This window comes from Mirounga leonina, unplaced genomic scaffold, assembly GCF_011800145.1.
Source record: "Mirounga leonina isolate KUSES-001 unplaced genomic scaffold, KU_Mleo_1.0 Mir_154, whole genome shotgun sequence".
NCBI lineage: Eukaryota > Metazoa > Chordata > Mammalia > Carnivora > Phocidae > Mirounga > Mirounga leonina.
Window position 1 is genome coordinate 39,173,100 of NW_023270389.1, and position 144,179 is coordinate 39,317,278.

Below are 144,179 nucleotides of genomic sequence, written 5' to 3' on the forward strand. Positions count from 1 at the left end.
TCAAGGTGTCAAAGCCGCTGATTATAGAGATCAGGAGAATCATGCACTTTACTGCATGGTTAACCTAACACCTGGATCAAAACTGTTATTGAAAGTGAGCTAGAGACAAATTGAACTTAAATTCAGTCACGTGATGATAAATACTGTCATCTCCTTTGGCAAACTTGTCTTGCAAGTTGGGAGATTTATTTTTGGCTGTATCATTGTCTTTTTGGAAACTTGGACCTGTAATCACAGCCACATTCTTTCTTTGAGGATCAGGTTTCCAGCCAAAGAATAGGAAATATAATGAACATTGATTTTAATAGTTTGGAAGAAATAAGCACCAGGTAAGCATTTTTTTAAATGAAACGCTACTGAAATTTTTTAAATATGTAAATTATTTCACTTTATTCATAATAATTGCAAGAGTCATAAGATGTGTTTCTAATTTCTATAAGGTAATTGATTCCAGGATGATGAGGTTTTATCTGTTTAAACTATTTTCTGTATTTGCATTTTTTTGTGTGAATTTTTAGAACTATCTTAATCTCACTGTTCTCAGCTACAAAATGAGGATTTTAGTCTAGTGGATGTCTAATGTTCATTCTAGTTTCTTAAATTCATCTTTCACATCTTTTTTGAATGTTTGGAATTTCTTATCATGTGCATGTGTTATTTCATTATTTTGTTAATAATTATGGGCCATTATTTTTTCTGTTATTTTCCTCTAAACAAGCAAATGTTAGCTTAAAACGGGAGTAAACAAGAACATTAGATACATAGGGGGAATGGACTGAGGGAGATAGAAAAGAGAACGTAGTGTGTTAGGGTATGTGGGACGTAGTTATTTTTAAAGATTTTTTAAGGTATAGGGAATCACCTAGTGGTGGAAAAAGAAAACGCTTTTTAATTTTTCTTGGGCTTTAATTCAGTTCAGATCACTGAGTAGTGCCCATATGGTTTGTAATCAATGTACTTAAAAGATACCAAGATGTTGAATATTTAGTTTTCGTAATCAATTTTTAAAATCATACTAATACATTGAATATGTAATATTTATCCTTAGGTCTTTCTTTCCTAGAGGGATCAAAAATCCCCTCATATGGAGCTTTGAAAATTAATTTTTGTCCCAAAGAATGTGTTAAATTCATGATTCTGTAGTCAAAAGAAATCTAGATATGCACAAAACAAGCATGAAAGCATGACCCTTATCTCCCAGAAATGCCTGGTCTAAAACTATCAGAACCAGGCAAATCTATTATGATCACACTTCTAATTTCACAGATGAGGTAACTGAGGTTCCATCTACATAATGGAAGCTTTTGAAACATTTGAGAAACTGAGATGGATTTTTCGTTTGTTGAAAATACTAAATCATATATATGACACCTTCCATTTAGTTTGGTTTCTCCTCAAAGCAGAGACTAAGATAAAGACTAGGATGAAAGGAGTTTATTTGTGTGATAACTCCAGGAAGCCACGTGGGGACTAGGGAGAGTGAGACAGGAAAAGAGGAAAAGTCAGGGGAAGGGTGTGATTTCCCAGTTGTCGCTGCAGGGCCAAGGGCTTGGTTTTTCCTCCATCTTTCAGAATCACATATGTGAAAGATGAAATGCTCAGCCATCTATCCACTGGTTCCTGACCACATTCAATGAGGATTGTCTCTGGAAACTATAATTATCCCTGTATTTCCAGGCTGTGCTTGGGGAGTGGGTTAGCAGGCTCCCTTAGCTCCAGAGAAATCCCTGGATCAGAGAAGTGGGGTGACCTGTGGCTTGTGCTTGGGTGGAATTAGTCTGAGCACACACAGAACAGTCTTCTACAGCTGTGGCTAAAATCACAGGTGGGCCAAGGGGATGTCCTAAAAGTACTTGCTATGACCACACCTTCCCCTGCTGAGATCCACTTGTCCCCGTATTAAGTTTACTCTGAAATTGTACCTTCAAGTGGTGGCCACAGTCTCTAAAGACTTTGTACAGGATTAGTAGAATGAGCCACAGTGGTTCCTGCTATTACAGCTGGTCCCAAGGCCATGACTGATACTCATCAACTCTGTGCTCTACCATCCATTCTAGATTTTTCCATTCTTGGCCAGTATCAACTGATCGAATTTATTTGCCTGGTGCGGGTATTCCAGAATTTCATCTCAGAGTGATCAGGCCTTTGGTTGCCTTGCCCTTGTTGGACTGCGGTGGCTGCAATTACTTGTTCACTGTTATTATCAGACATAAAGGCCCATAGGTTTACCTCCGGTGATTCCTCTGCGTTCCAGACATAGTCTTCCTGCCCCTTTTATGTAATAGCAGGCCTAGTTTCTCACAACAATCTGGGTTGATTAGCCTCACCAGTATTATAACTCCTTTCTTTGCCTGCTGGTTTCAATCACATAAACAAACAAACAAAACCAAAGGCCACTTGTAGCTTCAGGGTGTGTGGGACCCTTTTGTGTCACTAGGAGTAGTGTTCCCCACTCTCCACTTTACCCAGTAGGGTCCAAAGGAGAATGGGAAGCACATATGGGTTATTGGGAGTGATAGTGAGAAGGGCTAACTTTTGTTGCATACCTTAGAATCTGGACCTGGATATGCTAGCTATTGAGGACACAACTTACTATACGGGCTCAATACAGATAGTGCATTATGGAGGATGTTTCCCTAACTTTACCGGAGGCTATGCCTAAACTAGCCCCTAACAGGCTATTCCAATGTGGTATCTGTATTAGTTTCCTAGGGCAACTGTCACAAAGTACCCAAACCAAATGGCTTCAAACAATAGACATTTATTGCCTCTCAGCTCTAGAGGCTTAAAGTCTGAGATCACAGTGTTGGCAGGACTGGTTCCTTCTGAGGGCTGTGAGGGAGAACCTGTTCTCTGCCTCTCTCCCAGCTTCAGGTAGTTGGCCAGCACTCCTTGGTATCCCTTGGCTTGTGGCAACTCCATTCTTCTCTTGACATTCTCCCCGTGTCTCTGTTTCCGGGTCCAAATATCCCCTTTTTAGAAGGACATTATCCTATTGGATTAGGGCTCAACCTAAAGACCTCATGTTAACTGCTTATATCCGAAACAACCCTGTTTCCAGTCAAGGTCCCATTCTGAGGTGCCAGGGATTAGAACTTCAACATGTGAAATTATGGGGGACACTCTTCAACCCATAACAGCATCAGACCAGCTACTTCCAGGAAATAGGCAAGATACGGTAGAACCAGCAATCCTGTGGTTACATACATATTTCTCAATGGGTCCTCTGGTCTAAAGCAATTTCATGCAAGAGCACATGACTGTAAATCAGCTATTCTGTAAGCGCTCACATAGGAGAGCTGGCAGAGGCTCTTAGAAAGAAAAGATAAACCCACATCTGGAGTAGGTATTGATTCCTTCAGAGTGGAGTTGGAAGGGTTCCAGTGCAACATTGATTTGCCACCAAGAAGCTGGTTGTTTCTATATCTATAATGGAAATATAGCTAGAAAATCTGGAAATATTTGATAAACAATATACTTCTAAATAACCCACAGGTGAAATACAAAATCATAAGGGAAATTAGAAAATACTTGAACTGAATGAAAATGAAAAGACAAACAAAATTTGTGTCATCCATTTCTCCAAAGAAGACATCCAAATGGCCAACAGGCACATAAAAAAGTGTTCCACATCATGCATCACCGGGGAAATACAAATCAAACCACAATGAGATACCACCTCACACAGGTCAGAATGGCTAAAATTAACAAGTCAGGAAATCAAAGATGTTGGCGAGGATGCAGAGAAAGGGGAGCCCTCTTACACTGTTGGTGGGAATGCAAGCTGGTGCAGCCCCTCTGGAAAACAGTATGGAGGTTCCTCAAAAAGTTGAAAATAGAGCCACCCTACAACCCAGCAATCACACTACTGGGTACTTACCCCAAAGATACAAATGTAGGGATCTGAAGGGGCACGTGCACCCCAGTGTTTATTGCAGCAATGTCCACAATAGCCAAACTCTGGAAAGAGCCCAGATGTCCATCAACAGATGAACGGATAGAGAAGATGTGAGATACACACACACACACACACACACACACTGGGATATTACGCAGCCATCAAAAAATGAAATCTTGCCATTTGCAATGATGTGAATGGAACTAGAGGTATTATGCTAAGTGAAATAAGTCAATCAGGTAAAGAAAATTATCATATGATTTCACTCATATATGCAATTTAAGAAACAAAACAGAGGAGCATAGGGGAGAGAGGAAAAAATAAAATAAGATGAAATCAGAGAGGGAGACCAACCATGAGACTCTTAATCATAGGAAACAAATTGAGGGTTGCTGGAGGGGATGGGGATGGGGTAACTCGGTGACCGGCATTAAGGAGGGCATGTGATATAATGAGTACTGGGTGTTGTACATAACTGATGAATCATTGAACTCTACCTCTGAAACTAATAAGACACTATATGTTAATTAATTGAATTTAAATAAAAAATTCTGTGTCATCAGGTAAAGTTAATACAAACTTTAAATGCTTATGTTAGCAAAAGAAGAAAGGTCTAAAATCAGTTATCTAAACTTTCACTTTAAGCAGTTAGAGAAAATTAAACTTAAGGTAACTTAAGGTAAACTTAAAGATAAGAGCAGAAATCAATGAAACAGAAATGAAACAGAAAATGGACAAATATTAGAGAAAAAACTAATAAGATCAAAAGCTGGTTCTTTGAAAAGATCAATAATATCAATAAAATTCAAGCTGGATTGATGAGAGAGAGGGTGGTGGAGAGAACACAAATTATTAGCATCAGAAATGAAAGGAAAAAGATAATTACATACAACAAGGCCACTAAAAGGATGATAATACGAAATTTCAAAAAACTATGATCCCGTAATTTTGACAGCCCAGATGAAACAGAAAAATTCCTTGAAAGACACAAATGACTAAAATTGAATAAAGTAAAAAAAGAACACTTTAAAAACCTTTTTTCAATTAAAAATTTTAATTCCTAATTGGAAACCTGCATAGAAAAAACTCCAGGCCCAGGCATGAAAGACTACTCTGGAAAACAGTATGGAGGTTCCTCAAAAAGTTGAAAATAGGCCAATTATATAAACTCTTCCTGAAAGAGATGAGGAGGAAATGTTTCTCAACTAATTTTATGTGGCCAGATTTAACCTGATACCAAAACCAAGCAGTTTTAATCATACTTAATGATATGACAAAATAAGGGGCACCTGGCTGGCTCAGTCGGCACAGCATGCAACTCTTGATCTTAGGGTTGTAATTTCGGGTCCCACAATGGGTGTAGAGATTACTTAAAAATAAAATCTTTTAAAAATGATATAACAAGATGAAAACTAAGAACCAATATCTCTCCTACACATAATTGCAAAAATCTTTGAGAAATATTAGCAATATTCATCAATATATTAAAAGGATAATATAGCATAGCCAAGTGGTGCATATAACAGTAATCCAAGGTTGCTTTAACATTTGAAAATCAAACAATGCATCCATGATATCTGAATAAAGGAGAACTACCATAGGATTATCTCAATAAGTGCAGCAAAAGAATTTGATAAAATCTAATACCTAACCATGATAAAAACTGTCAACAAACTGAAACACAAAGAAACTTCCTCAGTCTGATAAAGGGCATCTATAAAAATGTACTGCTATCATCATACTTAATGGTGAAAGACTGAATGTTTTTCCTGAGATCAGAAGGACAAAAAAGATGTCCGCTCTTATTACATCCATCTGACATCATACTTGAGGTCATAACCAGTGGACTAAGGAAGGGAAGAAAAATAAATAGAAAGCATAGACTGGAAATGAAAAAGTAAAACCATGTTGATTCACAGAGAACACGTATAGAAAATAGTAATGTACAAAAAAGCTACTAGAACTATTAAGAGATGTTATGAGTTAACTTGCACTCCACTCACCAATTCATATGTTGAAATCCTAATTCCTACTACCTCTGATTGTGACTTTATTTGGAGACAGGGTCTTTGCAGAGTTAGAATGAGGTCAACAAGTTGGGGCCTGTTATAGACTGAATGTTTATGGCCTCCCCAAATTCATATGTTGACATTCTAACCCCTCAAGATGATAGTATCAGGAGGTGAGGCCTTTGCAAGGTAATTAGGTCATGAGGGTGGAACCTTTGTGAATGGTATTAGTGCCTTTATAAGAAGAGACACCAGAGATCTTCCGTTTTCTCTCTGCTCTGCCCCTGTAAGGAGGGAAGAAGATGGCCATCTGGTGAGGAAGAGGTCTCTTGCGAGAACCCAAACATGCTGGCACACCTGATTCCAGACTTCCTAGGCTTCAGAATTGTGAGAAATAAATTTCTGTCATTTAAGCCACTCAGTCTATGGTAATTTATGATGGCAGCCTGAAGGAAGGCAGGCTCTAATCTAATATGACTGAAGTCTTCATGGAAAGTGGGAATTTGGAGTTGCCATGCATATAGGGAGAATGCCATGTGAGCATGAAGACAAGCCAAAGAGAAAGGCCCAGGAAGATTCTTCCCTTATTGCCTTCAGAGGGACTCAGTCCTGACAACACATTGGTAAGGATTCTAGCCTTAAGAAGTTTCTGTTGTTTAAGCTACCCTGTTTGTGATGCTTTGTTATAGCAATCCTAGCCAATACAAGAGAGGTTAGCAAGTCTGCAAGAGACAAGGTCATTTTATAAAAATACTTGATTTCTTTATACAAGCAACAACATACTAGAAACTAAAAATTTTAAAAATCCACTTACAGTAGCATGCAAAAAAGGAAATACTTACGGATGAATATAACATTTCTTAGATAAGACTCAAAAAACTATGACCTACGAAAGAGAAAATTAAATTGATTCTATCAAAATCAAAAGTTTCTGCTTTTTGAAAAGCAGTATTAAGAAGTTGAAAAGACAAACAACACATTTGGAGAAAATGTTTGCAAAACATGTATCTGACAAAGGCTTTGTGTCCAGAATATATGAGAAATCATAGGAAGAAGACCAACAACTCAATAAAAAACATAGGCAAAATATTTTAAGAGACACTTCACAAAAGAAGACATACACTGAGGTAATAAGCACATCAAAAGATGGTCAACATATTAGTCATCAGTGAAATTAAAATTAAATCCACTGTGAGCTAACATTCACACCAAGTAGAATGGCATAAATTAAAGACTGCCAATCCATGAGCATGGAACGTTTTTCCATTTCTTTGTGTCTTCCTCAATTTCTTTTGTGAGTATTTTATAGTTTTCTGAGTACAGATTCTTTGCCTCTTTGTTTAGATTTATTCCTAGATATCTTAGGGTTTTGGGTGCAATTGTAAATGGGATTGACTCCTTAATTTCTCTTTCTTCTGTCTTGGTGGTGGTGTATAGGAATGCCACTGATTTCTGTGCATTGATTTTATATCCTGCCACTTTACTGAATTCCTGTATGAGTTCTAGCAGTTTTGGGGTGGAGTCTTTTGGGTTTTCCACATAAAGTATCATATCATCTGCAAAGAGTGAGAGTTGGACTTCTTCTTTGCCGATTTGGATGCCTTTGATTTCTTTTTGTTGTCTGATTGCTGTGGCTAGGACTTCTAGTACTATGTTGAATAGCAGTGGTGATAGTGGACATCCCTGCCGTGTTCCTGACCTTAGGGGGAAAGCTCTCAATTTTTCCCCATTGAGAATGATATTCGCTGTAGGTTTTTCATAGATGGCTTTTATGATATTGAGGTATGTACCCTCTATCCCTATACTCTGAAGAGTTTTAATAAAGAAAGGATGATGTACTTTGTCAAATGCTTTTTCTGTGTCTATTGATAGAATCATATGATTCTTGTTCTTTCTTTTATTAATGTGTCACATTGATTGATTTGCGGATATTGAACCAACCCTGCAGCCTGGGAATAAATCCCACTTGGTCATGGTGAATAATCCTTTTAATGTACTGTTGGATCCTATTGGCTAGTATTTTGGTGAGAATTTTTGCATCATGTTCATCAGAGATATTGGTCTGTAGTTCTCTGTTTTGATGGGGTCTTTGTCTGATTTTGGGATCAAGGTAATGCTGGCCTCATAAAGTGAGTTTGGAAGTTTTCCTTCCATTTCTATATTGTGAAGATGTCAAAGCTACCTAGAGCAATCTACACATTTAATGCAATCCCTATCAAAATACCATCAACTTTTTTTCAAAGAAATGGAACAAATAATCCTAAAATTTGTTTGGAACCAGAAAAGACCCCAAATAGCCAGAAGAATGTTGAAAAAGAAAAGCAAAGCTGGCGGCATCACAATTCTGGACTTCAAGCTCTATTACAAAGCTGTCAACATCAAGACAGTATGGCACTGGCACAAAAACAGACACATAGATCAATGGAACAGAATAGAGAGCCCAGAAATGGACCCTCAACTCTATGGTCAACTTATCTTTGACAAAACAGGAAAGAATGTCCAATGGAAAAAAGACAGTCTCTTCAACAAATGGTGCTGGGAAAATTGGACAGCCACATGCAGAAGAATGAAACTGGACCATTTCCTTACACCACACACAAAAATTGACTCCAAATGGTTGAAAGACCTCAATGTCAGACAGGAGTCCATCAAAATCCTAGAGGAGAACACAGGCAGCAACCACTTCAACCTCAGCCACAGCAACTTCTTCCTAGAAACATCGCCAAAGGCAAGGCGAGCAAGGACAAAAATGAACTATTGGGACTTCATCAAGATAAAAAGCTTTCGCACAGCAAAGGAAACAGTCAACAAAACCAAAAGACAACCGACAGAATGGGAGAAGAGATTTGCAAATGACATATCAGATAAAGGGCTAGTATCCAAAATCTATAAAGAACTTATCAAACTCAACATCCAAAAGAACAAATGATCCAATCAAGAAATGGGCAGAAGACATGAACAGACATTTTTCCAAAGCAGACATCCAAATGGCCAACAGACACATGAAAAAGTGCTCAACATCGCTCGGCATCAGGGAAATCCAAATCAAAACCTCAATGAGATACCACCTCACACCAGTCAAAATGGCTAAAATTAACAAGTCAGGAAACGACAGATGTTGGCGAGGATTCAGAGAAAGGGGAACCTTCCTACATTGTTGGTGGGAATGCAAGCTGGTGCAGCCACTCTGGAAAACAGAATGGAGGTTCCTCAAAAAGTTGAAAATAGAGCTACCCTATGACCCAGCAATTGTACTACTGGGTATTTCACCCAAAGATACAAATGTAGGGATCCGAAGGGGTACGTGCACCCTGATGTTTATAGCAGCAATGTCCACAATAGCCAAACTATGGAAAGAGCCAAGATGTCCATCAATAGATGAATGGATAAAGAAGATGTGGTGTACACACACACACACACACACACACACACACACACACACAGGAATATTATGTAGCCATCAAAAAACACCGAAATCTTGCCATATGCAACGACATGGATGGAACTAGAGTGTATTATGCTAAGCGAAATAAGTCAATCAGAGAAAGACAAGTATCATATGATCTCACTGATATGAGGAATTCTTAATCTCAGGAAACAAACTGAGGGTTGCTGGAGTGGGGGGTGGGGTGGGAGGGATGGGGTGGCTGGGTGATAGACATTGGGGAGGGTATGTGCTATGGTGAGTGCTGTGAATTGTGCAAGACTGTTGAATCACAGACCTGTACCTCTGAAACAAACAATACGTTATATGTTTAAAAAAAAAAAAGATAATAGGAAGGGGAAAATGAAGCGGGGAATCGGAGGGGGAGATGAACCATGAGAGACTATGTACTCTGAGAAACAAACTGAGGGTTCTGGGGGGTGGAGTGGGGGGATTGGTTAGCCTGGTGATGGGTATTAAAGAGGGCACGTATTGAATGGAGCACTGGATGTTATACGCAAACATTGAATCATGGAACACTACATCAAAAACTAATGATGTATGGTGATTAACATAATAAAATAAAATTTAAAAAAAGATAAACAGTAACAAATGTTGGCAAGGATGCTGTAAAATTTGAATCCTCATGTTGCTAGTGTAAAAGTAAAATAATAAAGTCTCTTTAAAAAAAAAATTAAAGACTGCCAATACCAAGTATTGGTGAGATGTGTATCAGATCAAAGACTCATGCACTGTAATACAACCACTTTGGGAAAGATTTTAGGCATTGCTTAAAAACTTAAGCATTCACTTACTATTTGTTGCAGTAATTTCACTCGTGTATTTTACAGGAGAAATGAAAACATATGTCATGTGAAAGTTTGTATGCAAAATACAGAAGCTTTATTTATAATAGTTCCAAACAGGAAACAACACAAATGTCAATCAACAAGCGAATGGATAAACCAATTATATATCCATGAAGAGAAATATTACTAAAAATTTATAAGATAGGTAAATATAAGTACAGTAAGGAAGAGTCTCAAAAACATTATGCTGAGCAAAAGAAGCCAGATACAAAAGAGTCTACATTATGTAATTCCAGTTATATGAAGCTCTAAAAATATGTATATATTCAATGTATAGTGACAGAAAACAGATCAGTGGTTGGAGTGTGTTTTGGACTTTTGGGCAGTAGGTAACTGGAAAGGGGCACAAGGAAAGCTTCTAGTGTGAAGGATTATTTATATTTTGATTTTGATGTTGCTTAGGGGGTGCATATATTTTTCAAAATCCATTGCACTATAAACCTAAAATTTTATATGAATTATATCTTAGTAAAAACTTAAAAAATTAGGTCTAGATATTCATAATGGATAAAAACAAAATAAAATCATGTGCTCCTTGCAAGAGAAGGATCTAAAGCATATAGACACAGAAATGTTGCAAATAAGAAGATGGAGAAATATATTCCACCTAATACTAACTACAACAATAGCCTCTAAAACAAACTGAACCAAAACAAACCAACCAAAATAACAGCCTCAACAACCAGCAGAGCCACCACCCAGATAGCGCTCCTTCCTCCTGGAACCGACATTGTAGTGAGAGAGACAGTCTTGTAATTAGATAGAGTCACATAAAATTGTAAAATGGTTTAAGTCTTCACTTAGCTGAAACATTATTATGAAATCATAAAAAATAAATTAATGCTTCAAATAATAGGTTATACTGTCTTCATGATTCAGAGAGATAGACTTCATTTATAGAAAGCACTTTCATGTTTGGGGGAGGGAGATAATTGATTAAAAAGAGCCTGGGAACTTATTTAATCAAATCCAAAAAGGAAATGCAGTGTAATGAGAGATATGAGGACTGGACAGAGTGTAGCTTGAGAAAGTATTTCTTCTTCAAGGGAAAGATGCGAGCAGTGTTAAGTGCTACGAGGAAAACTCAGGAAGGTGGGAGCAGTGGAAGATTCTTGTTTACAACTCAGAGCGGAGTTCCTGAGACACAAGGGGCTCCAGAACACAGAAATTTTGAGTCAGAAATATGCTTCCTGTGGTTGTAGCAGGAAAAGTGGAGAGAAGAATGGGTGTAGATTTGGGCAAATTTGTAGATGTTGGTGACAGGCAGTTGAAGGTGTTCCTGCCAGACGTCTTTCATTTTCTGTCAACTGGGAGATGTGGTCATCTTCTGAGAGCCAGAGTAGAGATAGTAGTTGGAGGATATCAGAGAAATTTTGGACTTGGGAGAAAGGACTGTGGAGCAGCATTGAGACCCCAGTTAGAAGTCATATATTTAAAGTGGTTCCTATGGGGGTGCCTGGGTGGTTCAATTGGTTAAGTGTCGGACTCTTGATTTCAGCTCAGGTTATGATCTTGGGGTCCTGGGATCAAGCCCCACATCCGGCTCTGTGCTCAGCATGGAGTTGACTTGGGGTTCTAGCTCTCCCTCTGCCCACCCCCTCCCCGGTTCGTGCTCTCTCTCTCTAATAAAAAAATAAAGTGGTTCCTATCTGGACAGATGCACAGTCCTGGGATTTTTCTCCAGCCCCATTCTGGAGCATCAGTGCTCTTAGGAAGGGTCTGGAAAGGTGCATGCATATAGGTTTGAGGAGACAGAACAAGAGGCAAGAGAGTTGAGGATAGTAGCAGAATAGTGGTTTAAGTGATGAACCCTGCAATCTAAGCTGGAGAGGAAAAGATAGAAAGACTCAAGGGCACGGATTCATAGACAGAAAGTAGAGATGGTGGTTGAATAGTCCAGAGAGAGTAGACTGACTCAATGAGAGAGCAGCTTTAAAAGAACTGAGGGAGTTGAAAATGACTCTCAGAAGACATCTGTGTTTTGTTGGATGGGATTCACCCCCTTCAGCCCCTAAAAATAGAGGCAGGGGAAGGAAATCATAATTGAAGTCACAGAATAATCTCCATTACATGATTCCCCTGTTCAAGAAGTCAATGTATTTCTTTACTGATTATTATAGATGAATGTAATACAAGGCTTGGCTATACAGTGACCACTCAATAGGTATCCACTAAGAAATGAATAAATCAATAGTAAATGCAATCCTTGAAAATCCTCTATTGTATGTCTTTTTAATTCTGTTTTCCTTAGGCAGCTAATAGTTGAATAATTATCCCTAGGAAGCAGTGGAGTTGTGATTAGTGTTGGAGTCAGAATTTGGTTCAAATCCCAGAACAACCAAATGCTAATCATGGCAGTATCCAATAAAAGTTCTCCTCACCTATTGGCTCCCTCCCCATTTGGGGGGGATTCAGGGATAGTGGAGAACAAGGCCTTTCTCCAGATAGTAGATTTGCATCCCAAGATGGTCTTATTTTTTATGTGCAAAGTTACTAGGGAGTTACTAGAGATACGAAAATGAATTAAAACAGATTTTACTCTATAGGAATTTTCAAGACTGCTAGGAGAAACAGACAGACATAAATATAATATATACACGGATTTCTAGGAAAGATGTAGGAAATAACTTTCTAAGGGGTGGGTGAAAATAGGGAGGTTTTATGTAGAAAGTGGCATTTGATTTGGGTACTGAAGGATGAGCAGAAAAGGTAAGGGACTATCTATAAGCATCTAATGAAAGGTGGAGAGAGGGTTACAAAAAGCTTGGAATCTACTGAGGAGGACAACAGCATCAGAGATATATTAATGTAACAATTCATTGTTTTGGTTCTGTCTTTGAAAGCTTATTTTTAATTGAATAGGGAAATAGAACAAGTACATAAATACACACAAAACTAGTGGGCTTCATAAAAAGGAGAGATTACATCCAGTTTTGGAGATTCTTCTGGCTGCAATGTCCTCTCCTGGAATCCAGCTAACAAGTGTTCGGACTCACCTCTTTAGGGTATGATCAACAGAGGACAGCAGTTAAGAGTGAGATCCTGTATGCTCTAGATTCGGTTTCAAAATAGGGAGCTTCTATGTGCCTCAGTTAACTTATTATTTATTTATTTATTTATTTATTTATTATTATTTTTTTTGCCTCAGTTAACTTTTATTTATTTATTTATTTATAAAGATTTTATTTATTTATTTGAGACAGAATGAGAGAGAGAGAGCACATGAGAGGGGGGAGGGTTAGAGGGAGAAGCCGACTCCCCGCCGAGCAGGGAGCCCCATGCGGGACTCGATCCAGGGACTCCAGGATCATGACCTGAGCCGAAGGCAGTCGCTTAACCAACTGAGCCCCCCAGGCGCCCGCCTCAGTTAACTTTTAAATAAAATGGAAATACTTTCCTCAAGGAATTGTTAAGAATGACACTGGACGAAAATGCACAGCAAGCGTACTACCTCGTATCTATGTCCTAAATTGTACATTTAATAAACAGATACCTAAAGTGTTCTCCAGACAGCACAGTTCCGCCGGTTGTGGGCGATAGACCACACCCTCCTAATTGGCCCGCGGGGTTCCCCGGCTTTTGCGGAAATAGCGGTTCAAAACGCCTCACAGCCTCTGAAAAAGCACGTGGTCTCCGCCCTCCCACAACAACAAAAAAACACTAACTCTAGCGCCGGCCCCAGGTGGTGAGGACTTGATTTTTAAATCCATCCAAAAGAACCAATCAGAGCCGGCAGTCCGAGTGCGCGGAAGCCGATTGGTCCATTACTACTTACGGTGACCAATAGGCTTGGAGGGTGAGTTTGGTCTGTCCCGGAAGCGGGCGAATCGAAAACCGGTGGCGGCCGCGGGCAGTTTGAATTGGAATCTGGGCTGAAGCCAGCGGAGGCTGCACTCGAGCCCGACTCTCTGAGGGGTCGTCTTTCCCTCCCCGCCAGCAAGGTGAGTGTCCTGCGTGGGTCGTGGCTTCGGCGGCGGGCGTGGGGGGGGGGGAGGCTCGGCTGGCTTTCTGCCCGAGGATCCTGGGCCGGGATGCCTGTGGGATCGAGGTCCCGGGCCCAGGGGGTGCAGCGTACCTCCCCCTCCCACCTGACGGGACCGGAGGATCGGCCCGGGAGAGGTTTATTAAGGCTGTCGGGGCCCCTCTGCTCCTGGGAGAGCTGTGCTCGCACTAGTGTCCGCACACTCGGTTCGCTCACGAGCTCGTACTTTGGGGGATCAGTTTCCTCCTCTGTAAGATACGTGAATTGGAGATTAGCAGATATTTCTTAGCAGCCGTCTACGTCCAGAGCCAGTGGTCCCTTTTTGAAATTTGGACGTCGGTCCTTTGTTGCATGGAGGAGATGAAAGCTTGGGTTTTTTGATCGGCGCGGCACGTTGGCGTGCCTATTGTTAGCTGCGAGAGCATTTCTCCCGTCTTCCACATTTATTTGGACACGCTAGGTTCCTGGCTCTGCTGTTATGAAGACCCAGAAATAAATAAATGACCTGAGTCCTATCCTTGAGTTTTGTCTAGAGGAGCAGAGTTTTCACTTTTAGGCTCAGCCATGGCATTGTAGGCGGCGACTCGGGCTTTCTTGGCTGAGATGGGAGCTCCTTTTAAAGGGAAAGCGTTGAAGTGGGCCTCCAGTGCTGGGGGTAGGTGATTCGGGCATAAAGAGTGCCCTCCCCATATTTAAGATAGAGCATTTTCTGCAAAATCCTTGCAGGAACCTTGACACCTGGGCTGTTCTTCAACTACCCACTCTCCTTTACACCTGTTGCTCCTTACATCTTAATCTGGAGATTTACACTCTTTGTCCTTTGCCCCAGTGGCTCCATACAGACAGCTGATGTTTGATGCCTTAATCTGATCAAAATTAGCTTGAGTCTGGTGATTGTTTTAACCACTTCTTTATAGCTGTATCTTAGACTTTGAAATGGCAAAGCATTCAACTTGCTAGTTTTCCTTCTGTTTATTTTCCTCATCTCTATCATCTTTCTGAATTGACCCTTTTAATATTTTGTTGGTGATGGTGTCTTTTTTTTTATAAGCTTTTTTTTTAAGATTTTATTTATTTATTTGAGAGAGAGAATGAGATAGAGAGAGAGCATGAGAGGGGGAAGGGTCAGAGGGAGAAGCAGACTCCCTGCTGAGCAGGGAGCCCGATGCGGGACTCGATCCTGGGACTCCGGGATCATGACCTGAGCCGAAGGCAGTCGCTTAACCAACTGAGCCACCCAGGCGCCCGGTGATGGTGTCTTGATGTAACGATTTCAGTGGCTGGCAGATCTGTTTAGGACAGTTATCGGTTGTGTGCCTCTGGGGTATTGTACCCTCATCCCTGCATGGGCGGGCTAGATTGGAATGGAGGGAGAAGCCTATTGTGACCGTGTAAATTGTCCTTTGTTGGTGGAGAGAGAGGTATGAGATTTCTTTCAGCAGTTTTTGGGCAAATGGAAGTGGAGTTTAAGATGCTGTGTTCAAAGAACTGAGATCTGGAAAAAGAAAAAAAATTAAACGGGCAGAGAAAACACTGCTTTCCAAGGCTTAATACCTAAACTATGTTTTCCACGAACTTTGCTCTCTTAATTTTTGAACATCTTTTTATCATTCTTAGTACTTTTATCAACTGTTTATTAGTTCTGATAAAAAGTTTCATTGATACATCAATTGAAGCAAGACACTAAAATGTTTGTGGACTTCAGGTAGTAAAAAGCGGATTCTCACCTTCCCCAAATAGCTGGAAAATGAATGCTTTTCTTTCATTTAAGTTCTAGAAACTAATGAGTAAAGAACAATTACCATACTTTTCTCCCAGCTGATTTGAATTTCCTAAGATGTGGCTGAGAAGGAGGTAGGCCACTTCCCTCTTGGTACCAGAGGCTGAAATATACAAATGAAGTGTTTTCGAGTATTAATATAATAGCTAACAGGTACAGAATGCTTATCAGGAAATATAGGACTCTTCTAAGGCTTTGGAAAGTCACTGCCATGATTATCCACACTTTACAAATGAGGAAACCAAGGCACAGAACAGTTAAGTAACATGCCCAAGGTCACACATCTTGTACGTGGCTGAGCTGGAATTTGAATTACTGAGGCTATATACCGGTTTCCTCATCAAGGTCTGTCTGGAGCATGGCTTTACTGCATTCTAGCGCTAATATGGCATTTGCTCTTTGTTCATTCATGCATTAATTCAACACATGATAACTGCTGGGAAGGGGGATGGGGACTGTGCCAGGAGATATGACCAGGTTAGGGATCTCCCCAGGGAAGAGGGACAAAGTATGCATGACAGTGATGTGAAGAGCGAAAGAAGGGCATTTGCAAAATAACTTATCATGAGTTTTCTTTGTTTATAGGACCTATTTCACCTATTGCAGAGCAAAGTACTCCTGTTTTATATCATGGTAACAAAGTGAGAGGTAGAAAGCAGGTAGCTAAGAAGTCAAACCTGAGAAACAGGAAAAACAGAGAGCCAGGGAAGCCACACAAGCATCTTAGGTACCTCACAATGAGACCGATTGGTGGTCGCCTTTCAGGGGGTGGGGAAGATCGATGTCCTACTTCCTTATCTTCTGAAATGTGAAGCTTGGAAGCTCCTTAGAGACGCCTTAGTCTTTGAGGCTTTTAGGTCTCTTTTCATGACAGTAAGACCAACAGTCTGCTTATTCTCTCCAGTTTATTTATAAATGTGTGACTGGTAAAGAAAGGAGAGCAACATGAGCTGGGCTTTGGAAGAATGGAAGGAGGGCCTGCCTACGAGAGCTCTTCAAAAAATCGAAGAGCTGGAAGGCCAGCTGGACAAACTGAAGAAAGGAAGGCAGCAAGCGCAGTTCCAGCTGGAGACTCTGGAGGCCGCGCTGCAGAAGCAGAAGCAGAAGGTACCACTGAAGCGCTGGCTCTCAACCAGCGTGTGGATTATTTGATCTTGGTCTGCAATTTCGAGAAAAATGAGTGTGCTCTCTGTGGGTGGTAATCTGCCCCTCTCCTTCTTCTCCAGCCTCTGCCCCTCATTTCGGCTTACCTGCTAATATTGAGGGCTGCTGAGTTCCATTTTCATTCTGTTTGGGACCACACATGGGAAACTGCTTTTGGGTTCCATACCAACATGGCCAAAATTCTCGGACTCCGAATCTGGGCGCCAGTATTAGGGCACTTTGCAGTCCAAATGGATATTGCTCCCTGAGTGTGGGCTTTTCACCTTGGCATTCCCAGACTTCTCTTCTGGGCTAGGAAATGAGAACTAAAACAGTGCTTCTTCCTTCCCTCTGCATTAGCCAACAAGTTAGTGGTACAGTCACTGCTTCTGAAATGGCTTCCCTAGTGGGAGAATTTTTGTAACAACTGGCTTCAGTGGCCAGACTTTCTTTTCTTTTTTTTTAAGATTTAGTTTATTTCCGAGAGAGCGAGGGAGAGAGCACGAGTAGGGGGAGGAGCAGAGGGAGAAGCAGACTCCCCACTGAGCAGGGAGCCCGATGCGGGGCTCGATCCCAGGACCCTGGGATCATGACCTAAGCTGAAGGCAGACGCTTAATCGACTGAGCCACCCAGGTGCCCCAGTGGCCAGACTTTAAAATGAATTGCTAAGAGAGATTTATAGGGTTTATTTTTGATCTTGTTATACTTGAAAGGACATTAAAGCCAAGTCCCTTTCCAGGAAGGGTATGTATAGCCCTGACCAAAGACAATATAATCCATGACTTTATAGAACTTTTCTATCTAGACTTCAAAGTGAGGTCATTTAAAATTGCTGTGTTCCTGGGGAGCCTGGGTGGCACCTTCGGTTAAACATCCGATCTTGGTTTTGGCTCAGGTCATGATCTCAGGGTCGTGAGATTGAGCCCCAGTCAGGCTCTGGGCTCAGCATGGAATCTGCTTGGACTTTCTCTCCCTCTGCCTCCCCACCCTGTGCTTGTGCTCTCTCTCTCTCTCTCAAATAAATAAATCTTTAAAAAAAAATTTTGTGTTTGTGAAGAAGCACTGACCTGTGGATTACAGCAACCACATCTCACAATAATTAGTTGTCGGTGTTACACTCAGATTTACAAATACTTGGTAAATTCACGCAGTAAAAGAGACCTATTTCTTTCTGCACGATCTCCATTAGGTTGAGAATGAAAAAACAGAGGGTGCAAACCTAAAAAGGGAGAACCAAAGCTTGATGGAAATATGTGAGAATCTGGAGAAGACCAAGCAGAAAATTTCTCATGAACTTCAAGTCAAGGAGTCGCAAGTGAATTTCCAAGAAGGGCAGTTGAACTCCAGCAAAAAACAAATAGAAAAACTGGAACAGGAACTGAAAAGGTAATTATGTTTGAGTGGTATTAATGTGGATATCCTTTATATGTGTTCATTGGATGCTTTTATCTTTTCCTTTAATGGTGTAATTATATGTTGCAATCATTTTCCCAGTGAAATGAACAATGACTTGAGGAAAATTAATTCTTCTATACTTCAGTGCTCTAATTGCATGGCTCAATACTATGTAAATGCATTAAATGGCTTCTTGCTTATTCATTTATTCATTCAAGATATATTTATTAAGCTGCTTCATGGGCCAGATGCTGTGTTTTCTACCAGATGATGTAGTATTAAATAATACCAAATCTCTCAACAGTGAGTACTAGAAGATGGAGAGGAGTTAAGCATATCTAATACCAATGGCTTATGTTTCTTCCTCTGAGTGGAAAAGCTGTTGTAGAGAATGAGAGAGAACGAGGGAATTTCAAAAGACCTAGGAACACTGAGGGCCCCGTTGAGGTTGGAGACCAGGAGTTTATAGTGGGACCCAACTATAGAGTTGTATGCTTTTTTCCTTTTCCTTTTAGCATCTGGGAGGTAAATGCTGAGAATGTAAACAGGAGGATTGACTTGGGGTTGTTTTTGGCCAGGGTAATGGGATGGAAGATGGTGGAATATTTAAGGATGCTGGGGAGAGAGTGGTTAAAATTATGTGCCGTGGAATCTAAGCTGGAGAGGGAAGAAAGTGTACTCAAGAAGGGGCTCCTACTGGGGCACCTGGGTGGCTCAGCCCTTAAGCGTCTGCCTTCGGCTCAGGTCATGATCCCAGCGTCCTGGGATCGAGCCCCACATCAGGCTCCCTGCTCAGCGGGCAGCCTGCTTCTCCCTCTCCCACTCCCCCTGCTTGTGTTCCTTCTCTTGCTTTGTCTCTCTCTGTCAAATTAATAAATAAAATCTTAAATTAAAAAAAAGTTCCTACTGAGATCCCCATCTTCCATCTTAAGTATTACATAACCAGTTTGCCAGCTTAAGCAATAAAAAATGGTGCCTATGACTTCTTTTCCATTAAAAAAAAAAATATCCAAACAACTTGAGACATTAATCAAAATAAATCCAGTGGGACCAAAAGACTGCTAGCTTATAGATGGTATCTTCTTGTTCTAATAGTGGAATTTTGTCAAAATAACAAGGAGTAATACAGGTGGAAAGCCAAGTGGATGTCAGCAGATTGCCCCATTGTTGATTCTGCTAATACACACCCAGAAATTTAAAAAAAGCAAAAACAATTTCATTTTGAAATAACTTTAGATTTATAGAAACCGTTGTTAACATCTTACATAACCAAAGTACAATGACCAAACCAGAAGTAAACATTGATTCAATACTATTCACTAAACTATGGACCTTGTTAGAATGTCACTGGTTTTTCCAATCATGAGCTTTCTTTGTTCCATGCTCTGATCCAGGATTCCACATTACATTTAGTTGATATTTTCGTCATCTCTTTCTAAGCTGTGACCGTTTCTTGTTTTTTTGTCCTTGAAATTGTTTAAGAGTCCTAGTCAGCTCTTTTGTTAGAATAGTCCTCAGTTTAGGTTTGTCTACTGATGAGATCAGGGTTTTTCAGCAGTGGCACAGTTCCCATTTGGGACTAGATGGTGCTTTGCTGGGGAAGGCTGTCCTGTGCGTTGTAGGACACATAACAGCATTCCTGGCCTCTACCCAAAAGATGCCAGTAGCACCTCCCCCACGTGCATGTTTTGATAATCAAACATGTCTCTAGGCACTGCCAAATGTCTTTTGGGAGGGTAAAATCATCCTGGATTGAGAACCACTGGGTCAGACTGAGGTTATGAATTCTGGGTAAGAATACCACAGAAGTAGTGATGTGCCTTTCTCAGTGTATCCTATCAGGAGATACATGACCTAATAGGACTTTTACCCTGATTCCCTGGCTGAGGTGTTGTCTGGGTTTCTCCACTGTGAAGTTACACTGTTTTTCCCTTTGTAATTAATAAAGATCTTGATTCCATGAAATTTTTTTTTCCTAATGTGGCCACAATAATCTTAATTATACCTACCTCTCAAATTGAAAGTTAAAATACTTTAAAATTACTCTTATTTGTCTTCCTGTGAAGATAATTTAGGTACACAGGAATCTCTTCCTAATTTTTTTCCTACCCACGTAGGAAGGTGGGTCTCTATAAGTTGCATGTTGGAATGATAAGTAACTTCTATCTCATTGAGTTTTTTGTTTTCTTGTTTACTGTCTGCCATACCAGACTCCATGAGAACAGAGACCTGGTCAGTCTTATCAGTGTACCCCGTGCACCTGGCAGGCCCTCAAATATTTGTCAAATAAATAGATGAAAGATAGGTAGTTGTTTTTGGAAAACAGATGTTAGGGAAGTAGGAAGCTTACTTTCAGAATGCCAGAATAGTTTTCTCTGAAAGTACATTTTGGCTGCTGGTTTTAGAAATACAGGGTTATTTTTATTTATTTTTAAAGATCTTATTTATTTATCTGAGTTAGGAGAGATAGAAAGAGAGCGAGCAAGCTGAGGGAGAGGCAAAGGGGGAGAGAAAAGGAAAGAATCCTAAGCAGACTCCCTGTCGAGTGTGGAGCCCCATGCGGGGCTTGATCCCATGACCCCAGGATCATGACCTGAGTGGAAACCAAGAGTCAATCACTTAACCGGCTGAGCTACCCAGGTGCCCCAGAAATACTGGTTTTAATAATTTGGACAGAAATGTTTGTATTTTTAACATTTGAGGTAAACATTTGTTTGTATACATGTCTATTTTTTATTGCAAAGTGACATTTGGTGGCAATACCTGCAGATATAAAGTGCTCAGAGTTGTGTGTGATACCTAGCAACTTGGTAAGTGTTAACATTATTATTATCAGTTGTTATAGTTGGGGTTAGGATAGCACACTTAGTTTAAAAGTATTTTTATTATCTGTGATGTAGATATAGATGTTTATAAACTATATAAACCTCAGACTGTAAAAACTATTAAGTTAAAAAAAACCAAACTATTAAGAGTACAGTTTCCTAGAATATAAAAACCATAAACTAGAAAAACTATTGAGTGTATTCAGATTCCCACTGCTAACCTTCAAGTGCAGGCAGAAACTTATTTTCTCCATCAGTGGCCACTGATTAGGTTTCTGGAAGGTCTCAAACAAGTTAGGTTGAACCATTGGAAATGTTGGTCAAAAACTGTTGAGTACTGACAATCTCATACAGTTAAACCGCTTAATTTAGTGCTATTTTGGTGGCAGTTTTTGTTTTTCTTCGTAGGAAATAGGAGAAATAAAGGCTTATAGAAATAATAGGGTATAGGGGCACCTGGGTGGCTCAGTCGTTAAGCGTCTGCCTTCGGCTCAGGTCATGATCCCAGGGTCCTGGGATCGAGCCCCACATCGGGCTCCCTGCTCCGCGGAAGCCTGCTTCTCCCTCTCCCACTCCTCCTGCTTGTGTTCCTTCTCTCGCTGTGTCTTGCTCTGTCAAATAAATAAATAAAATCGTTAAAAAAAAAAGAAAGAAAGAAAAAATAATAGGGTATAGTTTTATATTTAAAATAAACTTTTTTTCTAATGAAAGGATAGGCAGAGGAGGATGAAGTGTGAATTTGAGAGGAAAAAGAAACACCGATTTTTACAAGCTTCTTTAAAATTCATCTCTAAAGTCACCAAATTTGCTACACCTTTGATAGTCTATAGACCTGGACCATTCATTGTGGTAGCTACTGGCTACATGGCTTGAAATGTGGCTATTACAAATTGAAATGTGACAGGGCGCCTGGGTGGCTCAGTGGGTTAAGCATCTGCCTTCAGCTCAGGTCATGATCTCCAGGGTCCTGGGATCAAGCCTCGCATCGGGCTCCTTCTCCCTCTCCTTCTCCCCTTCTCCCCTGCTTGTGCTCTCTCTCTCTCAAATAAAGAAAATCTTAAAAAAAAAAACAACACCAAAAAAACCCAAATTGAGATGTGCTATAAGTATGCAATGCACACCAAATTCTGAAGGTTCAGTAGAAAAAAAAGTAAAATATCTCAATAATTTTAGTATTGACTGTAAGTTGAAATGATAGTATTTTGAAAATATGGAATTAAATAAAATACTAATATTAAATCCATTTGTTTCTTGTTACTCTTTACATGTTAGTAGAACCTTTCTATTGGACAGTGCTGTTACCAACCATAAGCTCGAATGTGAAGATATGATTTGCAGAGCAGTCCTTTTTAGCCTGGACATTGCCTTTTCCTTCCTAGATTGAGTTTGGAGCTGAGTGGAGCTAGGGCACTGGGGCACTTCCTTCACTCCTTGTTTTGAGCAACATGTCCATGAGAAAGAGACTGCACATCATTAGCTGTTCTATGGGGTGTTCATTTCATTTCTTGTGTTGAGCTAAAATCAGAGACATTACAGACTTGTGAGAATTGAGTCCTCTTAACTTAGGTTGTTTGATTTTGAAAGGTGTTCAGAACTTAAGTGATAGAAATATTCTGTGCATATATACAATAAATACTTTTCCCATTTCTTTGTGACTGTTTCCAGCCCTGTCTTCTCTAGATGCACTGTTAACTTGATTTTTGTGTCTGTGTTTTTTAAAATGTCATAAAATACATGGCAAGTCTATGTTTTTGTCATGACTTAATATTCACAAGTGATGTCAGTTTTGTGATTTGAGCCCATGCATCAGTGACACCAGTTTCTTTCTGTTTCTGAAGTTCTTTTGTTGTTGTTTTTAAATATTCCTGTGTCTTTCTTTGGCTTAGAGTATAAAATTTGCTCAGAATATGTCCCCAGCCTCCCAACTCTATAACTATAGTGTCATTACAGATCTTCATGGTAGCCTTTATAACATTGTGATTATTGGTTTATATTTCTGTTTCCCTAACCAGACTGAGTTCCTTTGAAGACGGGGGGCCTGAGTTTAGGTCTGTTCCATAAGTTAGTTCTTATTAAATGTCTGTTGGATCAATGAAGTGGTAAGAATTCTTAGAGGGTGGGGTTTTTGTAAGTTTATTACTCTCAGAACGGGTGGTGCTGGCATTCAGTAGCGTTTGTTCTGATTTGTGTCCTCTTGGGTCCTTTTCTAACAGGTGTAAATCTGAACTTGAAAGAAGCCAACAGGCTGCACAGGCTGCAGATGTCTCTCTGCATCCATCCGCGACACCACAAAAAATCTTCGCAACTCCACTAACACCAAGTCAATATTATAGTGGTAAGGATTTTTTCCCTTCATAGCTCTTTTACTGGAATTTTAATTTGGTCAAAGAAATCAATTAGTTCATCTTTGAATTCAGCTTTTAACTTGGGCATTAAAAAAAAACCTTTTAATTTGGGCATTAATGCACTACATATCCATTTGTGTATCTTTTGAGCTATATGGAGCTACCAGGTTAAGCCTTTAAACTTTTCATTTTAGCCTGTAGTGTGTTTTAAAAATAATTCAGTTTCAGAATATTCAAACCCAGCATCTGTTTAGTGTACCGCAATATTCATTTCTAGACTATTGAAATGATTGTTGATCTGTGAATTCCTTTATGAAATCAATGACTGAAGTAAAACTGTTTCTCATTGTCTTTGTTTAGTTTCCAAGTATGAAGATCTAAAAGAAAAATATAATAAAGAAGTTGAAGAACGAAAAAGATTAGAGGCAGAAGTGAAAGCCTTGCAGGCTAAAGTAAGTTAATTATGGGCCTTACAATAGAGTATGCAGTTGAAGAAGTACTTTGATATACAGGTGTCCAGGGTTGGAGAAAAATCTGGTTCACGTAGAGCTTGACACATTTTTCTTACACTAAGAAGATAAAGTTCCTGGCTGATTACCTTAGTTATAATTACTTTTTGGTTTTTAAAAAGTAGGAGTAAAAAAAAATAGTGTGGGGAGATCAGTTTATCCCTAGACATTAGATGTTCATAAAGTTCTACAGAAACTGTAGCCATATAATTATTTCCCTATTGAGATCTAATGGTAAGGAGGGGGGGGGGGGACCAGGGTTATTCCAGACACTCACTGTTTGGCTTTATCACCTGGAGGCCATTGATTGCTTCCCACTCAGGCCTTACGGAATGTGCTGATTACCACCAGGGACAAGGGGTTTGAGGGTCATTATTTATGTGCTGTTTATTTAGAGGAGAACGTTATCAAGATAATCTACCCAATTCTGTTAAATAAGTTGCTGGACAGGGTTTTAAGCTCCATCTTGGTATGGGTAAATAGGCAGAGAGGTGGGCGAAGAGGTTTGTTTAGTGTCAGCAAAAGAAACAAAATGCAGGTTTTAGAAACCCCTGCTTCTAGTTAAGGGACTGACCCTAAATATACCCGGTATCTGTAGAATTTACCCTTACCATTTCTGCTTGTGTGATGTTATTTGCTTAAAAAAAAAAAAAAAAGGTAGGGGGGAAACAACAACAACCTAAATCCTAGTTTTGCACTTAGTGTTTTATTTCTGCTAACCACAAGAACTCGCTGAGATGGGACCATTCACACAGTTTAAGGCTGGATTTATAAGTAGATACCTTACATACTGAGGATCACAAAGTACCTATGAGAGCTTTAACACTTTCAATTATTCTCATGCCCTTGACCCTTGTTTGGAGGTCAACAGGATTCTGATATGTAGCAAAGGTGTTTCTTCTCGCGGTGAATAAAAATTAAACGGTAATTCTCTGGTTTGTCATAGAAATATCATGTGCTTTGTGATCCATTTCAGCCATTGGTGCCCACTTTGCTCCTGACATTGATTCCCAGAGTTTTTCTGGTGGAGAAATTTGAGTCTCTACAAACATGAAACCTCTCTGTGTGGCAAGAAAAGCTCTTGCTATAAAAAAATTTAACGCACCATCTATAGCCATGTCTTGATATTTGTTAGAATGGAAGTAGAGAGAACAAAAGAAGGAGATAAGGGGGATTTATTTGACGAGCACTGAGAAATACATAGAATTGTCGAATCATTGTACACCTGAACTAATATAACACTGTACGTTAACTATACTTGAATTAAAAAAATAAAGAATTCAAAGCAGTAGCAAATCCACAAATGTGTATTATATAACATAAAACACCTTATATGACATTTTTGGGAGTGGTATGGTGGAAAGTGAGATTCTTGAAAGAGTTCTTTGGGTTAATATTTAATTTTGATCCTCTTTGTGCAAAGCAAGTGGAGGAGGTGACCAAGGACAGGCAAGCAAAGGACACCAAATTTCAAAACTCAAAATGGTAGTGAATACTCACTTGTGTTTAATGGAGTATATGAGGGATGCAGAATAAATATAAAAACTGAGCCCATTTTAATAGATTGGGACTCAAATGGTACTGGCTTAGCCTTCAATGCTATAGTCTAACCATTAGACAGTTCCTGTCCTGGATATTGGGACCTAAAGGTTCCCTTGACTTGATAAACATGCTTTCTTGATATGCAGTGGAAGTGGTAACTTCTTGGCATTATGTCTTTATGTGCTATCTGAAAATAAATAGCCTTGAATATTGAGATGTTTAAAGGGCTCTAAAGAGTTTCTGTCTTTACAGAAAGCGTGTCAGGCTATTCCCCAAAGCACAATGAATCACCGGGACATTGCACGACATCAGGCTTCCTCATCCGTGTTCTCGTGGCAACAAGAAAAGACCCCAACTCGGCTTTCATCTCATGCTCTAAAAACTCCGATTAGGAGAGATTTCTCTGCATCTCACTTTTCTGGGGAACAAGAGGTGACTCCAAGTAGATCAACTTTGCAAACAGGGAAAAGAGATGCTAATAGCAGTTTCTGTGATAATTTGGGCAATTCTCACCTTTTGGACCAATTAAATGCCCAGAATCAAGGTAAATTGAGCTAAATTGAGCTAAATTAAATTGAAATTAAATTTTCCTGAGATAATTTTGGGGGTGATGCCAGATGTTTTTAATCCTAAAAGGTGCTGTGTGTTTTGTTAGACATTTCAAAGCTCTGTATCTCAATCTGGTGATGTGAAATACTGTTTTTGGGATAAAAGATACTACAATTTTGGAATGTCCTTTTATCAGTACTATAAAGCTGGTGCCCGGAAGCCTTCCGAAGTAGTCTGAGTGGCTTTGTCTTTCCAGAAGTAGGGTGAGTAGGTTACAGTTGACACGCCCCACGCTTCTCCTGTGTCTTCTTTGGTGGCCCATGGAACAAGCCTGGGGTCTGGCCAGCTTTGGCCACAGGTGTGGCATGTGTCTGCGGGGCAGCTTTCTCTGCACTGCCAGGTTGTCCATATGGGAGCAAACCTGTAACCTTGGCTGGAGTACCACACCACAGCTGACCGCCAAGGGCACCAGGTGGTGTTTTGGAATCTACTCTGCAGACGACGATAATTTCCAGTGCTATGATATATAGAAAATCACCGTCCGTGATCACTGGTGAGAATTGTCATGCCGCCAATGCCATTGGAACTGGTATTGTTTGTATGTCGGAAAAAAAATGAAAAAAAAAATTATTGTTAATTTTGGCAGTATAGGAGGTTCACACTGTCTTGATCTTTACTGGAGGTAAAGCTACCAGAGAATACAGGAGGGTGAATTTTGCACTGCTTAGCATTCATTTGCATGGATATGGGCACAAAACAAATAGTAGTTTGCCAGTGTATAAAACCAAGTGGTAATTTTTACGTAGGGTATTATATGGGATACACTTTTTGCAGCCTCAATAAGATACTCTTCATGATTTTAGAAAACCATTTTCTTTCCCGAGTTTCTCTGAAAACATTAGAAAATGTGTTTCTCTTGCTTCCCATGGATATTTGAATACAAATGACAATAGAGACTAACCATTGAATTAAATCCAATTAAAGTAGTTTCTGTGTTTAGTGTGAATTAATTTATATTTGTCCCACCAAAGATTTCAGAGCAGATTAATAACAAATGATACATTCTCAATTGAGCTGTAAATTTTTTGTCAAAAATATATATTAATTAAAGTGTGGGTTTTGTTTGTGATTGAAGAGCTAAGGAACAAGATTAGTGATTTGGAACTACATCTGCAAGGACAAGAAAAAGAAATGAAAGGCCAAGTGAATAAATGTCAAGAACTCCAACTCCAGCTGGAGAAAGCAAAAGCGGAATTAATTGAAAAAGACAAAGTTCTGAATAAAAGTAGGGATGAACTGGTGAGATCAACAGCACAGTATGACCAGGCATCAACCAAGGTACTGGACTTCTCATGAGTTGTTGAAAGCCTACATTTCATCATACAGTTCTTTGGAAATTTTTTTCGTACAATACTTTAACACTTAAATTTATGAAATAAATGTGAGTAATGAACCTCATTAATACATACTAGCAGTATTTGTGCAGTTGAAGTAGTAGGTTCGTTTAGAGTTGGGTAGATGTGGGGTCAAATCCATACTGCACGTTTTCCTGGCAAAGTGACTTGGGCAAGTTACTGAGCTCTTGTCCATCTAAGTGGGTGGGGAAGAATGACGATTATGTATATATGGCACTTGACACATACAAGAGGCGGCTAAGTAATGGAGCTTTAAAAGAGGCAGGGGCGCCTGGGTGGCTCAGTCTGTTAAAAGTCTGCATTCTGGGGGCGCCTGGGTGGCTCAGTTGGTTAAGCAATTGCCTTCGGCTCAAGTCATGATCCCGGAGTCCTGGGCTCAAGTCCCACATCAGGCTCCTGGCTCAGCAGGGAGCCTGCTTCCCCCTCTGACCCTCTCCTCTCGCATGCTGTTTCTCACTGTCTCTCTCGCTCTCTCTCAAATAAATAAATCTAAAAAAAAAAAGAGTCTGCCTTCTGTTCAGGTCATGATCCCAGGGTCCTGGGATCAAGCCTCATGTCAGGATCCCTGCTCAGCCAGGAGCCTGCTTCTCCCTCTCTGTTTGCCCCTCCCCCTTCTTGTGCTCTCTCACTCTATCTCAAGTGAATGAATTAAATCTTCAAAAAAAAAAAAAATAAAAGAGGTTTAGGACATATGATAGAATTTAATTGATCTCTTTTTTGATCCAATAAATATACTCCTGTGATTTAATCTTAAGGCTCCAATTAAGGCCAAGCTTCTTAGCGCATTTGAGGGTGTTTTGTTGTTGCTTTGTCCCTATCTTAACTCTAGTGTTTTATTCTCTTTTTTCTATTCATTCATTCATGTACTCATTTGACAAATATTTGTTGACTGCCTACTGTATGTCCATCACTGTTTAGACCAGGGGAATGAAGCAGTGAGAAGATAGACAAAAATCATTGCTCTTGGGGAGCTTCATCCTAGTGGTGGATGTAACATAAATATATAGTCACATAGATAATATTGTGTATGGTGACAAGTGCAGAGAAAAATGAATTATCTTCTAGGACCAACTGTGATTGGTGTTTCCTGAACCCAGTCTTCATCTGGGTCCAGTGTTTCTTTTTTTTTCTTTTTTTTTAGATTTATTTATTTTAGAGCATGTGCACATGCAGGGGGCAGGGGCCGAGGGAGAGAGAGAATCTCAAGCAGACTCCCTGCTGAGTGGGGAGCCTGATGTGGGGCTTGATCCCATGACCCTGAGATGACCTGAGCTGAAATCAAGAGTGAGATGCTCAACCAACTGAGTCACCAGGCTCCCCTCTCTGGGTCCAGTGTTTTGCTTATGTTTGCCTTTCTTCCTGGTATACTCTTTATACACACACACGCACGCACACACACACACACACACATATATATATTTCTGGATTTTATTTACAATTTGTTGAGGATTTTTTTGTCTATATTCATGAGGGATATTGGTCAGCTATTTTGTACTTTTGTTCTGTCTTTGTCTGGTATTTGTATCAGAGGTCATAGTAGCTTCATAAAATGAACTGGGAACCGTACCCTTCTATCTTTTGGAAGAGATTGTGTAGAATCGGTGTTATTTCTTCTTTATGTGTTTGATAGAATTCTCCATGAAACCATCCAGTCCTGGAGATTTCTTTTTTGGGAGTTTTAAAATTACAAATTTAAGGGGCACCAGGGCGGGGCGGGGGCACAGTCGGTTGAGTGTCTGACTCTTGGTTTCGGCTCAGGTCATGATTTTCATGGGTCATGAGATCAAGCCCCACGTTGGGCTCTGCACTCATTGTGGTGTCTACTTGAGATTCTCTCCCTCTCCTTCTGCTTCTCCCACTCATGCACTCTCTTTCTCAAATAAATAAGTCTTTAAAAAAATTACAAATTTAATATTTAAAATAGATATGTAGCTATGAAAATTATTTCATACTGGATAAGTTGGTATAGCTAGTGTTTTTATTTTATTTATTTATTTTTAAAGATTTTATTTATTTATTTGACAGAGAGCGAGAGAGGGAACACAAGCAGGGGAAGTGGGAGAGGGTGAAGCAGGCTTTCTGCTGAGCAGGGAGCCTGACACAGGGCCCAATTCCCAGGACCGTGGGATCATAACCTGAACCGAAGGCAGACGCTTAATGACTGAGCCACCCAGGTGCCACTAGCTTTTGTTTTTAGAGGAAATGGTCCATTTTATCTAAATACTTAAAAATATAGTTATTTGTAGTATTTTCCTATTCTTTTGATGTTGTTAGGTCAGGTGATATTCTCTGTTTCTGATATTTCTGTCTTCTCTTGCTTTCTCTTTGTCAGTCTTGCTGGAGATGTATCAATTTTGTCAGTAATAATAATAAAATTTGTCAGTTTGTTGATCTTTTATTGATCTTTCCAAAGAATCAGCTCTTTGGTTCATTTATTTTCTTTTCTTCAACTTGATGTATTTTTGCTCCTTTATTTCCCTCTGCTTGCTTTGGGTTTATTTTGCTCTTCTTTTTCTAGGTTGTTGAAGTGGGGAGCTTAGATGATTGATTTGAAACTTTTCTTTTCCAGTGTAGGCATTTAAAGCTATAAATTTCCTTCAGTACTGCTTTAACTGTGTCCTACAAATTTTGATATATTGTATTTTTGTTTTTATTCCATTCAGTGTATTTTTACTTTATTTTTTTTTCAATGCATTTTTAAAACATTTTGCTTGAGACTTCCTCTTTGCCCCATGGATTACTTAGAAATACCTTGTTAAATTTCCAAGTGTTTGGAGATTTTCTTCTTTCTGTTATTGATTTGCATTGTGTTCAGAGAACATACTCTATGATTTCAATTCTTCTAAGTTTGTTGAGGCTTGTTTTATGGCCTAAGACAATGGTCTATCTTGGTATATGTTTCATGGGCACTTGGGAAAAAAGTGTATTCTGTTGTTGGGTGAAGTGTTCTAAAATTATCCTTAGCCCCAGATTTTCAGTTGGTTGATGGTGTTGTTGAATTCTTCTATATTTTTGCTGATTTCCTGTCTATTAGTTGTTGAAAGGAGGATAGTGAGAGTCTTCCAAGATTGTTGATTTATCTATTTCTCCTGTCAGTCCTCAGTTTTCGCTTCACATATTTTATAACTGTTGTTTGGTGCATACACATTTAGGATTGCTGTGTCTTCTTGGCGGATTGACCTTTATCGTTATATAATAGCCCTCACTGTCTCTGGAAATTTTCTTTATTCTGAAGTCTACTCTTTCTGGTATTAACATAGCCACTCCAGCTTTCCTTTAATGTTTGCATGATGTATTTCCTTCTGTCTTTTGATTTTCAGCCTATCTTTTTATTACATTTGAAGTGAGTTTTATATAGACAGCATATAGTTGGGTATATTTTTTAATTCATTTTTCTACCAACTGTCTTTTAATTAGCATGTTTAGGCCATTTACATTTAATGTAATCATTGATTGGTCATGGTTTAAAACTGCCATCTTATTTTTTATTTTCTGTTTCTTTTTGTTTTTCATTTTGTTCATTTCCTGTGGGTTACTCAAACATGTTGTAGAATTTCATTTTATCTAGTGGGTTAGATGTATTTCTTTGTAGAGCTTTTATAGTGACTGCTCTAGGTAATATATTATATATACACATCATTTGTTGGTCTGTTGGTGTTGTCATGTAAGAAGTTCTAATGGATTACAGAAAATTTACTGCTCTTTTCATCCTTTTACCCTCCCCTATTTATAATACAATTTTCTTAAGTGTTTTCTCTACCTACATTTAGAACTACATTAGATGGTGTTATAATTTTTGCTTTAACTGTCAAACATAACTTAGACTTTCTTTCTCTTCTCCAGTTTTCTATCATTTATGCCAATATTGTTGGACCTTCCAAGGTCCCTTCTTTCATCATTTCCTTTTTGTTTAGAGAACTTCTTTTAGCCTTTTTTTTTTTTTAGGGTTGGTCTACTGGCCACATAATTCTCTTAGTTTTCTTTCTTTGGAAATGTCTTGATACTTCATCCTGGAAGGTGTTTCCTCAGGATATAGGGTTTCTGGGTTGACTGTTCTCTTCTTTCAGCACCATCATGTTTTTCCCTTGGGTCCCAAAGTCCCTAGTCACTCAGTCTTCTTATCTCCTTTCAGAGCTTTCTTAACGTTTGTGAAGGGTTTTGAATTGTTCTCAATCTGAGGAATAGAGAAATGTACGTTTATTCTATCTTCCTGGAAGCAGTAGTCTAGGTTCATTTTTTTAGACATTCTCCTAGTGCAATGCTTTGCACAGAGATATTGTTGATAAATACTGATTCATTGTATGAAGGTGCAGTGGAGGATCAATGGGAACATGACCTACCTTGACCAACATATTTATTCACTTTGTGCAGTCTGAGTTTGTAGGTTGGTTTTCTAAGTTAGAGAGACTTGGATTTGAGCCCTGGTTCTGCCACATGCCACTTGTTTTGCTTTTGAATTCTGAGCCTCCCCTGCCGAATCAATAAAATGGTGTTAATGTCTGTGTTATAGGGTTGATGTAAAGATTGAGATAAATTTTGTAAAGGCTTTAGCATAGTGCCTGGCACATGGTGAGTTTATAATAATACATTAGTTATTATTGCATTGAGTTCCTTGTCATTTAAGCTTTTTTTCAGTTGCATTTCTGCCAACTCAGGCCTTCCTATATATGAGTTAACTTATCCTATTATATTTTGTCTTACTGGTTTTGGAGTGACAGGATCACTGAATCTTTGTCCTATCTAGCATATTTGATAAGGTCTCTTCTTACCAGATCATGAATTAAAACTTTTGACTAGGACAGTGCTGAGAACACAGCTCTGGCTTTCTATTAGAAACTTTCCTCCAGGTTCTTCAGATTCATTTGTTCAGTGCTTTCTGGATACCTTTTTTTTTCCAGTGAGCTTCAAATCTACCTAACTGAAAATTCAGACTACCTTTCTCCCTCTTGCCCCTTAGGATAATAGGACCTGATCAGATGTGTTGCTGAAATCAAATTATGCTTTGTTTATGCTGTTCCCTGACCTACCATTAGAATTACCCGTCAAGTAGAATGGAACTAATTTAATCAAAATCAATACCATATTCTTTGGTCAATGTATGCTGTTTCTAGTGTGCTTCTTTTCCAAGTATTTGCAAACTGTGTGGGATACAGAGTTTGAACTCATGTAGAAACATTGAGGCTGACAGCAAACCTGGAGTTCAGCACCCACATTTCACAGTTGAAAACTCAGGCCCAGGGTGCTGAGTGAGTGCCCAAGGTCATATACTACATATTTTCAAGGATTTCAGCTAGGACACTATTTTAGAATATTATGGAACATTCATGACACCTAGTGGTCAGCTAGTCTTACATGGATTGTGCATCGTCAGAATGTATCAGAATGTCATTGTAAAACATTTAAATAAAATATGAGCATATTCTAAAGGCTCTTTTTAACCTGTTTTGTAGTAAGAAAGTTGTTGATTCTGAGATCTGTTAGTGGAATGTGTTGCAGTTTGAAGGAGGACCAGGAGAGGGCACCAAGGGTTCATTCATCTCTGCCTTGCGTGGGCTTTTTTTTCCCTGAGAATTGTCAACCACCAAAATTTCGACCATTATCTGGGCAATGATTTTTATCTGGGTTATTTACTGCTGCATCTCCCGTACCTAGCACAGTGCTTGACATATAGTTGGCTCTTGATAAATATTTGTTTGATTCATATTTGTTATTATTATAAATAATTTCTGTAATACTTTTCCTAGGAGATTTAAAAATTCAAGAACAGTAAAGATAATGGAAAGGTGTCTTAATGTCCAAAGCAGTGGATTAATTTGAACCAGTGGCTCAATTATTTTTCTTTTTGAAATTGGTATATTTAAAGTACTGATAGTTGGAAAATCATTTAGTCATTAATGACCAGCTTTATTTTTTCATCTTTGGTTAGTTAATAATTGGTGTCTGGTCTTCTGGCAAAGTATTACGTAGTGTTTTCTTTTCTTCTAACTTTTCCCTTAAATTTCTAATATTTCTAATAGTTCTGAATGATATTATAGTGATTCTCTGAGAAATACTTTAGAAGAGAGATTTGCCAAATTGGGACACATTTCTTTTAGACCAGGGAGTTCTCCCCCACTCACATGAGGTGTTCTTATTCTTCCCTGGAAATTTACAGTTGTTTTGTAGGGCATTTTAAGGATTTAAACACCGTGGGGAAGATTCAGAGGACATTTTGCTCCAATTTAATTTTAGAAGGGCATCCTAAGTTTTGATTTAGTTCATGTTTTAAAACTTATTTTAAGGGTATTGGCTATGTACAAAAACAAAAGAATGTTCTTTGTGTTGCTTATGGCAGCTTGGTTAAAAACCGGTTGTGATACTCACTGGAGTGCTGTGAACCTTCAGAAATTTAAAATGGCATAGCGGGAGCCTTGTGGAAAGAGGCATTTTAATATTTAAAATTTCCCACAAAATCTATTATGCTTGAAACAGACTATCATATGAGGGTCATGGGTACCCACTGATTATTTTACAGCTTCTAAATTACACAGATCAACATCACTGCATTTGAACGTCTCATTTCTATGCAACAAAATGTTAGGTGAATCTTTATTCAGAAATGCTGATTTCTTTTTTCATAGTGCAAATTATGAAGTATTTATTTAAATGGTCTAATATTTTATATCTTTTCTAATATTTCCCAAGTACAAACTTTAGATGTGCTAAAATAATTATAGTGGTTTTAGTATTTGTTGATCATTTTATCTTATTCTATATATTTATTTTTTAAAGTTTTATTTATTTAAGTAGGGGCACCTGGGTGGCTCAGATGGTTAAGCGTCTGCCTTTGGCTCAGGTCGTGATCTCCGGGTCCTGGGATTGAGCCCCACGTCAGGCTCCTGACTCAGCGGGGAGCCTGCTTCTCCCTCTGCCTCTCCCCACTGCTGGCACTGTCTCTCTTTCTCTCTCTCTCAAATGAATAAATAAAGATCTCTTTTAAAAAAATTTTATTTATTTAAGTAATCTCTACACCCAATGTGGGGCTTGAACTCACAACCCCAAGATCAAGAGTCACAAGCTGTACTGACTGAGCCAGTGAGGCGCCCTTGCTGATCATTTAAACTCCAACTTTTTAGTGAAACAAAAATGTCAAAACACATAGATGAACTTGAACCAGACCTAATTTTTCTAAAATTCAAAATATTTGCTTCTCACCTCGAATAATTTTGTATTGACCATTTTTATTTGTTGTTAAGTGTACTGCATTGGAACAAAAACTGAAAAGATTGTCTGAAGATTTGAGTTGTCAGCGACAAAACGCAGAAAGTGCCAGATGTTCTCTGGAACAGAAACTCAAGGAGAAAGAAAAGGAGTTGCAAGAGGTAAGGTGAATGGATTCATGAGGAGTGCGCATTTCATAGTTTCGTCATTCGAGAAGCGTTGCTGTTTGTTGTAAGAACACTTGGGGTGTTCTGCGAGCAGGGAACTCCTTTGTGAGGAAGAGGTTCCCCGTATTTTCCTTCACACTTCCATCTTTCAGTTTTCCATTGGAGAAGCGACTCAGTAGCCAGAATGTTCTTTTTTATCCGTGTCCTCTGATTTCGTGGAAATTTGATACCGAGTAGGAAAGAATCCTGTCTCTTCTTTCAAACACTCTCAGTTGTGAAGGAAGTTGTATCCTGATCTCCACCTGTTTCCAAAGCCTGTGGGTTGGCGAATACATTAGAAAGGTAGTTGATGTGGTGGGGAAAGAAGTTGGCAGACACGTTAGGGCTGAAGACGCCTTTCCAGGAGTATTGCTGCCAGTGGACGGTGAGTTAGCCTGGCAGAGTGTATCCTATGGGGTGAGGCTCTCTAGTCTTTCAGTAAGAGCGCCTGGAAATGGAAATCTGCTATCCCAATGTGGTTATCGAAGTTAACTGGTGGCATATCCTTGTTGTCATTCTAAATTGTGAGTGGTGTTACGATGTTTGACATCTTAAACCCCATTTTTGAGTGTCTTCGATTTCCCAGCTGAGTTGTGACCATGGCAGCTCAGCTCTACTCCCTTTTGCCCCTGGACTTGTCGAAAGAGAGATGAAGAATTTAAGATTGGGGATGGGACGGAAGCTGGCTGCTCTCCATGTGGCCAAGTGGCAGACTCCTTCCCCTTTCCTCCGAAGGCCTGCGTTTGATCACCGGGACCGGTGCTAAAGACAGTTAATGTTTATCATTAAGTGAATGGTCAGCCTGGCTCCCTATTGTCTCCTGCTCTTTCAGCGCGGCCTGGCCCGCCGTAGGAGGCTTGCCCACCCACCCTGGAGTCTCCTCGTTACCCGCCGGCAGTCCAACTGACGCGTGTGCCTTTGGTGTTTCAGGAGCTCTCCCGTCAGCAGCGCGCCTTCCAAGCCCTGGACCAGGAGTGCGGGCAGATGAAAGCCAGACTCACGCAGGAGTTACAGCAAGCCAAGAACGCTCGCAATAGCCTGCAGGCTGACCTGGATAAAGTAGGGAGCCAGCTTATTTCTCTCCTCCAGTAGTCCCCCTTTTCCTTATTCATGCATTTTCTATACTGCAGCTGACACTGTGATGCTTTTAAAGAAGAATGGCTCTAACCTCCCTTTCCTTACTTAACCAAGGAAGAGAACAAACTGAGTCTGAGTCTGGGGTTTCTCATTTACAGAAAGAGGGAAGTGAGTGAGCATCTCAGACCTGAAGGTCTGTGGAGGGGTGTGATGTTCCAGTGGTTCTCGGGCATATCACCAGGTGGGAGACCTCCCGAGGAATTTATGCCCCCCAAACAGTCAAAGCGCTGAAAACTATAATCCTTTTACTTATTTAACACTTACTCCAAAAATGATCTCATCCAGTTTCTGGCCTTGCCTCTCATCTATATGATGACAGCCCTTGTATTATTATCTTCAGCCGGGACGCTTGTTCTGAACTTTCAGGCTTGCGTGTGTACCTTGTATTTCCACTCACCTGTCCAACAGGCATCTCACACTTGGTGGGGTAATAGCTGAACTCCCGCTATTTGTTTCAAATGTGCTCCTCCCGTAGTCTTCCTTACCCCAGTAAATAGCAGTTCCATCCTTCATATCACTGAACCCAGATCACCGCCATGTCATCTTCAACTCTACTTTTTCTCTCACACCTCAAAGCCTTCCATTAGGATTCTCCTGACTCCACCTTTATTCAAACACACACGTGTGTATTGCGTGTCTGTATGTGCCTATGTATTTTTGCATATGTGTGGATATTATATGTATAGCTATATTTAAACCTTTTTGTGTTAACATACAACATCTACATAGAACAAATTTACAATTCAATGAATTATTATAAGGAATGCTCTCTTAGAACCATTATCTGCGTCAGGGCATAGAATCTTTTCAGCTACTCCCGGAAACCCTCCATTTGCTTCCTCCCTCCTTGCTAAGAATAAACCTGATTTGTATGACTTTTTTTTAAAGGGAGTAAATATAAATTATGTTTTACTGGTTTTCAGGTTTTTGAATAGAAATATGAACAAAACAATCATAGTTATAGAATAGACTGTATATATTTATACAAAATTTACCATTCTTTGCCATTCGGTGTATTTGTGTGAATTATAATACAAAATGGTGCCCCTCTGAAAGACATTGTGATAACCATACAAACCCACGAGGACTAGGAATGAATGACGCCCCTTGGAGTTGCAAAACCATAAACTCAGGCCCTGAATAAATGAACAGAACTTGAAGAGTAGAGAGAAGACAGAAAGATTGCTAGAAATGCATGTTTATACATTTTACTTAATAGGGAGTCAAGATACATATTTAAAGTTATTGGATCAAGAAAAAGAGACTTAAGTTTATTATTTAAAATTATAATATTAAAGCAATGGAAGAAGCCAATGTATTTTTTACTAAAATTTGTAAATTGAAGGGGAGGTAGGTATTACTGTATGTGGGAATCCACTGATAAATCCTTAATGTTGTTATAAGATTGTTATTTCAATTAATGAAAGTAGCCATCGAAAGAATAAAAATAGAAATGGTAAAAACTATATAGAAAGAGGGATGGTGTTGGACAGAAATCAGTTTTTTATTTCCTACTGTTCTGTGCTGTTCTTTTGGGTTTTTTTTATCATGCATTTAGATTACTATTATAATCATTTTAAATAATGGCACTGCATATTTATGAACAAATGATTATGTCCAATACATAGTTTGTAAAAGCTATGCCAACCATGAGCTTTGCTTATCTCTGGACTATACAGTTAAGCAATTTTGTTTTATTTTGGCTTTTGCCTCTTTTTAATTTTTCCATAATAGTCCTGTGTAATATGCTTTATAAAGAAAATAAATACTAGATTGCCATCAACAACTGAAACATTAAAACCCATATTTTAGGAAATTGGTAGTAAACTCTTCCATCCCTTCCCTCTGATTCTGTTATCTCCCTGAATTTCTGTCTAATGAACGTTGGTGTCTAGCTTTGTGTTTTATACTGGCTATGGCTACTGTTCACCATCGCTGGTCCCCTGTCTGGTCTAGGACACTGTCATTTCTCACCTGGATTACTGTACTAGCCTCCTCACTGTTCTCCTTCCTTCTGGACTTGCCCCTCACAGTCTGTTTTCAACCAGCCGCCGGAGTGAGTCATGCTGACCTCTCTTAACCAACTGAGCCACCCAGGCGCCCCAATGTTGACCTTTCTTAGTAGAGGAACCAGAGATGGGGATGCAGCCAAAATGGGAGAGATGACACTCCCTGACATCTGTTAGGTACTAAGAGTTAGTCCTCTATCTGGCTAACCAAGGTTGGGGAAAAACAAAACAAAACAAAAAACCCCAAAACCAAACAAACAAAAAACTCCTTTCCTAGGATAAATTGTTAGTGTTTAATGGGCTTCCTCCAAGGTTTTTAATAAAAAGGCCTTTTTGTTCGTTTGTTTTTTTTTTTTGGCCTAAGCCTTGCTTTTATTAGATGTTTTGTAGTTTATTTAATTATTCCATCGGGGGATGTTTAGGTGGTCAACATCTTCTTGTTCATTGTAGCCCTGGTGGTAACATCCTTGGGTAACATCATGGGTGTTTCTGTGTTGGTGTTTCTGTAGGACAGGTTTCCATGTGTGAAATTGGCTGTCTCAAGGGCATGTGTATTCTCCCTTGTGATCGATTCTGACAAATTGCCCTTCAAAAAGTTGTAATGTACCTTTTCACCTGGTTGGTGTAAGAGAGGTCCTGTTTTCGCCCATCCTTGTTACTAGGAGATAGTCCTGGTTTTATAAATTTTACTAACTAAGGAGTGAAAAAGTCATCGTTGTTTCATTTCATTCTTCCTTGACTACCACTGAGGATGTTTCTTTCAGAAGTTGATTTGCCATTTGTATTTTTTGGTTTGTCTGTTTCTGTTATTTACTCTTAAAAATTCAGTTTACCTTTTTCTAAATTGAACCATAGATGTGCTTTGTTTGTTATATCACAGATATATAACTTTTAATCTGTCACACAGCAAGTATGTCTCCGAGTTTGTTTCTTAGCTCAGCTTTTTGTTTTGGTTGTTTATTACTGTTTCATTGTTTCACTTTTTTGTGGTTAAATTTATTTTTTTTCTCTGTGGCTCCCTCCCCACACCCAGCTCTTTTTCCTCTTCTATCTGCTGTCACCCAAGTTGATCTGATGCTATTTTAAGTTAAACCTATAATGCTATATTCAGCTGTAACATAGATCATGTCTCACCCAAAATAGATGGCGTCAGTTCTTATATTCCATGACCATTTTATTTAAGAATAAATAATTTATTTAAAAAGTAAAGAACAGGGGCACCTGGGTGGCTCAGTTGGTTAAGCATCTGCCTTCAGCTCAGGTCGTGATCCCAGGGTCCTGGGATCGAGCCCCGTGTTGGGCTCCCTGCTCAGTGGGGAGTCTACTTCTCCCTCTCCCGCTCCCTCTCACCTTGCTCTTGCTTGTTCTCTCTCTCTCTCTCTCAAAAATAAATAAAATCTTAAAAAAAAAAAAAAAAAGTAAAGAACATAAAAATGAAACTTTGCCTTTTTTCCTCTTTGCAGGTCACATCAGGAAAGCACCAGCTAGAAAAAACTTTGGAAGAGTTTAAGCAGAAGTTCTGCCGAACTGAACAGTTGTTACAGGCGAGTCAGGTCAAGGAAAATGAGCTGAGGAGAAGCAGTGAGGTAAGTGAGGCATTGAGATGAGAATTTATCAACTTCTGTGTGGGATGAAGTGGGAGGGTACAAGAGAATTCCTATACTGTTTCTCCGTCTTTTATCATGACCGTATGTAATTTTCCCTTTTTATTTGTCGCAAGTATTACAAAGTGTTTTGTATGTAACCTATGACATAGAACATATGTACTTTTTTTTTCACTTTGCATTCGTATGATTACTAATAAGCATCTAGCAATTATAGGTAAACATGACTTGTATTAAGATCATGTACTACTTTTTTTTTTTTTAAAGATAATTTTAGATTACCCGAAAAATGGAAAGAAGTGGAAAGGAACAAAATTTTCTATTCTAAGAGGAAAGAGACAAAATTGGTGATGGGAAGTATAATTTAAATCCCCTTTCTAAGGGCTTGCTTTTGAGTCATCAAATAATAACTTTGTGGAAAATCACAGATTTAAATAAAAAGCGATGACAGATGAAGAATTTCTAGATTTAAAATTCTTGTAAGGGGCTCCTGGGTGGCTCATTTGGTTAAGCCTCGGACTCTTGATTTTGGCTCAGGTCTCAGTCTCAGGGTGGTGAGATTGAACCCTGTGTCAGGCTCCACAGTGGCCATGGAGCCTGTTTGAGATTCTCTCCCTCTGCTCCAACTCCCACCTGTGTGCATTCTCTCTCTCTCTCTCTTTCTCCAAAAACAACAATGACAACAAGTAATTGTTAGTTGTTGCCCTAACTTCCAAAGTCATGTTGGCATGTGCAAGGTTGACAGTGTCCTTTTTTTGGAGATTCATGCTTATTACACAAAATGGTGGATGAAGTTTCTCCAGTGGCTTGGATATGAGAAGATTGGCCTGATAATCGTTATAGGATTTTATCCATACTTTAATTCAGCTTCTCTCTTTATTTAGTGGCCTGGAGTTTATTTTATTTATTTATTTTTTTTAAAGAGGGAGAGGAGAGGTTGAAGGGACAGAGGGAGAGAGAGAATCTTAAGCTGACTCCCCCGCCCAGCACGGAGCTTGACGTGGGGTTTGATCCCACAACCCTGAGATCATGACCTGAGCTGAAATCAAGAGTTGGATGCTTAACTGACTGAGCCACCCAGGCGCCCTGGCCTGGAGCTTGTCTGAAAAGGCTTATCTGGGGACAGTTAGTAGATTGAAACAGGCTGACTAGGACCATAAATCAGCACTGTAATCTTACAAAGAAGCATGGCAGAACGGGAGTTTTTTCTCTATCAAATGTCACAGGAAAGAATTTTTCCCACTTCTTCAAATCTTTTGCAATCATTTTTTAGACCAGAGAACCAAAGAACAGTTCTTTATCAGAGGGGGAACATCTACATGTATTTATCCCTGCAGCTTTGAAGAGCGTATCCTGATTGCCAGATCCAAACATCTGTCAATAGCAAAGAGGTGATAACTAGAGTGGCAGGTCTCGGAGGGGTCATGCTGCTGGGGACAGGAGGCCACAGCCCCAGCCACCCCAGGGGAAGCAAACTTCGTGTCACATGATGGTTTCATCAGCAACCGTTTTCAAATGGGAGTGTTTGTTTCAGCAAAACAAATGTTTGCTTTTTTGGCCAGTGGGGACCAACCAACAGATGCTTCTGCTAACATTTCCACAGCAGACTGGTACCGAACTCTTCCCCCTGTGAGCTTTCCTTCCAGCCAGAAACTCTCCCGTGACTCCACTGGCTGCCTAGTGGAAACATTTTGTAGAAGCAGTCTTCTGGTGAAGAGGGTCCAGACACTGTTTGCTCAGCCAAGTTACAGAAGTGGGCTGGACATTGTCTTGCAGGTGTTTCTGAAGATGTGTGCACCCCCGCCCAGGCTCGGGTTTGCCCTCTGTAGAGCTTGTCCACTGTGAACTCTAGCCTGTAGGGTTAATTGTGTATCGTGTTGCGCTTAGATTTCACTGATTTCTGTGTCCCGTGAAAGTGCTTAGCACAGGGCTAAGGGATTTGTACTATTGGCCTTCGTTTATGTTTGTGGAGATGTATCTTCTGTTGAGGGTGATATCAAGAATTCCAAGGGTTTAGCTGGCTCTTGCATTTTGAATTGGGATTGGCATTAGAAAAGTGATTTACCCATTTAGAGCGGTGGTACAACTTAGTAGCAGAATAGAAGCTTTAGAGGAAGGGAGACCTGGGATTGCATCATTTTCTGCCACCTCCCTGCTGTGTGACCTTCAGACAATGACCTAGCCTTTCTGAGTCCAACTTTACTCATCTGCATATAGGGACAAATACTACCCTTCCCTTTTCTAAGCTGTATTAATGATGAAATTAAATATCCTGTGTAAAGTGCTTAGACCAGTGCCCAGCACATGAGTGTTTATTAGTAAAGTATTACAGGGTACCTGTTCATTGCCCTGGTCTCCACAAGAGCTATGACCTTTGGTGTTCCCGCCGTTTGCTGTCCCCTGTAGGCACAGAAAGTGATGAGCAGGGGACAGTGCATTTGAGATTTTTCACATTAAAAATTTTGCCTGTTCTACTCTTTTTTCACTCTGGTAGCTTTCTGTGTTGAATTCCAAGTTAAGTACTAACAATCCTATCATGCTTATAGGTTTTGGATGCTGAAATAATGCGACAGTTGTACTGAAATTTTCCTTGTCTGCATTTAGTAAACAGATAGGCTGCTCACAATGAGAGCATATCTGTACCAGAAATGTGACTTAATGGCCCAATCAATGGTAAAATTAATGTCTAGTATCAAAGTGAAAGGAGGCTTTAGGTAAGCTGCTCATCCCTCATCCAGTGCCAGCCCCCTAGCATTGGGGGTAGGCAATAAAATGCCATCAGGTGATAGCCAAGATGAGGGAACGCTTGTCTGGGGACCTCCCTGAGCGTGGGGATCTGTAGTATAGCAGGTTCTCTAAGGAGCTTGGCCTGGCAGGCAAGAATGATGAGGTGGAAAGGGACAGACCCTGCATCCCTCCCTTGTTCATGATATAGACTTCGTCCCAGCAGGGGACGTATTAAGCTCCATTCATGGATGGGATCATGAAATGCCACACAGTAACCGAAATTTGTTTTGTCTGGCCCTAGGAAATGATGCTTCCCTTGCTGCTCCTAAACTGAAGTTGATCTGGGTGGAATTGCTTGCTAAGCTCTAATGCTGGCTTGTGGTGATAGGGATTTTTGTTGTGTTTTTCTAGACTAGTGCCCAATTTTGCAAATCATTTGAGGATGCAAGAGATGCCTAGGAGAATACATCCTTGTATGCTTAACTCATTGTTGCTAATGAGCTAGCCAATCAAGTCTTAAGTGGCTGTGGCCTCACAGAAAACTAATTGCTGATGGATGGCAGCCTACAGATCCATTTTCAGATGTTCATTTTCCACATTTTGGCCTTTTAAAATTCTTGGGTTGGTCGTAGCCATAGTATTACAAGCCTGCTGGGTCCCAGGATTGGCTGAACATTTTGTTAGAAACAAATATTTACGGAGCTAATGCCAGAATATAGAAAGACATGTTAATCTTTCCATTGAGCTTACTACTCATTTAAATGCCCCCAGTTATGGACAGAGATGGATAGAGACCCACAGACATATAAACAAGCATAAGTTGCCCCCTTCCCTCTCTCTTCTCCTTCTTTTTACCTTCCTTCTGTTGGGATGCCCCCAGGTTTGAACAGTGTCTTCTCAGCTTTGAGGCCCCTCCTCCAGATGCAGATGTCACTTGATTTGATTAATATTTTAGGGTGAGAAAATATGTCCTAGGTTGCACAATAAAAATGGGAAGTCAACTCAGGTAGTTAAACAAGCTGGTTACTATTTTACATCGAACTCATTCCGCTAATCTTAGCACGGATCACGCAGATCTGGCTGCTGTCAATTTTGGGGAAGAAATGCTAATAATAATGCTCCATTACCCTTGTTAAAGTGCTTTAAGGTCGTTTTCCTTTCACATCTGTGATCCCATCTGAGTGGTGATTATTCTGAGCCCGGAGAGCAAACAAGTGATTATAGTTTCTATAGTTTAATGATGCTCGTTCAAGTCTGCAACATCCGTGCACCTTGATGGTCCCTCTTGGCAGAACTTTACACTGCAGTCCTGACTGATCGGGTGTCCATTTAGCTCATGGAAGGGAGGCAGGATTGGGACAAAGGAGCCAGAGGAATGTAACTACGACAGGCTTTGTCTTACTCTGAGGATGAAATGAACGTATATGCATGAACACGGCAGCTGCCAGGAAGTTTTCAAGTATGTTCTACTAGCCAGATTCTCCCTCTTCTTGAATTTGGCTTTGCTGCATGGGTACCCATCTGCTGGTAGTAACCAGACTGATAATTGAAGGCAACCTTCCAGCACAGCTTTGCCAGGGCCATCTGTTTTCTAACGGGGCTGTAGGGTTTTGGACGATGGGTCTTAATTGTTTCTTTAAGATTCAAAAATTTCCCCTTCTTCTCATGGGGGGTATTTTTGAAGTGCAGTTTTAAAAAAAGGTAGCCTTATGAAATGTTTTTGCCCTAAGGATGCGAGGAGCTTGGTTCCGTCTGTTTGTAACAATATATGCCAACCCCCGATGGTCCAGAGAGTGGCATAGAATATAGGCCGAGATACTTATCATCTATACAGTCATTGAAGGTTGAAAAACAGATTGAGGAATATAAATAGAGGATTTATTTATTGTGCAAGTCTTATGTGGTTGATAAGCAATAGTGTTTTTATTTTATTTTATTTAAGATTATTTATTTATTTGAGTGAGAGAGAGTGAGCGAGAGAGCACGAGCAAGGGAGGGAGAGAGAGGAGCAGACTTCCCACTGAGCAGAGAGCTCGACGCAGGGCTTGATCCCAGGCCCTTGGGATCATGACCTGAGCTGAAGGTAGACGCTTAACAGACTGAGCCACCCAGGCACCCCAGTAATAGTGTTTTTATTTGGCATATAAATAACCATTGCTTGGTTTTAAGATTCAAAAATAGGCACACCTCCATAGTCATAGAATGGACATGCATATGAGTCTCTGCTACTTTTTTATGTGACTACTTCACCTAATCAGGTACCCAAAGAACCTGTTTTCACTGTGAAATCTCAGATTTCCTCCATATAGAATGAATTTTTCTTTCCATGTATCTGCTCTCTGATTTCCCATAACATACTCCACTTCTCTTTAGTATTTAGCACATCCTGGTATGAACTAAGTGATTAGTATCCAGTCCTCCCCCACTGGAGTGGGAGACCTGCCCTGAGGGCAGGAGACTCTAGTCTTATTTATGTTTGCATCTTTCATAACACCCTTCCCAGCGTCTTGCACACTAGATTTTCTTAATAAAAACTTAATACTCATAAAGACATCCTCATTACAGTAAGCCTTAACATGGTTTTACAATGAAAAGGAAAAAATCTGTCATGTGCATTTTGGTTTATTAGCACATCAGATCTTTGCAAAAATGTGTTTGATCATTCAGGTGTGATTGGACCTTGGAGCCTGTTTCTTTGAGGATCTTGTAAATAGGATTTTCCTTATGAGTTAACTCTTTAACAAGCATAGGGACATCCAGAAATTTCAAAGAAGTCTGTTTCTTGAAGGGAAAAGATGATTGTCCATTTTGGGTTTTGTGCTTTTTAGTTCTATTCATAAAATCATCTGATTGAAGTAAGATGTCTAACTTAAGTGACACTTAAGTGCTCAAAGGGAAAAGTGAGATTCCTCCCCTAGTGAGATACACAAGTAGTCCCATTAGGGACCCTTATAAGGCAGAAATCATAACTAGTTTGAGTGGTTTTGATTATAACCAATTAAATGTGTGCTTTAGGAAGCGAAGAAGGAATACAGTGTTCTGAAGAGTCAGTCTGAGCAACGGGCCAGAGAAGTCTGCCACCTGGAGGAAGAGCTGAGGAAGGCCAAACAGAGTTTGAGTCAGAGCCAGAACGTTGCAGAAGAAATGAGGGGTAAGTAAACTGAGCGTTTGGAGGTATTTTTCTAAGCTGATGTCCCATGAGGGAGGATGGATGGCCTTAGAAACATTTTTCGATTTTCCTATATATCTTCCTAGAAAGATGTCTGCAGTTGATGTGGAGAAAATTTTCTCTCTTCCCTTTTTTAGTTTCAGAGTGATAGTTCGACATTTTTTTTTTATTGGAACACACAGAGTCCCAAACTGCCTTTGAAACCAGAAGGGTAAATATTCTCCACACAAAAGTGAATTGTCAGTGCTGTCTCTCACCCCAGAGTGCTATTCTTTGTGTCTCAAGTGTGTTTGTCCCCCAGACGGTGGAGAAATCCTGTATTGAATGCATGTTTTCCCAGCCGTTAATGACCTTTTTTTTTTTTGAGGACTTACTTGACTGAGTGATTTTCTTTCCTCACTTTCCACACAGACACTGGATTATGCTGCATGCACCACATGAGCCCACCATTTCATGTTTATCTGTATGTACCGTATGTCTTTTATGTACATTAATTTTCTCAGCTGGGGTGTATGTACCTCTAGGACTTCTTTTAACCTGCCCTATGGAATGTGTGCCATACTTCTCTGTGACTCTTTCCTCGTTTAAATTCTGATCTCCCTAAGACGGCTTTCAATTCTTCCATGGCAGGGGGTAAAAATGTCAGTCTTCAGCTTTCTTGAAAGAAAACTGTCAGAAAAGGAAGGGCGAGGGCATTTTTCAGTGTTGGTTGTGTGAGGTCCTCACAAGCGAAGTGGAATGATGGCTTGTAAAGACAGCGCCTCAAGGGCCTTCAACTCTCAGTAGGTAGACTGAGATTAACAGGTTAAAACTAGGAACTGGGGGGCGCCTGGGTGGCTCAGTCGGTTAAACGTCTGCCTTCGGCTCAGGTCATGATTCCAGGGTCCTGGGATCGAGTTCCGGGTTGGGCTCCCTGCTCAGTGGGAGTCTGCTTCTCTCTCTCCTCCCCACTCAAGCTCTCTCTCGCTATCTCTGTCTCTCTCTCTCAAGTAAATAAATAAAATCAAACAAACTAGGAATTGTTTTCCCTGTAGTGTAACAACTGAGTTTATCATACATGCTAGCTTTATCATCTTCTATTGAGATTCTCAACGCTTATTCTCCCCCAACGTATTTGAGGAACATGGAGCCTTCCAATCACTGCTGAATGAAAGCACTGCCATTATTTCCAACTAGGAGGGGCCCGGGGGTAGACATGAGGTGGCAGTGGAGTCTGGAAAATCTTCCATTTGATTCTCCTATTCATAGACACTTACTGTAAGGGGCTGGGATGTGGGTAACATTGTTCCTCGATAGAACCTGTAGCCTGTGAGAGTTACTGATACACAGCATTATTTACTCTTTTGTACTTAAGCCCAATCCTGTAGATTTTTGGCTAACAAGGTGGAATAATTACTCACTTTTCTGGGAAATCAGAATTACTCTGTAGTGAAATAGAATATTACTACCTCAATGCTGCTCTTTTCACAGTTTTCTTTCTCAGAATAAGTATTTATTGCTGTTTTATGTGACAACACTTTTATTAAGTTTAGAAAGAAGATGAACAAATGTCTTATCCTTTTTTTTTTTTTTTTAAAGATTTTATTTATTCGTCAGAGAGCGGGAGAGCATGCACAGAGGCAGGGGGAAGGGTAGAGGGAGAGGGAGAAGCAGGCTTCCCGCGGAGCACGGAGCCTGATGTGGGGCTCTATCCCAGGACCCTGGGATCATGACCTGAGCCGAAGGTAGATGCTTAACCGACTGAGCCACCCAGACGTCCCTCTTATCATCCTTATGAGGACCATTTCCTCATTGTCTGTATGTAAGCTCAGATAATTATCAGGTGATCTACTTTCCAGGAGGTACCCAGGCAATAATGCTGATTGTCCTAGGGCTTGAGAGGCTGTTATGTTTGTTTAGATTTTTTTTTTTAAGTGTTGGAATTCTTGTAGAATAAATATTTATTAAAAACATGACATTACATTAAAAATTTTTTTTTTTAATAGCTAAGAATGCCTCTCAGGAAACCATGTTAAGAGATCTTCAAGAAAAAATCAATCAGCAAGAGAATTCCTTGACTTTAGAAAAACTGAAGCTTGCCTTGGCTGATTTGGAAAAGCAGCGAGATTGCTCTCAAGACCTTTTGAAGAAAAGGGAGCATCACATTGAACAACTGAACGATAAGTTAAGCAAAATAGAGAAAGAGTCCGAAGCTTTACTGATTGCTTTGGAGTTAAAAAAGAAAGAATATGAAGAATTGAAAGAAGAGAAGACTCTGTTTGCTCGTTGGAAAAGTGAAAATGAACAACTTTTAAGTCAGCTGGAATCAGAAAAGGGAAGCTTGCAGAGTAAAATTAATCACTTGGAAACTTGTCTCAAGACACAACAAATAAAAAGTCACGAATACAATGAGAAAGTGAGAACGCTGGAGATGGAAAGTGAAAATCTCAGTGTTGAGATCAGAAACCTTCACAATGTGATAGACAGCAAGACTGTGGAGGTAGAGACACAGAAAGAAGCTTATGCAGACCTGCAGCAGAAAGCCGAGGTCTCAGACGAGAAACACAAGAAGGAAATAGAGAACATGCGCTTGAAGATTTCTGAGCTTACCGGGCAAGTGGAAGATCTCGAACACAAGCTTCAGTTATTGTCAAGTGAAGTCATAGACAAAGACCAGCGTTACCAAGACTTGCAGGCTGAATATGAGAGCTTCCAGGATCTGCTAAAATCCAAAGATTCTTCTCTCGTGACAAATGAGGCTCATCACAGAAGTCTTTTGGCTTTTGAACAGCAGTCTGCAATGAATAATTCCTTTGCAAATATAATTGGAGAACAAGGAAGCATGCCTTCAGAGAGGAGCAAATGCTATCTAGAAGCAGACCCAGGTCCAAAAAGTTCAGCCACCTTACAAAATCGAGTCATGTCTCTTGAGTTTTCATTAGAGTCTCAAAAGCAGATGAACTCAGATCTACAAAAGCAGTGTGAAGAATTGGTGCAAATCAGAGGAGAAATAGAAGAAAATCTCATTAAAGCAGAGCAGATGCATCAAAGTTTTGTGGTTGAAACAAGTCAACGCATTAGTAAGTTACAAGAAGACACTTCTGTTCATCAAAATGCTTTTGCTGAAACTTTAGCTGCCCTGGAGAACAAGGAAAGAGAGTTCCAGCTTTTGAATGAAAAATTAGAAACTGAGCAAGCAGAGATTCAAGAATATAAAAAGAGTAACCATTTACTTCAAGAATCTCTAAAGGAGCTACAACTCTTGTCTGAAACCCTGAGCTCGGAGAAAAAGGAACTGAGTTCCACCATTTCTTTATACAGAAAGGAAATTGAAGATCTGACCCAAGAGAATGAGACTCTTAAGGAAATTAATGCAACCTTAAATCAAGAGAAGATTAACTTAATCCAAAAAAGTGAGAGTTTTTCAAACTGTATAGATGAAAGAGACAAAAGCATTTCAGAGTTATCCAATCAGTATGAGCAAGAAAGACTTATTTTACAACAAAGATGTGAAGAAACAAGATGTGCATTTGAGGATCTTAGTGAAAAATATAAAGCAGCTCAAGAAAAGAACTCTCAATTAGAATGCTTGCTAAATGAGTGCACTAGTGCTTGTGAAAATAGACAAAAGGAATTGGATCATCTAAAGGAAACATTTGCAAGGGAACACCAAGCGTTTGTAACAAAATTAGCCTTAGCTGAAGAAACAAACCAGAATCTAGCACTGGAGTTGGGGGCAGTGCAGCAAGATCTGAGATCGGAGATTGCAGATATCCAAAACAGGTCCGAGAGTGAGGCGGATGGTTTAAAGCAAGAAATCATGACCTTAAAGGAAGAACAAAGTAAGATGCAAAAGGAACTTAATGCCTTAGTACAAGAGAATGAGCACCTGATGACATTAATTGAGATGAAACAAGAGCATGAGATTCTAGAATCAGAGCCAATTAGCGACTCTGTGGTTGGAGAGAGTGAGATAAATAAATGTCATGTTCAACTTCCGATGGATCTTGAAGTTAAAGATCCTTCTCTAGACTGTTATAATGCACAGTTGGTACAATTAGAAGCTAAGATGAGAAATAGGGAATTAAAACTTAAGGAAAGCGAGAAGGAGAAGCAATGCCTACAGCACGAACTACAGACAATTGGAATAGAATTAGAAACTGGAAATTTGCAATGCGATGCCCAGTCACAAGAACTTAGTGGCCCTAAAGACTGTGACGCAGGTACAGAAGAAAAGTATATTTCAGTGCTTCATGAGTTGTCAGCAAGTCAAAATGACAATGCGCATCTGCAGTGCTCTCTCCAAACAGCAATGAGCAAGCTGAGTGAGCTAGAGAAGATGTGTGAGATGCTGCAGGTTGAAAAGCTTGAGCTAATGTCTGAGCTGAATGATTCAAGATCAGAATGTATCACAGCAACTAGTAAAATGGCAGAGGAGATGGAGAAACTAGTAAATGAAGTTAAAATAAACGACGAAAATGGCCTTCTCCAAGGTGAGTTGGTGAAAGAAATGGCGGAAGGTGAATCTGGTGAACGACAAAATGAGCAGAAACGTGTGTCCTTAAATCCTTTGGATGACAGTAATTGCTATGAGCACTTGACATTGTCAAATGAAGTTCAAATGCACTTCGCTGAATTACAGGAGAAATTCTCATCTTTACAGAGCGAACACAAAATTTTACATGATCAGCACTGTCAAGTGAGCTCTAAGATGTCAGAGCTACAGTCTTATGTGGACGCATTAAAGGCTGAAAATTCGATCTTGTCAACAAGTCTGCGAAACTTCCAAGGTGACTTGGTAAAGGAGGAGATGCGGGGACCCGAGGAAGGGCATTTTCTGTCATTATCATTCTCTTGTGTGACTGACAGCCCTAGCCTTACACGTTTGGGAGAATCTTCTTTTTGCAAAGACCTTTTAGACCAGACAGGAGAAACATCACTTTTGAGTAATTTAGATGGGAATATTTCAGCAAACCAGTCTAATATAGAGGAAAGATCTTGCTGCAGTCCGGAGAAGGAGAATCTGACCAAGAAAGAAATTCTGTCTGCCCCAGTGAGGAGCATTGAAGAACTTGAGACTCTCTGTCAGATGTACCTGCAATCCCTCAAAAAGCTAGAAGACAAAATCAAAAGTCAGGAGATTATGAAAAATAAGGAGATTAAAGAGCTCGAGCAGTTATTAACTTCCGAAAGGGAAGAGCTCGACTGTCTCAGGAGGCAGTATATGTCAGAAAATGAACAGTGGCAGCAGAAGCTGACAAGCGTGACCATGGAGATGGAGTCCAAGTTGGCAGCAGAAAAGAAACAGACTGAACACCTGTCGTTTGAACTAGAAGTAGCACGACTCCAGCTACAAGGTCTGGACTTGAGTTCTCGGTCTTTGCACGGCACCGACATAGAAGATGTAAGTACCTGGGATTTACATGCTGTTTCTCCAGTTACATGCCCAGCAGGTGCTCGAGAAATGTTTGTTGACTTGAAATCTACATTAAATCAAACTTAAAATATTTTTAGAGTTCAAGGGTATAAAAACACATATACACACACACACCAAAAGATTTTTGGTTTTTTGTTTTTTTTAAACAAAGCACAACTTTAGAAAAATTAGTAAGCCTGATTGGGGTGGGGGTGGGGGGATGTAAATTTCTATGATGATTCCACTCAAACATTTACATGTAGGAAATTACTAAAGATGTTTTTTAAAGTCTCCTGGAGAAAATTATATTATGGAGTCAGAAGTCATCTTGAGGATATGTATGTGTTTTCACTCTTTGTGAGTGAAATAATAACTGTGGTAATAAACCATAGTTAAATATTAAATTAGAGTATGGAAGGCAATATGATACGAGTTTTAAGTTTTCTTGCCATTTTCAGACTATTTCATTATTAGTTAAAGTCATGAAACTAAATGCAGGAGTTTATTACATATTACTGAGTAATTTTCTTATCAGTTTGCTCTGTTACAAATCTATGGTTTGTTATCAGTCCTTTAAAGAGACATCTCTTATTGGGATATGAAATTGTTAAGTCATAACTTCGCCCTTTCTAGTCTATCAGCTAAACTAGTAATGCTGACCCGTTGACAAGTCTCACTTGATTCCGTCTGTCTGCCTCAGTAAATTAGGGAGGGCAGGTGGTGACATGATGGGTCGTAGTGGTCACAGCAGCAGATCCCCATTTTATAGATGAGAAGAAGGTGAGATCCAGACATGTAATTTATCCAAGAATATGGATAGTTAGTGCTGGCTCTGTGATTAAGTCCTTGGGCTGGGGATCTGGTCATGAAAACTTCTCTCAGTGAAGAATATCGTAAATGCTGAAGATGTAAGCTGAACATTTTATGTGGAATTTGTTAGCCTCTTATTTGATAATCACAAAAAGAAATTTTATATTTAGGCTACCAAGGACATTTCTAGCAAGAAAAAAATATGAAATTTAAATGTTACAATTTAGATGATCAAATAACTGATCTGAAGGGTTTGTCTTCATGATCAATACCTTACCCAGTGCCTTGCCTGTGGAGAACACTTATTGAATGTTTGTTTAATTGTGTTGGGTATTTGGATTGAGAGAGGAGAATGGGGTGGGAAATATGCCATTTGAAGAGATGTGTTTAGCAGAGGCAAGAAGCCAGTTTCTATAAAGTAATAATTAAGCCTATTTATTCTATTTTGATTCCTCTTGAAAAGTAAAATGAATTCTCATTGTATATTACAACTACAGGCTCTTCGGGGTGGAAACAATAGCTGTGATGTAAAAGAATCAGAAGAATATACTTTGGAAACGCAAGAGAGAACACCAAAGCGTGACATTCATCAGATTTGTGAAGAAGGTGTTCAGCAGGACCTCAATCTAGAGACAGAAAAAATAACCAAGACCAGTCCAGTCAGATTCACACGAGAATGGTCTAGGGAACAGTCCCCAGAAGCCAGTTATGAGACTCCAGCTGAAGACAGAACCCAGGGCTGTTTAGAACGCATTTCTGAATTGTCACTTTCTGGTCCTAATGCTCTGGTACCTATGGATTTTCTGGAGACTCAGGTCACCATTCAGAATCTTCAACTGCAGGTAAACGAGTCATCAAATGAGAATTTGAGGTTACTTCATGTCATAGAGGAACGTGACAAAAAAGTTGAAAGTTTACTAAGTGAAATAAAAGAGTTAGACTCAAAACTCAATTTACAGGAAGCACAAGTAACCACCAAGATGGAAGCATGTATAGAGTTAGAAAAAATAGTTGAGGAACTCAAGAAAGAAAAATCAAACTTAAGTGAAAGATTGGAATCCTTTTCTTGTGACAACCAGGAATTACACCAGAGAACAGAAAGTTTAGAAGGTCTCAATTCTAATTTAGAAATAGGTGCAGATAAATTGTCACATGCAGTTATTGAAGATAATGTGGCTGAGGTGAACGACAACTGGAGAGAGCGATTTCTTGATGTGGAAAATGAGCTAAAGAGGATAAAGTCTGAGAAAGGTAGCATCGAGCATCACGCCCTCTCTGTGGAAGCTGACTTAGTGACAGTTCAGACAGAGAAGCTATATTTAGAAAAAGACAATGAAAATAAGCAGAAAGTTATAACCCGCCTCGAAGAAGAACTCTCTGTGGTCACCAGTGAGAGAAACCAGCTTCATGGAGAATTAGATACTTTGTCAAAAGAAAATAAAGAACTAGATCTGATGTCTGAGAAGATGAAGCAGAAAATACGTGAGCTTGAATCTCATCAAGGTGAATGTCTCCATCACATTGATATGGCTGGAGCAGAGGTAAAGGACAAAACACAGCTTGTTCAGACGTTGTCCTCTGACGTAACTGAGCTTTTGGAAGAGAACACTTGTCTCCAGGAGAAGCTGCAGAGTTTGGAAAAGGACTCACAGGCCCTGTCTTTGGTAAAAAGTGAGTTGGAAATCCAAATCGGACAACTGAATAAAGAGAAAGAATCACTTGCAAGGGAATCTGAAAGCCTGCAGACCAGACTGCATGAATCGGAACACGAAAAGCTGACCATCGCCAAGGCCTTGGAGGATGCGCTGATGGAGAAGGGTGAGGTTGCAGTGAGGCTGAGCTCAACGCAGGAGGAAGTGCACCAGCTAAGAAAAGGCATTGAGAAGCTGAGGGTCCGCATTCAGGCTGATGACAAGAAGCAGCTGCATGTTTTAGAGAAACTGAGAGCGAGCGAGCGTAAGATTGATTCGCTTCAGGATAAAGTCGAGAACCTTGAAAGAGAACTGCAGATGTCAGAGGAAAACCAAGAGCTGGTGATTCTTGATGCTGAGAATTCCAAAGCAGAGGTGGAGACCCTAAAAACACAAATGGAATTGATGACCAAAAACCTGAAAGATTTAGAATTAGACCTTGGCACAGTAAGGTTCGAAAAAGAAAATCTCATAAAACAACTACAAGAAAAACAAGGTCAAGTGTCTGAATTAGACACATTACTCTCTTCATTGAAAGGTCAGTTAGAAGAAGAGGAGAAAGAAAAAATAAAGATGAGAGAAGAATCCAAAGCTGCATTGGAGATGCTCCAAACACAACTGAAAGAGCTAATTGAGGAAGTAATAGCCTTGTGTCGTGACCAAGAAATCCAGAAGGTCGAAGAACAGAGTATAGACTCCTCGGTGCAGGAAATACATCAGCTGAGGAACAGCATTGAACAGCTGAAAGTCCGCCTGGAAGCTGATGAAAAGGAGCAGCTCCAGGTCTTGGGAACACTGAGGGAAAGTGAACAGCACGCCGACTTGCTTAAGGATAGAGTAGAGAACCTTGAAAGAGAACTAGAGATATCCGGGAAAAACCAAGAGTGCGTGATCCTTGAGGCTGAGAATTCCAAAGCAGAGGTGGGGACTCTAAAAGCAAAAGTAGAGGAGATGGCCCAAAACCTGAAAGATTTGGAATTAGATCTTGTCCATATAAGGTCAGAAAAAGAAAATGTGATAAAAGAATTACGGAAGGAGCAAGGGCGAGTATCTGAATTAGAAGTATTAAATTCTTCCTTTGAAAATCTATTGCAAGAAAAAGAGCAAGAAAATGTACAGATGAGAGAAGAATCTAAAACAGCAGTGGAGATGCTTCAAACGCAAATAAAGGAGCTAAATGAGAAAGTGGCGGCCTTGTGTCATGACCAAGACACCTGGAAGGCCGAAGCACAGAATCTGCGCAGTCAAGTAGATGCTCTTGAACACGAGAAGGCTCAGGTACTACGAGGCCTTGACGAGGTCAAGAATAATTACCTTAATGTGCAGGCTTCTGCAAATGGCCTCCTTCAACAAGTAGAAGATTGCAAACAGAAGCTAGAGGAGAAGGAGGAAGAAATCAGCATACTGAAAAATCAAATTCAAGACCAAGAGCTGCTCACCTCTAAACTGTCCCAGGTGGAAGGAGAACAGCAGCTTTGGAAGAAGCAAAAAGTGGAACTGGATAATCTGCTGATGGAATTGGAGCAGAAGATCCAAGCGCTGCGATCCAAAAATGACACTTTGCGGGACACCTTAGAAGCACTACAGAAATCTCACAAGGATCTGGAGAAAGAGCTTGAAATGACAAAAATGGAAAACGTGTCCTTTGTTGAAAAAGTAAGTGGCCTAAGCTATGTACGTTTGAATATGTAGTCATGAGGGAGGGAAACCACTGTGTGAATCAGATTTCCTTCTGGACAGTGTCTGCCGTATGGGACCAAACTCTGTAAAGGTTTTAAGTTTGTGGGACCTTGAACTTTGGGGGCGTTGAATTGGCTCCAGCAGCAGTGACTCTTTGCTTTGGCACACATTTACATGGGACACTTCTATGGATTAGCCCAGGTTTTCATTGTGGCACCTGGGCATGGGAGAAGCTTTGGGTTAGGCATAGTTCCTGGTTCTAATTATAGTTTTCTTTTTTATAGTACATTAGAGTCCTAGCTTTCCAGTACTCAGCTGGGAACTCCTGTCAAGGAGACTGTAACAGTTACTAGTGAGGATCAGGCCGGAGCCCCAGTGCCCCTGCCCTGCCTTTTTGCCTTTAGGAGAAAGTACTATCAAAGGGGCTGATATAACAGTAACCAACAGAACCCTCATGCCTCCCAGGACATGTCTCGGGGATTTTGTGCTTTCAGCCCCTCTTATACCTTCTCTTTGTGCAACCTCCTGTTTGGTTAGCTGGTGGTTAAAGGGGAAAATCTGCCATCAGGGGGCTCAGTTAGTAATGAAAAATTTTTGCCCTGTAGGCTTATATACTGATCTAGGAAAATGATTGCTTCAAATTTAATATTTGCCCAGTAAAAACTGAAAGAAAAAGGAGTGTCCAGAAAATGGGATCAATCATAACCCTATAATATTTTCCAGGAATTTCAAGTTTTGACACAATTTGCAAGAGATGGCAGTTATGATAGAGATCATTTGGCAAATTCTTCCAGGCTCTTTCAACGTTAGGGGCAAATGCCAACAATAGGGCTTTAACTGGTTTTAACTAATCCTACGCATGTTTCTTGCAGATTAGTATGGCATTGGGGGATTAGTAGAGATCCCAGAACTGATAAAAAATAAGGCGCTACCTCATACAATGGTTTCTAATGTTTATGTTTAATACAAATTAATACCTTTATGAAGGATTTTAAGACTTAGTAATATTAGCTCTCCTTGTCATTGCTTTCCTTATTGCTGTCTTCTTTTATTAAATCTTGGCTGAGAAGAAAAGGTAAGCTTGCCAGTAGGTTTTGAGGATAGTAGTTGAGCGGATTAGTAAAGGGAGGATTAGCCCGGTTCCATTTTATTACTGAAGGTGAAAGGAAATGTTATGAGTGTGTTGTATCAGAGTGATTAATTTGCACAAAACAGGCAACCCAAAGCAGATCCTAACAAAAGATGAAATTTCAGGTAAACGCAATGACTGGGAAGGAAACCGAGCTGCAGAGGGAAGTGCACAAGATGGCACAGAAAACAACAGAGCTGAAAGAAGAACTTATTGGGGAGAAAAATAGGCTAACTGAAGAATTAAATATAATGTCGGAGGAAATAAAGAGCAGCAAGGTAAGTTTCTCTGTGACGTGCTCATGATGCTCTGATAATGCAGTGCACACCCTCTCCCTGTTTGTTTTTTCTAAGACCTGGAATGTACCAGACTTTTTTTAGCTTTTGAAAAAAATAGCCCCACACTTCAGTCACAATGAGACTTGCACTCATCTTCACCTTCCAACCCTGTCGAGAGCCCAGAAGAAGCCCCAAGCGGCTTCGGCACACGTGAAAATTCCTGTCATGGAGCCCAAATATTTTACATGAAAGGCGAGCCTGGTACTACATTAACTCGCATCAGAAATAGATTTCCTGCAGCTTTCAACAGGTTTATCGGCTTTTCTAGCCTGCCTCAGATGGGGAGCCAGAACGTTGCCAGAGACAGATGCCCTGATCTTGCTAAGAACTGCAAAGTCAGGGGAAGTCACAGAGAAGTGTAAAGTTGGAACAGTCTTGGGATGTTATTTTAGGGCAGGGTTCCTGTGGCAGATCTGTAGCATCTGGGCCACCCCTCCCCACCGCTGTTTGCAGAGCAGACATTGCTGATTCATGCCCTCCCCTCCTCCTGAAACTCTTCACACAGAGTCCCATGGAGCAGCTACCATGCACACAGAGCTGGCAAGTTCAATGAAACCTGTTTGCCAAACCTGGTTAAACGGTGAACACTCGCATATCCATGATGTCCTCGTGCACATTCATCCCTGGGAGGTACTTAGCAAAGGGTAATGAGACAGAGTTGTGATTGCGACCCAGAGCAGTCACAAAGAGTTGACATGCTATTGGTCAGGGCCTGTGTAAGGAGTTGGGGAAATGTGTCCTTTAAATGCAGTATTTAATCTAATGAAAATCGAAAAGGTTTGGCATCTCATCTCAGCAACTGACTCATGGAATTTTCTGGCAATGCTGCGTGGAAGGAGTTTGTACGAATGATATTTGAGTACTGCACCTGCTGGAATTTCCTTTGGTACTGAGCAGCTTGGGAGTATCCCAACTCGAATCTGGTTTACAGGCACTACTTTAGAAGGCAAAGCGAGGTGTTTAGCCTCCAGTCCATAGTGCTGTGCTGTGGTTTCTGCACTCAGAGAGCTTACGGTCTAGACACACGATAAGTCATTAAATAGGAGCTATAGAAGATAAGCATAAGCTCGCAAGTGCTATAAATCAATCAAACAACATTCTTTACGGCAGACTAATTGGGAAGTGGGATGTGTGGGGAACCTAAGTTAGGTAGGGAGGTCAGAGAATGTCACCTGCAGGATGAGGGCTCAGCCGTGTGAGAAACAGTGCAGAGGAAGGAAGTTTCTAGGTCTAGAGAGCAGTGTGGCAACATCTCTGAGATTGGAAAAATCTTAGTTTTTTTTTTTTAGAAATTGAAAGGAAGCCATTATGAGCTAGAAAATGATACGAAAAGAGATTAGAGAGAATTAGAATAAAATCTAAAGGGATGCCAAATACATGAGGCTGGAGTTTAAAGGGAAGGTTTAGGGTGGCTAGTTTGGAATCTAGGTAGTATTCACAAATTGGGGGAATGGTAGAAGATACAGTTGGAGAAGAGAAGGTGGTTCGGTGCAGAGACCTCCGCATGCAAGAGAAGATGGAGGAGGAGGAGCCAGCAGAGAGAACAGGAAGGTGTGATGAGGTGAGCAAGGAGTGGAGGGTCTCAGGGAGGGAAGAGCGGTCAGCAGCACCACATACTACCTAGAGCTTGGACGGGCTGAAGAATGCTCCTTGGATTTGCAATGGGGAGTTTGCTGAGACCATGGAAAGCGATTTGAGGAGGAGGTGGGCTAAAACCAGGTTGTAGGGCTTGAGTCCGTGGAGATGAGGAAGTCAACGCAGCGTGTATAGAAACACATAGAAGCAGTCATTTGGGATCAGGCCCGGAGAACACAGGGGCCTTCGGAGCTGGAGTTCTGCCTGTCTCACACAGTGAAGGGAGAGAGGGACAAAAGAGGTGAGGGCATTTGGAAGGAAATTCTCCCAGTGATAGAACATGTAATCAAAGCTGGTCAAGGAAGAAAACGTAAGTCTGGAGGGGCTTGAGTGTGACGGTGGGGATGGTGCGGGTACTGTTGATGATGTCAAGGAATTTCTGCAGTGCAAGCACTTCAGTAAAGGAGCCTGGAAGCCTAGGAGGGCACGGTCCAGACTGGTTCAGCTAAAGCTGGGTTCTTAGAGAGTCTGTGGTCCTAGTGGATGTGACCTTGGGGGTGGTTGGGCTGGAGTAAAAGAACTTGTCATTGGAGGTGAAGTCAGTTTCAAGTGAGCACATCACTAAGGGTTATAGCACTATTCTATGTAGATTTTTTCTTATCTGTAAATTCTTTTTCTTTTTTTTCGTTTCAGTACTCAGTATTTCCTAAAGCTATATATCCAGGTTCCTAATTATTTTCCCATGATTTTTTTACTTTTCTCATTAGGGTCAACTGAAGGAACTCATGCTAGAAAATAGTGAATTGAAGAAGAATTTGGATTGCGTACAGAAGAACCAGATGGAAAAGGAAGAGAAAGCGCGAGAAGAAATAGCTGAGTATCAGCTACAGCTGCAGGAAGCTGAAAGGAAACACCAGGCTCTGCTTCTGGATACAAACAAACAGGTAAAAACTTGGGGTTTGGTCCCTGGAGGAGCCGGAGAGTGGTGTGTGGACCATGGTAATGAGGCATTTTTTACAAGAAGGTCAGTGTTCTGCATTATTGCATAATACAGTCTTCTGAAGGGTCCCATCATATTACCTGCAGGGTCTTCCACAGTTACCTCACAGGTCTTATTTTAGGACGTGAGCTTTTAAAATATATTTCCTTCCATCTTGGAATAGATTAATAGCAGAGTCCCAAGGATTATTTGAAATGGTCCTTGGGACAGCCGTTTTCGTTATTGTTTGTTTTCCTTGAAATTTTTTTAGCTGAGCCTCCTGACTAAAGTAACGTTTTTCCATCTTAGCATGAAATGGAAATCCAGACATACCGAGACAAACTGTCTTCTCAGGAAGAATGTCTCAGCTCGCGGAAGGTGGAGGTAGATGTCTTAAAGTCCAGTAAAGAAGAACTCAGTAATTCTTTGAAAGCTACCACTCAGATTTTAGAAGAACTGAAGAAGACCGAGGTACGTTCCTTTTGCATGACTTCATGACTTAGAATGATTCATACAGGTAATGGTGGTTTTCATCACATGGAATGAATGCTTTCATTTTAATTGTTATGGCTTTTTTTTTTTCGGTAGTCAAAAATAAAAGCATCAGTTCTCTGCTGAGTTATTTCTTAAAAATCAGTGGATGATCTGTGGTCTCACAGCTTATGCATTGTTCAGTGAATCCTCTCAAATTAGAGGATGGTAAGAGACTTTCTCGAGATGGATATGAAGATCCAGGTGATAGCAGATTAGGGCAGGCCTCTCCAGCTGTAGATAATAATTTCGTGGGTAATTCCAAAGTCTTGTTTGATGGGTCTCCAAGTTCACTGCTGTCACCAAACCCAGTTTTCCCATGGCTCATGGGGAGATCAAGAAACACTTGGTCATGCACACATATATGTACGCTCTCCTCTTCCTCTCCATGCAAGGGTCATAAAACTTTCTCCTTTACAAAAAAAAGGTGAACTGTAGTCTTGGGATTGTTCCCCCAATTATAGGTGGTGCTACAGTAATTCTACTTCTTAGAAAGAGAGGCTTTTTGATTCCTACAGATATTTTTCATAAGATGAATACCATCTAGGATATATAATAAAGAACCTGGAAGAGAAATATCTACAAAGGTCTTTACTTCAAGGTGATTTAAATTGCAAAAATTATGATATCGTGTATCTCATACATTGAAACAAAAGTAGGGGTAAACTTCTTATGTCTGTAGCTCTTAAATAATTCTCAAGGTGAAGGAAATATACCAATAAAATACAAACTAAGAAAAGTCAAGATAACATTCATGATCACTAATGTTCTGCTGCTACAAAATGAGACATGTTAGGTTTCATAACAGAAAGAAGAGCTTCAGGTTTACTTTTTTATTTGCTCACTTTCTGCCTTTAAAAAAAATTGAGGTAAAATTGGTAATAAAATGATACTTTAGTTTCAGGTATGCTTTCTGCTCATCTAATTGTTGACAGTTCTATCCTGGGGAATGTCTGTATTCACACATACTGTGTACAAAATAGCTCGTTGTTAGTTGAGCCCACTCAGATTGCAGAAATCTACTTGCAACATGAATGTGATGCTCAGGTTCTTTGTTTTTTTTAAATAGTTTGGTCCGCCTTTGTATGGTCATGATCTCTTATGGGAAACTCTTGGAGCTAGCTTGTTTTAGAAGTCTGCATTTTTTAGATATTACATAATACGATGCATGTGCCATATATTACATAATATCCCAGCAAGGTATGGGGTAATACTTCATAATCAAATTCATATTTCTGCAACAAAATGTATGACTATTCTCACAAGGTGGGATAAATAAAGACTGTATATAAATACTTCTGTATCTGGTTCAGGTCAGGCTTTTCCTCTAAATCATTGTCTGAGCTTTTTCTTGGAATTTGCAGATGTAGTTAAGGAATCCTGAACTTGTACTCCTGAGAAGTGTATGATGCTATCATTCTCCCACCATTCTGTTCGCTTTCTATTTGCGCAACTGTAGAATTTAAGTTTGTATTGTGAGCCATAATATTATTTGGCCTTCACTTGGTGTCACCAACACAGATGCCATCTTGGATGTTGAAATTGTGCAAAGGCACGGACTACAAATGGAAACACAATTCTATCATCAAGAAGTTTTTTTTTTTTAAGATTTATTTATTTATTTGACAGAGAGAGTGAGCACACAGAGGGGAAGGGCAGAGGGAGAGGGACAGAGAATTTCCAACAGACCCTGCGTTGAGCAGGGAGCTTAACACAGGGCTCGATCTCACGACCCGGAGATAAGGACCTGAACCAAAACCAAGAGTCAGATGCTCAACTGACTGCACCACCTAGGCACCCCTATCATCAAGAAGTTTTGACCCACCAAAAATATGCCCATGTATCTCCCACCTTAACCCCCCAGGTGTGATTCCCATTGGACAAACCCAGACATGGCGGGCTCCTTAACAGAACACTGTCTTAGGAACCAAGATTTATGCTTGCCGATAAAACCACAGTGTCTACTGGGGAGACCTAGGAAACCGGATAGAGAAGATGAATTGTTTTATTTTGAACATCATAATTCTTAAATTTATAATATATGATTCTTAATTATATCCATGATTATTTTCCCATATGCTCATAAAAAGAAATTCAAGATTTTAAATTCAAGGTTTTGTTTCATAGGCGCACAGTGTAAAATACACAAATCAGTTGAAGAAGGAAAATGAGCGTGCCCAGGGGAAAATAAAATTGTTGATCAAATCCTGTAAACAGCTGGAAGAGGAAAAGGAGATGTTGCAGAAAGAGCTATCTCACCTTGAAGCTTCACAAGAGAAACAGAAGACAGGTAGGCATTAATTGGGCACATCCATGAGCCAAAACTCCTTTCCACTAGTGAAACCATACACGTATGGGGGTGTGTAGGCACAGAAATGTTTTTAGTGCTGTGTTTTTTTGTTTTGTTTTGTCTTATTTTTTTTTTTAGTTTTAGTTTTTTTTCTTATGTTCAATTAGCCAACATCTATAGCACATCATTAGTTTTTGATGTAGTGTCCAACAATTCATTAGTTGTGTGTAATACCCAGTGCTCATCACAACTAGTGCGGTGTTCTGTTACTGCATGTCGACTTCAGCAGTTATCCATTTTCCAGTTTCTAAATTTTGTGCTCAGCTTGGGGTCATAGGATTAGTAGGATTCAGAATGAAGTCTGCAGTTTGAAATAGAATCATTGCATCTTCTGTTCTATAAAACATACAAAAAACTGGCAGCACTTTTTGCTAATGAGCTGTTCCAAGAAGGGTTTTTCATGTGGATGTCCATTTAAGCAGTCCCTATGTCAAAGGCAGATTGCCATTCTGAGCTGGCATTGGTCATTTATCAACCCCTGATTCTGGTTGTCCTTGGCCCATCCTTGTGGGTCCACTAAGTGGAAGGCTTAGGGGCTGTATGTTTGGGTGTGGAGGTAAAATAAAAAAGAAATGGCAACTGTCCTTGTCACTTTTTTCCACTTATGTCTGCGGAGTAGAATGCTCTCATTGTGTGGAAACGTGGTGGCAAGCGTAGTATGAAGGGCTCTTCTGGAGCACAGCTTCAGACGGTGGGTCAGTGATCTTCCCTGCTGAGACGAGGACTTGGAGTATATTGTGGATCCAGGGAGCTTTTCCAATGGATTTGGTGCCAACCATGACAGCTACAAGTTGACCAGGACTCCCACCTTTGAAGCATCCCCCAAGCACTTGTCCATCTGATCCTCCATTGTTTAAAAATGGTTTTTAGAGCTCTTTTCGACTTGTCTTGTCACTAGCCCTCTTCTGTTTCCCAAAGCTATTCCAACAGACTTCATATTATTTACCAACTTTTATTGTTCACTCACTTATGCTGGAAAGAATGGACAGGGGAAAATTGGGGATGTGATCGATCAATTCATCTGATCTTATATGAAGTGCAAGGAAGGATGGGTTGGCTGGAATACAAGTTTGAGATTTTGATGGATTTTATTTAAGCTATCTTAATGAAAGTCACTTAATCTACTAGAATATGTACCTTGATATGGTCCCTCCCAAACAGGAGTTGTTTGATCTATAAGAACACACATTAGATATATCTCCCCCACTTCTCTTAAGCGAAAATCAAAAAACAAATCTAAGGTTATCTACTTTATGAAGTCCAGTGTTGATTACAGAAGTGTCAAGTGATGTACAATGTGTCACTTTATTTTTGACAGGTACCGTTGTGGATTCTAATGTAGAAGAATTAATGGCTGAGATAAAAGAACTGAAAGAAACTCTTGAAGAGAAAAACAAGGAGGCTGATGAATATCTGGACAAGTACTGTTCCCTGCTCATAAGCCATGAGAAGTTAGAGAAAGCCAAAGAGATGTTGGAGACACAAGTTGCTCGTCTGAGTTCACGGTCTAAACTTAATCTCCAGAATTCTCCTTTGCTAAATTCAGTTGTTCCAGAAGCCTCTCCAGCCCCTTCTGCTACTGAAAAGAAGTTGTCATCCAGCCAAAATAAAGCTTCGGGCAAAAGGCAAAGGTCCACTGGGATTCGGGAAGATGGGGGAGGCACAGCGCCTTCTACCCCAGAGACATTTTCTAAAAAGAGTAGGAAAGCAGTCAAAAGTGGTATTCACCCCACAGAGGATGCCAGAGACACTGAGTTTGAGCCAGAAGGCCTTCCAGAAGTTGTAAAGAAAGGTAGGCATAATTTAAAAGCAAAATTATTTGTGTTCTTTTGCAATTCCCTGTAAAAATCCACATATAAAAAAGACAGAAGCATTTATGTTTTAGATTATTGTGCAACGGTGCTAAGTGACCTTCAGAAACAACAGTCCACCTTTAAATTGGTAAGGTATATTTTCCTTTCTGCATGAGATAAGGACTAGGATCTAATTACTCATGTTTACAGCACAAAACGTGCCAGTAGATTTCAAAAATGACTATTCAAAACCTGTTTGGAATTTGATGTTTCTGTGCTGAAAAATCCCCAAATTGAGGACACTTTTCAAGCTTTTTCACCTTTAGTCCATGTCTCATCCAGGTAGGAGGTGAGGTGGGGGGGTGGGCCCCCTTGGCTGGAGCCACTTAACACTTTTTGTTTTTTTTTAAATTTAAACCCAGTGATTGATCCTTAAAGTGTGGCCCAGGGACCCGGGCCAGTCTAAGAACATGCATCTCCTGTCATGTCCACTCCCTCTGTGGAGGGAGACCAAGTGAACACACAGTGCAATCCCTCTTTTACGGGGTCGGCTGTCTCCTCCCACCTAGTCTCTGCCTGAGTAGCAGGGGATGTTACCATTTTACCTTTTCTCGTTTTAAACAAGAGCTGGCTTCCCCCCCGCCTTTTTCCATTTGATCCTCCTTTTTCTCTCCAATCCGAATTTTATGGGAAGGCTTGCTGGTATGTTCATCAGATCTTAGAAAAATGAGAGTTAAGACATCTAATTAGAAGAAGAAGAAGAAGTGGGGAAAAAATTTTTCTATTTAATGTTATTTTCCCTTTTTCCATTGTGTTTTCTTGTGTGTCTGGTAAGAGAAAACCCACTAGTTTCTTGTTTGATTTGGCAACTGTGAAGTTAATCGCTTGTCCGCTGTGGCTAGCAGGAAGTGTTTCTGGAGTTCCTTTTATACTGGTGAGAACTCTAGCTGGTACATGCTGTTTCCATTATAGATTCAGTTGGCCCTAGCAATGTTGACAGCCAGCGTTTTTTTTGCCCTTAGGGTTTGCTGATATCCCAACAGGAAAGACAAGCCCGTACATCCTGCGGAGAACAACCATGCCGACTAGGACCAGCCCCCGCCTGGCTGCGCAGAAGTTAGCACCGTCCCCACTAAGTCTCAACAAAGAAAATCATGCTGAGGCCTCCCAACCAATAACTGGCGGCAGCAGATCACAGAAGGTAACCCCTAGGAACCTTGTATCTGTGGTCCCAAAGCCAGGAAATCCCGGTGTTGTCAGGCAAGGGTCTGACGCTGACTCAGGAGCTCTAAAGTCTGACCTTCTCCGTGCAGTGTAAGGAAGCCAGTCCTGAGGACAGTAGTAAGCAGACCCGAGGATAAACATGACATTATCCTGCAGCTACAGTCTCCTCCTTGATCCAACAGGCCACTTAGAGTTTGATGGAAAGGGTTAAATGAGGAGAAATCATGGATCGGGACTCAAAGGGTTTGTAAGCACGTGTTAAGCCGTACATTGAAGGAATTGAAGAGGTCGTCTTTCTTTTGGCCACAGGCATTGCTCATTGCTTGTTTCATGCTTTTTCCTCTAATGCACTGGCCCCCCAGCTGCCAATTATTTTTTTTTCCCTATCTTTTATACTCCTTTACTTTATAAAAAGCAAATATTTCAGTAGACATCTAAAGAAAGGAGCTCTGTTGACACATTTCTCTACTTTGTTGATGGCAGAGTTATGATCTCAGTGACCTCTATGCACCTTGCAAACGGCCCAGTAAATGTTGTTTAAAGCATCGAGAATATTTGCTTTGCAGATCTTTGTTCATTATGCCATAAGATATACTAGCATTATGTATGCAAAGTATATGCATTTCATTGTACTCATGGTAGATAGTATTATAGAAGAAAGAAGAAAGTAAGGTTCATAAAGATCTAACTTAATCTGCCCAGAGTTAACACTCACTGTCTCTCACTTCCACGGTCTTATTCTTCTTCCCAGTGTTTCTCAAACAGGGGGTCACAGGAACATTGTTGGAAGTTGCTGGAATAGCTCCAAGAATTCTAAAAGTTTTGTGATTTTACTTTGATTGCTTACTTGTTAGTTTGAGTAACTATGGAATGTGAGTAGCTGACCCAGCAGACAAAGCCTTAAAAGTGTAGTAAGCCCTACTTGTGTAATGTAGTAAGTGTAATAAGTGAGTCTTTAAGTGAATGGGCATGGTCCTCAGTAAGATTTTAGATACCAAAATAACAAAGACATTGGGGATTAGCTGCATCAAAGCAAGAACATATTTGTAAATGTTTGTTATGTTGATGTGTAAGAGCTATAAGCATTAAGGAATGTATACCTAGTCTTAAGTTTTTTCAAAACTTACATTATAATAAAATTTTTATTAATTCAGGGGTGAGGAAGAAGGGTCTGAGGTTCTCTTTCACTTATTAAAACGGGCCCATCCATTACTTGTATTAGAAATATTGACCATTTTGTGCAAATCCTCCCTCCCCATCCCCCTATCCGAAACCCCACTTTTCTTTCTTTCTTTTTCTCCTTCACATTTGGATCTATCTTCTGAATGCTGGTAACAACAAAACACTGGAGAGTGTGCTGGAGTAGGTCTTGACTTTCCAGTGACCCTAAGAACAGCTTCTTTTCCATAAAGCAACCAGTGTCCCTAAAGAGGGAAGCTTGCAAGCTTGACCAAGCTTTCCACCACCAGCCAAGTCCTGACCTGCTCATCAGGTTTAGGTTCTGGTGTAGGCCACGCCACTTCCTTAGATGGTGGCTGAGTGGGAGCCACTCCTCCTCGCTCCTCCATACAAGCTAATACCCATTCCTGCTTGTCTCATACTTTCTGGGATCAAATGAAATATTTGTTTGGCTCTCTTAAAACAGAAAATCTTAACACGTACATAGGACTCTGTACTTCGATCTTTTATGGTGGCTCACTTTATTGTGACTCCTTGCTTAGATATCTGTCTTCTGAGCTGCAGTATGAGGACTGCGAGGCTCCTGACTATGATTCTGGTTTCCCTGTGTCTTCTTCGTGTCTAATAACCGTGTCTGGCAGTCAGCAGCTTATTTGTTGAATGACTGGAGCTGCTAATGTTGTCCTAAAGTGATTACGATAATAGATGTTTAAAGGTATGTTAGGAAATCCTGTCGTGAAATCACCACATGGGTCATTTTTCTTCTTCTTTTATGAGGACTCTATGGAAAGGCAGTTTTCATGTGGTGTTCAGACTTCTTATCCAGGAACAGAGCTTTGCACACTAGGGGGCCTGCTTTCCACGCTGCTGTGGAGCCTGTTCAATGCCGCGTAGTCACCATGGTTTCCTGCAAATCTGTGTTCAGTGCATTGGCACCAGGCTGCAGTCAGCACCAGCGCTTATGAGTTGTGAAGCGGTTTTGTGCACTCGTGCAAATGAGCGGGGGCTGGTTCCTCTTGAGAGGAGGTCAGCGGAGACTTCATGGTTAGATGCAAACTCTTCAAAATCCAGCCTGTTGATTTTTTAATTTAATTCAGCCTTTTCTGAGTCACCTTATAAAAAAATGCTTGCCTCATCGGTTAAGCAAATTTCATCATTCAGGTTGAAAAATAGAGAGCCAAGGTATCTTTTCCGAAAGCAGTTGCTTAGAAACTCGGGATGATGAGCCCTCGCCTGAAGTGCCTGGCCGAGGTCTGAGAGAAAGATTTCCCTAGGTCATTTAGCAGGACCTTTAGTGACATCTGTCTAGTTCAAGGGGGGAGATGCAAAGTAGGTGAGGATCATTCTCTGTGATGTCTCTGGGATGAGTAAGCCCAGGAGCTCCTCGTTTGCTGGGGACAAGCGAGTTGTGATTGTAGACTTGATCTGAACCTGGGGTTGGCGGTCAGGGCCAGAGGGCCTGCCACGAAATTTTAGGGGATGATGGTGATGCTGTCACCACAGTGTCAGTCAGCAGGCTAGTGGGGCCTTGTGTTTCTCACTGTGAATGAGGTTCATTTTCACTGGGCCATCCATGTGCTTGTCCTCTGGCCTCTGCGGCGGATGCAGACATAGTTTGTAAGACAGTCAGGGTAGGGGCCTGATGTGGGGCTCAATCCCAAGACCCGGGATCATGACCTAAGCCGAAGGCAGCGGCTTAACTGACTGAGCCACGCAGGCGCCCCTACACTTATTAATAGTTGAAATACTTGGTGAATTGGACCTCATCTACTTATAGAGAAAAGTCTGAGGCCAACTGACCAACATGAGGATCAAATTCACAGTTTAAACTGATCACGGACTATAACTCCCTCAGTTCAGTGTCAGAGAAATGGGGTCTAGAGGGGGAAGCCAATGGGTGGGCTTTGGCTATTGGGATTAAGAAAGAGTTTTACTGGCTCAGATATTCTTTTCCCAATGTGAGTGATCTTTCTCTCTCTCTTAAATGGTGAACCTGAAGATCTGACTTTCCTACATCCGATGGGTTCAAGGGAAATGCCTGTCTTTTGTATCACTTTCTACTTAAAAAAAAAAAAAAAAAAAGTACCAGTGAAACTCTGTTTTTTTCCTTTAACTTTCCACTAATGGTAATTTTCCACTAAGTCCTGATCCTTAGAGGCTGCTCCTTTTAAGTGTCCTGCATATAATCTTGAGTTAGAGGCAAGCTTTCCAGGGATTTGATCTGTTGGCCAGATTTACTATGTTTTCTGTAATGAAAAGTATTTAGCTGCCTTTTAAAACCACACACTTCCTATGGAAAGAATATAAATGGGGAAATAATTTCCATTCTTTTTTTCTTGTTGCTTCAGAAGGAGGTCACTGGAGTCCGTTGCTCTCTGTCACATCGCTCCTTTCCCTGTAGGGACTGAACATGGGTCGTCCTTGTTAAGAGTGCCCTTCCTCTTTACCTTTCAAAGGTCTTCCTGCTGGAATCCTCCACTCTTGCCTTTAACTTTGGCTAAATGAAGCTTTTCTATCCTTCATCTGTCTTGCTCCTCTTTCTCTTTCCTGACCCCATATCTTCTGTCATGACTGTGTAAACCTCAAAAACTCTTGACTCTACCAGCTACCCTGCCTTCTTGACTGCTTCTTAAAGCCTCACATTTTCTTTCTTTTTTTTTTTTTTAAGATTTTATTTATTTATCAGAGAGAGAGAGCACAAGCAGGGTGAGGGGCAGAGGGAGAAGCAGGCTCCCTGCTGAGCAAGGAGCCTGAAGCGGGACTTGATCCCAGGACCTTGGGATTATGACTTGAGCTGAAGGCAGACGCTTAATCGACTGAGCCACCCAGGTGTCCCAAAGCCTCACATTTTCTGTGATCCCTCTTTCTCTTAAAAGGCAGGGCATCAGAAAGGGGATTTACTCTTTTTAGACTTTATTATTTATTCTGATATAATTCAAATTCAGTATGGAAACAAAACAAATGTAAGTAGAGGGGCGCCTGTTTGGCTCAGTCGGTTAAGCGTCTGCCTTCAGCTCAGGTTTTGATCCCAGGTCCTGAGATCGAGTCTCCGGTGGGGCTCCCTGCTCTTGGGGAGTCTGCTTCTCCCTCTGCTCCTCCCGTCCGCTCGTGCTCCCTCTCTCTCTCAAATAAATAAATAAAATCTTAAAAAAAAATGTAATTAGAACGTTTAAAATGACGGAAATGAGGAACAGGTTCTAGGTCTTTTAAATGTTGTACATAAAGCTTCCGCCCTATGAAGATAGTCTTACTCATTAGGATTACATTCATTTGAATGACAGCAGGGTTCACTTAGGCTGAATGAAAGCTGGTTTGGGTTCTCACTCAGGCATATATTGAAATTTGCCAGATAGTCAAGCCTATTCTGGGCACTAGGGATAGAACAGTAAAGAGGACATAGTCTTTGCCCTCAAAAAGCTTACCTTCTGATCTAAGAATGTCATACTAGCCTTGGGAGTGAGTCATTTTTGGCCATCAGAGGTGTCAAGGAAAGCTTGCAAGGTGACTCATCAGAGTTCATGTCTGACATCCTCCCAGCTTCTGTTAGGTGGAGCCTTTCCTCAGTGAAGAAGAAATGGTAAAGCTGTGTACAACAGCTGTGGGGGGATTTAACTTAAAATTTGGTGTACATAAGCACTTTATTTTCATGTCGTAGAAATGTGAATGTGATTTAAACCTCTAACAAAGATGCTTTGTTACAGGTGAAGGTTGCTCAACAAAGCCCAGTGGATTCAAGTGCCCTATTCCGAGAACCCACCACGAGCTCTCTCTCTGTCCGTAACCTTCCTGAGAGAAGTCCAGCTGACAGCCCCAGGGAGGGCCTGAGGGCCAAGCGAGGCCGGCTCGCCCCCAGCCCAGAAGCCGTCCCCGAGTCCAAGAGCAGCGAGAACTGTAGGGTCCAGTAGAAGTGACCTTGTGTGTCAGGACCCTGGCAGGTGGCAGGATTTGTCCAGAAGGTAGTGTGCCTGCAAAGGCTTTTCATTAGTCAGGAGCACATTATCAGTGGGAAGAAAACATTTCCTTATAAATCTAAATATATGGTACTCTTTAGCTCTCCCATGTAGAAGTATTGAAAAAGTTCGAAAGCACTGATCACCAACTCATCATTGATAGTTTTCTTCCATGGCGTAAATGGCACTGTATAAAGCTTTTTGGTAATGTTGCACTTGTAGGGCAAGCACAATCTCGCAACTTGTGTGTGTATGTGGATTTCACCCTAAGAAATCCAAAATACATCCTCTACTTCCAATGAAAAGCTCCCAGGAAAATGTGAACTTTTGCTTTATGACATTTCCTATGTGTAGAGCTAGGTAGGTATGAAATAATTTTAGATCAAGAATTTCTTTTAGTTGAATAAAATGGAGGAAAATCATGCACACGTATACCCATGTGGATGTGCTCATCCTTATCCTCCAGTGTGTTTTCTAAATGTTTGCCTATATAACCTGTACATACTTGTGTGTGGGGCTGACGGGAGTTGTGTGTGTGTTTCCATTGGGCCTGCTTTGCAGGCTCCTTGAAGATGCAGTGTATCAAGTTTTCTGTCATTGTATTGTTTCTTCCTAAGACCAATTTGTTGCAGTTCTTTTAGTGTGCATTCTCATAAATAGTGATCTTGTATTAAAATAGGGCATTTTTTTCCTAATAAAAAAAATCACTTGTTTTCTGTAAAAATGATTTCTAAATATAAATGCATTCTGAGCATTGGCACTATTTCTTGCTAATGTCAACAGTCTCTTAGAAAAGTAAAAGAGTTTTGGGGGCGCCTGGGTGGCTCAGTTGGTTAAGCGTCTGTCTGCCTTAGGCTCGGGTCATAATTTTAGGGTCCTGGGATCGAGTCCTGCATCAGGCTCCCTACTCAGCAGAGTCTTCTTCTCCCTCTGCCCCTCCCCCTGTTCATGCTCTCTCTCTTTCTCTTGATCAGATAAATAAAATCTTAAAGAGTTTTAACAAATGATACTGGTATATTTAGTGAATATATTTGGTTATATTAAAAAACCTGATTTGGAATGTGGGTCATGAAGATTATATAGGAATTATACAGGAATAATATGTCCAGCCAGTATCTGGCACATTGTGTGCACCCATTAAATTGCATCAGCAAGGATAAAAATATGTGGTATTTTCCAGCTCATTTATTGATGACAGGGTTTGAAAATATGCAGGCATTATGAGCCATATCAAACCAAAAACTTTGGAACAAGTCCTTTTGTCCTTGAATCAGGGTAAAAAACTTTTCCAGGACATGAACTAGTAAAAGATAATTTGTTCTTGGCTTTCAGTTCAGACTGATGTATAAACCTTGACAAATACTATCATTTATATTTTAAAATTGGCCTTTGTAAGGGAGCCTCTTTTGTTGAATACTGCTTCAGTAATATTAAGCTACTTAGCATTCATCTACTGAAAGTGATCTCCTGACTTTCCTCTTTCTTCAGTGTCTTGGGGTTGTGGTCCGGTGCAATACCCTTATCATAAATCATCCCAAGGCTGCCATGTGCTCAAGGGCATGGCCCGGAGTAGACATCACTGGGATCAGGCCATCAGCTTTGTTGGCTGTCTCCAGTTATTGGAAGATTCCACTCAGTAGGACTCGCTGGGTAGTTCCATGGGTCCTTGACAGCATCTTCATCTTTTCCTAGGTGGACAGTGTATCTGCTGCTCCTTGTTACAGGGAATACTTAGCATGCCTTTCATTTTTTTAATTGTTCACAGTCGTTATAAATGGGCAGCCAGCGTATTAAGTATTCTTTTCCTCGAGCTAACAGTACTCCCTATACCATGCGCCAAGCTGCATATAGGATGGAAAGTAAATATACCACAGTCCCAACTCTGAGGTACTTGATAAGCCAGTTAGGTCACAGATAAGATCCCAGCTGACAAATCATATGGAGAAACAGACCAACTCCAGAGATCCAGGAGTCAGATTCTCAATCTGTAAAATGAGGGGCTTGGTGGAGATGATTCTTTCATCTTGAATATTCTGTAGGATCTCGGTTGGCCCTTTGTTTTATTGGGAATTATCAAGACTCCAAAGGGACTGCATCTTTAATAAAAAGGGAATAAAAACCAACATTTAATTGTAGCCCGATTTCCTAAGAATCACCTCTCCACCTGCACACATATTAACCTTTGAGATCTATTTGTGGTTTTTCTCATTTGTCCCCAGTCTATTTATTTTGTTGGAACTATGAACTTTTCACAGGTTTCTTTGAACCTGGAAAGAAGTTAAGACCCACTTCTTCCCAGGGGCCCCCAACTTTAGGAGGGGTGGAGACCTGTTCTACTTCCCAACTGGTTTGAGTCGGGTGGCTGAGCACATCGGCCTTAGGTTCTCCAACTTAGTTCTTCTGAAGTCATTCAGGCTATGTCAGCATGTCACAAAAGTAACTTAAATGGGAAATAAGCTATGATCAATTCTTTTGATAAATCGGTTTAATACACCACAGTCGGAAGTTGTACTCATCAGGAGCGTATATGTTATATTTCTCATTTGTGGTTGACAAAGGGAGTATCATTGTTTCTTCAGGAGGACACTAAGTGCCTGGAATTGGTAGTTGACAACTGGTTGTGGGGCATGGTTGAGCTATGCTCTCCCTCCCATTTCTATCCTATAAGCTGATTTCCTTTGAGAGGAAGGGGCTTTATGCTGGTTCACTGACCAGAGAGAACACTCAGAATTTGGAGTGCTTCCGAAGAGCTAGCCCATTCTACTGGGAAAAGCCTGAGGACCTAAAACCAGCATCCCACCTCCAGGTGGCGCCATGTATCTGATGTCACTATTCACCTGAGCTGGGGACCAACTGCTGAAAACACCGTGTGGAACGTTACATGCATTTTACAGTGTTTTTACATGTTTGCTCAAACCTGAACACCTTTGTGAGGTAGACGTTAGGATCTCCACTTTATAGGTTGAGATTAAGAGACACAGGCAGAACTATGGACTCCTACGTCTGAGGAGATCTTGTTTATAATAACGATGAATTTCACAAAAACCTTGCAAAGTGGGGATTATCCTCATTGGATAAAAGATGAAACAGGCTCAGAGAATTGAAGTATTTCAACCTCAGTTTCATGACTGTAGAGCTCAGTCTCTTGTGTGTATTGTGCCTCTCTAGAGGCAGGCTGTTCCAGAATAATTCTGATAGCACAACTATTCAAGAGATAGAAGTAGCTTTTCCACATTTCCTAAGCAGTGGAGATGCCCTTAAGTCTAGGATGATGGCATCTGACTTTGTTACCTCATACTGCATTTTGTATATAAATATGAGACTAGCAATATATTTCAACTTGTGAAAATTGTAACTACTCGCTTCGTGCATAAGCATTATTTACTCAAAACTAAATCCTTTTAGAGAGTCTGTTTTGGAAAAATCTTGAAAAATCTAGATTTGTAAGGCTTTAAATACAAAAGTTTAGTATAATGTAAACCTTAAAAATGAGAAGCGTCAGGGGCGCCAAGTGACTTAGTCAGCTGAGCATCTGAGACTTGATTTCGGCTCAGGTCATGATCTCAGGGTTGTGGGATCGAGCCCTGGCATAGGGTTCCATGCTCAGTGTGGAGTCTGCTTGTCCCTCTTCCTCTCTGAGCTTGTGTTCTCTCTCTTTCAAATAAATAAATAAATAAAATCTTTATAAAAGGGAGAAGTGTCAGAATGCCTGGGCTCCCCATGTGACCTTGGGCAAATCACTCAACTCACCATGCCTTAGTTTCCTCTGGTAAAATCGGGAATAATAATAATAACTTTTGGAACTGTCATGATTAAATTAGTTAATATTTACATATGATTTTGCAAATAAAATGGTTATTCTGCATACAGATAATTACACATAATTTTTAAAAATATTGCAGCTTAAAATAGATAAATCTGTCTACCCAACACTACACATTAATTTCAGATTAAGTTCTGTCCTACAAGATTCTCACCATTCTCAATTTCACTAATGCTTATTATGCAAATGAGTGTAATCACTATAAGTTTGTACATATCATTCAATTACTGATCTTGCAAATTAATCATCCACTGGTTTTGGTTTTTCTTTGTTTGGCTCATTAAAAATACCCAAAGAAAACAACTACAGCAATTTAAAAAAAAAATGAGTTGTATTGCTGACGTTTATATATGAATTAGTTGTTTGGAACTCAGAATACATTTCCTTACAGGAACAACATTGCAGAATGTGCCTAAATTCAAGCTCAGATAGTCCATTTAGCTCCTAATATGTTAAAATGGTAATTACATTTGTTTCAACTATGCAGAACCTACATTCACAACATTGTTTTTTCTGAAAAATATGTATTTTAAGCATTGGGTGACCAGAAACTCATTTTTCTACCCCTCGGCCATTGTCCAGTGTGACCCACTCTCCTCTTCCCCCCAAATTTGTGGTGATCTAGTGATCCCCAGGGGAGAGTAATGGGCGCATAGATTCCTGTCCACCACATTTCTAACAGCAGCTGCTCCTGGTATGAAAGGAAAAGTGATGGCTTTTATGTTGGTTCTGATGCTGCAGGCAAGATCCATCCTGTGTGATGTTGATGTATTTATGTGAGTAAATGTAAGTGATTTGTTCTATTCATGTTGTAGAAAATCACAAGGAAACACACATATCCCCTGGTTTCATACATTTTTGTTCACTTGTAGATGGGAGTTCCAGCCCACAAAACTCTCATCAGCCTCCATCCCCTTGGTGCAAAGAATGTGGCTGATGAATAAGATGACTGTACTTTGTTATTCCTCTCTCTTCTAGGGCACCTTGAGGATGCTCAGAGGGTAAAGTTTATCTGCATAAAAATACCGTATTTGCCAAATGGAACCCTTGCCGTTTCAAATGTTTTATAGCCTTTGATATTTAATAATCCTGTGAAGTGGGTCCTATTTTACCACTCAAGAAGAGACCTAAAGAGGTTATTAAGTTTGTGGCAAAGCAAAACTGAGGCTCTGGTCTTGATCCCCAGTCCAAGGCGTGTGATATATTACCCTCTGCCCCTAAGTAGAGAGTAAAGGGATTCAGGAGGCCAAGAAGCTAGACGCCAGCTGGCCCGACAAGTTCTTTTTAGAATCCCATTCGGAAACCCAAGGCTGGAAGTTTCCCTCTTTCCTGGCTTAGGACAACGCCACACCTAGGGAGAGTGTGCTTTCTTTAACCTCATTTAACCCTTCGAGGTAGTCAGGGATTTGGCATTGGGGTTTCCAGCAAAAGTTATCCTGTTGTCATAATAGGGGATTTCTCTTCCACTTAACTTTTCCCCCCAGTGGTGCCCTTGCAAGGAGGTAGGAAAATGGCAGCTTTCCAGTTACAGACTTTTTAGCGAAACATGGGTATGTTCCTGAACTTTAAATGTGAACAGATCCTCTTGGTGTTGAAATCGAAGCTGTGTTATCTAACAGAGCATTTGCTGGGCGCATGCCCTCTCCTTCCAGCTAGACCTTGAGCAGCCCACGTGAGGGTGTTATTTGTCCAGCTGCTTGTTGGTTTAATGGCCATATTCTTGGACCTCGGCCAGCAGAGGGTCACCAGGGTGCCCTGTGCTAGCCCACAATGCTCCGTCCCTTCTGTGCTATTTATGAGCAGCCTTTATTGTATGCCCACACAGCAGGCTGGTGGTCACTTTGCTTGGAATCACGGACACGTGGGGAAGGAAAGAAGTACCTCTGCTCTGGTTTGTAAACAGGTGTATTAAGTGTGGAGACTATTTTCCTTCTGAACCAGTCACGACTCAAAGCAGACAGGTGAGTTACATCTCGGTTCTGCCCAGTTAGTTGTTTTCAGAGGTTGAATATTCAATATATGAGACAATCAGTGTCTCCCTCCGTGTGGAAACACCACATGTTCACAGACTTGCAAGTATCCTATTTTAATGGCAGAACTAATAAACGGAGGCTACCCCTCATTCCTAGAATTTAAAACAAGTATTCTTACTGAGAACACTGCAGATTCCACTTACCAAATTGTTCTAAGAGCCAGAAGCCCAAATTAGCAACCCAAATCTTGTTCCAACATGTATAACAAAATTAGATTTTTCCCCCCCTTGAGGTTGTCATAAACTCGTTTAAGAAGAGAATATGTTGGTTTGGAAGAGTCTCACACTGATTTTCCAAATGTGGCATGGGTTGTAGTCAATGAAGAGTTATTTTTTAAACCAACGTCAGCCAAGTTTTTTTTATCCCCAGACAGAAAATTTTTGTTGCTGCGGCAGAGATAGTTGATTGCTAACCCAACTGTTACTTCTACTTCCTTGCCTGGAGAACCCCACTTTTGTTCAGACATTGGGCAGCCTTCGCGGGGGAAATATGGCCCCGCCCCCAGGGGAGGAATGTAATTAACATAAGTCAATCATGGTCCCGCCATTGTCTTTCGCCAGTGACTGTTAAACTAACCACTCAGCAGTAACCAATTCTGAGGCTGGAAATAAAGCATTTCAAAACAAGATGACAGATCAGAAAGATGGGTCCTTCATAACTTCGTTAAGCCTCTGAACAAACCTTGGACTTCTTGTCATGTCAGAAAAAAAAAACCATTATTCTTTAAAGTAACTCCGGTAGGAAATTCTTTTACTTCACCCACAATCAAGCGGATAGAATTGCAATGCCTGTTTTCTGATTTTTTTGGTTAGTCAACATCTACACCCTTTACACTTTCTTTAGAGTTTAGCCTGCTGTTTATTACCTGAGCAGGAGATCCCTTTGAAACCCAGCCCCTTAGTGGTCTTCCTTTCACCAGGCCTGTCATGAAAAGCAATTCTGCTAAATTGGTCCAGGGCACCTGTTTGAAACCTAAGTTACATACGGAACGACGTGAAGCAACCACATAACTTCCTAATGCCTCTTGTTGCAAATCTTTAGCCATTCATTATTCTACTTCATGGTGATTTTCTAAACATCAGGTGATCTATAATAGTTATACGTCCAAAATCAAAGGAATTGTGGAGCATGCGTAACTTGTATTATAACAACATGATTTCATTATCCGGATTTTCTTTATCGCTTTGAAGATGAAGAAATTGAGGTCCCAAAGAAGAAACAGTTTTCTCTGCATCCCACACTATGTCCTAAAACCTAGATTCTAGCTACTCAGATGGTGCTTTTCAAAAATTGAGCATGTGGCCAGTCAATGTGAATAGCTATTTACACATTTTCTTTTTTCTAAAAGTGCTCATTCATGGCACTGAAAGGAATAGCAAGTTTGGATCACATTAAGAAAATTAGATCTTGCATTCTATGCAGATGGAATATTCCCTCCATTTTGCTGTGGCCTTAAAGACCAGGGGATGATACTAGAGAACCCAGTAGGGAAACTATGATTAGATTGCCAGCTGCATAGAGATGTATGTGTGTGCATATTAATGGAATAGCCGTGGGGACAGACACATGGGACATGAACACCCAGTGTTTCTGGTGGCAGGACCATGGACCTTAACTCTTCTCTTGTCAGGCTTTTCCAACAAGCCAAAGCTCACTGAAAACTCTGCCTCTTTATGGGGCGCCTGGGTGGCTCAGTCGGTTAAGCATCTGCCTTCAGCTCAGGTCATGGTCTCAGGGTCATCGAGCCCTGTGGAGCCCCACATCAGGCTTCTTGCTCGGTGGGGAGCCTGCTTATCCCTCTCCTTCTGCCTGCCGCTCCCCCACTTGTGCTTTCTCCCTCTCTCTGTCAAAGAAATAAATAAAATATTTTAAAAAAACTCTGCCTCTTTATGTACTCTAGGGCTTCTCTTTTAGTAGTTCCTCAAACATGGCTGTGTCTGCCTTTGAAACAATTGGTTTTTACATGAAAAGAAAAAATTTTCAGATACAACGTGTCAGTATTTTAAGATCTCCTCCTTTCTTCTCCCAGACTCCTACTTGAATTCAATTCCATTTTTGAAAACCAGAACCAAAGCAGAAGATCAACCTTTCCAACTTATTTCCAGGTACTTCCTTTAAATGACAGTGGATGGGAGCCCTGCCATATTATTTTAGAGACAATTAACCACTTGACAGAGAGACTGAGTTTTGGAGAGAAGTTTAATCATAAGGTTAGTTAGAGGGTCACACCAACTGAAGATCAAGTCAAAATATGGAGGAATCTCTGCAGTGGCCATTGGAAATGCAAAATATCTTTTAGTCAATATAATAATGACAGAGAATTAGGAAAACAGAAAGAAATATTGTTTATAAACCCATCCTAACTCAGAAATTATTATTTTTATCTGTAATAGAGATACTGAGAAAACATTTTTTTTTTCTTATGTAACTTCATGACATCAGCAAAGGAGAGTCATCAACCACGTAGTCATCCTATTTAGATAGTTATTTACCAGAGTTTCCTCTGGACTTTGTTTATTTTTTTTAGAATAAAATAATAAGATAAACATTTTTAAAAGGCTTCTGTTTTCTGGTATCACATACGAAGTTCCCACTCTCACTGGTTTCTAGTCTCCAAAACAACTTCTTAAATTGTTGAGGCAAATGAGCCCCGGGGCTTTTTAAGATTGGTGTGGCCTCAATGCCATCATCATCTCACGGTAACTGATGTTGTGGATGGTGATGGGTCAGGAAACGCTGAGGGAGGGGCAGTGAGGGGAGGAGGAACAGCCTGTACATGGGAAGAAGCATGGGGAGGAGTAAGGATCGCAAGGTTGGGGTCACGCCCCACAGAGAGGCAAGCCTTCGCTCCTTGCAGTTTTAGCTGGAGCCCGGAGCCTGGGAAATCCGATGTGTGGAGAACCGCTAACCCCAGGCCTGGGGAGACCTGGCCGCCGCCGCGCAGCTATCTCGGGGAAGCTATCCCTTGCCTTATTCAGGACTGCAGAGTCCTGGAGGCCCCGGGTGCTCCCTCACCAAGCTCATTTATCGTCCAGGCGTAGTCAAAAAGCCTCAACTTATTTCAAGAAGCCAGTAGAGAACTAAAAGTGGATTCCAACTCCAACCCTGACTTAATGAACAGTTGTAGCTTCTGCCACCACATTTTGGAGTAGCGATGCCTCCAGGATTGACCCGGGCTAGTTTGCCTCGCCCCTCACCCCCCGCCCTACTTAATCTTTTAAAAGAAGTTCCTCTGTTACCCTCTTCAGTCCGTCTTTATCCTGTTCAATCTCCCCTAGGCTAGGAGACAATTAGCAGGAAAGTCGCAAGATGTAGATAATTCCCAAATGACAGAGACAGCTAATCTTTGTCACCTTAAAACAAAATGTATTATTTCCCTCTCTTACCTTCAATGGTTTGCCCCCTCGTGTTCCTTCTTCCCTCCATTGCATCGCTCCTCCGCTGTTTTTCTGGGCAGAATTCCTCGCAATCACCTTGGATTCCACCCTTTTGCCCTCCCTTCCTTCTTCACTGGATACCTTGTTTATATGTTTAAAGAGATATTTTGTGTAAAAGCTTGTGTCAGTGACGGCTGTCCCCTATATTCATTCTTCTTCATGCCTTTCTTCTTTTTTATTAGAGAGCTCCAGTTTTTGGCTGGGCGCATTACTGCCATTATTAAAAATATTTTTACATTTCAGTCTCCAAAACGCAACAGGTATCACTGCTTAAATCACTCATTTTCTGTTCCTTGTACATTGCTTTACATTTGTTACTGCTTATCTTTTTCATGTCCACTCTCTCCAAAGAGAACTTACCAGAAAATTCTTTGTAAACTTGATAAACCTCGCAGTGTCCTGCATGGTTGATCAACTTACAGCTGAATGATTAATTTGAAAAAACAAAACAAAATAAAAAACCCCCAAACACCAAATCTACAATTGCTCAGAGTCAGAATACAGATTTTTATTTTTCCCATCAGAGAATCAAGAATGTAATTGTGATCTTTTGGATTTTTATTAAAAGAAGAAGTCTCCAGAGTTAAATGAATTTTTTTATTTTTTATTTTTTTAAAGATTTTATTTATTTATTTATTTGACAGAGAGAGACACAGTGAGAGAGGGAACACAAGCAGGGGGAGTGGGAGTGGGAGAAGCAGGCTTCCCACTGAGCAGGGAGCTCTATGCAGGACTCAATCCCAGGACCCTGGGATCATGACCTGAGTTGAAGGCAGACGCTTAATGACTGAGCCACCCAGGCACCCCATGAATTTTATATTTAAGGCTGCCGTAGCCACGATTACCTCTCAAAACATTTTGTTTCACTATATTTCAGACCAAACATTCACTCCAACCAAATTAGATGATTAGTGGTATCCTAATTCATCCATTACTATTCCTGCATCCAAATTACTTTTCATCATTCTTTGGAGTCCTTCCTGATCCCTAGTTCTACCAAATCCTCCAAGCCAGGGAAAGCGCCCTCTTTTTTGTGGCCATGAACCTGGGTATCACCTCCTTCGGGGATTGACTGAGTGGCCTCAATCACAACAGTGTAACCTATGCTCTACTTTTATGTATAATCTTATTTCCTCATCAGAATTCTATGACTCCTTGGGGACAGTAGAGTAAGTAGAGTATCCTGTACCATTTTATATTCCCAGTTCAAACACAGGGTCCAGCCTATAAATACTTATTGATGATGATTGCCTAGATGACCATTGCCTTCTCTCTTTTTTAAATCAGGACACAGAAGGATGAGAAATTGACAGAGATGTACCGAGTTCTCAGCCTTAGCCTGGTGGCATTAAAAATCATCTTCTTTGTTTTGTTTTTGATAAAGTTAGACCAAAGTCTTCTCAATAAGCAATCAGATCTTCGCCAATAGCTGTTTCAACTGATGACTGGGTGAACATCTTATGCCAAATTCCCATGTGATTAATCTTTGTCGCAGAATCCACAGAGCTATTTCCATTATCCAAGAGAATGGTACATAGATGGGTGCTTTGCTCCCACTAGTTTGCTAACTATTTATTTCCAGTACGGCTGATCTTTCTTTGAGAGAAATCAAAGCATATGGCTCAAGGATCTAATCACAGAAAGGTTAAGAAATTGAAGCCCAGGAGATTTGTATGAACTTCTTTTCTCTTTTAATAAGATTACCTTATATGACTCTGCAAAGTACAGTAGAACTGAATGTATCCATTCCTCATAAATTTGAAATTTGTGAAAATGTCTTATATCCTTTAGATTGCCATCTGCTTGCATCATCAAAGAACAGGTTTCCCGAATGAACTTTAAAAGCTATATAAGCTCTCAGGAGGATAGTTAATCTATTTAAATGTTAAAGTTTATTTCTTAACATTCTTTTTTTTTCCTTACAAAAAATGTCCTCCCTTTCATCAATGGTACTTTTTAGAAGTATCATTTATAGAGCGATTTTCTCTCTGCTCCAAACCCACCTTCTAGATTCACTTTGTGATGCTGCAGCTGGTACTCTGGGGACCGTATTTCTGCTTTGCCATATGGCTCCCTGACAGGCCTTCCCAGGAATGGGTGTAGGGGGTGCTGGAGAGTTAGAGGAGGAGGGGAACTTGCTTCCTCTCAGCACCACCCTTAGCCTTCCTTCTTGAGTTCGACAGCGCTGGTTTACTTTGGTAGCAGCATCTGGATTCACTTTACAATTTCCCAACACTCCTCAGCCTCATTGTGCTCCCTCACAACCAGCACCAGCGAGGCCCTTCTTTCCCCTTTTAATAAGTTTCACCTCTTCCCTTTTTTCCTTAGGCCTAAGGAATGGTAACTGTTTATTGCAGTTGCCACCTCTGTGAATCCTTTGTGTCCTTTTTTTTTCCTCCTTCAGTTCTGCAACACCTAGTTAACAATTCTTTACTAAATTCCCTCAGTCCAAAGATCTGCTGTGATTTCTGTCTCCTGATTGGGCCCTGGCTGACACAGATCATGTAGGTTGTCTTAGGTGTTTGGAGGTAAGACAAATATTTTAAGTAAATTCTTTCCTCCATATTTTTTCATCTTTTAAAATTTCCACCAAAGGGGTCTGAATTAGTGACATGTTCTGGAGCCAGATTTTCCCCTCTAGAATAATTATCAATCTTGATGCTAACACTTTAAGGCTTAAAAACTTTTTTACAAATCCCTATTTTCAACAAGTGTGAGTTGATATTGTTCTATGTTGTCCTGTCCTCCTACACGCCAGAAAGAGGGGTGACTTGGGACTGGAGTATCCAAGTCACCCCAATCTTGTGACACATTCCAAATCACAGGAGGGAGCAACACAGGACACTATATCAATCATGAGCCCCAGGAAGCTGATGATCCTGGACCTTTCTTGCTCCTACTAGGGGGAGGAGAAGCCCCAGTGGGAACAACAGAATTGATTTAAATATTCTTTTCAACATTGCTCAGCATGAGTGCTAATGGTTTTTAGGGACAGGTGCTTTGGCTTGAAGTTGGCTATTCTGAGGTCAGAGGAAAATTTCTCCCTTGAGAACTGTGCTCAGAGGTGGTGCTTGTTGCCATCACTCATTGAATATTTACTTCTGATTTTCTATCAAATTTTTTTGGTCATTATGGAACAGAGCAGAAGTTTTTAATTTTACTACAGTCTAATTTAACAATTTTTTATTTCATGGATCATGCTTTTGGTGTTGTATCAAAAACTTATCTCCAGCCTAAAAAAGCTGATGTGAGTGGTGCTTGGCTGGCTTGGTGGGAAGAGCATGCAACTCTTGATCTTGGGGTTGTGAGTTCAAACCCCACCTTGGGAGTAGAGATTACTTAAAAATAAAATCTTACCAAAAAAAAAAAACCCAAAAACTCATCACCAAACCTAAAGACATGTAGATTTTTCCCCTATGCTTTCTTCTAGAAGTTTTATAGTATTATGTTTTATCCTTATGTCTATGATCTATTTTGAATTAATTTTTGAGAAAGGTTTGGGGTTTTTTTTTGCATATGAACATGCAATTATTCTAGCACCATTTGTTGCAAAGACTATCCTTTCTCTATTGAGTTACCTTTGCTCCTTTTTCAAATATTTGCTGACTGTATTTGTGTGGATCTATTTCTGAGTTCTTTATTCTGATCCAGGTCACTCATTTTTCAGATACTGTTTATTAAGCACCTTCTAGAGAGGGCATTCTCTTTAGGCACAAAGAGGAAGACAAAGTCACTGCTCTTGGGTAGCTCTCAGTTCACAGTAGAGCTTGGTAAATGACACAATGGAAGTACACACAGAGTACTAAGAGATCCTGGCATACAAATACATAAAGCATCCAAGCATCTCTTCCACCTCTATTACAACTGTTTCCACCCAGGTCTAAGACACTGTCATATTTTACCTGGATTTGTAAAGTCCCCTCCTAACTAGGTTGTCTGATTCTGTGCTTGCCTTTCTTTTATTATTTATTTATTTATTTGAGAGAGAGAGAAAGCACATAGGGGGGTGGGGGCAGAGGGAGAGGGAGAGAGAGAAACTCAAGCAGACTCTGTGCTGAGCGTGGATCCTGACGTAGGTCTCGATCTCACAACCCTGAGATCACTACCTGAGCCGAAACCAAGATTCAGGTGCTTAACAAGCTGAGCCATCCAGGCACCCCTTGCCTTCCCTTTAAAAGAAAGTTGGAATTCTGTCATTCCTCTGCTCAAAATCTCCAGTGGACTCTCTTCTACCTTAGAGTAAAAGTCAAAATCCTCACATCACCTTCATGAGCTGGATGCCAAGTGCTCTTGACCTCATCTCCTATTCTCACCTCATCATTCTGTTCTGTTCTCTCTGGCCTCCTCACTGTTCTACAGAGGTGCCAGGCACTCTGGTTTCAGGGCTTTGCATCTGCTTTGCTCCCTGCTCGGAATAATCTTGCCAGATAGTTGCACTTCCTCCTCTTCCCAATTCCTTCAGAACTTGATACAATCTATACCATCAGGGCTCATTACCTGCTTGTATTTTACTTCTTGTTCTTTGTCATCCTCATCTTCTTCATCTTCTCCTTCTTCCTCCTCCTCCTACTTCTTTTTAAACTGTCTCTCCCAAGTAAATTCCATGAGATTATGGAATGTTGTTTCTCCTCTTCTTTCCTCCTTCTCTTCTTTCCCCACCTATAGTGCCCAGAATAATGCTTGGAGTATGGTATGAACTTGTCAAATATTTACGGAATGAAGGAATGAAACCATGGAAAAAAATGGGGACACTTTGGGGGTAATCCTGGTAAACCATTAGCTTCTCAAGGAAAGAGGAACTTATGAAGCCATCATTGATTCCCAGGGCCTGGGCATGAAATACATGTTTAATAAACAGATTAAAAACCAATATACTCGAATAGCTACTTTGTAGTTGAGAACACAGAGGCACAAAACTTGAAATAATTTCTTAAGATGAAGCATCCCAGGAGAGGCACACGTGACCTTTGAGACTGTAGGGATGTGAATATTTTCATTTTACCATTGTAAAACTGTAATCTTTAAAGCAAGATGGACTGATTGGGTCAAGGGGATTAATTAGAAGTCAGGAGGAGGTTTCCTGGGTTAGAATATTTCTTAGTAGGATTTTGAAGGAAGGGACCCTCAATTAAAAGGCACAGAAAAGAGTTCTTCTCCCTCCCAAATCCCATATCTTGGCTGAGCTGTCTGCTAATGCAGGAGCATGCACTTGAGGGTCCTGACAGCAGCCTTGACAAGTGGCTGTGGTGACCTTTGCTTGCTAGCCGGCCCAGGCCATGTAGGGTAGGGGTAGGGGCTGAAAGGACTTACCATCCCAGCAAGGCCCTCTTTCATTTACATCAGAAGGAAAATGCTGGAGGATTAGGAACATCTGAGGTACCTAAGTTGAGGAAGCAATTTTCTCTGACAGGGGCTCTTTTCAGGGAGCACAAGAGATTACCTCGACAAATCTATCCTTCTCAGACTCCTTCTCGAGGGTGTCTCTTGGACTCCAGCCAGAGATCCCTATCCCAGCACAGCTCTTCCTGAACAAAGTGGAAAGGGATGAGATGTAGCTGACTCTGCACTCCTTGCTCTCTAGTACAGGGGTGTGTCCTGGGGGTGGGGACTGTCTGCATCCATACCTCACCCTAGGTTCAAGAGCAAGTTGCTGTTGAACTGCTATAATAATGTCGCCCAGGCCCTTGATGCTTGTGCAGTTAAATGGGTGTGGTCATGTCCAATCTCTCCATCAGATGGCATTTATAGCTTTTCCTTGTTTGTATTAACTGTTTTGCTGATAACTTCTACCATGAGAGAATAAATAATACTGACTTGTTTTTCAAGATTTATATAACTGATTCCATATGCTTTGACAGTTCTATCACATTTTTAGACAGTTATATAAGATTTTTTTTTTTTTTCTCATGGGATGTCAGGATAGTAACTTGGAAAGTTGAGGGCTGTCTTGTGAGGAATGTAAAAGGTTAGGAAGTCAAACAACCAACTTCAAGTCTTCTTACCAAAACTGGTCTAGGAAGAAATGAGAGAGATTCTTTATTGCGATGCCCTACATAGAAAAAAGGTTGCTTATTTTATCCATTTATTTTTGGTGTGCAACTGCTGTTAAAACATTTTTTGATTTGTTTGTTTATTGTCTATCAGTAAACCACCAATATGTTTTAAATATGTTCCGAGTGTTCTCTTTAAATTTTCCATGCTTATCACTATTCAGTGTACTTGATTGAAAATTTGATTTTGGAATTTCAGGAATTTGATGAACTGGATTCAGCATTCAATAAAGTACAACTAAGAAAGAATAGAATGTTTTTAAAATTAATGTTTTGCTTTGTAATTTTATACTTTTATATGTGTTACAAGAGAAAAAACTCTTCTCCTTAGGAGAAGCAACATGACACCAAATCTCCTCATCCAGTATTTGTACTCTTACGACCTCTTCAATAAGTCAACTGCTCTTTAAAAGTTCCATGACTTTCAGTGGTATGTGATTGTTTATTCTGATCTCTATTTTCTTTCTTTTCTTTTTTATTTCCTTCCTCTACAAATCTGAGCTAAGTTTCTTCTTTTCCTAGTTCCTTGTGGTATCATGTTGTTTATTTGAACTTTTTTCTTAATACATGCATTTATAACAAATTTCACTTGAACACCTGTTTTTGCTGCAAAACCCATAGGTTTTAGAATATTGTATTTTCTTTCTTTCTTGTTTTGAGACATATTTTGATCTGCCATTTGATTTCTTATTGGCTCATTGCTTGTGCAGTATTGTATTGTTTAATATTTACATATTAAGTATTTAAAATATACATTGTAGATTTTCCAGCTTTGTTTTACAGTTGATCTTTAGTTTTGCACCCTTGTGATCAGAAAATATACTTGGTATGGCTTCAGTCTTCTTAAATTTGTAGTATTTGTTATGTCTCTTTTTATGTGATTTAACCAGGGGATTCTTCTGAGTATACTTGAAAAAATGTGTACTCTATTTTTCTTGGATGGAATGTGTTATACATATCTTTTAGAACCGTGTATCCTGAAGTATGCTTCAGGTAAAAACTGTTCTTGTTGGAAAAAAGTAACTTTAACTGAGGGTACTCTTTTAACACAAAGCATATCAGAGGGGAAGTGGGGGAAGGGGGGTGAAATAGGTGAAAGTGATTAAGAGTACACTTATCATGATGAGCACTAAATAATATATAGAATTGTAGAATCACTATATATTGTATACCTGAAACTAACATAACACTGTAGGTTAACTATGCTGGAATTAAAATGAAAAACTTAAAAAGAGTGCAAGAAAGAACAATGAAAAACAAGAGTTTTGGAAGTGGAAAGAAGAGACTTAATTTTCACTCAGCTGGGTGTGACTGGCAACATCGGATTTGTCTTTGCATATGGATACATTTTCTTGTACTCACAATGAGAAAAAAATAAGGCTGGAACTCTTTTTATTCCCTCTGAGCTTTATTCTCTTTCTTTCCCTCCTCCATTTGGCTGAAGGAGTAAAGATGAATGCAAATGGTTATTAAATAATCACTTGTTACAAATAACTGATTAGGATTTGGACTATGTCAACAGTTGGTGCTTGCCAGTCTCTTGGCAAAGCTCTGATCATGTTAGGTTTTGGGTAATCAATTTATTCTAACACAAACCATACTGGATGATTGAGATTTTATGCCTTTTTGTTTCCTTTTGTTTAAAGGAAATAGCCTTCTGAACCAAATGCTTATTATTCTGAAATGCAGCCAGATTCTGGCCACCACAGGAGTCCAGTGTTAAGATGGAGCTCCTAGTACTTTAGATATTTTCTTGGCTTACGTCTAAGAAACACTTAGGAACTTGGACAGAAAAATTATGTTTCTGATTTCGTATCTTATCTGCTGATTATTCGAGTTTCATTAGGCAAGTGACAATAACCTTTTAATCTATGTAACCTTTTCTGTAATAAAACCTTCTTCTTCTTGCTTTGTTTTGCCTAAATTTTAGTGAAACAAAGAGTACCCAAAATTTTAGTATTCAAATCCTGTAATAAACAGCCACCACAGGGTGGGTGGAGGCCCACAGAAGGATGCAGAGAGGGGTTTCTGGGAAGACATCATGCAAATTTACTAGCAGTCGTGCAGAGGATTGAAAGGCAATTAAGCTGAGAGGTGGAACATAGATGCTGGTTGGAATGGAGCTATAACAAAACCATATTCTAGGGGCTATCTAAGGATAATGTCAACAAGCCAAATATTTTGAGATAGAAGAGACAGGCACTTCAGCACCTGTGGATGAGATGGAGAGGCAGCTAAGATTTGAGCACAGGTGGCAAATTCAGATGCCTTGTGAGGAGTAGGCAGGTGGCCTACATGCAGGAATGCTATTATTAACATTTAACAGCTGATACGGTACAACCCTTACCCATCGGGACAGACACTGGCCATGGAGGTGGAGCAGGTCCAATAGCAGGGTTCCTTGTGACACCTGGCATTTCTCCTTTATTTCTTGGATCCTGGAGAGAATCTGAAGGACCTTTGGAGGGGAGATGGGTCTGGGACAGCTAGAGAGGCAGGGAAACATTTGGAAGGCACAGAATAGTACTGAGTTTTTTTTAACATATAATGTATTATTTGTTTCAGAGGTACAGGTCTGTGATTCAACAGTCTTACACAATTCACAGCGCTCACCATAGCACATCAAACCATGAGAGACTATGGACTCTGAGAAACAAACTGAGGTTTCTAGAGGGGAGGGAGGTGGGGGGATGGGTTAGCCTGGTGATGGGTATTAAGGAGGGCACTTACTCCATGGAGTGCTGGGTGTTATACACAAACAATGAATCATGGATCACTACATCAAAAACTAATGATGTAATGTATGGTGATTAACATAACATAATAAAAAAACTATGTATATATATATATATATATAGGTTTCTGCAAATACTTTAATATGTAATCATCTGTATCTATATTAAGTTACATGAGTTTATACATATCTACCTCTAATATATTGCCACATAAATATTAAAAAAAAAAAGAATAGTACTGAGTTACCAAACAATATAAAGTATTTATTTTTTTTTAAAGATTTTATTTATTTATTTGAGACAGAGAGAATGAGAGACAGAGAGCATGAGAGGGAGGAGGGTCAGAGGGAGAAGCAGACTCCCCGCCGAGCAGGGAGCCCGATGCGGGACTCGATCCCAGGACTCCACGATCATGACCTGAGCCGAAGGCAGTCACTTAACCAACTGAGCCACCCAGGTGCCCCAATATAAAGTATTTCAATAGTCTAACTCATTTAACTAAACTGTACTGGTGAATTATCAGCCCTTCCCACATGGGCAAAGCAGACTCCATGAAGAGACAAGGAAGCGGAGCTGACGGCAGTAAGCCTGAACAGGCATGTGTGATTAGCTGAGTCCACTGGATTTTTTGTTCAGTGGAATCTTTTCAAAAACTATTCTTTAATCCTGTGTGGCTGAAACCAAACACACCTGCAGAGTGATCTTCATGGGAGACTTTGTATTCAGGTTTTTATCTGAATAGATGACACATTATAACACCAATGTCTTGGGTGAGAAAGCTCAGTTGTTTTTGACCTCTTCATTCATTCATTTCTCCTTTCCTTCATGTATTTATTCAACATTACCAAAGATTTCTTTTGTTCTCCACATTTTGTCGCTTCTTTTCTGACACCTTTCTTAGGCTCTCCATCTCCATCTCCCAACTAAGCGCCCGGAATAGTACCCGAGCCTGTCTTTTCTGCACTTTAACCTCCCATGGTAATCCCCAAATTCATTTGATTTTTTGCTTATCTATTTAACATTTATTGGGTACCTTCCATGCACCAGGCACTATACTAGGTGCTGATAAAAAAGACTTATAAGAGTCTTTTCTTATACCCCTTAAGGAGGTTTTGGTCTAACTCAACCCACTGACAAAGTATTATTGACATTCTGGTTGACATCATCTTACTCAGTCCTTAGAGATGCTGATTAAATGGCCTTCTCTCTTTTTTTGTTTTCCCACCCCCTGCTCCTCATGCTATCCTAGTGATTTCCTCAGCATCTCACCCCAGGGCCTAGTTCTTGGTTTGTGTTCTCTTTACACCCTCTTCCCTTCCTTTTGTGGCTTTTTAGACTCTGCCCTCCTGAGCCCTCATCTTCATCTCAGGTCTCCAATGGTACCAGGAGACTCAGCAGCCTAGTTCATGAAGGTCCGTGGCTTTCTCTGAGCTGCTGCCAAGATCATACTTCATCTGGGGGAGATTTGTGTCTTTTGCCTGTGGGTGTTACATAATATTACCAAGTTTCCTAAAAGTTTGATGCAATGCAAAATACCACTTGCATGATAGAAGGAGGCTGCTTGACAAAAAGGAGCAGTAGACCCATCAGACTGACTTGGCAGAGGGAATGGGGGTGGGGGTGGGAAGGAAAGAAGGACAAGTGCACTTTTTTTTTTTTTTTTAAAGAAATGGCTTCCTTTATCTAAACTTCCAAGAGGCTGTGTGAACAGTGGTAAGTTCTGAAAGCAGCACTGTGTAAGCCAGATCATAGAGGCCAGTCTGGTGGGATGCCTTGGGTCCCATTCAAAGTTGCTGTCTCCTCAGTTTGCCACCAAACCCGCACACAGCTGAGCAGTGAAGACACTGGGAAAGATCAAACAGGTGAATGAGACTTCTTCATATCTTCTGCTCAGAGTTGTATGGTCAAGGCTATGTATGTGGACATGGGAGCCTGCCAGGACATCTGACCTGGTCCTGTTGCCTTTCAAGGATTCGTGTGGGAGAGGGGCCCTGTCAACTTTCAGGGATCCACCTACTTCCATACAAGAACACTATTGCTATACCAAATGTTATGTGTTGAATTGTGTCCCCCCCCAAAAAAGATATGTTGAAGCCCTAACCCCCAATATCTCAGAATGTGACCTTACTTAGAGTCTTTACAGAGGTAACCAATTAAGATGAGGTCATTAGGGTTGGCCTAATCCAATATGACTAATGTCCTTATAAAAAGGGGAAATTTGGAAATAGAGACAGACACACAGAGGGAAAGCAATATGAAGACACACAAGGAAGGGTGCCTAGGTGGCTCAGTCATTAAGTGTCTGCCTTCGTCTCAGGGCATGATCCCAGGGTCCTGGTCCATTGCTCAGCTGGGAACCTGCTTCTCCCTCTCCCACTGCCCCTGCTTGTGTTCCTGCTCTCACTATCTCTCTCTCTGTCAAATAAATAAATAAAAAATCTTAAAAAAAAAAAAAGACGCACAAGGAGAAGACAGCCATAGGATCCAAGCAATGCATCTATATGTCAAGGAACACCAAGGATTGTTGGCAAGCACCAGGAGCTAAAAGAAGCCAGAAAGGATTCTCCTCTAGGGCTGTCAGAGAGAGTGTGGTCCTGCTAACACCTTGGTTATGGACTTACAGCCTCCAAATCGCAAGGCAATACATTTATGTTGTTTTGGGCCACCCAGTTTTTGGTATGACAGCCCTAGGAAACTAATACTCCTTCTTAGTTTGTCAACAATGCCACAGCAGACCTGTCTATGGCCTACCACAGGTCATTTAAAAAAAAATGATAAGTTTCCTCTGCTTAGAACATGGAAAACATCACTGTGTTTTGCAGACACATTTGCACACAAAGGCAGTGTTTATCTATAGGCTAATAGTATATAGTACCTTCTTTGTAGTTCTAGAAAATCACTATCCATTAATAAAGTAGCCACTAGTCTACAGAATGGGAGAAGATATTTGCAAATGTCTTATCAGATAAAGGGCTAGTACCCACAATCTATAAAGAACTTATCAAACTCAAGACCCAAAGAAAAAATAACCCAATCAAGAAATTGGCAGAAGACATGAACAGACATTTCTCCAAAGAAGACATCCAAATGGCCAACAGACACATGAAAAAATGCTCAACATCCCTTGGCATCAGGGAAATATAAATCAAAGCCACAATGAGATACCACTTCACACCAGTCAGAATGGCTAAAATTAGCAAGTCAGGAAATGACAGATGTTGGTGAGGATGTGGAGAAAGGGGAACTGGCTTACATGGTTGGTGGGAATGCAAGCTGGTGCAGCCACTCTGGAAAACAGTATGGAGGTTCCTCAAAAAGTTGAAAATAGAGCTACCCTATAACCTAGCAATTGCACTACTAGGTATTTACCCCAAATATACAAATGTATCGATCTGAAGGGGTACCTGCACCCCAGTGTTACAGCAACAATGTCCACAATAACCAAAATATAGAAAAAGCCCAGATGTCCATCAACAGATGAATGGATAAAGAAGATGTGGTGTATATACATACAACGGAATACTACTCAGCCATCAAAAAATGAAATCTTGCCATTTGCAATGACATGGATGGAACTAGAGGGTATTATGTTAAGCGAAATAAGTCAATCAGAGAAAGACATTATCATATGATCTCACTCATATGTGGAATTTAAGAAACAAAACAGAGGGGCATAGGGGAGAGAGAAAAAAATAAAACAAGGTGAAATCAGAGAGAGAGACAAATCATAAGAACTCTTAATCTCAGGAAACAAACTGAGGGCTGCTGAAGGAGGGGGGTGAGGGGATGGGATAACTGGGTGATGGACACTAAGAGGGCACATGATGTAATGAGCACTGGGTATTATGCAAGACTGATGAATCACTGAACTTTACCTCTGAAACTAATAATGCACTATATGTTAATTAATTGAATTTAAATTAAAAAAATAAAATTTTAATTAAATTATTAAATTAAAAAGTTAGTTCCTTAGACACATGAGCCATATATCAAGTGCTCAGTAGTCATGTAGCTAGTACCTATATGATGCAGAATACAGATGCAGAACATGTTCATCATTGCAGAGAGTTCTATTGGACAGCTCTTCAGCTGAATGTTCTGGTTAACAGAGAGATACCATATGCCTAAAAAATAAAAAGAAAAAAAGAAAAAAAGAAAGGAAGGAAAGAAGGAAGAAAGAAGAAAGACAGAAAGAAAAAGGAAAAAGAAGCCAATACAGTTAACTTAATCCTGAAACTATACTCTGATAATTCTAAAAGGCACGCTATAACCTTGAAATATTTTAGAGAGGGGAGGATTAATTTCAACACTCACTGTAAAGACAGAGGGCCAGAATGCCGGCAAATTGAGAGTTGGGTTGATTGAATGTTAAATAAATCAGCATTTGCTGTCTCAACTATGGCCCAAATACAAAATTTAACCAAGTCTGGGGAATAATTTAGAAACATTTAAAGTCATTAGGATCATTAGATCTGACTTGAGCAAAGCAAAATAAACAACCCTCCTGGCCTGATTTGGAACCAGTTCTTCTATGCCTTCTAAATCAAAGCTAAATCCTCTGAGTTTAAATATATTACAACTATTTTTCTTGGTTTGGCTGTGTGTATCCTCACTTCCATGTTTTTTCAGCGTTTGTTCCATTGTCTCCTGTACCCTAATTACTCACCGTCTCAGAGCCATAATACTGTTAAGGACTGAAGAGTCTAGTTTGTCTCTGCCTCAAGTCCAGAAGTCAATAGAACAGACTGTCTGTGTCTTCCGTGTTCTAGGTCCCATTTTTCATGTGAATGTAATCAGCTCACGAGTGTACTTTGTGTTAGACATTACCACCATGATTTCTTGGGCCCCCTCAGTTTTCATAATGGAATCCTTACATTCTTTCCAAACCTTTGGGTCAGAGTGACATTTAATTTGCCTCTCTGAACTCTTAGCTGCAATTTTCTTTGTCTGGCCTACAGGGAGAGAGACTAAATTTCCCTTTTTATTGTGGTTAGGGGTTCACCAAGGAACAATGGCAGGAATGTGGCTCTGAATTCTTAAATTATGGATAGCTAAATAATACTTTACAGACAGAGAGGACTCCAAAAAATTCTTAGCTGACTGGTTGGCTTAAAGACATTAACACTCTTATTTAAAAAATAACTTGGTCTGTATTTAAGAGATATGTGGTGCTCTGTATTGGAAATAAATTGCCAGATCAGGATTTTCCTTACCAAGGCCAGCCATCTGAAAACACAATTGAGAGATTATATGTCAACTAAGAGCAAAGATGAGTAGATAAAACAAGAGAGAAATTTAATAGGAGAACATTTTCTGTGTTGAGAGTAGAGAGGTTCTACCACCTTTTCAATCCTGGTGTCTGTCCTTCTCCTGAGTATGCAAGATACATGGCATTTCTCATTTTAAGAAATTCAACAAACAGGGGAGCCTGGGTGGCTCAGTGGGTTAAGTGTCCAACTCTTGATTTCGGCTCAGGTCATGATCTCAGAGTCATGAGATTGAGCCCCGCATTAGGCTCCATGCTGAACGTGGAGGTTGCTTAAGATTCTCTTTCTCCCTCTTACACTGTCCCCTCTCCCTCTCTCTCTCTCTAAAAAGAAAAAAAAAGAAAGAAAGTCAACAAACAAAAATCTGGACAAAAAGATTCAGAGCATTTTTAGAAAAATAGCTAGTATTGAGGAAAAAAGTTCTAAATTACCAAAGAATATAAATATATACAGGATTTCTTTGAATAATGAGATTTGGCAGACATCTCTGTTCTGGTCTAATGCAAATTAATTACTTTTTTTTCTTTTCCACCTAGGTTCTGGACACCTCATGATTCACTCATGCCGGTTTATAATGGGCTGCTTTTTCTCTTGTATCAATGTCTGTATTGTAAGTTATAGACGATTCTTAGTCTTTACTCCCAAATTTGTAGCTCCAGGCCAGACCTCTTTCTTGGACTCCAGATCCACATACCTGATCATCTGGGCAGCTTCCCCACTTGATGGTCTCATGGACATCTCAGATTAATGTCCAAAACTGTCCTTGAACCCCAGATCTGTTCTACTGATAGTCTTCCCTCTGTCAGTATCTGGTAATTTCAAATTTCCATTTGTTTAGGTCAAAACCTTGGAAGTCAACCTTAACTCCTTTATTTAACATCCCACCCACATCTATCGTGATTCTCTTTTAAAGTATCTCCAGAATCTGACCGCCATGTCTCACCATCCCCACGGCTGTCATCAGCCACCATGATCTCCCCCTTTGATGACTGCAGTAGCCCCTGAGCAGTTTCTCTGCTTCCATCCTTTCTATTTATAGTTTCCTGACAGCAGCCTGAGTGTAGGCCCTATTGCAGGGTTCTGAGCGGAGGAGTGACGAGATCTGACTTATGTTTTTAAACAATCTCCTTCCTTATGTATCACTCACTCAGTAAGGCCTAGAGTAAACACCCGATTTAAAATGACACGCTACCAGCATCATTTACACTAGCCAAGACATGGAAACAACCTAAGTGTCCATTGACAAATGAATGGATAAAGAAAATGGGGTATATGGGGCGCCTGGGTGGCTCAGTCATTAAGCGTCTGCCTTCAGCTCAGGTCATGATCCTAGGGTCCTGGGATCGAGTCCCACATCGGGCTCCCTGCTCGGCGGGGAGCCTGCTTCTCCCTCTCCCACTCTCCCTGCTTGTGTTCCTTCTCTCACTGTGTCTCTCTCTGTCAAATAAATAAATAAAAATCTTAAAAAAAAAAAAAAAAAGAAAATGTGGTATATATATGCAATGGCCTGTCTCACAGTCATAAAAAAGGAAGAAATTCTGCCATTTGCCACCACTTGGGTAGATCTTGAGGGCATTATGCTAAGTACAATAAGTCAGACAAAGACAAATACTGTATGACATCTCTTATATGTAAAAACTAAGACTAAAAAAAAAAACTAAACTCAGAAAAAGAGAGCATATTTATGGTTACCAAAGAGTGGGGAGAGGAGGGGAAATTGGATGAGGTGGCCAAAAGGTACAAACTCCCCCTTATAGGATGAATAAACACTCGAGATGTAATGTACAACATGATGACTATAGTTAACACTGCTGTATGATATATTTTAAAGTTGTTAAGAGAGTAGATCCCAAGAGTTCTCATTACAAGGAAAAAAACATTTTTTTCTCTCCCTCTCTTTCTTTTTAGAATTGAAATATTTTATTTTCTTTTTTTTCATTTTCTTTCTTGGTATCTATATGAGATGATGGATGTTAACTAAACTTATTGTGGTTATCATTTCACAATATATTATCATTTTGTACACCTTAAACTGCTGTATGTCAATTTTACTGAGATATAGGATAGAATTACAAGCTACCCTTCACTGGCATTCTCAATGACCTTAGCTCAATCAATTCCTCATCGCACTAATCACTTTTATCATATTATATAATTTCCCTGTTTATCATGTTTATTGTTTGTCTCTCATCCAAACCGCCCCTCCTCCTGTCCCAATAGAAGGTAAGCTACATGAAGGCAGATATTTGGTTTGTTCACCGATATATCCCAAGTTTTGAAACTATACATGGAAGGTTGTAGGCACTCAATAAATACTTGAGTATTTATACTATATACAATACTAAATACAATAAAGACAATTTTCTTTGTAATCCACTGAGGAATCTTCAACCCTGTTCAGTGAGATCTACCTTTCTTCCCTACTCCTAGATAAATTCTTTATTACATCCTATAGCTTTTCCAGTTAGAGTTAGATAATGTGAAGTCTGTGGGACACTTCCTGTCACAGGGACAATTCTATTTCCGTGTTGTAAATGACCCACTTCTGTGTGATACATGTAATTTGGACTTTCAGTCAAATTTAAAATGTTTTCTTCTTGCTGGGGCGCCTGGGTGGCTCAGTTAGTTAAGTATCTGACTCTTGATTTCGGCTCAGGTCATGATCTTGGTATCTTGAGATCCAGCCCTGCGATGGGCCCTGCATTCAGTGCGGAGTCTTCTTGTCTCTCGCCCTCTCCCTCTGCTCCTCCTCCTTCCTCCTCGTTTACTTTCTCTCTCTCTCAAATAAATAAATAAATAAATAAATAAATAAATAAATAAATAATCTTAAACAAAACAAAACTATTTCCCTCTTGCCAGTTCCTGGATCCCGCAATGGGAAAGGGATCATGGATGCTTCTCTTCCACACCCCTACCTTGTTCTACTTTTCCAACCTCTGTTCATTAGTCCAGACTTCTGACTCCTGTGTTCAGAGATCGGTATTTTTACCAACTGTCCCTGGTGTTCATGAGGCTTGGCAAATGTATCTTTGGATCTGTTTGTGGTCTTTCCCTTGGGATACATGTTGTGGGGTTCTAGGAAACTCTCACTGGGATTCTCCAATGACCACTTCTGTGATGTGGGATATGGCTGGCCACTTAACAGCACAAACACTCAGGCCCTGGACATTGGGGCTTCCACTTCACAAGGCTCTCTGGTAAACCTCTTGGGCAAGATCTCTTTGAAGATGGCTCTAGTCTAGTTCCCACAAGACCCATATATGGTTCATGCGAACCTCTTCAACATCCTTGCCTATGTAAAAGTGCAGTTCACTTTCAATGCTGCCATTTCTTGTGCATGCTGCTCTTTAACATGGCTTCAGATATTTCAGCTGAATCAGCATTGGTCCACTGAGTGGTTCCCTCACTAGGACTCAGTGGGACTACTAACTCCCTCAGTAGGTCTCAATGTGTGGGATAAAACACCTTCTTTTCTTCCCCTTTGTGGGAGAGACAAGGCAAGGGAGTGGATGCAGAGCAAAATGACAGCTTCTCCAGAGAAATTCTTATTCTCAGCCTTTCAACTCCAACCCTGTTGTATCTTCAAGATTGGTGATAGATTAGGGATTGACAAATGGGTATCTTGGTACCCTCTTTGCAAAGTTTTATGGGGGCTGTGGGATCTACTATTTTGTTGCCAGCCTGTAGGAGAACAAACAGAATGAGCCACAGTTTAGCATGTTCTTACAACTTTAAAATAATAAAGAAATGAGTTAGTGTCAGGATGTCCCCTGATTCAGCCTTGCTCCCACATGCTGCCTCCTTCTGGTCTTGGAGCCTTCCCGTGCCTGGCTCCTCCTCCATTTCAGGGTTTATCTTAGATAGAGCTTCCCATAGAGGCCTGCCCAGCCTAAAGCAGGCTCCTGTTATATTCTCTCAGGTTCCTCTTTATTTCCTTCATGTATTTATTACAGTTTGTAATCGCATATCTATTGAAGGGATTAATATCTGTCTCCTGTCAGACTATTAGCCCCAGGAGATCAGTCCATTTGGTTCATAGCAGCCTTGTTGGAGCCCAGGACAGAACTGAGCATACAGCCCCTGCTCAGAAATGTTAGGGGATCCTACAGTGCAATTTAGTGCCACACTACCCGGTGTGGGTGTTGGCTCTGCTGCTGACTAGCTGTGCACTCTCAGGAAACTTCTCTTCCGCAGCTGTAAGGTTGGGACAACAATAGTACTAGTTCCTAGGTGACATTATATGAATTAATATAAATACAGTGTTTAAAAGAGGGCCTGGCCCATAGCAAGTACTTTAGAGGTGCTTGTAATGGTTATTACCTGCATATGGATGAAGCATTGTCTGTCTAAGTAGTAGGTGAAGTGTTTCTAGGGAACATTCAGTAAAGAGTTACCTTTCCACCTCAATTCAGAGAAAACTCACCAATGCAACATATTTCAGGGAATGTGAAGGCATCCCTAATGGTCTGGAGCTGAGAGGCGCTCTCTTGTTCCTGTATTACACAGACCTGGGGACAGAACTGAGAATAACCGTCTAGTTTAGCGGGTCAAGCTAGCTTCGGAGACAGAGAGATCAGGATCCAATCTTGCCTCTTTCACTTATAAACTGTGATATTGGGAGGTTATTCAGTTTCTCCAAGGCTCAATTTCTTTATATTTAAAAGAAACAATAATATATAACAATATGATGGTAATAGTATTATAATAGTATCTGCCTCACAGGGCTGTTGTGAGGATCACCTGATTTATGATTTATATCATAAATGCTCAAGAAAGGTGGCCATTATTAATATTAATATTATTAATATATTATTATTAATATTGTTACTAGTAACAGTAACTGAACCTATAGAAAAGCAGTGGACAAGGTTTCTGTACTTTAGAGGTAAACTTTCAGAAATTGCACAGAACAGTATGTTCTCTGCAATTAGTGTTGTGACTAGCATGTAGCTGTTGGATATAATCCTATTATGAGAAAACTAAGCCAAAAAAATGTCAGTACAAATTAGTAAAAGGTATTTCTATTCCTTGCTTATTTCAAGTAACATTTGCTGTGAGTGTTTCTAACATCTAACATAAATCGGAGTGCAAGCATAAGGAGTTGTTTGAATTCTGATAATCTCCGGATTAACAGGCATGTGGAGCACCTCCCCAAGAATGGCACTTTGGACTCTTAGAACTGAATGAATCATCTAAATCGAAGGTGCAGGTGGTATTTCAACCAAACTCAGCTTCTGGGTTGCTTTCTCCTTACTCATATAAATGTTGTAGTTTTAAATCTGCAAAACATTCACATTGAATCTCAATGTCTAATTTACCAGTAAAAATGTGTTTGGATTACTTCAGAAATGCAGAGTTCTTGTTAGTTCTCTAATAACCTGAGTGAAAAAGCTAGATTTCTATTTTGTATTTCATTTTACATTTATATTTTTGTTAAAACTGAATACTCATTCATTTTCAGCAGGGAGCAAATGAAGTTGATAAAAGACATTCTACCTACAAGATTAGGTCTCTCTTCAGAGCCGACTGGGGCTAACACTCAGCAGCTCCCCATCATAATCAGTCTTCATGATTCAACATTCTGAGGACATTAAGACAGTTATTCTCGGGCACCTGGGTGGCTCAGTCATTAAGTGTCTGCCTTCGGCTCAGGTCATGATCCCGGGGACCTGGGATCGAGCCCCGCATCGGGCTCCCTGCTCAGCGGGAAGCCTGCTTCTCCCTCTCCCACTCCCCCTGCTTGTGTTCCTGCTCTCTCTGTGTCTCTCTCTATCAAATAAATCAAATCTTTAAAAAAAAACAGTTATTCTCTTCGACCGTGTATACTTGATATGATGTCATTTTCTTGTTTTCTCAAGAAAGCTAAAAGCTAGATTTGAGATTTTTGGTCAGTGCTTATGGAAACCCAAGTAATACATTTAGCAGGACGCCAAATCTGTGGTCACTTGTCGGCTCATGACAATCACATGTTTCTGGGCTTACCAGAAGCCTGGGGTTATTGTAATTTCTTTGATCTCCCCAGGCTGCACTTCTGAACCCCGGGCTGTAGAATGTCAGAAAAACTATGTTCCAAGTGTTAGGAAGCCCCATGATCTCAGGCAGGGCAAGCCCGTGGGCTGCCTCTTTGTCCTGGTCCATTTCCTATGTGATCCTTCCTCTTTCTGCACTCGGGAATTTGGGGGTCTGATTCAAGATTCAGAAAGCCAGAGCTTGGGAGCTGGGGGGATGTGGTAGAGAAAGGGGACCTTTCCTTCTACCTCTCAGTACAGTGAAATGCCTGGTCAGGGCGTTGAGAAGGAGGCTGAGTCACTCTTCTCTCCTGATGAGACTTTCTTTTTGCCTTTCCTACTAAACCCCCCTCCCTTCACCCAAAGCTTTTCTTCTATCGCAAAGTCACGGTCTACAGCACTTGGATGTTGCAAGTTGGTAGAGAGGGAATGGACCCAAGTGTGACTCGGCTGCCACCTAAGTTAGTGCATGTTGGAGTCCATGTTCACCAGGCTATCTGGAGTTGTGTATACCTGCACCGCTGCATGGGGTGATGGGGTGACCTTAGCCAGAATACTACTGTGCAGCAGAAATTTACCCTGAAAATTTACTGGTCTACTTTTGTATTGGCAATGACCTCATTAAGTGTTTATGTTTTGCTTACAAAAACACTTTTTTTTTTTTAAAGATTTTATTTATTTATTTGACAGAGAAAGACACAGCGAGAGAGGGAGCACAAGCAGGGGGAGTGGGAGAGGGAGAAGCAGACTCCCCGCCGAGCAGGCAGCCCGATGCGGGACTCGATCCAGGGACTCCAGGATCATGACCTGAGCCGAAGGCAGTCACTTAACCAACTGAGCCACCCAGGCGCCCTTACAAAAACACTTCTAGCACACTGGAAAAATGAAGTATTTTAATAGCAATTTCTTTTGAGAACTTGTAAAATCCATCTTAGCTGTCAAAAGCATGGTTTATGGAATTTAAGAGACAATACAGATGTGCCAATATCACCCCCTTGTCTCTTCGAGGATGTAGATAAGGTGGTGATGGTATGAAAAGAGCATATGAACATCTAGTATTTTATCAAGAAACCTGTGTTATGATTCAAAGTGAGCGGTGTGGTGGCTTCCCAGATTTTACAACATCCAAACAGAGAAATGGTCTGTATTTTAAAAATAAAACTATCAAAGTATTATATACAGGAGGATACTTTTGTAATCTTGAAGAGGGGCGAGGCCTTTCCAAGCAGATACAACACCACAGTTATAAAGGAAAAATTGGCAGAACTGACTCTATAAATTAATTTCTTGTTAATTTTTTCTTTTTCATTAAACTTTTTATTTTGAGATAATTGTAGATTCACTTGTAATTGCAACAAACAATACAAAGGGAGCCTCTGTAGCTTTACCCCATTTCCCTTAATGGTAACATCTTGCAAAACTATACTATCATATCACAACCAGGATATTTCCACCACCACAGAGAGCCTCCAAATTACCTTTCATGACCACACCCATTTTCCTTTGAAACCTACCTTCTACTTAACCCTTTACAACCACTAATCTGTTCTCCATTTATGTAATTTTTCATTTCAAGGATGTTATGCAAATAGAATCATATAGCATGTGATCTTTTGGTGTTTATTTTTTTCTTTTAACTCAGCGTAACTCTCTGGAGATTCATCTAGGTTGTTGTGTGCATTAATAGTTTATTCCTTTTTATTGCTGAGTAGTGTTCTGGGGTATGGATGTACCACAGTCTTTTTAACCTTTTACTTCTTGAAGGACATCTGGGGTTGTTTCTAGTTTTTGGATATGAATAAAGCTATTCATATCATATGAGTATATATATGAATTCATATCATATGACTGTATAATATTTCCACATGTAAGTATCAGTGGACTTGTTTTTGGGTGAACATAAATTTTTACTTCTCTGGGGCAAATTCCCAAGAGTGTAACTGCTGAGTCATATGGTAGTTGCATGCTTTATTTTTTAAGAAACTGCCATACTATTTTCCAAAGAAATATAATATTTTACATCCCCACCAGCAATGTATGAGTGGTCCAGATTCCCTGCATTCTTTTTTTTAAGTCTTTTTTATTTATTTATTTATTTATTTATTTATTTATTTATTTATTTATTTATTTATAGGACAGAGAGAGACACAGCGAGAGAGGAAACACAAGCAGGGGAAGGGGGAGAAGGAGAAGCAGGCTTCCCGCCGAGCAGGGAGCCCGATGTGGGGCTCGATCCCAGGACCCTGGGATCATGACCTGAGCCGAAGGCAGCCGCTTAATGCCTGAGCCACCCAGGTGCCCCAGATTCCCTGCATTCTTGACAACATTTGGCGTTTCCACTAATATTTATTTTAACTCTTCTGATAGGTATGTACTGATATCTCAATGTGGTTTTAGTTTGCATTTCCCTAGTGGCTAATGCTGTTGAACATCTTTTCATGTATGTGTTTGCTATCTATACAACTTCTTTGGTGAAAAGTCACCTCATGTCTTTTGACCATCCTTTAATGGGATTGTTTGCTTTTTACTTGTATGTTTGCTTACTGTGCTCTTTCTTCCTTTATGATATACCAAGGTCCTTCTTTTATTGTTTACTTTCTGTTTGGAGGACTTAATTTAGCCTTTTTTTTTTTTTTTTTTTGGTGGGTAGCAAAGCAAGGTTTATTTAACGATAGCAAAGTGATGGTAAAAAACTCTTGAGGAGGGTGGGTATTTAGCCATTTTTTAGGGTAGGTCTGCTGATGACAAATTCTCTTAGTGTCCCTTTGTCTGAGAATGTCTTGGTTTCCCCTTCATTCTTTAAGAATATTTTCACTATGCATAGGATTCTGGGCTAACAGGGTTTTGTTTTGTTTTGTTTTTTTCAGCACTATTCATTTTTTGGTCTATTTTCTCTGTTGTCCAGATTGAGTAATTTATATTGTTCTGTTTTCCAATTCATGGTGTCTGTTTTCTGTCCTCTCCATTCTGCTGTTGATCCCATGCACTGAGCTTTTTATATTGGTTATAGTAGTTTTCAGTTCTAAAATTTACACTTCATTTTTCTTAGTGTCATCTTTATATTCCTTTGATGAAACTATTATTTGCCGAGCCTTTTTTTTTATTTGTTTCAAGCATGTTCCAAATTTTTCATTATAGCATCATTATCATGGCTGCTTTAAAGTCTTTGTCAGACACTTTTTAAAAAGATTTTATTTATTTATTTATTTATTTATTTATTTATTTATTTATTTGACAGAGAGAGGGAGCACAAGCAGGGGGAGTGGCAGTCAGAGGGAGAGGGAAAAGCAGGCTCCCTGCTCAGCCAGGAGCCTGATGTAGGACTCAATCCCAGGACCCTGGGATCATGACCTGAGCCGAAAGCAGATGCTTAACTGACTGAGCCACCCAGGTGCCCCTTTGTCAGACACTTTTAACATCTTTGTCATCTTGCTGTTGACATTCATTGATCTTTTTTTCTCATTTAGTTTGAGATATCCCTTATTCATGATATGACAAGTAATTTTCACTAGAAACTTACACAATATTTGTATTATGTTAAAAGACTCTGAATCTTATTTAAATTTCCTGTTTTGTCTGGCTTTTCCTGATACCACTCTGGTACAGACAGGGAGCTCTGTCTTGGTATTGCCAAGTGGAAGTAAAGTCTAGGTTCCCTACCTGGCCTTCATTGACAGGTGAGAGCAGAGCCTCTTTGTTATTGCTGAGTAATGGTGAAAATTCCTGCTCCCCAGATGGTTCCTATGGACACCACAGAAGGATGGTCTTATTACTGTTGGGTGACAGGGAAGGTCCTGAGTCTCTACTAGACCTCCTCTGATGCCACTCCAGTGGAAAAGTTTCTGGATGCCTTGTTACAGCCTTACTGGGGTGGAAGCCTGGCTCACTGGCCCTTTGCTGGCCATTTGCTGATAGGAATGGAGTTCCAGTGTTTTCTTGGGTGTTTGGTGGAGGAGAGTGATAATTGTCTAAAATGTTTCCATTTTGCTAGGTTTCCCCTCTCTTGGTCCTTTGACTAGAAACAGCAGACTTTTGTTGGGACTTCTTATTGGCATTTCTGGATTGGCAGCTACTTTAGCATGAAGTCTGAGCTATCTGAGGTAAAAAGAAAGCCCAGGAAGTCCCAAGGTCCTTAGCCAATCTGCCTTCTTTTTTAGTTTTTAGTTGTTCTTGGTGAGAGGAATAGGGAAAAGCACTTCTATTTCATCTTTCTAGATGTGAAAGTATTTCTCATTGACTTTTAAAATTTCTTCTAATGCCCAGGTATTAATATTTTCCCTGTTACTCATGTTGTGGATATTTTCTCCCAGGTGCAACTTGTCTTTTAATTTTGCTTTTGAAATCTTTCATCATTTTGTTCACAGGAATTTCTAAGAAGACAAAAATTTAAGAACAGTTCAAAGAAAAGCAGACAATTAGAGAAAGAAACGTGACTGGCTAACAATTAGCATTTAATATTTGATATCATCAAGTTCATTTTGAAGGACAATGGTGAAATTATAGGGGTGCTACAAATGTAAGGTTTTAAGGTTACATTTTAAGTTTCAAAATATAAAAGCCGTGATGAAAACATTTAGTGAAAGATCAGTCAATCCATGGTTTCATGTACTTATGAAGAACTTAAAAAACTACATAAAAGTTTTTCATTCTAGGGGCGCCTGGGTGGCTCAGTTAAGCGACTGCCTTCAGCTCAGGTCATGATCCCAGGGTCCTGGGATCGAGTCCCGCATCGGGCTCCCTGCTCTGCGGGGAGCCTGCTTCTCCCTCTCCCACTCCCCCTGCTTGTGTTTCCTCTCTCGCTGTGTCTCTCTCTGTCAAGTAAATAAATAAAATCTTTAAAAAAAAAAAGTTTTTCATTCTATTATGAAATCACTAGCTATAAAAAAATAAAAAATATTTAGAAGCCAAATGAAGATGTTCAATTTAGAAGGAATATCATGGAGATGTTAGAGATTCTTCTAAAACTAGGGATGTAAAGAATCTGTTTTATTCCATTTTTGTTATTTTTGGGAAATCCACAAAAGAGATATAAGATTAAAGCACTGGAAGTATTTAGAGAAGAATTCCTTTCAAAGGTGTAGAATTCTTAGTAATCTAGGTAAGACAAATAATCTCTATGAGGGCTAAATGATTTTTTAAGTGTATAATAGAACAATACTGTATTTCACTAAATGCATCAAATTGCTAGGCCCCAATAAAGAAAGAAATGTTATCTAAATATAAGTTTCCTTTTAGCGTAATGGCCTACTTTACCTGTTTCCCAAGATGCCTTCAGCCCCTTATGTGCTTTTTGTATATAGTATTAATTCTGTAACATAATGCTCTTGAGAATTCACAGCATATCTAGTTTCCTCTGAAAAGTATTTTAGAGGATTACTTTGCTTGGTTTTGTGTTACTGACCTCACGTAATCACATATCCTATATTAGACTGGATGAAAATTACCTTGGAAGGTTTGGGAAATTTTATGGATGCTAATGTAGATATCTATTTCACCATTATATCTGCAATTGGCATTCAGTTTTCTCCAAGAAAAGGGGATGTAGGTCCTGGATTAATCTCTAAGCCTCATTTCAGCCTTGTTCATAATAAAAATTTACCTGAACTATAAACTACCAGGAAAATTAGTTTGATTTATACTTGCCATTTACTTGTCTATTTCCTGAGACAGTTGCTAATGCAATATACAATATGGGTAGGAATAGCAACAAAGAGAAGCAAGTTAACCATAGGTGGCTAGAAAATTCTCTCCTCAAATTACAGTCTGAAATACCAATTAAATGTCTTCATATCATGATGTAAGTATAAAAGAATGATATGTGGTTAATTATTGAACTGTGGAAATGTAATGGTAAGACAATATTTGATAGCCTGGAAAGGAACATTTTTTAAACTAGCAGTATATTTCACTGTACTGGAAGGTGGTATTTGTATAGAGGTTTTAGGTGGGAACCATATGGAATTGCCATTTTTGTAGGTTAAATATTGTCCATTTCATATGGTTTAATCTATAAAAATCACCTAAACAGACCGCACATATTGGGCAAGACATTTTTAAATAGCAAAATCCTAGACTTCTCTTTGTAGCAGGTGAGTGGGGATGAAGTTGGGGAGAGCAGGTGTAGCATGTTGGATCACATGACACAGGAAACAGGAAAGTAGGCTCTTCTGCCCAACCCTTTTTAAAAGGTTCAACATTACCTCCAGGCCAACTAGGACCTCTTCACCACCTTCCCCAGCCCCTCCCCAACAGGTGCATTGAGGTGTGAGAGTCTGGATCAGTCCAGTGTCAGAGGAACCAGCCATTCCCAGCATAACAGGGATCTGTGATTGATGCTGAAGCAGCATGAAAAAAATAACATGGAAAATACAGGAAAAGTAATCATGGAAAAATACAGAATGACAGAAAAAGGAGCAATGCCTCCTCCTGTCTATTTCTTTCTTTTTTTTTTTTTTAATAATTTTTTTTTTTGAAGATTTTATTTATTTATTTGAGAGAGAGAGAATGAGAGATAGCACATGAGAGGGGGGAGGGTCAGAGGGAGAAGCAGACTCCCTGCTGAGCAGGGAGCCCGATGCGGGACTCTATCCTGGGACTCCAGGATCATGACCTGAGCCAAAGGCAGTCGCTTAACCAACTGAGCCACCCAGGCGCCCTCCTCCTGTCTATTTCTATCCCAGTATGTGACCTATTTTATTTATTTGGTGCTTTACAGAATAATGCCCCAGGAAGCTCCAGGTATTTTTTCCCTCATAGACAGATCTGTGTGCTGTACTCGTAACACTTGAGAAGTGGTTTGGCTTTATGAACTAACATAACATGCTTCCACGAGAAGCAAAGCCACCGTTCTCTAGGGGAAATGTAGCTGGGTTTCCTGAGTTAGCTGTTTGTTTAGACTGGCACAAGGAGCCCATGTAAGTTTTAAAAATCATAGGACCTTTTGGATCTAAGTTTCTGTTAGCCCTTCTCTGCCCAAAATGATCTCTTTGGTGTATTATTAAGAAGAAGTACATCACAGGCAACAGAATGCCCCAGAATATGGAGTACTGGCTCCATACAATAAGCAGGGAAAAGGAAGAGCAGCCCCCAACCCAGCCATTCATTTCTTGTACGGGGTGCAGTGATTGTCTCTGAGGATGTTTGCTCTAGATGAAGAGGGAAAATATTACAGACATGGAGCTCTACAGAGTTCTGGAGTCATTCTCAAGGAGTTGTCCTTGTTCGCTTGGGATCATGCATGGAGAATAACCACTGCTCATAGTAAATAAAATAAAAACAGACAGGTATAGACTCCAAAGACCTGTGTCACCACGTCCCATAGGAAGGGCTGGAATTTAGGCCTTTGGCTGACTCCGAGGGACTGTAAGGTACTGCCTGGCGCTGACTTTTAAGAGAATACCAATGGCAACAACCATTGGAAAATCAGCCCTCATGGGGGAGAGACGCCATTAAAAAGGGAAACAACTCTGAAGTGAGTCCAAGAGGGAAGCATGGATCGTTTCTTTCTACAAAGTTCCCTTTTGTCAAGATGAACTGATTTTAAAAGATTTCAACTTATTTCTCTTCAATTGACTATTCACTGCCTACTAAAGTCATTCAAATTAAAATGTAAGCAACCTTGAAAACATCCATTCTATGCTAACGGATACCTCAAGAAGACATTTCCTCGTATCTATCATGTAAAAGAATGTAAAACCAGCCATCAGGATGCTGACATTGCTTCTGTGGGGAAAAAGATAATAACAGGAAAAAATGTTTCGGCAAGTTTTCAAAAACAATAGAGTCAACCCGATCTCTCCACAATTTGAATAACTTTAAAAAAAAATTTTATGGTTATTTTTTAAAAGATCCTATTTATTTACTATTTATTTATTTAGAGGGCACATGAGCTGGGGGTGGGAGGGGCAGAGGGAGAGGCAGAGAAAGAGAGCATCTCCAGCAGACTCTTCGCTGAGCGCAGAGCCCCACGCATGGCTCGATCTCACGACCCTGAGATCGTGATCTGAGCTGAAACCAAGAGTTGGGAGCTTAACCAACTGAGCACCCCCACAGGCACCCCATCTCCACAAGTTGAATAGCTCAAAAACCATATCACATTCATTTCAGAGATGTCCTCTGCTTCCAATTTGGTTACTAGAAAACCGTTAAACTCACATGAATATTCTCAGGAAATCTTGGAGAAGTGATCACTACTAAGATTCAAATACACTATTTTAATTATTTTAGATAAAATGAAATTGCTTGCAAGCACATTTCCTTGAGGACAGATTTCTGGTTTATTTCTCAGAGGTCTCACCCTTGTGGTCAAAATAAGTGCAAATACTTCATCATCCCACTGTATTTTACTAATCACTCATCTCCCTAGGCAATGAATGCTAACTCAGTAAATCAAAGCAGCTCCTTCCACACTGTCTGACAGGGGAATGCAGCCCTGCCAGCCAGACAGCAGGTATGCAAACGGCAGAACATGCGCCACAAATTAAATAAAGGAAGTGGTTGTTTGCAAGATCCGTTTAGCAAACTGCAGGATATTACCCGCATGGTGGGCTTTCAACCTCTCACTTACCATTTTTCTACACATAATATTCATTTTCAAATATCTAAGACAGGGCTGATGAGACACTGTCAATAATGAGATTTCAAAACTTTTCTGCTTTTTAAATGCTTTCAACTAATCTCTGTTCCTCTATCTCGTGACAAATAACCTTAGCTTCAGTTTTACAGACAAGAGTGAGCCCCGTATCACATGCATGCCTTAATTTTCCTCCTTGCCACCTTTAAAATCCCCATGTAGACTCACTAGACCTTTGTCTGCTTCTTTTCTAGGTAAAACTGGCCTTTGTCCTTGCTCAATCCAAAGCTGATTATCCGAGCTCATGATTCCATTTCGCTTGTCCTCCCACGCAATCACACATCATGTGTGATGTCTTTTTTATATCTTCACTTTGCCTTCTCTGCTTGCTCCCCCACCAAACATAGCAGGTGTTTGGGTTCAACATGTGTTTCCTTGATTGTGCCACCATTTCAAGTTCAAGTATCTCAATATAGGGCAAGGGTTCAAAATCTAGAACCCATAGGTGGCCTGCCTGGGTTCAGTTTCAGTTGTGCCTCTTTTTAGCTGTGTGACGTTGTGTGAGAGCTCTCCTTCTGTAAACAGTGCTGTTCTGTTAAAGCGGTTCTGGGGGCAGGTCAGAGAGGAAGCACTGATTTGTGTGTGTGCCAATTTCCATTGTGTAAATTCTTCCGCCCCGGCTGATTTCAAGCTGCCAACATGACCTACTGAATTCTGAGTTGGGATGAGATTCTCCCATTCAGTTCTGGGGAGCATGGTCCAGCTGGGTCCCCCATAGCCCTTTCACAGGGTTGTTAAGATTAAGGTAATATAAGCAAAGCACTCGGAACAAGACCTATTAATAGTAGGTACTCAAAAAGTGCTGGCTATTTGTATGTCCTTACAGAGAGAATTTGAAAATTATCCTTAACCATTCATTTATTTCTTAAATCCTGGGGAGATTTTTGGGCATAGAGCATGGACTTTGTAGTTAAATAACACTGGTTTGTATTTTTCACTGTGTGAGTTTATGCCAGTTTTTTCTTAATCTGTAAAATAGTGACAATAATATCTACATTTTAGGGTGGAAAAATTAAATGAGATAATATATGTAAAATGCTTAGAACATAAAAACTGTTTGTTAAATGTTTATTTCATTATCTTTCCATACTCTACTGAAATTGCCTTCAGATAACTAATACAATGCAAAGCAAAAATATATAAATCCTATGGGAATTTCTCAGTCTTTATCTTCTTGACTTCTATCTTATTTCATATATTTGATTACTCTCTCTCTGGACTTCCATAATACTGAATCCCTGTAATTTTCCTACCTTTTTGCTTTTACTGTCTCTATGGATTTCTTTTCCCCATTCTGCCCTTTATAGATAGACATCCTCAGGGCACCTGGGTGGCTCATTCAGTTGAGCATTGGACTCTTCGGTTTCAGCTTACGTTGTGATCTCAGGGTCATGAGATCAAGCCCCTTGTTGGGCTCTGTGCTCATCATGGAATCTTCTTGAGATTCTCTCTCCCTCTCCCTCACCCTCTGCCCCACCCCCGCTCTCTCTCTCTCTAAAATAAATAAATAAATCTTAAAAAAAAAAAAAGATAGACATTCTCCATAGTTCTCTCTCTCTTTTTTGCTTCCTCATCGATTGTTTTTGTTGTTACTGAAGTATAGTTCACACACACTGCTACATTAGTTTCGGGTGTACAACATAGTGATTCAACAACTCTGTGTGTTATTCTGTGCTCCCCACAAGTGTAGCTCCCATCTGTCAGCATTCAACATTATTACAGTACCATTGACTATATTCCCTATGCTGTACCTTTTATTCCCATGACTTATTCATTTCATAACTGGAAGCCTGTACCTCCCACTATCATTCATCCATTTTGCCCATCCTCCCCAAGCTCTCCATTCTGGCAACCATCAGTATATTCTCTGTATATATGGGTCTATTTCTATGGTTTTTGTCTGTTTGTTCATTTGTTTTTTTTTTTTTCAGACTCCACATATGAGTGAAATCATATGGTATTTGTCTTTCTCTGTCTGACTTATTTCACTTGGAATTATGCCCTCAAGGTTCATCCATATTGTTGTAATAGCAAGATCTCATTCTTTTTTATGGCTGCATAATATTCCACTGTATATATAAATCTTTATCCATTCCTCCATCCATGGATACTTGGGCTGCTTCCATATTTGGGCTATTATAAATAATGCTGCAATAAACATAGGGGTGTATGTATCTTTTCAAATTAGTGATTTCACTTTTTTTAGAGTACCTTTTTGTTTCTGGACATACCAGCTATCACACTTTTGTTTTATCACCTCTGGACCAGACTGTAAGTTCCTGGGGGAAGACATTGTTTGCTTTTCCTCACTCTACTTCCTTAAAACACTTACAACTGATATTCATACCTCTGTCAGTACTTAAATGCACTTTTAAGATAAAATTGGTAATCTACAGGAGAAAATTACTAAATTGATGCTGACATAGCATTGTGGTCGTTGCCAGTTATAATGATTGTGTTTCTTTGTGCCAGGCCTTTGAATTGTCCTCACAGGAAAGTCATACCCTATAAACCCTATAAACTGTCCAGCTGAATTGGTCCATCGAACAAGCAAAAAGCTAAGAACTGCAAATAGGCAATTATATTCTTACTTTTGACATGGCTCATATGTCGACCTAGGTCATTGAGCAACTTTCTCCCTCCTTTCATGATGGTAGATGCCACCAACCTGTGAAAAGATGGAAAGCTAATGATGGAACTTATCCCAGCTCTGCATGTATTTGTTTCCCTAATCCAATGAAGCTAAATAATTTAGAAGGAACAAAAAACCCTACTACTTGCTATTTTTATATCCCATAGCTCCACATGTATGTCTACTTCACTCTTTGCTGTAGATATTTGACACTCCTCTTTCTCTCCACCCCAAATAGATTGTGGTGTTTATCATTTTGCTAGAAATGATGAATAAGAGTCGTTATTTCTGGGTCCCGAAAGGCATTAATATGTATAAATTTCCACTTTTAAAATTTCTGAGTTAATTAAAAAAACAGAGACTAGGATATGAATAGACAGTCTTTTTTTTTTTTTTTTAAGATTTTATTTATTTATTTGACAGAGAGACAGAGAGAGACAGCACAAGCAAGGGGAGCGGCACGCAGTGGGAGAAGGAGAAACAGGCTCCCTGTGGAGCAGGGAGCCCGATGTGGGGCTCGATCCCAGGACCCTGGGATCATGACCTGAGCCGAAGGCAGGTGCTTAACCAACTGAGCCACCCACGTGCCCCATGAATAGACAGTCTTAAGACACTCACTAGCACAGGACATTCATAAATAGTTTGATCCAACAGTCCCTCCATTGCTGCTTTTATGCTATTTATTGTCCTGACCCTGATTCTTATTTATGGATGACAGCCTAAAGAATGTGACCCAGGATGAATGACTGTTCCCCTGCATCTTTTGGTCACAGTGAAGAAGTCACTATGGAAACAGCAATCTCTTCTCCCCTCCACTCCCCAACCCTCTTACCATTTACTGTTCAAAGGCTTCTGGGCCCATTCATGCACATTGCATGGACAATGATAATTGTAGAAAAGATGACCTTAATTTTTAATGCAGATCAAAGCTCCTTGGAGGAAAGAAGAACGTCTTTGTTTGAATATGGTGTTTGATTGGGAAAGAGACATGTCTTTGGACATATATTTAAAAAAGCCTCATCTAGTCCAAGTCAGCTAGAGAACCCCCCTGCCACACACATAAGAAACATTTATATGTAGCTTTGTATTTAGTTGTTTTAAAAACATATGTTGGTGCTTTATTTTCATTTCTTTAGGTATAAAATATGTTTCCAGACATATTGTACCTACGGGGAATAACAGCTCAGTTTACAACATCTTGACTTGTAGCTATTGTCCAATGAACCAATAAGGTTGGAGTTTGGAAGTCATTTGCCTCTGAATATCTGTGTTCATTTATCTTTGTATAGAGGCATGCCTCATCACAAACAATTTGCATCTTGTCCCATGAGTATTTTCAGTCCATTCATTTGTTCATTCATTCATTCAACAGAAGATGCCCATGTTCCCCTCATATTTCTACAAGAGGAGAGTGCTACTCTTTTCCCACTGGATGAAACACTAATGGAATGAACACTTCAGTTTCTTTCTTTTTCACCTAATTAAATGGACTACCCAAGTTTATTGATCAGTGCTATTGCCTGATAGTGGAAAATTTCTCTTTCAGGAAATGCCTATGGCCTATGTTCATGCAAGATGGGCCTACATGACTATTCTCCACATCATAGGCCCACTGGGTGGGACTTTTTAAGGGACTAGAGGTACAGAAGGAAAAGTCTGACAGTTCCCATTTATTCTGCAGGCTCAATCGTTTTCAAAGGCTCACAGTTTGGCCTCAGATTCCAGCTATATTCTCTAATCTAGCTTTATCAGTCTTGGTTTGTTTTTGTTTTGTTTGTTTTTGTTTTTGTTTTTTTAGTTATTAGATCATCATTAATGAAACTGATTTTTAGATCTCTATACAGCTTCCAGTGTCTATTCTCTACCGTGAAGGGCCTGGATGGGAGGAATGGTGAGTGTTTGACACTCCAAATCTCTAATATTATGAGATATAAAATGTGTAAGGCAGCAGCCTTCGGGTAGCTTATTATGCAGCTGAGGAACCCAGGAATGAGCAAATAAATTCAATTAAAGATTTAAAGTATCGTTAGTTTCAATTTACTGATGCAGACAGTGATTCATAAAAGACAGTAATCATTGAGTGTTGGAGTGCTCAGAGCAGGATTTGTAACAGAGGAAGTGGAACTCTGGAAGGAAGGTGGTTTCAGATAAGTAGAGAAGCATACCAGAAGACAGAAATGGAGCCCATAGAGAAATTACAAAGGACAGACTTGGGACTAACATAAGGAAGCTCTTTCTAATATGGAAAAGTCATATTAGTTTAATATTGATTCTAGGAAAGCACCAATTAAAGTAATACCACTTCGAACAGAAAATTTAGTAAATAAAAAAAGGTTTGATTGAAATTTAAAATTGAAACTACAATTATGCAAACAAATTTATTTTATTTTGGAGTTAACAAAATCCTGGTTTTAAATGCATATATGTACTAATTCTTAAGGTAAAAATAAAGAAAATGATTTTTAATAAAATGTTTCTGATTACATTATATGATGGCATGATGTGATAGTTTTTGTAACAAGCTTGATTTTTGTAACCTGATCAAAAAAGTATAATGCTTGAAAAATCATTCCCTCCTTTTCTTTTTCTTTTCCAAATTTGGACGCCCAGTGTACAGTACTGAATTAGTCATCATCCTTGCTCATTATATGGTCTAGTCATTGGCCTTTGGGTTTATTTATTTAATAATATAAAAGATATCCTTGAATCCATGATCCAATTCAAGGGCCATAGTGCAACTTTGATCTTTGTTCCCTCCGTTTGCCTCTACCCTTCCTGTTATCACTGACTTGAATTTTATGCTTATCATTCTCTTGCCTTATATTTTTAGCTTTAGTGCTCACATTTGCTTCAACATTTAGTTTTATTTGCTTTTGAACTTTAAAAACAAAAGTTTCATTTTATACATAGTCTTATTTTTCTAAATGTAATATCACAAAAATTCGGCCATATTGCTGAATGTGGCTTTGATTCATTCATTTCACTGCAGTATACTATTCCATTATATGACTATATCACAATTTATCTATCTTGCTCTTCAGTCAATGTACTGAAGTTGTTTCCAGTTTGGTTCTTATTAGTTCATGCTGCTACAATAATTCTCTTTAATGTCCTCTTGTTCACATATGCAAGATGGTCTTTTGTTAAACTATATGTCTAAAAATAGAATTGCTAGGTCAAAAGTTATGCATATCTTTAATTTTATAAGGTGATGCTAAAAATTTTTCCAAAGGAGTTATACCAATTTATATTCCTACTAGTAATGTATAAGAGATCTATTAATCCACATCTGCTGCAACACTTGATGTTGTCAGACTTCTTCATTTTTTATCAATCCATAGTTATAAAATGGGATCTCCTTTGGTCTTGATTTGCATTTCCTGATTTCTTGTGAAGCTGAGCTCTTTGTATGTGTTGCTCATAGGCAATTCCTCTGAGATGACTGTTTTTTTTTCTCTCTGAGCCTCAGTTTTTTTCTTTTCTTTTTTTTTTAATCTAGAAATTCAGATAATAATGTCTATCTTACGGAGTTTAACCAGATACTCTATGCAAAGCATCTGGTTCAGTGTCTGTCATGTAGTAGATCTTTAATAGAAATAGTTTTTTTTCCTTTAATAGAAATCGTTTTTTCCTGTTCCTGATGCTATCTTCTGGTTTTCTCACATATTTCTGGATTCCTTCCTTCCTTCCCTCCCTCCCTCCCTTCTTCTTTCCTTCCTTTTGTCACCCCACCTCAGAGCCCTTCTCTTCTGTCCCAGCTCAATGTCCAAAGCTCTGTCACCTATGTGGATCATCTAAGAAGCCCAAAGGTGCTTACTACCTTTCTGGACTTCCAAGAAATCGATCTGAATTGACCACTGCTATCCTTCTCCCCCACTTTGGGAAGTATGTCTACTTGGTTTTCCACCATATTTTGTTGACAATTTGTTCAGCTTACGATCAGAGACTTTTGTTTCCTTTTAGATCCTGTGCCTGCTCCTCAGACTGACTCTGTATCGTACCAGCTGTGGGATCCCTTTTCCCTAGGCCTCTCATTTACAACCCATCCTGTGGTAGGTGACCACACTTGATCCCTGGATCCCTAGTTACAACTCTGCTGTGAGCATCAGAGTCATTTAAGTCTGGGCTTTGCAAAGTTCATTGTGCATGTGAATCACCCAGGGTTGCTTAAATGCAAATTCTGATTCAGTACATATGGGTGGGCTTTGAGACTGCACATCTAACCAAGTCTCAGGTGATGCTAGTGTTCCTGGTCTGTGAACCTTATACTCTGAGGAGCAAAGGTCTACATATTTTTTTTTTTTAAGATTTTTTATTTATTTATTTGAGACAGAGAGAATGAGAGACAGCATGAGAGGGAGGAGGGTCAGAGGGAGAAGCAGACTCCCCGCCGAGCAGGGAGCCCGATGCAGGACTCGATCCCGGGACTCCAGGATCATGACCTGAGCCAAAGGCAGTCGCTTAACCAACTGAGCCACCCAGGCGCCCTAGGTCACATAATTTTTTAAGGTTTCTTCCGGCTCTAGATTTTTTTAATGATCTGTGAGTAGTAAACCATCATGTTCTATTTCTGAGAACATTTTGCTATCTTTTTTCTGTATCTTCTTAGTGACTTATCAGTGATTGATTGATTTATTTAACAAATGTTTTTTGGGCATCTACAATGCGGCTGGCATTAATAAAATGAAAGAGACAATCAGTGAACAAAACAGACAAATGCCCCTGTCCTTAAGGAACTACCAGAGTTTAAATACAACTTCTAAGTACAAGCAAATGGTATTTATCTTTTATACCACCTTTCTTCTGTTCTTCATTGCACTAAGTAACACGTTAAATTATTGTTACATGACAGAGACAAATAACACTACTCTTTCTTACCCTAGGCTCTATGTGTGGGTTTCTATTTAACACAATTTTAAAATTTATTAGGATTTTAAAAAATACTCAAACTGTTTACAATATTATCTTATTTAGAATGAACAACATTGTATCTTTTGGTTGAAAGTTACTCAGAATAAACCACGAAAAAAAGCATTTTTTGTTTTTTAATAACAGAAAATTTGATGTCTATATCTCTTCAAGTTTTCTTTGAGACTGACTTTCCCGCATTTATTATTTTGCTTTTATTTTTCACCACAGGAAGTAATTGTCGATAAACCTTAAAATTCAGGATGTCTTGGTGTGCATTTCTCTTCACAACACACTTCAAGGCAAAGCTTTTGAAGTGGAATGAACTTCAAAGTTGGACCATGAGCTTTTGAAGTGGATCTACCCTGAGACTGATGTTTGAAACAAGAGAATGATACGTTCATTCTCCCTTGTACTTCACACATGACAGAGAAGAAATTTGTAGTGACAAACAGTGCCTCTACCAAAGCCTAAAGTATTTAAACCAATGAGCACAGTACCCAAATGCTTTAACTTAAGATTTTGGAGGCAGAAGTAAAAAACATGTTAAAAAATATAAAAGGAAGGTTGGAGGCTCTCTTTATTATCTGCAAACACAATGGATGAAAACAACTAATTTTCAAGCTTGGTTTGGAAGACATACACTTGTTTGTGAGGTGACCACAAAAATGCAAATTTAAGATATTTAAAATTAACCCCTCTCATCAAGCCTAGTTCTTAATATGTGTTTGAAATGCCATCAAATGTCCTGTGAAATAGAATAAACAATAAAGAGATGATCAGAGAAGTAAAATAAAAACATAATATCTAGCTCCCTTAAAAAAGCAAAAATACTAATGGAATATTGATTGTGACAAGTAGTTATAACAGGTACAAATTGTAACTCTGTGTCAGGCTCCCTTGTTTTCTAAATAAAGTTGTAATTTTTTAAAGCTTTCAAAAACTCTAAATATTTACATTAATCAATGACATGCCAGGCTGGAAAGTCTAGAACTCAATATCTTTTAATTTCTTTTTTTTTTAATCTTTTAATTTCTAATTGTAGTTCCCAACTAGGGCTAAAAGAATTTAATACAAAGAAAATACAAAAGCATAAATATTACAATGCTAAACTCTGATAAAAAATACATTTATGAGAGATGAATATGTTACTTTCATCTGGGCATTACCTTAGAGCAGAATTTTTATATTGTCACTTTTGGTCAAATTTTTTGTTTTCAATCCTCTTACCTCTCATTCCTAAAACTCAGTCAATTACTGAAAATATATTTTATTAAAATAATTTGAGTTCCTATAGCTTGTTCATGTTGATTTCTTAAAGAAAAACCTACCTTTTGATTGATCACCACAATGTTTTGATGTGTCAACCCCTTATACTTTTAGAAAGAAATTATTTCAAACTCTATGTTCCATGGTCATGTTTTTGTCACCATCTCTGTTTTATAACTATTGACCTTTTGATTTCAGGGCTTGCAATTTAAATTTTGTCGTTATCTTACTAGAGGTGATTGTATGGCAAATTAGTGGTTAACCCAAATAATCATAGATCTTCTGCTTAATTAGACTGCATTTGTATTACCTTGTTCAAGGCAATATTTTACTCTTCCACTCAGTTCCTCCCTGTTAGTTGATGGGTGAGATCGATTATAGTAACTTGAACATTAATACAAGAAATATACCCTTATGAGACTGACCCAACAGGCTGAATCCTGCACCCTTTTTCCATGATTCCCTGGAAGATTATAGAGTGATATGAAACCAGGATCAGAAATTCAACTGCTGTATAAGCTGTTTAGTGTCTCTGTCTTCTCCAGCCCAGTGGCCTCAATATTATGTGACTGATCTTGGTGAAACTAGGCGAAAGAGTGGGGGTAGATCAGCTCTTATCAATGACACCAGATGGGAAAAAAAGTGAGGACTTGTGGGCTATTGATGAATCAGTGACACCAAATTTCTAAAAGAAGAGTATTTTATGTATTGCAGTGATTGTTAAGTAACAAACAATGCCAAAGTTTATTAGCTTCAACAACCATTTTGCTTTGTTCACAATTTTGTAGGTTAGGATTTTGGGAAAGGCTTCTCTGGGCAGTTTTTCTCTGCTCCCTGGGGTGATCACTGGGGAGACTGGGGTCTTGAGGACCCATTCCCGAAATGACTTTTTCACTCACTCTCAGTGCTCCTTGGTTCCTCTTTTGGTCCATTTGTCTTCTCATCCTCCAGGGGCTCTTCAGGTTGCTCAGGATTATATCAGTGGTGCCAAAGGAGTCAAACTTCCCATGTGGCAGCTGGTGTCCCCCAGAGCAAGCATTTTAAGAGAAAGTGAAAGTGTTATCAAACTGTAAGGCTTCTAATTACTTAGCTTCAAAAGTCCCAGAGTATCACTCCTCTGCATGCCATTGGTCAAGCGGGTCTCCCAGTCCAGCCTCCTTTCAGGGGAAGGATGAGAACAGATTCCATTTTCTTAAGGGGTCATGACATCAAAAATAGATTCCACTGTTTGATGGGGGAATGGTACCAGGATAGTAGAAATTAATGGCAGCTATCTGGAAACAAGCGATCACAAAGACTATTCTTTGTATGGTATGGGAATTGACTACTGCAAGACTCTGGGGGCTGAAGTCTATCACTATGCATTAAACAGTTACCTGCAGGAGTTTACATGGCTTCCTAATGGGTGAGCTCCTTGGGGGAGAGTGTATCTAGGGGTTCGATTCCCTTTAATTTGAAACACATTGAAATTCACTTTGCAGGGTGTGAATAGAAGCAAAAATATTTCACACAAACTTAAATCACATTAGCAACTTCAACATTATAACTGGTTTTTGTTCATTACCCTTTTATTAATAAAATATGTCCTTGAAATTATATTATCTGCTGGTAATCATTTCATTAAGGAAGCATAACTATAATTCTGGACTTAAACTTCTTAGGAACACTATGAATGTATGAACACAGAAATTCATCATTAATGTCTGCCAAATGTCTTTAAGTTTAAATACTAGGAGTTCCCTAAAATCCTTCAATTTGGCATCTATGTCATGAATGGTAAAAGTTATTCTATTTTTAGGAAACTAGCAGAGGGGAAAAGAGGGAAAAAATTAAATACAGACAAGTATTTACCCCCACTTTTATTATTCTCACATCAAAATTCTTGAAACATAATTATGACTTCATCTATATCTAAGAAATTCTTGGTAAGTTCAAACAATTTTAATTCCATTGAAAATGAGTATTTAAAGGCTGGACAAGACCAGGGGGGTGCAGCTGTGGAAGAGCTGAAGTCCGGATACTAGAAGGACTCTATCTAGGGCAGAGGTGCAAAACCCAAGTCAGGAAGTGTTCATGGTCCTTGCAAACCCATTTCTATTGCCACCTCTTACCACAACACCAAAGCTCACAGGAGTCGACCCTGTTCTCTGGTTTCTGATCTCTACATCATAAAATGCTAAAATGTGCTCATTCATTTGCTCTTTTGTCAACAATTATGTATTTTAGTGCCTCCTATTTTACTAGCAGGTGAAAATATTTAAGGGAATTGAAATATGTAAGATGCTTCTCCCTAGTTCTTGCATCCAGAGATTTAAAAAGAAATTGTGCTTCCATGTTTGAAATAAACAGAAAACCCAAAGATTTAAGGTAGCACCTGACTCAACTTTCATTTTTGTTTTTCATTTTTATGTCAGGTCTGAGGTAGGTTGGAATCAAATTTCCGTGAAAACCATGGACTTGCAGTCAGCTGAGACCTGACCTAGTGAATTTTGTTGGCAAATTGCCTCCTTGACTAAGAAAAAGTCAAGGCCTGAGCATATCTGTGACCAGAATGATCCCTTTGTATCCTGGAAGACATGGCCTTGCCTCCTCTAAAGCATGTAACCAACTCGCACTGAAAAAGGACTTGAAGGGGAAGAGCTTTCTTTTTGCTTGTGGTGGTACAGAAACTGATGTGGAAAATGACAGATGTGACATGAGGAGTAAAAACACCCTTGGGAAGGCGTGGTATTATTTTTCTATCTTTTCCACTTTCTTTGATTTTTGAGATACACCTTTATTTTATTATTATTTTTTTAATATCAGAGAAATCTCTATACTCTAGTGTCACCTTTATTTTTTTTATTTTTTTAATTTAAATTCAATTAGCCAACATATAGTACATCATTAGTTTCAGATGTAGCATTCAATAATTCATCAGTTGAATGTAACACCCAGTGCTCATCACATCACGTGCCCTACTTAATACCCATCACCCATTTACCCCATACCCCTCCCATGTCCCCCCCAGCAACCCTGTTTGTTTCCTAGAGTTAAGAGTCTCTCATGGTTTCTCTCCCTCTCTGATGACTTCCCATTCAGTTTTCCCTCCCTTCCCCTATGATCCTCTGCACTGTTTTTTATATTCCACATATGTGTGAAACCATATGATAATTGTCTTTCTCTGATTGACTTATTTCACTCAGCATAATATCCTCCAGTTCCATCTACATTGATGTAAATGGTAAGTATTCATCCTTTCTGATGGCTGAGTAATATTCCATTGTGCATATCTATATCTATATATCACATCTTCTTTATTCATTCATCTGTTGATGGACATCTCGGCTCTTCCCACCTTTAATTTGTATTTATAAAACTAAGACACACTGGGGCACCTGAATGGCTCAGTCAGTTGAGCTCTTGGTTTTGGCTCAGATCATGATCTTGCAGTCATGAGATGGAGCCCTGCTTCAGGCTCCATGCTCAGCATGGAGTCTGCTTGGGATTCTCCCTCTCCCTCTGCCCCCCACCCCTCTCTTGCTTTCAAATAAATAAATAAATAAAATTATAAAAAAACAACTAAGACACATATGGTAATTCTTACATCTTAAGGCCCTTGTTGCTTTCTGCAGTATACATTTCTTTTATGGCTCTGATATGATTCTGAGCAGGTCGGGGTAGAAGGTCTATCATTAAATTAATGTTTTATTAATATTAAATGTGAAAGCACATCTCCACAATAGAGAATTTGGGGGTAAATAATGACATACAAAATGCTCATAATACAAAACCCCTAAAAATTCAGAAGACAATAGCATACTACAGCCTGAGACTACCAAACTAGAAAAAAAGACTGGAAGGAAAAAATAAAATAAATAAAATATTAACTGTGTTATCCTTGGATGGGAACGTTCACTGTGATTTTAATTTTTTCCTAGTGCTTCCCCATGTTTCTAAAACTCTCTGTGGTGATCATGACTCTAATAGTCACAGAAAAGGTTCATCAGGAAAAGTGAAGTTGTTTCCTGGTCTTTGGGCTTGAACAGTGAGATTTCCATTATATTCAGATCTAGTTAAAATGCAACCCTCCCCAGATGTTTTCCTTGCCTTCATCCCATTAGTGAAGTCTGTGTACTCATACGGCACCACCCAAGAGGAGACAGAAACTGATGAGACATTTTACATAACATCCCCAAAAAGAGAGAAAAGAGCAAAGAAAGTGAAGAATCTGGTAGTAAAAGCAGAGGAACAACCAGGGTGAAGACCCAGGGTTCTCGCCCTCCATTCGAGCATAGACAACAAATGAGATTTTCTCGAAGTCCTGTGCTCTTCTCTTCCCTCACTTGCCCCTTTCCATTTGGTAGATTTCCCTTTCTCCTTCCTTTCTCATATACTTCTCTTCCCTTCTCTTTCAAACCTCTGGTTTTTGGATGATGATCATAATTATGGCTAACTACGATGTGCACAGTAATGTGAGTTTATAACGGGCAGGGCCAGGATTCAAATCCAAGGTCCTTCTGACTCCCAAACTCTATATCATATGGCTTCCATATGGATTAATCCATAACGTCTCCACTTATCCATGATCCAAGGAAAAAAAATTAGTGTTTGATTTTTTTCTTGTTAAAAGTAAAAGAAAATGCTGGTTGCAAAAATGCTTGGGACATTTCCATGTCATTTTGATTTGCTCTCAAAGAAAAAGAAAACCAAACCCAAAGTAAGTGTATTTTCCAGCTTTTCCAATGTCAAATGGCAATTGCAATATGTGAAACAAAGATTCGGATGTAATCTTCATATCAGAATATAAATACAAGCTAGAGAAGCCAAGCGAGTAGGCTGTTGAAAACAAAGGACTGACCATAAGGCATAGAATATTTATATTCATGTTTCTAAATAGCTCTCATTCATTATATGCTGAGATATAATTCTCATTCAGCCGAGTTTAAAGTAGGAGAAATTTCCCACTTGTTATGGAAGCAGCGTTGAATCAAAAAGCAATTTGTATTTTGCTAGAAGATAAAGGTGTTTCAAGGCTTCTCTGTACAAATGTGGCAGAGATTCAGCATCAAGAAACCCTCCCTGCTCTCCTGACAATTTTTGTTTCTTCAGTAAACTGCAAACAAATTTGCAACTTTGCTTGTTATGTTAATATTTTAGCAATGATGAGTGTCATTTGCTGTGGATCTAATCTTTAAGAAGTCTTTCTGGAGAAAATAAATCATGTTAGTTATTACAAAGCTTAATTAGAGCTCAACTAATTGACAATTCACATCTAAAGTTGATTACATATGACATCTATTGTTTTTTGTCTAGTAAGTGTTTCTTAAAAATAACATATTAAAGTGAAATTCACATAACAAAATGAACCATTTTAAAGCGAACAATTCAGTGGCATTTAGTACATTCACGATGTTGTGCAATCATCAGCTATATCTAGATCCAGAACATTTCTATCACTCCAGAGTTGAACTCCTATCTATTAAGCAGTTTCTTTGCATTCCTTCCACTCCCCAGCCCCTAGCAACCACCACTCTGTTCTGTCTCTGACTTTATCTCTTCCGGATGGTTCATATAAATGGAATTGTCCACTATGTAACCTTTTGTGTCCAGCTTCTGTCGCTCAGCATAATGCAGTCAAGTTTCCTCCGCATTGTAGAACGGATCAGCACTTCATTCCTTCTTTTGTCCGGGTTTTTTTTTTGGCCAGCTGAGGTATAAGGGACAAATGAAATTGCAAAATGTGAAAGTGTGCAGTGTTGGGGGGCACCTGGCTGGCTCAGTCAGTAGATCATGAGACTCTTGATTGTGGGGTTGTGAGTTCAAGCCCCGTATTGCATGTAGAGATTACTTGAAAATAAAATTGTAAATAAAATTTTTTAAAAAGTGTAGAGTGTGAGGGAGAAGGAGAGTGAGAGGGAAAGGGGAGGGAGGGGTGAGGGAGAATGGCCTGGTGTCTCTTTGTATAAGGACACTAATTCTATTGGATCAAAGCTCCACCTATATGATCTCATTTAACTTTACCTTTTTAGAGGCCCTGTCTTCATATATAGGCATACTGGGGGTTAGAGATTCAACATATGGATTTGGAGGGGCACACAATTCACTCCATAGCAATGATCAACTATTTATTGTCTAGAGTGTAAGCTCCTTTGAAGAGAGGAATCATATTTTGTTTTGTTTTGTTTTGCTTTTGCTTTATTGCATTCTCTCTTTTCTTTAACATCTTTTCTGCTGCCCAACCCCTAATCACGTCCATAATCACCTAATCGATAATTAGATCATGTGACCACGTTAATTCCAGGTATAGCCTCTTCAGTTCATAGTTCATGTTGTAAGGTCCTTCAGAGTGCACTCTGTTTGCAGTGGCCCCCCAGACACTGAATGACCTATTCAGTCGTTATTAGATACTGTGGGAGGTGATGAAGATAAATGCTCTTATATATAAAAATCTTTCTGTATCTCTGACATGTCAAATTATCATCTGGGAATAAAATGGAGAATTTATGGCCCCACAAGTATACATTAAATGTCAATCTCAAATGGAAGAGTTTTAATGAGGCACCTGTTAGTATTATAAAAACTCCTTTTAAATCATCTTATCCTATTCATGTGTATGTACAGGAATTATCATAAGATAGAAAAGTACCTCACAAATCATTTTGCAACAATGGCAAAAATTAACACTTTGGTCAATATTTTTTCTAAGGAAATGTTTTATAGTTTAGCTATCCACGCCTGGGTGGCTCAGTTGGTTAAACCTCCAACTCTTGGTTTTGGCTCAGGTCATGACCTCAGGGTCGTGAGATCGAGCCTGGTGCCAGCTCCATGCTCAGTGCGGAGTCTGCTTCGGTTTCTCACCCCCTCTCACTTTGAGTGCGCCCCACCCCTCACCCCCCACTCTCTCTCTCTCAAATAAAATAAATAAATCTTAAAAAAAAAAAAGTCTAGCTGTCTGATCATCAAATCAATCCATTGTTAACTGAGTAATTCTGAGGCTATTTCACTTTTAAGAGCATTATGAACTATCAGGGGACATGATTTTGCATATCCATTTGCCACAACTCAGTTCTTAGCTGACCTTTGACTCTTTCTGGTCCCTGAATTAAACATAAACTTGTGACTCATTTGGATTTAAAATTTTAGATGTTATAAGGAGAAAACTTTAAAATAAACATTGCATTTTAATATGTTTATTTTTCTGAAGTGAGTGAATTGAACATTTCAGATTTTAGAACCCATAATGCATCTCTGTGTTTTTCAAACAGAAAAATGATCAGAGGAAAAACCCATCTTTCTTATATTAGCTCTCTGTATTATCTGACTTTGTGTTCAGTGAGATCATTTTGAAAAGGTTAAGTGACTTGGAAATTTACAAGATGTTCTTAGTTTCATGTCCTATTCAGTTCTTCTCCCAGGAGAGAACGTTGAAGTCACTGCCCATGTTAGCCATCAGTATTTCTGACCTGTGGAGCCATTGAGTAAAGCTGTATGGAAGAAAAGGGAAAAGTGTGATAAGGGTAATATGTATCTAGGGCAATGATGGGCATAGAAAAAAATATGTGACTCCTGTAAAATACTGTAAATCAGACTGACATAAAAATTAGGGAACATACAAGATAGAATATAATTAAGAGCTCAGTCATGTGGTATACAGTGTAAATGCATCTGGAGAAAGGAGACATCAGTGTATCTTTAGAAGAACCAAGACAGATGATGGAATATTCTAGGAGTTTATTATTGAAGGAAAGGTAGAATTCGGTCAGAATCCAGGAGGAAGGATTGCATGCTTTGTAGATGGAGCAGCAATTAGCAAAGACAAGGAGATGAAAAAAGAGTATTTTTGCCCAACGGGAAGCTGCTGGAGGAAGGTCTGATTGGAGAAGATCCATAACATGGGGATAAAGTTGAAGAAAATGCTTTCATGATGTAGAACCATTAACACCCTCAAACAGCTAGTTTTTTTCTGGAAATCATTTTTTTCTACCATGCAAATTTTGGAAAATATATCTGAGGTGGGGGTGCTAAACAAATATGGCAGCAGTTCTGGTGGGCTGCATCCTCACTTAAGCCCTTGCTGCCTGCGTGACCTTGGCAGAATTCTTAATTTGTGGAGCTTTGAATGCCGCCATAGCCTTGGCCTCTTTCTCCTTATCTTCCTTTACTTCCTCCTATTTTCTGATATATACTTTTCACATGTATCAAGCTGATTTCTACCTTGGCCCATAATCTTCTACCTTCATACCTTTCATCTAGGTTAAACTTTATAATTTTTAAAAAATATCCTCCCTAGTTACAACATCTTGGTGAAGGTCTGAGACCTTTGCGGGTTATATAGATCTTTGCTCTTCCTCTTCTTTGGACTCCTAGTACATTTGGAATCTGTAGCACATCCCATTTAATCCTTACTCATAAATTCTCCATATTATGTATATTTTTGCTTGTGTATCTCACACTTGGTTATGATTTTTTATATAGCAGTGACCACGATATAATATTGAAACCACAATAGATGCTCACTGGGCACATGTCAATTAAGTTAATTGGTTGATATTTCCGAATTTTTGCTGTGCTTTTTGGTTACTTTGACACTCTTAAGGATTGTCTACTCAAATATGCTGTTAGAAGCCAGGAGGGGAAAAAAGTTTCTTTCCATTTATTTTGAGATCTTTCACAGCAAACACTGAAGTAGGAAATAACAGAATGAAATCCTAGAATTAAGTTTAGTGAACTATATAATAAAATCTATTTACAGAGTGTTTCTTAAAGGTTTTTCCCATATGATAGTTTCATAATTTTAGGTGAATCGTCACACAGATGTGTTCCTTGCCCTAAGAAATTTTATATTTTCATTAGTAGATCCTCTGAACATCATCTTAACAGAATTTATTATATTTTAATGTTCTTTCTTTATATAGTGAGCTTTGAGAATTATCACATATTAAAAGTAATTGCCATCACGTTTCCTAAAATTGTATTATCTCAATAAATGCTTATTCTCAGGCATTTATATTAAAAAAAATCAAACTTCACCACTAAAATTATCATCATTATGTAGATGATTTTGATAAACTCACAAAATTGTTCACATCTGAATTGCTAAAACAGATTTATAGAAATTTTTATTTATGAATATAGATGCATCATACCCTAGTAAATATGGAACATCTTAATTGGAAGATGGGTGGAATAATACATATTTTTCTTTTTATGTGTATTTTCCAAAGATCTATAAGGTTTTTAAAAAACAACTAAATTAAGATAATTTTGCTTTTTTATGTCATTTGCTAAATTCTTCTTAAGAAGCTTATTAGAACAAATGTAGCAAAATTATACTCATACTACTGATGTGACTTTAATAGAGCAAATGGATATATTTTCCTTCATGTAGCATTTTACTTTTCAAATTCTGTTTATATTAGTATGCTGTTTCTAACAAAGTCCAGGTGGCAAAGATAAATGTCTTCTTTTGTTCGAAAAGGGTGTAATACTTTTATTTTGAAAAAAACAAAAACAAAGCCTTTTCACATGGTTTTTCAACTTGTACAAGTTACCAAGCTGACAACGCACAGTAAACCAGTTTATTTATTTGTTTGAGGTCACCGTGTATATTACTTTAAAAATTAATTAAGTTTCAAATAATTAATATATATGCTATGTAATTTAAATGTTTCAAAAAGAGATACAATGTAAAACAAATTTCCTACTTACCCTTGTCTACCAGCAACCCAATTTTCTGTCTGAGTGAACTGCAATCACTTTATTATATGTCCTTCCAGAGACAGTCTATGCTCACAGATATATGAATATATACATGTGATGTTTTTCACATCAATAGTATACAATACAGTTTTTCATCGTTTTTTACTAAACAACATTTACTGAAGACTGTTCCGTTTCAGAATCTGTGGAGATGTGGCTGATTATTAATCTATTACATATCTCTACCAAGATGTCTTCAAACAGTCTGCTGTCAATCGGTTTTCTGTAGTTTGTTTCTTAATCTTTCGTTCATGCTCCATGAAGAGCTTTGCACCTATGATACTGGAGCATTTCCAAAGGACAAATTTGTAGACAGAGTCGTTAGTATGAAGGGACTGTGGCTGTTAAAATTTGGTAGACATCCACAAACTACCAATATAAAACCAGGGTTAACTTCATACCAATGAAGAGGATAAAGCCCTGTTTATCCCTCCCCTCAGTGAAAAAGCATCAAACTTTTTGATTTTCATAATTCTGATTTTTTAAGGTAATAAATAAGATAGCAAATGGGATCTTACAGTTCTGTTTAGAAATTTTTTTTTATTATGAGTGAAGTTCAATATCTTTTAAATATTTAAGAACCATTTCTATTGTATTATAAATGATCTGTTTGTATCCTCTGCCCATTTTTTTCTGTTGGTCTGTTGGCCTTAGGAGGAACTCATCATAATTAAGGGCTAATGACCTATTGCAACAAATTTTTATCCCTGTTTGGTTTTTGCCATGAAAAAAATGAATTTTTTTTCTACATGTTTGAATTTGTTAATATTTTCTCTTTTGTCTCCTGGACTTTGTGTTATACTTAGAATTTTTCTACCTTAAGATTAAAGAAAAATAATTTTTTCCCCTTGGTGCTTGCTAATCGTTTATGGTTTCTTTTTCTTTCCTGCTTCTTTTCTTTTCTTTTTGAAAGATTTATTTATTTTTAGAGAGAGAGAGAGAGAGAGTGAGAGAGCAGGGAGAGGGGCAGAGGGAGAGAATCTCAAGCAGACTCCCCACTGAGTATGGAGCCCAATGCAGGGCTTGATCTCACAATCCTGAGATCATGACCTGAGCCAAAATCTAGAGTCAGGTGCACAACCAACTGAGCCACCCAGGTGCCCCCCTTTCTGCTTCTTTTAAATAAGTGTTTTATATCTTTGCTCCATCTGATATTTACTTGGATATCGATATGGCATTATTTATTGAATAATAACTTTATCCAGTAACCCATCTGTATCTTCTGGAGCAGAATCATATTTCATCATATTCTAAAGACCTCAATGTATTTGCCCCTGTTTCTGGATTCTTTCTTTTGATCCATTGATAGTGTGTTTTGACTACTTTAGTACCATCATACTGTTTTTTGTTTTTAAAGATTTTATTTATTTATTCATGAGAGACACAGAGAGAGGCAGAGGCAGAGGGAGAAGCAGGCTCCCTGCAGGGAGCCCGATGTGGGACTCGATCCCAGGACCCTGGGACCATGACCTGAGCCGAAAGCAGACACTTAACCGACTGAGCCACCCAGGCGTCCCATCATACTGTTGTGATTATTGTAACTTTAGAATAGATTTTAATATCTATTGGTCTAGTCATTATTTCTCTATTTTTTAAAGAGTTTTCCTATGTATTTTTTCATGAGAACTTTAGAATCAGCTTTCCTATTTAAAAAGAAACTCTTATTTTTATTTTAATTGCAATGACAACAAACACACATTTATTTAGGGAGAATTGACATCTTTGCAACATTAAATTTTCCTATCCAATAATAGTACATATTTTCCCATTTATTAAGGTCTAATATTGTATCTCTCAGTAGTATTTAAAATATTTCTGCATATAGAGATTTTACATTTCGAGTAAGTTTATTTCTAGACTTTGCGATACTATTTTGAGTTCCCCTTTAGTTTGTCTTTGAGCTGGTTTTGGCTATTTTTTGAATTAATTTTGAACGAAGTCATCTTTCTGAATTCTCACTTTTTTTCAGTATAATAGTTTTATAGTGGATTCTCTTGGATTTTACAGGTAAACATTACCTCCTTTCTGCTGATCACACCTTTTTCTTTCTTTCATTTAAGTGCATCAGCTAGTCAGTTGAGAATAATGCTAAATATTTGTGGTAGTTAACAGCCTAGTCTTGTTCTTGACTTAATGGAAATGATTTTATTGCTCTTGGACTCTTCTAGAAAGAATTTCTTTCATCTATGCTTTCATATTTACTCGCACATACCTGAGAAATCTGTTTTGATTTGTGGTTTTATTCCCACATTTGTGATTTCTTTCTCATCTTTATTAATTTACTATTTATATGCAAAGAGTCATCTAATAAAACAGGTTCAGGTTTATTGGAGATAGGCAGCTGCTGGATTTGGCTTTCATATTCATGATTTTACTTGATTTTTGGCATCTGGAGATTTGTCTTCTTCCTGACAAGCCCAGCAATGCATTTAAAAGTGTTCAAATTATTTTATCTAGCATTTCCAAGTGTTTTATGGCCTGGAAATCCCTTATGTCTTTTTGAAGGTTACCAATATTTGTTTTTTAGAAAAATGCTTTCCTTAGCTACTTTCACCCCTTGGTCTCCTACTGTATTTCTCTTTTCCGTTATTCTTCCTCTTTATTATTACTTTCATTTAGTAAATGTTGGCTTTTGTTTTCTAATTTGCTGAATTTATGGGATTTGAAACATAGTAGAGGAGCATAGGAAGCACTGGTTGCATATTGTCAAAGAACCAAAGTGGTTTATGAAAGAGTTCAGAAGAACCTGTCAGTGACAGCATCAGGTTCGAAGATGCTAAGGAATGTGGATGCAGAATTCAGCTTATTGGGATGAAACGCTTTCTAACAATCAGAACTTTCACAAACTAAAAAGCCCATGGTCTCCCTCACTGGCGCTTTTCAGCAAGATTGCATCCTTGGCCGTGTTGTAGAGGGGCATGGGGCTTGGGGCAGGGAGTTGCAGTGGATGGTTTCTCTAGTTCCTTGTAGCTCTGATGCAAACAAATGCCCCCAAACACTAGCCCCGCTCTGGCTGTCACTCTAAAAGGCCTTGGATAGCATTGTAATAAACAGCTCTACTTCACTGAGTTTGCCTGCCTTGCATTGGGTCTGAATATAATCAGGACTCATTATTCATAAAACCAGCCTGCACACTCTGTTGCTCATCTTGTGGGGCTCCTGGGAAATATTTCTGGAGTTAAGTGGCGCTGTGGAGTAAAGCTAAAGCATTTCTTTTGTAGGCTTTTAAATGCTAGATCAGTTTTTATTTCTTCTGCTGTTTTATCTATTATATAGGAAAGTACACACACACAAAACTGGGGCACAGTAGTTCCTATATGATTTCAAAAGTGATACTTTTCATTTTTTCACAGGGCACAGTTGAATCTTGAGTCATTTTGGACCAAGGGGTGTTTTGAGGGAGTGTTGTGGGAGGGGCAGGGACATGCTGAGAAATTAGAGCACGTGAGCCTGATTAATGAGAATATGTGGCCCGTGTGAATGGGAGGAAGAGAAAAGAGGCTTAGACCCTTCACTGAAGACTATCCATGGCATATTGCTTGGCATAACATGACAGAAAGGCACTGGGCTGCTTTGCAGTCTGTACTCTTGCAGAATATGTATTTTTAATATAGTGGTAGTGATTTATTGTGTGCCTACTATGTGCAGGGTATTTTACATTAGTTTAAGCCACTTAATAGCTTCCAGAGTAAGAAAAATTGTACCCCTCTCCCTCCCAACTGTTATAGATAAGAAAAATGAGATTTAGAGGGGTTAATTGCCCATTTTGTTACTCTTAGAGGTGATTCCATCACAACTGGTTGCTGACCAATCAGCACGTACTAAGTCCAGTCCACTGGACGAGATGCAATATTGACACTAGGCCCTATTGATCTCAATTTTCCCCTGATGCCTTTCTAACCTTTAGTTTTGAAGATCACGACCACCGCCCTCACTCCCTTCCTGTTCATCTCACACCCAGACAGTCCTTCTCTCTGGTGTTGGTCAAGCACGTGGTCCCATCTTTCCTCATTCCAATCCGATCTAACCTCACTGCCCATGAATCTTCTCAAGTCCCTCAGTGGTCACGTCCTGGGTGTCTTCAGAACTCTCCCATGACTCTTTCACTTCTGTTGACAGCTAACCTCTACTCTTTATGGAGCACCCACTATGCTCCAATCAAGATGTTTAGCTGTTCCCATACATTTTCTGGTTTTAATATCACAGAAAATCTAATGAAGTAGATACTGTTTCTATATCACAGATGATGAAAATGATGCTGAGAGAATCCTTCGCCTACCCTCATGCAACTTCTCCATGGTGGAGCCAGGAATGAAAATTCGCCTTGCTGTCTAAACATTTTAACTTAGTTTACACAAGTCCTCTACGATATGTTCAAATGCAACATAGTGCCTGACACATAATGGTTACTCAGTAAATATTTGATGGTGACTAAATAAATGTTCTTGTATCTTTACCTCTTTATTCTAGCAACATAGGCCAATTTATTGTTCCCCAAATGTGCATTATGTATAAATATCTGGAGGCTCTTATCCATGTAGTTAATTTTGATTTCAACGTTCAGATACTCCCTCTTGATCCTACTTGTATGTTTAATTTATTATTATTATTTTATACTATGTACTATTATTAAATTTCTCATTTAAAAAAATCAGTCAATTAAATGGTAAATTTTTTGAGGGAATGCATAGTCTCTGTAATTCCTTGAATCACAAACACAGTGCCTTGCTCATATTCATGATTATTTGACTAATGGTGGTCTCACCTTTTGGCACCCGTTCCTCGTGATGGCAAGAATCTTGTTCATTTTTGCCGAATATTGAATCCCTAGGACTGAACACAGGAGCAAATTCCATAACAAGTGCTCAAAATACTACTATTAATATTCACTCTGCTTTCTAAGGTATGAAAAAATGCACTGACTTTTGAAACAGACTCTGGTACTGCCCCTTAATAACAACACGATCCTGCACAAGCTAATTAATCTCTCTGAAGCCAGTTTCCTCATTTGTAAAATGAAATAATAATAGTGCTGCCCACACAGGAGTGTTATAAACTCTCTGCACTTAGCATGAGCATAATAAATGGTTTGGTTGAAATAGATGTGGAATACAAATGAACTGCTACTGAGATTTATTTCATGATCTAAAAAGTTCATTATAGAATAACATAAAAGTGTGTTCCTTCTTGAGAAATCCTAGAACACCATAAATCAAAGGATTCTAGGTTATGTTTTAGGAGGAAGGACTCTGAAATATCATCCATACAGCCTTCTGCCTTACTGTTCCCTAATCCAGCATTTTCCAATGGGCAGGCCAAGAACAGTCGATGTTTAGGTTACCTATAGATGCTCTGTGGGAAAGGAGTTTTGCAGTAAAGAAAAAAATTTACAACAGCTAGATTAAAAACAGTGTTGTGTTCCTGAAAGACACCTAATATGCAATAAATATGGCTTAATTTGTAGCATTTTCTACTCTTATTTGACCTCCAAATGCTTTTTTTTCTTGCATGCTTTGTGATTAGTTAATGTTTCTTAAGACTATCCTTGAGAAAATCTAGGATGGTTAGTTTCTAATCTTGTGCCAAAGTTCTGTAAAAGTAACCTGGTGAACAAAATGTTTTTTAGAATATAGAAGAAGGGGTTAGAATAGATTTATGGATAAGTGTGATAAATATTCCTAAATCAGTGTTTTGTAAGAACAATAGTTACTAAAATAATAAGTGACTAACCAACGTGATGCTGAGATAACAAGGCAAATAAAGCCAAATTAAAAAAAATTTTTAATTTAAATTCAATTTAGTTAATATATAGTGTATTATTAGTTTCAGAGGTAGAATTTAGTGATTCATCAGTTGCATATAACACCCAGTGCTCATTCCGTCAAGAGCCCTTCTTAATGTCCATCACCCAGTTTCCCCATCCCCCCACCCACCTCCCCTGCAGCAACCCTCAGTTTGTTTCCTAGAGCTCAGTGTCTCTTATGGTTTGCCTCCCTCTCTGTTTTTATCTTTTATTTTTCCTTCCCTTCCCCTATGTTCATCTTTTTTGTTTCTTAAATTCCACATATCTTATGGTATTTGTCTTTCTCTGGCTGACTTACTTCAATTAGCATAAGACCCCTAGTTCCATCCACGTTGTTGTAAATCAAATAAAGGCAAGTTTTAAAATTTTGTCTTAATCTCCTTCAAACCACCATCTCCCAATAAGTGTGGAAGTTTTAATTGGTATGCTGGAGAGAAACTGAAAGCTTGTTTTCATTCCGAATGCATGCCTCTTAGAAGAGAAATTTAAGCATAACAGGAGGAGGACCCTTCAGGTGTAACGAGATATAAATAAATCAGAATATATGATCTTTCATCGCATACTCATTTTATTTTTGACTCTTTACAGGAGTCAGAAAACGACAAAACTATTCATTGAAGATCATGTGTTGCAAGTTGAGGGCTGGCTGCCATTTGCAACATTTTGAGATTCTTTTATGATCTGAGAAATTGCTTCTGTTTTTACATTGTGTCATGGCTGTGAATATCTACTGGAAGCATTAAATAACACTTTGTAGATATTGTCCTAAATAAACATCCTTTAGTATTGTAGTTTCCTTTTTAATGATTTCCAAAAGCTGATGGTGAGCTATCCCCAAAATGTTTTGCTTGGATTCTCCATGTGATAATCTGAGATAGTGGGAGGACTGATTCCGATGACAGCATTTTTTTTTTCTTTACATTTTTTCTTTCATTTTCTTTTTTTAAGTGAAATTTACTCAGCTTTGCAATGGACTTTTTCCTCCTTAGACAGAAACCATTACATTTTCTTTTTTATAAAACAGGGCTTGGGAAGCAAGAGCTGAGCATCTTCTGTGACACTGAATACACATATTTTTCAATTACATATGTACCTTAGAAAGGCAATATTCTATGTCATATGAAGGCCTACAAGATCTTTTCTCAATAGTCACATTTACTTATAAAGTAGGTAAAACAAAGGAAATTTTTTTCTCAAGACCCAATTTTTCTATCATAAAAACAGTTACAGAGGGCTGACCATATGTCAGACTTTAAAATGATGATTGAATCATCACAGCAAACCCTTTTTACAGATCCAAAAATGGAAGAGCCCGGATGTCACCCAGACAGAAGCTCCTGCAGCCTGGCTTCTAATAGCCTCCTTCTAAGACTGTGCTAGGTGCTCCAACAGAGTCTAAGAGAATTATTGGGGAACAGAAGCTATACCTTCCACCCACATCCCTGCTCTCTCCTCATCCCTTTTCTTGACCCTCAACCTCGGCTTGTGAAGTAAAAGTATACCCCCATTAGTGTTGCCGTAAATACCTGAGTGGGGATAAAATGTGGAATTGGGGATGGGCAGAGAAATGATGCCTGTCTGTATTCAGCATGTTTGGACCCCAGCTCAGCCAGCCATAAATGCCTGGTTAATGGTGTAACCCAGATTAGCATCTTGCCCTGCCTCCTTAGTGAGCTTTGCCAATGCCCTAGAGGGAGGGGCTGAATAAGAAGTTAAAAGTAAATAAAATAAAATGAAATAAAGTAAAATATGCACAATTACTTCTCTAAGAAATTGGGTGAATCTGCAGAGTTGGTAATATAACGCAACACAAGTGGATTTCCTCCAGTTTAACCCAATATCGGTGAGGATGGAAGGGTTATGGCTGGGGCCATCTTCTTGGCACCTTGGGAACTTCTTGAGAACAAGAGTAGGAAGGGAAAGGTGGTGTCAGTCATGGCCATGTGCCTAGGAGAAACGTGACGCCCCCAGATGTCCTTGACCTAGAGGAGGTGGGTCTGGTGCCTGGATTACAGTGAACCTGGAAGTGGGTCTTGTTAGCTGTAATTGTGACCTTTTTATATCCTGTGGGCCAATTTGTTTTAGGGAGATTTGGGTCATCAATCTGGTATTTATAAATCTGTTTATGAGAAATTTAAGATAAGAGGATCTATCCTCTCAATATGCCAATGCTGTTTATAGAGCTATTTGATCTAATAAGCTGTCTTTTATTTAGGAATGAGTAACTCTAATGGAATTCTTTTGTTCATTTTCATACTCTTATTTTTATATTCAGTGTATATTTCATTCTCTTATATCTTATACTCTATTCAGGTGATCTTTATATTTCCTATGAAAGACTCACAATATTTGATATGAACAATAGTTAAGAGGGTCAAAGTCTGAATCTACATATATGAACCAGAATGAAGATACAAAATATTTTTAAAAATTTCTGGTTTCTGGACCAGAAATTCCTTCTTTGCTGAAATTCTCTAGTATTATCATATCATATCCTAAACCTCTCAACCAGGAGAGCAAATGTTCTCTCTCTACCAGGAAATGAATTAACTATCATCATTTTTTAAAGCAGATTTCGCGGAGTCCCTGATGGGCATGTGAAAAATAGCTCCCTTTTACTATTGAAGAAAACTATGCCTGGCCAGAGTATATCCAGTTACTATTAAGTGGGTTATTACAAACGTAATTTCTTAATCTATCTGCACGAAGACACATCAATTATTCTTGTTCAGTTGTTGACATTTGCTGATACCTAAAGAAAATATATATCTTTTTGAACATATGTCCATGTTTCCAGGTTTGAATTAGAGATCCCAGGGCTCTGGGATCATGACCTGAGCTGAAGACAGATGCTTAACTGACTGAGCCACCCAGGCTCCCCTCTACCATGTACTTTTACACAAGCCATAGTGGATATAAGTTTTGTTCATGACTTATTTCATTGCATATATCTTGCTTCTTCAACTATATTATAAGCCTCCAGGGGGCAAGCTCTATATATTAGTTTAATTATTTTGTATTCCTTCACACTTAGAGGAAGGCTAGTGAGAGGTGGGTAATAATTTTTTGGTATAGGTTGCAGTTTGATATTTTTCCTGATAGCTTTTAATTAGTCTGTGGGCAGGTTAATTCATAGGCTGACTTAAATAATTTAATAAGCTTACAATTTAATACAACTTACTAAGTCATTAACAAGACATTTCTCTCAGTTACATATAAAAGACTATGGTTTTCAAGAGTTTTATTTCCAATATTTTTTACTCAAGCACTGAGAGCTTACTGTATGTAGGCATTATTTTTATGTCCAGATTGAGGGAGTATATGGAGTGGACATTATTTTTTTAACCGTGTTTTAAATTCAGCTTTGGGGATCAGTTAAGATATAAGACGTATGGTTGTTAGTATATAAAAAAACTTTGCAATTCTCTAGACTTTTTTAAGTTTTTTTTTTTTTGTAATTGTGATGTAATACATGCTTGGTGTAGAAAACTCAGAAAGTGTGGGAAAGCGGAACAAGCCAAAGCAAGAATCCCCCATAATTCCACTGGTTTCCTCATCACTAATACTCTGGTGTATTTGATCCTTACAGTGCTTTTTCTAGATAAAGAAAAACTAGAACTTTTTTGCAGCCCAAGTTTTTACATTTATATTTTCTTCTTTAAGAAAAAGAATACAAAATTATAAATAAAAAATCGAGTTCAAAAAGGAATGTTTATATAGAAAGTAAAGTAAATCACAGAAATTACAAATTTTGTGAAGTAGAAAACTACCACAATGTCAGAAAAATAACAAATTACTGTTTTTAATGTTTTACTGTTTGACACTTCGCCTCCCCCTCCATGTTTTGGGTTGAATACTCACTGACTGCTTCTTTGTAAGACAATGATTTTTTTTTATACCATTTTCTGTAGAGAAGCTAAAAAGATAATTTATCTTCCCTCTCACATAGTTGATCACCATTTATTACTGGTAATTTGGAGGAATCTAACTTCACACTCCTTATAGGTACTGCTTCATCTGTAACTTCTCTGTTGCAAATGGGAGGGACGGATGGGTATTTCTGGTGGGGGGGCAGCCCCTGCCCCCACAAAGTCTGTCTAATCTGGAGGGGGTGGAGTGTCCATGAGACCAGGACCAAGGTGGCCCTCTGATCTGAGAACTAGGCAGTATCTCATACAGATCTTCCTCCTTAGGGACAAAGATAAGACCTGAGTGCTGTAGAAGATTCTTTAAGATGTGTTCTTGCTGGACCTGGTGGATACGGAGGTAGGTCTGGTAGCCTGCAGGTTATTGGACCCCCAGATGACCACCAGGGTAGAGAGGGTGACCTCCAGCCTGGGAAAATGGCTAAAGCTGCTCTTTTCTTCTTGAGAGAGGACATGCCCGATTTTGGAAGAGCTTGTGCAAAGCAGGGGCCTGGAGCAGAAGTGTGGTGGCTTTGTAGTCAATCCACACCTCTTTTTCTTCTTCTTCTTCTTTTTTTTTAAGATTTAAAACAAAATTTATTTGAGAGAGAGAGACAGAGAGAAGCAAGAGGAGGAGCAGAGGGAGAGAGACAAGCAGACTCCATGCTGAAAGTGGAGCGTAGAGCCCAATACTGGGCTCGATCCTAGGACCCTAAGATCATGATCTGGGCTGAAATCAAGAGTCGGTCGCTTAACAAACTAAGCCACCAAGGTGCCCCCCACCCCTCTTCTTGATACATATTTACATCAAATAGTGTTTGAGTGACCTGATTTTTTTTTTTTACTTAGCAATACTGTGTATTGTGACTTTTTTTCCATACTAAAAATATTTTTCTAGAATACATTTAAGAGATGCTCAGTAACCATCACATAATAAAACTTACCATACTTTTCTTAGCCAATAATCTGTTGCAAGACATTTTGGTTCTTTGTAATTTTTTAATATTGTAAACAATGTTGCATCCAACAATATGCACCTATCTGATGCCATATTTCAGAGTAATCTTTTCTTTGGATAAATTTCTGAAAGTGACAATTCTGGGTAAAATGGTGTGCAGAATTTTTTAAAGGCTTTTATATATCCGTTAAGACTTGATACGTTGTTAAGCTATCTTCGAGAAATATCGTAACAATATATCCTCCCAATAATCATTTATGAGAGCAACTTTGCATTTCTTCAGTGGAAAACACTATAAATTAAGACTATTACTCAGCAACCCCGAGAGAGCCATTAAGGAGCTGTAGACTGTTTTGAGAAAGACATATACAAGGCATGCCTGCCTGACACATTTGTCAGAACAAGACCACAGAGCAGCCTGCATGAACAACTTCCCGAAAACTTTCTACTGACATCAGAAGTCTGTGATCTGTCATTGAATTTTGCTACTTAGGCAGTACACATGATGTATGTTCTGATAATGAAAGAAATTTAAGGCAATCTTGAAGGTGTGGGTGTCTTTTGAGAAGCTGGTAGAATTTGGTGCAATAGGAGTTCAAGCCCCCTGCATATTGCGTGGCTGCAATGCAATATTAATGTCCTTTGGTTTTGAGGAATGGCAACAACCAGCCTTTTCTAGTCAAACATGAATGTATTACTATGGTTTTATGTACGTAAATTTGATGGCATGATTATTTTCTATCCTATTGTATTTACTATGAAATATGAAAAAGCAAGGGAAGATAGCATAATAAAAACTCTGGAACACTATTAATAAAAACCAGGAAAGAAAAAGAGCAAAAGAACTTTTGCATATTGCCAAGCAAAGAAGCCAATTAATGTTTAAAATGATGGGAGTTTCTACATGTTACATAGAAATAATTTAATTTATAAAAAATTTAATTGTTTTGAATGTTTAAAGTCTCTTAGGAAGCCCACAATTGAACATTCGTTAAAGTCTTACTGTCTAGGGACGATACTTTAGCGTGACATGTTATAAATAAGTCAAAGAAATTTAATCAAAAATTTCATTTCAGGTTCCATGAAAACAGTAGTGATTCTTTTTAATAACTGGCTCATGTGTCTTTTCTAGGAAATGCAAAGTGAAAAACTACAAACATAATGTACCAGACTAAGTTAGATGTCACAAAATTGAAATGGAAGAAAGAACAGGAACATTCAAGAGGCACGTGACCCTTGCTGCATTCGGGGTCTCCCAGTAGCGGGTGGGCACAGGATATGGGTGTCACCAGGCAAACGTGGCTCTGGCCAGTGGCCCTGGGCGAGGTAGCATGTCCACTGCTTATGTGCACCTCCGACTGGGTTGTGTTTGCTTTCTTGGTGTCCACGTCGTGTGAGGAGCCCTAGCTGTAACAGAATCTGGAAAGTACAAAAACTCTGAATTTTTTTTGTACCCAGGTGCTAGTTTTCCAGTCTCTCTCGTACAAGAAGCCACACTAAAAGGTGGTTGGAGTTGTTTTCGAGCAAGCACATTAGCCAATGGGGTGCAGGTGATTCAACTTCTCTTCTTCACACAGAACAGGTTGACACTTTTATGCAAAGAATTCATTGAACAATTTAACTCAATCATTTTTTGAGGGTACCTCCCAGGTGCTTCGGGATCCACAAAGAAAAACAAACTACTTCTATAATAACATAAAAAGAAAAATCCACAAATAACTATAGCACAGAATACTATGATTGATACAAGAGAAGAACCAGGAAGTACTCTGAAAAATTCAAAAAGAGGAGAGATTACCCATTTTTTTTGTGGGGGGGGCAGATTTGAAAGACATCATGTAGGAGGTAGCATTTGAGATGCGCCTTTGAGATGTGCCTTAGATGGATAGAATTTTGACAGGTGAACATGTACCATTATAGGTGGAGAGAACAGGACGAACAGAGGTACAGTACCTTAAAAACATGGCTTGGGTTTGGAGAGCAGAAAGTCATAAAGTTCTATGGCAACAGAGAGGTAGTGAGCATAATGCCAGAAAATTCACCCATGATGAGAGGATATCACTTCATTCAGTAGGTGAATGGTGGAGGTAGTGGTAGAAGTGAGGAGTGACAGGAGATAGTTACGAATGGAAACATCTCTGGCTACCTAGGCTCAAAGGCAATGTATCAGAAAGATCCATAGGATAGCTGGAGAAACAAGCGCAGAAAACAGAATCCAGAGGAGAGACGGGGGCTGGAACCATTGTCAAGATGAACTCACATGAGTAGCCTGATTAAACAGGGTCCTGCTCTGGCTCTTGTTGGTGGATATGCCATCGGTCTCTTGAGGATTTTGCTGTTGCATAGACCTACTGAGGTGTTCCTACATGTTTATATTGCTTCTTTAATTTTCACAGGCCCAGATGGGAGGATCTGATTGGCTGAGTTTTTTTTTTTTTTCCCCACGTGCCAGGGGCTGAAAGAGAGAGGCTTCTGTATGTTGGCATCCAGAATGGGAGCTGGAGTACTGCACCTTCCCAATCCCACACACAGTGAAGAAGAGGGTTTGGCTGCTGGGAGGCCAAAAAAAGAGAAAGGGTCAATGTTCACTGGTTCTTGTCTCCCTGGCTGCTAAGAAACACACCCTTCATCTACACTTACACTGAAAAAGAAAAATAAGTTAATATTACTTGAACAACTCCTTCTTCAGTGGGAAATACCCAAAGACTTGTCATATTTTATATCTGGTTCAGTATCTCTGAAAAATGCCCATTTTTCTTCCACATGAGTCTTCATTGTATTTGATATTCTGCCATCTCTGAACTAATTTTTCAAATTGACAATCACCAATAAAACTCACATACATAATGGGACACAGGGGGAGAAAAAGAGAGAGAAACCCTTATGCAGCTGGTCAAGAGGCTGTATTCAGAATTTATCACTTGTGTCCTCCACTGCCCTCTTGATGATCCCTTCCCCCGGGTGTTTGGAGGTCAGGGTGGCCCTAATCTTGTCTGCTTTTTAATTTCTCTGTTCTAAATGCCTGTTATAGTGTCTGGCACAGAGTAGATTAATTAATTAACTTTTCTCCTGGACATGCTTCTACAAGGGGAAGTCCACATACGTTGACTGGACCTCCAGCCATGCTCTTCTGGTCCCCCGGGAAGTAGCTGTCAGTCCATTCTTTCTGCTAGTCAGAAGTAATCGCTAGTACCGTGACATCCTTTCCCTCATTTTTACCCATTGTCAGGAGATGCCTGCAGTTGTCAGCTTCCAAGTCAGTGGAACCATTGTTAAATGCTGCAAATTGGCTTCTATTTCAGAGCACGTACTGCACCTTACAGGATAGCCCTCCCACTTTGCAAATGTTGAGTCCTTTTGGGCACTGTAACTAGGTCTCCAGTAGACTGATTGTATAATGTCTGCTACACGTGGATGTCATGGAATATGATAATTCCAGTGAATCTCATGGGCACAAGCATATTGTCTTCATCCTTTTATGGTAAATTGGGTTCATTGCTCAGAAGGAATGTTGTCTGGTATCCCCTTACCATGAGGTTTGAAAAGAGCTGGCAGGCTGGGAAGGATGAGCAACCCACTCAAGCAACTTCCTGTGTCTTCAGGACTTGCTGGGGCCCAGCTGCCTGTATATCTTTTGCACTTGAAGGTGGATAGGCTAGAATTTATCATATATATTGCTTAGGTCCCATGGTCCCCTGTAAGCTATTATAAGTTGTTCACTCTGAACCTGGACTCAGTAGCAAGCCATGAGCTTCTAAATAGAGCCTTCCTTTAGAACCTAAGGGGCCTCCTCTCTGATTCTCCTTAGAGGAGTTTGTGACAGTCTCCATACAACATCCCGATCTACCTGAGACCTTTTGAGTTCCCCCACATGGTTGGGTCATAATGTTGATGGAAAAATTCCTGACTCTACTGTCTACCCAGCCAGAGAGCATCATCTTGCTGTTGGTCTCACTCAAGGCCAATGGCTAGCAATCCACTTGGTAAATGTATCAGAACATCTCCCCCAAATGTGACTTATTTTGCCTTCCACATTTGAAGAGACACATGATATATTGTGCCTCTTTTCTTACTGGTGGGGTGATGACTTTGTCTTTTTCTTTAGAAGGGATATCCAACATACCTGAAACCACTGAACCCTGACTTATCTTCTTTACTGAATTGTTAGGCCTCTATTCCTATAAGATCTATCCCCTGATCTCTAGCACATATGTCTCTTTCTAAGAGTACTTGCTAGTTCCAGCTGTCTGGGTCCTGCCAGCATGAGATATCAGCAAGGTAGTGACCCAGCGTGATGGTTCGGTGGTCAATGTTCTGTAGGCTCAATGATGGCAAGGGGCTGAGGGTTGATCGAACCATGGGGCAAGAATGTTAAGGTGTACTACTTTCTTGCCAAGAGACAGAAATTGATTTCTGGCATTGTCTTTATAATGAGATACAATAGAAGCACTTGCCGGGTTAAGAGCTGCAATCCAGGTGCCAGATTTGTAGTGTTTTATTCCTGAAAGGAGACAACTTCCAAAACAGGTCTTGTTTGTCACATGATTCAGGTTCTCAGAATCCAATTCTGTTTCCAAAACCTATCTATCTTCTGCAATGGTCATACTGAAAAAGTTTAACGGGGGTTACAGGGTCACCACCCCTGCATCTATTAAATCTTTAATGACAACATGAATCCCTGCAATTTCTACCAGAGAAGTGGTTAGCTCTTGGTTTTTTAAATTTTGGATTTACTGTTTTGTGAGGAGGAGAAACAGACTTCTACTTGGTTCTTGCTTCCGTCTTATCCCTTATTGCCCTGGGCTAATGAGTTCATATGAAGAAACTTCTAGTTTCTGAAGATATCCATTTCAGCTATTGGCTCTGAAACTGGGGAAATAACCTCAAAATGTGTTGGGGGATTCACTGAGGTTACCATGTCTGAACCCCACTTACTGTTTGATTCTCACATCAGACCTCTTAGTAGGTATGGAGCATTCTTTATTTAAAAAATCAAATAGAGCAGAGCCTGCGTGGCTCAGTCGGTTAAGCGTCTGCCTCTGGCTCAGGTCATGATCCCAGGGTCCTGAGATTGAGCCCCACGCTGGGCTCCCTGTTTAGTGGGGAGTCTGCTTCTCTCTCTCCCTCTGCCTGCCGCTCCCCCTGCTTATGCTCTCTCTGTCAAATAAATAAAAAATCTAAAAAAAAAAGTCAATGAAGGGGGGAAATCAGAGCGGGAGACAAACCATGAGAGACTATGGACTCTGAAAAACAAACAGGGTTCTAGAGGGGTGGGGGTGGGGGATGGGTTAGCCTGGTGATGGGTATTAAGGAGGGCACGTTCTGCATGGAGCACTGGGTGTTATGCGCAAACAATGAATCATGGAACACTACATGAAAGACTAATGATGTAATGTATGGTGATTAACGTAACATAATAATAATAAAAAAAAGTCAAATAGGACCTCAGTGAGTCGCTCATATATTCTGTCCCTAGGAACCCTGGTCACTGCCAAAGAACTGGACCATTTTGATTGCTTGCCTTGATACCTATTAAAAAAGCCACCCTACTTTGCTGCTGGAGATTAAGGCTTTTGCTGCTCCAGGATCCTTCAAATCTAGTTGAAATCTGAAAGCCCTAACTTTCACCAGAGTATCTTGCACTGATGCAGATCAGTGACTAAAGAGCTTTTCATAGATATTGGTATTGTCCTGAAAGGACTTAGTGAAGGAAGTGCCTGCCAGGTCACTTTGGGGCCCATAGTCCGAGACTGAGTGGGCATCGGTCATGTGATCGATACACTTCAATGTTCCTATCTTCCAGAGTCTTCAGAGTCCATTCATTACATTACACGGAGGAATTTCTGGCATTTCAGCTTTGCTTAGTGTGGTCCAACACTGAGTCCAGATTTCTATGAAGCAGCTGAGCATACTACTAGAACCACTCCCCATTTTTGAGCAAGGTCATTAAATCTAGAATTTCTGCTTAGTGTGCTCATGTAGGTACTTTCAGCCCTAATATAAAACTACATTCCTTTCTTCCTGGGTCGAATACCTTCAAATATATTCTTGTACGTACTCCTTAGAGTTTTGCCAACACAAGCAAGCAAAGTTCTGAATTGGTTTTGGTGTATAATTCTTTATCCTTGAGTTTGACTTTTTTTGTTGGCCCCTTGGGGCGTGTTTGGATCTAGCTGTCATTGTAGGACTGGTGACAAGGAGTGCGTGTGTGTGTATGTCTGTGTCTGCCTGTACCCACATGAATGTTGGGTGTAGAATATGAGAATTAGCTTCATTATTATAGGTAACTCTCTGAGGCAAGGAAGATCTTTTAAAAATGTCTTTCACATGTGAATATCCAATTTGAGTTTTTAGATCAATTCTGGAAACTACAGAAACATAAAATAACGACCATTCAGAAAATGTTGCCAAATCGTTGAAAGTCTGATTTCCCAAAGGATTCATTATCATAAAATCTCTTTTCCAGATGAAGGAAGATTTCCCTGGATCAAAGGGGTTAGATTTGGCTGGGTTAGAATTGGTCTCTTATTTTCTGAATCAAAATCAAGACCCAAATAATTCCACTGAGATCTGGCCTTGAATATGATAGTCCTTGTGATCAAAGATTCCCTTCTGC

General features: G+C 39.5%; 1 protein-coding gene across 1 annotated transcript; it reads left to right on the forward strand.

Annotated features, from left to right (window-relative positions):
• The first annotated feature begins 14,007 nt into the window (after window positions 1–14,007).
• On the forward strand, window positions 14,008–71,233 carry CENPF (centromere protein F). The gene is made up of 20 exons (XM_035010550.1): window positions 14,008–14,141; window positions 16,867–17,069; window positions 18,296–18,492; window positions 23,540–23,661; window positions 24,032–24,123; window positions 25,975–26,266; window positions 27,407–27,609; window positions 34,922–35,047; window positions 36,023–36,151; window positions 39,702–39,824; window positions 45,585–45,720; window positions 47,724–51,121; window positions 52,441–55,290; window positions 56,569–56,721; window positions 59,124–59,300; window positions 59,645–59,806; window positions 61,994–62,156; window positions 63,535–64,008; window positions 65,032–65,210; window positions 70,114–71,233. Exons 2-20 carry the CDS (start codon window positions 16,908–16,910, stop codon window positions 70,315–70,317), a joined length of 9,342 nt encoding a protein of 3,113 aa, XP_034866441.1. The 5' UTR covers window positions 14,008–14,141; window positions 16,867–16,907; the 3' UTR covers window positions 70,318–71,233.
• The last annotated feature ends 72,946 nt before the right edge of the window (window positions 71,234–144,179 follow it).

Excerpts from the sequence above, each read along its gene's own strand:
- CENPF (XM_035010550.1), top strand. The coding sequence starts at position 16,908 with ATGAGCTGGGCTTTGGAAGAATGGAAGGAGGGCCTGCCTACGAGAGCT. Across the intron at positions 18,493-23,539 it reads CTGGAACAGGAACTGAAAAG|GTGTAAATCTGAACTTGAAA; the intron begins GTAATTATGTTT and ends CTTTTCTAACAG. Across the intron at positions 59,301-59,644 it reads TTCTGGATACAAACAAACAG|CATGAAATGGAAATCCAGAC; the intron begins GTAAAAACTTGG and ends TTTCCATCTTAG.